This window comes from Dunckerocampus dactyliophorus, chromosome 2, assembly GCF_027744805.1.
Source record: "Dunckerocampus dactyliophorus isolate RoL2022-P2 chromosome 2, RoL_Ddac_1.1, whole genome shotgun sequence".
NCBI lineage: Eukaryota > Metazoa > Chordata > Actinopteri > Syngnathiformes > Syngnathidae > Dunckerocampus > Dunckerocampus dactyliophorus.
This window is the reverse complement of record NC_072820.1, coordinates 24,837,015-24,965,000: the sequence shown is the minus strand read 5'-3', so window position 1 is coordinate 24,965,000 and position 127,986 is coordinate 24,837,015. Positions and strand designations below refer to the sequence as shown.

General features: G+C 39.9%; 4 protein-coding genes across 5 annotated transcripts in view; 3 read left to right on the top strand and 1 right to left on the bottom strand.

The window, feature by feature from the left end:
• The first annotated feature begins 6,700 nt into the window (after positions 1-6,700).
• LOC129176673 (cytochrome P450 7A1) lies at positions 6,701-13,007 on the top strand. Its single transcript, XM_054766951.1, has 8 exons — positions 6,701-6,964; positions 8,076-8,316; positions 8,512-8,721; positions 8,799-8,993; positions 9,107-9,306; positions 11,619-11,734; positions 11,831-12,009; positions 12,087-13,007. Exons 1-8 carry the CDS (start codon positions 6,882-6,884, stop codon positions 12,399-12,401), a joined length of 1,539 nt encoding a protein of 512 aa, XP_054622926.1. The 5' UTR covers positions 6,701-6,881; the 3' UTR covers positions 12,402-13,007.
• A 6,409-nt stretch (positions 13,008-19,416) lies between these two features.
• Positions 19,417-35,252, top strand: tmem70 (transmembrane protein 70). Its single transcript, XM_054767788.1, has 3 exons — positions 19,417-19,658; positions 20,389-20,488; positions 21,991-35,252. The coding sequence occupies exons 1-3, from the start codon at positions 19,485-19,487 to the stop codon at positions 22,425-22,427; spliced, it is 711 nt and encodes a 236-aa protein (XP_054623763.1). The 5' UTR covers positions 19,417-19,484; the 3' UTR covers positions 22,428-35,252.
• On the bottom strand, positions 30,469-67,254 carry LOC129177065 (junctophilin-1-like). Of its 2 annotated transcripts, XM_054767786.1 has the most exons (7): positions 66,759-67,254; positions 54,956-55,706; positions 43,337-43,455; positions 40,918-41,178; positions 38,578-38,987; positions 38,111-38,207; positions 30,469-33,097 (listed from the first exon to the last, which is right to left on the bottom strand). In XM_054767786.1, exons 1-6 carry the CDS (start codon positions 67,135-67,137, stop codon positions 38,127-38,129), a joined length of 2,001 nt encoding a protein of 666 aa, XP_054623761.1. In that variant the 5' UTR covers positions 67,138-67,254; the 3' UTR covers positions 30,469-33,097; positions 38,111-38,126. The 2 variants fall into 2 exon arrangements, with proteins under 2 accessions (XP_054623761.1, XP_054623762.1); XM_054767787.1 differs by lacking the exons at positions 30,469-33,097; positions 38,111-38,207; positions 38,578-38,987; positions 54,956-55,706 and having other exon boundaries at positions 40,976-41,178.
• Positions 67,255-123,714: 56,460 nt separating this feature from the next.
• penka (proenkephalin a) overlaps positions 123,715-127,986 on the top strand; it is a 6,513-nt gene continuing 2,241 nt past the window's right edge. The window contains exons 1-2 of the mRNA XM_054767743.1: positions 123,715-123,827; positions 124,026-124,169. Coding sequence (XP_054623718.1) covers positions 124,029-124,169 — 141 coding nt within the window. The 5' untranslated portion in view covers positions 123,715-123,827; positions 124,026-124,028. The remainder of the gene's footprint in view (positions 123,828-124,025; positions 124,170-127,986) is intronic.

Here is a 127,986-nt window from a genome sequence, read left to right as displayed (position 1 = left end):
GTAGAATGGACCCATCGTTCTGCCGTGTGCAATTCCTATGCGTCAGGAGGAGCGTTGTGTTGCAGACTACGCCATCCAGCACACTAGCAGCGGCGAGTGATTGGAACTCCTCTGCATTATTAGACACACTTTTTTTAAACTGTCCACAAACATCAGAGAGCAAATGATCCCGCTGAATCTCACGGGAGCTCTTGGTGATCTTATCGCCTTGGAAGTTATGGCTGATAAGTGCCTACATGATCAAGAGGAGGAGAGAGGCAGACTGCTGTATTTTATCAGCAAATGTGCAAATTAATCAATTTTTACTTAAGGAAATGCTATAACCAAATGGAATAATAGAGAAAAAATATATAATACAGTTCAATTGGTAATTTTTTTTTATTTTTTATGGTAGCATTATTTGTCCTGAGACTCTGCCTCACCTGATGGCACATAGCTGGTGAATTGGTTCCCATCATTCATTTAAAAGAGCTGTTCAAAGACTCGGCTCAACATCACATGTCAACGGTTAGATATCAGTGCGTAATAACGCACCACATTTCACAACCGTGACCGTTTTCTGCTTGGTCTTAGTGCGTGTCACGTATCAATTTCCGTTTCATATAGCCTAACAGTAAAGCGCAGCAATAAATAAGTAAATAAACGGTCGCTCATTGGCCAATTATTGGTCGGCCCACGGGGAAACCTCTTGGTACTCCTGATGGCCAAACCACTCCTGCTAAATAACACACCAACTGATGCTCCTAACTTCATAATGGGTGATTTTAACCTTGCATTCCCAAACTTTCTCCAGTGTTTCCTGTCGACCAAGGCAGGATAAAAACTTTGCATTTGTTGCTGGTCAATTAAAGACATTTTTAAACCCCTCCCCCATCCCCATTTGGGCTCTGCAGATCAAAGATGTGCGCACTGTCTGCCCATCTACAAGACTGCTTTAAAGAGGGAAAAACTTCAGACAAATGAGGTGAAAGTCTGGTCAGAAGAATCTGTGCTCTCCCTGCAGGAATGCTTTGACTGCACTGCACATGGCTCAGCAACGCTAACCGCTTGTTGCTTCGGCTGCCATTGTCAACTGCATTGGTGTCTACGTCGCCTACATCACCCAGGTCACCTCTCTCTTTCGCGATCGCGTCACTACTAAAGGCACATCCATCGCCAGACAAACTCTGTGACAGTGTTAGCTGCCTGTTTTTTTAGTCTTCGCTTGATTTCTACATGTGTTTTCCATTTTCCTCTCTCAACCCACAATCCGTCTTCTTCATAGACAATCTGTTGCTGCCGATTGAAGGAAAAGAGAACTGTTGCCCCTTACTGGTACAGAAATACATGGCCTACAAGTCAGAAATTCACACACAAGATAAGACTTTGGTCTGTAGCTACCGCGAAAAAAAGAAAAAAAAGACGTCAACAGATGGCTTTGGCAGTCAACGTTACTTTTAGAAAAGACGTCTTTGGCATTGAAAGAGTTAAAAGATCGTGAACAATGTGTCATCATCAACAATAGTAAATCCTCTTGTCACAAAATCGAAACAGGAATTCGTCAAGGAAGCATTTCAGGTCCCATTTAGGACACTATTGTTCAAAGGTCTGGTGCAGCTGCACTGTGCAGCAGTGAGTGACAAACTGACCAGCAGTTTATGGAAAATTTCAGCCTGGCTTAACAACTCCTGCTTCACACTGAATACAAAGAAAGCAAGTGTTTTTCAATCAGGAAAAGTCCATCAGGTCCCTTGCAAATTCAGATGAACGGAGACTTGATGAACAGGTGTCAGAGCAAAAATATCTAGGAATAATTTTTGACTCCCTGCTAAATGTTAAAAGCCATGTTGAAAAAATCTGTCAGATCAAACCTTTACTGTTTCAAGATAATAAAAACATGCCAAAAAAAACATTGATCACACTGGTATCAGTCGGATACAAACATTTCCCTTGGTATCAATACTGTGGTTTGTGTGGAGGCCAACAGTGGAGTGACATTAGTGACCTGAATAAAAGTATTTCATATCTTTTCAAACTTTTGTGTTTGTACTTTATGTACAGTATGTTTGCTTGTAAAAGGCATCAGGTTTGAATCCTTTCATGTGATTGCGTGTGTGTGTGTGTATGTGTGTGTTTGTGTGTATGTGAGCAAACCAGGATCCATAAAGGTTCAAATTCAGTCATTTAGCCGGGAGTGAACTGAATGGGGGAGGGCGCTCCAGGTTACTAAAGTGTGAACTAATGTTAACCACAAAAATGACTCAAGTGAGGTCAGCTTGTCTGAATCAAACTCATCTCACTCATTTCTTGCTTGGTTCATGGATATTTGTTTTTGTTGTTTAACTCCATGGTACACACACAAGACACAAGTTCACCAATGAAAAAAGTCTGGATTACTTTTTTTTTGTAAAGCAGTACACTACGCCATCTCAGTAAATCCATAAAGCGCTCAATTATCTAAGAAATGATTAGGTGTTTTTTTTGTTCCATGGGTGCAAAGGTCACACTACTGTGATGCCAAGACTCTGAGAAAAGAATACAACTGCAACCTTGACCTTGACTCAGTCAATTAGCTGCATTCATGAGGATATCAGCGTTTTATCAGCATTTACAACACTGCAACTCCATTCGCAATCAAGTAGTTCAGCTCGTTCATAAATGTCAAGTCTGTACAGTCCCATTGCTATTTTATATAATATATTTATTATTATAATATCAAGAATTTGCTTGTAAATATCATTTACAGCTGTTTGTAAAATGGTGCATATTATTAGGGATGTCAGATAATATTGGCCCACCAATATTATTGGCCAGATATTGGCTTAAAAATGTAGTATTGGTCAATAGCGGGATCATGTTTTTTGCTTGTAGTGAAAACCAATTTGCAAAAATGCTGTATATAGGCCTATGGACTCCGGTATTTTTCCGTATGCAAATATCGTATCGGTTGATATCGGCATTTTGGATATTGGCAAAAAAGCCAATATCGGGCATCCCTACATATTATTATATTTTATAATATTTTGTACTTTGGCTATTAAAGGGATAGCTCAGATTTTTTGACATGAAGTTGTAGGACATCCCCATCAGCAGTGTAGTACATCAACAATGACTTACCCCCCACTTGGTCTCGTGAGCCGGGTTCTGGTCGGATTTTGGTGAAGAGGAACGTAGTTCCGGTTAGTTGCTGTGGCCAGTTTAGTAAAGAGTTTGGCTTCACCAAAACAATATGTGTTCAAAAGAGTAATACATTTGCATCACAAAAATGCCTCCTTGAAAAAATCAGACCTCACAAATCGCTCGGCGTTACCTTCTCTCCGTTCGTATCAATGCGCGCTACCGCCTGTCCATTGTTGTGTGTGTGTGTGATGAAGATGGCTGCAACATGGGAGTCTTGTTTACGTGTGTGTTCCACAGCGGATGAAGATGCAAGCAATACAAAAACAAAAATCTAAATCAAACCCTACTCTCCGAATTAGACCAGGCTAAAGTGCATACGTGCTGTGCAAAGTTGCTGTCGGCCCTTTGCTAGTAAAGTAGCTAGCAAAAACAGATCATCCCCAGGAGAGAATCAGACATAACGAGGCACAACAAGCTACTTAACGCAGCTGTGTACAGTGGCTGCTGTTCATGGGAGCGCCTACTGTCGGACTTTTGTCCTTCAAATTGAAGCAGTGAACTAAACCACCACATTACAATAAGTTGATTACAGTGAGATCGAGGATAGAAGCAGCAACCATCATTTTTCCAAACGACCACTCGACCTCCTGAGCCATGTTACCCTGGAGAATAACCAGAATGTTACATGAATGGAAAATTATTTTTCACCAGTAAGGGGCGCCAAATAAATTGTCCATTCATTTTCAAATTGTCACAGAAAATATAAAATAACAGGAAAATGTAGGAATTTTTGGAAAAGTCCCGAAAGATAGCAAACGTGTCCTAAATATTCTCGTAGAGCCAATATTGTGTATCGCCGTGTGAAGTGAGTGGATCGTCACAGCCCGAGCCATCACTCAATGACACACACTTCATGCTGCTATTTCTTCATTTCTTGCTTGCGCACCCTTCTTTGTGTGCTTTATACATAATGCCGGAAACTGCCACTGGCCACAAATGTTCTTTTGCCTTGTTGAGTTTTCACTGTCACATTTGTACCCTGAGGAAGGAAGACTGATCAAGTCACACAGAGTGTTGTTGTGTTACGACTATACATACTGTCTGTGTGCAGCACAAACTAGTTCTGTCAAAACCACAGCTTCACAAACTCTCAATAAATGGCAGTAGTTTCTGCTATTGCTGGGGTACCAAATAAAAACGGCATCATAAATATGACATGATAGCCTAAGCTTATTTTAGCTGTGTTATAGGTACAGGGAAACTTTGAAATTGGAGAAAGCATGTCCATAATTATGGCTGTCCCTCGCTACATCAGGTTTTGAACATCGCTCCATCATGCTATCCTTGACTCTGGACTATTATTAATCAAAAAAATATTGAAAGACAAGTTATATGTAGTATTCTGGTCACTATGTGTCAATGTTACATTGATCAGACATGACATTAGATGAGATTACTTTCACACTGCATGGAGTCAACCATTGCATGTCTGATATGATAGTGAAAAAAGTTCACCTCCCATTCCGTGTGGAAGTGGTGCGTTTTTGTTGTTTTACTTTTTTCTTTTTTCCCACTCTGTTTGAAACCCTTTCTTATGTTTGGAATAATTAAATTGGAGGATAATTAGCTCGCTAGCATGCTATGCTTAAAGCCTTGGCCGTCTCTTGTGTCCCTGCAGTGATCCCGTAGCCTGCGCATTACCAATGTGGTGTAAACAAAGAATATTATGAGTGTAAAGGTGACTATAGGGTTGTTAATTCATATCTACAGGGCTCTAATAATAGTAAAAATCATATTTTTAGAAAGTCATAAACGGGATTTCTATGCTCTAACTCCCCAAATGTTCCATTCATTAATACTGAAACCTACTTCACTTCACGACATGAAATTCACTTATTGCGGTCAGGTCTAGAACCAATTAACCGCGATAAATGCGGGCCGACTGTGCATACATTTTGGATTTCCATGGACTGGTGCAGATAGTTTATGACAGCATGACACGCTTTCAACTAGACATAGACGTCTATTCAGGCAAATGTAAAGATGCGTCATGTCATGTGGTGTAAAATACAGTCAAACCTCGGGTATCCAACGCCCCAGTTTTCGATTTATTCTGTTTTCGCCAAAAACTGTTGCCCAAATGTTGCTTCAGTTCTCATACAATATTGCAAGTAACAAACTTTTCTTGTGGTATTAATAAAGTTGTGTGGGTGATTCCAGCAATGCTAATCTATTCAACTATCTTGGATCCTGCACCCAACGCCAAATCTGGCAATAATTTTGTGTATGCAATACTATGGTATCCTGTAAGGAACATTCATTTAGAAAAACTCACATGGGAATGTTACACAAACTAGCCAATTTGCTGTATCTACAATAGCTTCTAGCCTGGCCAAGATAGAAGAAATCAAAGAAGCTAATGTTGGGGTAAAGCTTACTTGTTTAAGGCACTGATCCCACTAGGGTGACCAGATGTCTCCAGCTCGCAGCCTCTTGGCAGCGAGCAGGGGCCTTCTCTAGAAACAGGTGGGTAAGCTGGAGGTCTCCACGTCAGACCAATGGGTACGCTGTCGATCACAAGGCCAGATGTCTCCAGCCTGCGGATGATGTGTCCCAGCCAGCGAACGCGGCGCTTGGCAAGGAGATGGAGGATGTTGAGCTTGTTGGTTCTTAGGCGGAGCTCATCACTGGAGACGTGGGCATACCACCGCACACCTTCAATGGTTCTGAGGGCGCGGGACTCGAAGCCATTGATCTGGGAAGCTGTGGTTCTGCGGAGTGGCAAGGTCTTTGCCCCATAAAGGAGCACATTGTTTTCTGCATGTGAAATATAATGAAATACACTATAATAATTCTGTATAAAATGTATTTTTTGTTCATATTTTTGGGAACGGAATAATCACATTTCGGCTTTCGCACATTTCAGTTTGTGTCAATTAATGACGAAAAACGAGGGGCTTACTGTATATTGTAAGTAGAGTGAAAAGTGCCAAGCAGTGTGAAATTGTGTTTTGTTTTGTCATCAATTTGTAAAGGACCCAGCAGAATTCTTAACACATTGCTGCCACGTCACACAGGTACACGCTCAGATGTACAGAAAACAAAAGCAAAGCAGCGACCTTGAAACTATTTACCAAGCTAGAAACATGTCTGTCAGGTAACACCGTCCATGGACTCCGGTCAAGGCCATCTCACATGAGCACACACACACACACACACATTCACTGTGTGCATGGAGTTCTCTTTTTCCCTTTTCCTGGAGGGAGCCTTCATGAGTTATGATGGGTGTCAATGGATTGATCAATCAATCATATTTTTAAGGAAAATGCCACAAAAAAACTAAAGAAAAAACACATTTGAGTCTAGATTGAATTGTGCAGTAATTCAGCCTGCATACTAATAGTTTCAGCACCATGTCAAATAAAGGGAACTAAAAACAACCAAACATGGTGGATTTAGTGTGCAAAAGAAAATTAAGAAATTTGTCAATGGTCAAACTAGTGATGACATCATACCATTTTTAGTCCACCTTGGGGCCCACCCTTCAGCACAGTGTGTTCTTATAAAAACCTCCCACATCCAGTGTCATCACTCTCACATGAACTGCTCATTGACACAACACACACACACACACACTGTAACACATCAGGCAATTTGCACTTGTCATTGTCGTCTTTTCAAGGTGTATTATGATTTTTCTGTAAAAGATTGACTTTTGCAGTTTGTGTCACACACCGTGAGACAGCCTTCTGTTGTGTTGGACCGTTGCTGTCATCGCAGCCATGATCATCAGCATCGCTCTAATATGGGCAGTGCTCGTGGGGTTCTGCTGCGTCCTCTGGTTGGCTGTGGGGATACGACGTAGGTAAGAGTATATTTCACTTGTGTGCCAAAGTGTTGCTGAGCAAAATGTTCAAAGAAATAACTGATTAACATGATACCATACACCATAAATATATATATATATATTTCTGCATTTGTGATAAGTGGCTATTTTTAAAAATGTTCACTGCAACATTGAATATAACGTAACATTAGAAACATTATTGTTTTCCTATCGTTTTTCTATCTATCTATCTATCTATCTATCTATCTATCTATCTATCTATCTATCTATCTATCTATCTATCTATCTATCTATCTATCTATCTATCTATCTATCTATCTATAAATATACATATATACACATAGCTTCTGAATTTATGATTTGTTATATAACTTATTTATAACATATTTGTTAATGTTTCTGAAATAATGAAGTTATAATTTCGCTTTATTACATTAAACCTTTTTGTATGCAACCGAATGAATTAAGACAAAAAATAAATTGTGATGAGCTGAAATATAACTATGATTGTGTATCATGTATGTATTTGATGAGTTCTACCTTCCAACAACTGTGGTTCAAGTATCTTGAATTCTGTATGCCAAAGATTCTCAACTGGTGGATCAGGACCCAAAAGCGGAGCCGTTTTCAGTTGTGTGTCTATACCTGGGTGAACCGATGTCTGTGAATGCACCTTGCGTTCTTGTCTGTATGGCGTACGGCCGTGTTTCTGGGCGACTTTGTCAAGTTTGAGCGGGAGGGGAAGGACATCGAGTCCGTCCGACACACAGCTGCAGATATCTGGATATATGGATATATATATGAGATATATGGAGAAGAATAGATTGGACAGCGTCTCAACGCTGCAGCTCACACTGTGTTGCAAAAAGTCCCTTTTAGACACAAAATATTTGCAATTTTAGTTGTTGTTTGTCATTGAACGATGATGGTGGGTCCTGCAGCCAAACCAGTTGAGAACCACTGCGTTATTCTATATGGGCAACATTGCAGTTCTTCTTAAAAATACAACACTATCTCCAAATCCTAGGAGAAGTCAAATTCCGTAAACATGTTGAATTGTTGGATGTTCAGCCACAGCTGATGAAATCAAATGAAATTACTCATTTGGGCTTCCCTTGGATATCTACAGGCAGCCAGGGGAGCCTGTGGTTGAAAATGGATTGATACCATATCTTGGTTGTGCTCTGCAGTTTGGGGCCAACCCCCTGCAGTTCCTTCACAGCCGTCAGAAGAAGTACGGCCACATTTTCACCTGCAAGATTGCGGGCCAGTACATTCACTTCCTGTGTGACCCCTTCTCCTACCACTCAGTCATCAGACAAGGTCGACACCTGGACTGGAGGAAGTTCCACTTTGCGACATCAGTAAAGGTGAATTGATGGAATTTGACTGACTGATCGAGCCTGGTTTCTGTTGGAGGTTTCTTCCCTTGAGAGAGGTTTTCCATGTCTCCTCAAGTGCCTTCTTTAGTGTATGAGACACATGGTTCTGGACCTGCTCAATGTGTAAAATGCCCTGATATAACATCTAAAGCTGATTTGAGCTGTTCTTCATTCACTTACTAGGCATTTGGCCATGACAGCTTTGACCCTCGACATGGGCACACCACGGAAAATCTCCACCAAACTTTTCTGAAAACTCTGCAAGGTGAGGCATTACCCTCCCTGATTGAGAGCATGATGGGCCACCTCCAGGATGTCATGCTGAGGTCCAACATGCTCAGCCCCAGCAAAGATCACTGGGAAGTGGATGGCATTTTTGCTTTCTGTTACAAGGTAAACAATCGGTTTGCAGTATGACTGTTCAGACTGGATTGAAGCGACTCACTTCCCTCTGACATCTTGGTCTTCAGGTGATGTTTGAGTCTGGATATCTGACCTTGTTTGGTAAAGAGTTTGGTGAGGATAAGTGCAAGGCCCGACAAGCAGCTCAGAAAGCCTTGGTGCTCAATGCATTGGAGAACTTCAAGGAGTTTGACAAGATCTTCCCAGCATTAGTGGCTGGCCTGCCGATCCACGTCTTTAAAAGTGCCTACAGTGCCAGAGAGGTCATTAGAAATCCTTGATATATTCTGAAACCATTCAAGTATTGTTTCTCTTTGTTTCTCATTTTAACATGCAATTCTGTCTTTTCTCTGCCTTTTTTTCTCAATAAAAAAAGAACCTCGCAAAGACCATGCATGCTGAAAACTTGGCAAAGAGGGAGAATGTTTCAGATCTTATCTCGATGAGGATGATCTTAAATGACTCCTTATCTACCTTCAATGATGTCAGCAAGGCCAGAACTCATGTCGCTCTGCTCTGGGCATCACAGGCTAACACCTTACCTGCAACCTTTTGGAGTCTTTTCTACTTAATAAGGTATGATCATTTCATTTTCCATTTTGGATGACGTTGTCATTTGTACATCGATTGTAAATCAGAATAAGTCATTTACCTGACCTAAATAGCAAGGACATCTATCTATTATCGATCTTATCTATTCAGTCTTCACTGAGCCCAGGGGTGTCCAAAATGCGGCCTGTGGGCCATTTGCAGCCGGCTGCAGGTTTTTTATTCTCCCGCAGCACATACAATTGAATAAGAAAACAAAACCAAACAACAAAAAAGGACAAATCAGGAGCCATTTTACAAGAATAAAGTCAAAATACTATGTGAAAAAAAATTGGAATCTAATGAAAATGTTACAAGAATACCCTCATAATATTATGAGAAAAAACAATGTCATTTTAGCAGCATAAAGTTGAAATATTAAAGAAAAAATATTGAATTTTTTTTTTTTTTTATAAATTGGAGACACTGCAGCGGCACGAGACCGTGTCGGCAGTCATACTCTCATGCAACCCACCATCACAGTTTCAAAAAATCCTAGAGGAAACCCTGTGATATCACAAAGCTGAGATGTGTTTTTTTCTAAAATATACAGTGGTGTGAAAAAGTGTTTCCCCCTTTCCTGATTTCTTATTTTTTTGCATGTTTGTCACACTTAAATGTTTCAGATCATCAAACTAATTTAAATATTAGTCAATGACAACACAACTGAACACAAAATGTTGTTTTCAAATGAAACTTTTTATTATTAGCGGAGAAGAAAATCCAAACCTACATGGCCCTGTGTGAAAAAGTGATTGCCCCCGTGTTAAAACATAATTTAACTGAGATTAATTGAGATCTATCACTCTGGAAAAGCTATTTCTAAAGCTTTGGGAGTCCAGCGAAGCACAGTGACAGCCATTATCCACAAATGGCGACAACATGGAACAGTGGTGAACCTTTCCTGCAGTGGCTGGCCAACCAAAATTATCCAAAGAGTGGAGCAACGACTCATTCAAGAGGTCACAAAAGACCCCACAACAACATCCAAAGAACTGCAGGCCTCACTCGCCTCAGTTAAGGTCAGTGTGCAAAATGGCCTGCATGACAGAGCTCCAAGACGAAAACCACTGCTGAACAAAAAGAACATTAAGGCTCTTCTCAATTTTGCCAGAAAACATCTTGATGATCCCCAAGACCTTTGGGAAAATACTCTGTGGTCTGATGAGACAAAAGTTTAGTTTTTGGAAGGTGTGTGTCCCATTACATCTGGCATAAAAGTAATTCAGAAAAAAAACATCATACCAACAGTAAAATATGGTGGTAGTAGTGTGATGGTCTGGGGCTGTTTTTCTGCTGTTCAAAAAAATCCTGATGGAGAATGTCCGGCCATCTGTTTATGACCTCAAGCTGAAAGGAACTTGGGTTCTGCAGAAAGACAATGATCCAAAAAAACACCAGCAAGTCCACCTCTGAGCGGCTCAAAAAAAACAAAATGAAGACTTTTGGAGTGGTCTAGTCAAGTCTAGTCCTGACCTGAATCCTATTGAGATGCTGTGGTATGACCTTAAAGAGGTGGTTCATGCTCGAAAACCCTCCAATGTGGCTGAAGTACAACAACTGCAAACTGCAAAAATTAGTGGGCCAAAATTCCTCCACAGCGCTGCAAGAGACTCATTGCAAGTTATCGCAAATGCTTGATTGCAATTGTTGCTGCTAAGGGTGGCCCAACCAGTTATTAGGTTTAGGGGGCAATCACTTTTTCACACAGGGCCATGTAGATTTTGATTTTCTTCTCCCCTAATAATAAAAAGTTGCATTTAAAAACTGCATTTTCAGTTGTGTTGTCACTGACTAATATTAAAAATTGTTTGATGATTTGAAACGTGTGACAAACATGCAAAAGCCATTTTGGTCTTTTCGGGGTGCAGACCAGGGGTCTTATTTTGACAAACTCCTCCTAGAGACTTACTGTATATCAAATAAGGCCTAATCCAAACCACGAATGCTAGACAGATGGCCGGTGATAATCTGTCAACAGATTTAGGCTGCTCCTTACTATGTGGGACCTGCCTTTCACCATTGAGTCAGCAGGTCCACCAGGTCAAGTAATGAAGATGCTTAAACACTGGTGTGATTAAGATGATGAAACGCTGGTATGATGAAGATGGTATGACGCGTACATTGATGATGTGGAAGACCGATTCTATTGTGTCCACATAGATTTAATTTTGTTGTTGAAAGTTGGTAAAAATGATTATGTAAATATGTAACTAAGTTTAAAATTCCCACTTATTTGGTTTCAACACGTCAATTTGCACATCTAATAGTCACATGATTATTCCTGTGTATGTTTTCAGAAGTCCAGATGCCATGAAAGCAGCTCGTGAGGAGGTGCAAAAGGTGCTGACAATTAACCCCAGTGACCCGACACTCACCCTGACTAGGGACCAACTGGACCGTATGCCTGTTTTGGGTCAGTTCATCACAACGCTCAATTGTCAGGTGAAATTTAAAACTTTCTATTACATACGTCTGTTTTGATTTTTTTGCTCCATTTTTGTCAAAACAGACAGCATCATAAAGGAGGCTATGCGTCTATCCAGTGCTTCCATGAATGTGCGCGTTGCCAAAGAAGACTTTTTACTTCACCTTGACAACCAGGAGGCTTACCATATAAGGAAAGATGATGTCATAGCCCTGTACCCACCAATGCTGCACTATGATCCAGAGATCTACGAAGACCCTTATGTAAGAAAATCAAAACACGTGTTCATTATAGAAATATAGGAATATTTATAATGGTTTCTTTCCTTTTCAACCTGCAGGAATATAAGTATGACCGCTTTCTAGATGAAAATGGTCAGGAGAAGATCACGTTCTATCGCAACGGCCGGAGACTGCGTTACTTCTGCATGCCTTTTGGCTCCGGCGTCACCAAATGCCCGGGCAGATTTTTTGCCATGTATGAAATAAAGCAGTTCCTGACTTTGGTTCTGGCTTACTTTGAAATGGAACTTCTTGACCCCGCCATCAAAGTCCCACCTCTTGACCAGTCACGTGCTGGCTTAGGAATCCTTCAGCCAACTTACGATGTCGATTTTAGGTACAAGTTGAAATCGAACTTCTCGTGTTTTTCTTGAGAACAAGAGCTAAATTGTGTTTTGTTTGACATGGTGAGTATTTCATTCGTGTATGTTCATGTTGGCCCCCATTTACAAATATAAGGAAACTGTGATGATCCAGTGGTCTTGCAAAGATCCGGACAAACCAGACCCAGGCTCTGGATGAACTGGACTGGTGTACACCTCATTCCAGAGTTAAGGAAGGACTCAAGGAAGGGAAGATGTTAGTGTCATGTGCATGTGTAAATAGATTTAAATGTATACTTTTAATGTATATTATAAATTAGGGTCACCAAACGTCCTGTTTTCCCAGGGCATGTCCTGTTTTTTTTTGTTTTGTTTTTTTTCAGAAAGTGATGGCAATGTCCTGGTTTTCATTGCTTTTCATTAAACTGAGTGGCATGAGGGGACTCTGCTGCATATGACGTAAGCTTCCGTTTTTGAATTAGTGTTGCCAAAAACCCGCCAAAGCCAAAGAAAAAGCAGGCTGACCTCAGGTTGCTGTGTCATTCTGTTTATGGAATGATTTTATGAAGTGATTTTAACTCTTCTTTTCTGTAAAGCACTTTGAATTACCTTGTGTATGAATTGTGCTCTATAAATAAACTTGCTTTGCCTTTGTTCCCAAAATTACAACTTTATTTGTTTTGTTTTTCATAATATTATGACTTCAAAAAAAAGTTCTTTGTTTCTTTAACATTTTATACTCGACCACTAAAATCACATTATTTTTCCTAAATATTGCGAGTTTATTCTTATAAAATTGTAACTTTTTCTTGTTAGAATATGACTTTTTCTCTTAATATTTTGACTTTATTCTCATAAAATTACACCTATTGCTGTTGTTTTTATAATTTTCCAACTATTTAAACTTTGTTCTTTGTTCTGTAAATTTTATTTTCATAACTATGACTTTATTAATTTTATATATATATATATATATATATATATATATATATATATATATATATATATATATATATATATATATATATGTCAACAATAGTTAACATTAACGGCGGTAACTAATATATTTCATTAATTACATTACATTTTAGCGTAATTAACACACTCATCTTGACAAGCCACGGTTTTCTGTTACAGTATAGCTCCCCACAGAGTCACACAGTGTCTGACGCTCTTTTATACCTTTATTCTTACCTGAACACATCAACAGCAGTGCAGTTCCAAAACCATGTGTGTATCTACTACTCCAAAAATACACGTCTCTAGTACATTCATTGCAACAACACTTTCCTTATTGTCACGAGACAATCCGCGAGATGCATTCAGGGACACTCCAAACATCACAACAACGTCTTTATGATGCGTTTATGGGTGGTGTATATAAACAGAAATGCAATGGACATCAATAAATGGATGTTCTTATCATTCACTTTGTCACTCTTAATGCGGAAGTACAATTTACTGCATTTAAGTGTGCTGGGAAATCCCAGAAAATTCACTCAAAACTTGAATTTAACTTAGACGACGTGGTGTCTTTGAACGCAACTCCTCATTGCTCATGGTAACACAGTTAAAAGTCTGAATCATATATTCTGCTAGGTATACAGAGTTTTTTGTGTGAAATCTCTTAACTTGATTTAAATGTTTAGTTACTTTGGTGCTGCCAACACATACAAATATATATATATGTTTATACTGTATATATAATCCTGCTCTGTCATTTATCTTTCTTTCAATAAAATACAGTAAAAATGGGCATATTTCAGACATGGTAATGGTAATTGTTTACTTTATTTTCAACATGCATACAAGTTACATTGGAATACATCACATAGTACAATTCACAGTTCCACATGTCCAAAAAGGAGTAGAAAGTATCAAAGCTTATTTAATCCTACCGCCATCCATTTCACATCAATTGCAATACATTTGTTCACTTCCTGTATTCCAAATGTACTCTTTGTTAGTTTAAAATACATGGGAAAATGCTAAGGTAATATGACATTAGTCAGTAGTATAGGGTAACATAACGTGAAGTGGTGATTAATGATTAATGATTAATTAATTTGAAAGCCGTGATCTCGCGTCTGGTCACGTGACGGCGACTGGTCTGTGGCGTCATTGTTTCTGTAACACAACGGTTCGGCCGTCTATACGGCAACGACAAGCCTGCGTTTTCAGATTTTCCACCCCAAAAATACCATTTCAGGCCACCTGGAACGCCCTTTTTGTGTGGATGAAAGGCTGAAACAATAACGTTTTGACCTGAAAACGGTTCTGTGTGGACAACCCCTCAGAGAAGATAGAAAATCAATCAAAACCATTCAAGTTCAAGTTCAAGTTTCAAGTTTATTAGCCATATCAACAGTATAGGTATACTCCTCCCAGTCTTAGTGTAAGGAACCAATAGGAGGAGGGTGTTGGCACACCAATTCCGCCCACTCGTACTGTATTTAAGGCCTAGGCTACCAGCACTTGTTAGTTCGCTGACGAAGCTCTTCGGATGAGGAGCGAAACGTCCGACACCTTCTTCACAGAAGTACAGATGACGTCTCAAGAAGCCTTTCCCTAGTATAGGTATACGGTTGCTAGGAATGTATTTGGTGAGCTCGCAGTTTGACAATACAATCACGACAATACAATTCAAGAGACAAAACTAAGGAGTGGTCAAAAACAGCAAAACAGCACATAGAAGACAGGAATAACAGCGTACAAACATTGAAAAAGTGCAATGGTAAAAGTGCATGGTTGTACAGGGCTGCTGGAGTAACAGCGTGCAAAATAGGCAGAAGAGTAGGTCGGTGGTGGAGTCCAGTAAGTGTTAGCATGTGATGCTCCGGTATCTTCTACCTGATGGTAGGAGTGTGAATAGATGGTGTGCTGGGTGAGTGGGGTCGGAGGTGATGTTCTTGGCTTTCCTGGCAATTGCACAAACATTGGTCAAGACACTACAACCATTTGGAACGTCCCAAAGACGAAAGAAAGCACTGGTGTACTAAGAAACAGACGTGGAACAGGTAGGCCAAGGAAGACATCTGCAGGTGATGGCAGAAACACTGTGAGAGCTGTAAAGAAAGAGGCTAAAACCACTGTTAGTGACGTCAGCAACAACTTGCAGAGGGCAGGAGTGACGGTATCACTATCTACTCTTCACAGAAGACTTCATGAACAAAAAACAGCATGTCATCACTGCAGCGTTCCCTCTTCAGGCTTTTTTCTTGATTTGCTGCCAGTGTTGTTATATATATATATTTTAAACTACGCAATCCGTGCTAAATTCAACCCAAAAATGAAATCTATGTTAACTTTAATAACCCCATCAGCCTGCAGTAACCTCTTTACTCCAGACAGGGCAGGAAGGAGGAAAGAACACTTACTGCTTGAAACTATTTACAGACACAAACAGCTGTGTGTCTTTGGGGTACAAATCACTTCAGTGGACTACATACTACTTCATACTACATTGTATGTCACCGGGCAGGCCATGTGTTCCCAAACAGGGGACATGACAGGGGAAACAGAGGAGGTCTCCCAATGAATTAGTCAAGGCAGGGCACTTGGATGCCTACAAAAAGATACTGTAGATGCATCTTTTCTTTTTGAATCAGAGGCAGCACAGGCAAAACCTGTCCTACCCAATCTGAAAGTGAGCGAAAACACTATTATTTTTTTTAAATAAGAAAAAAACAGCAACAATTACTTTAATATCACATTCATAAATCATTCTGTCGTAAACAAATGGATTTGCATGTTTTTAGACCTTTTTTTCAGGCATGTAGGGATTGATGGTTTGGGTTTTGTTACATGATGGTCGATAACATAGTCCCATACTTAATAGAACCTTTGTCTCCTCAGCAGGGGGTGTTTCCTGTGAGACACGTGGTCGGCACTAACATGGCAGTCCATGCCCTCTCGCCCCCACTTGAATATTTGTCTAAACCGTGTGTGACAACAAACATGTTGAGAAAGAATTGGATGAACTGAAAAAGCACTGATACTCTGAAGGTCAAAGACGCACTACGAGACGAACAATAAAATGCATTGGGAATGTGAAATATCAAAAATCAGTCGTGCTGAGTTTTTTTTTTTACAAACCATGATCAAACATTGGTCGTGGTATTTATATTTTATATGTTATCAATGTTTTAACTACTACACATACACAGTCATGGAAAAAATGCCACACTTGTGTCTTCAGTTTCTTGTTCATTTTAATGCCTGATACAACTAAAGGTACCTTTGTTTGGACAAATATAACAATGACAATAAAAATAGCTCATAAGAGTTAAAATTTTTGGCAGTACAATGCTATAGCTATTCATGTAAGAACTTAAGTGATTATTAGCAATAAACCATGGAAGTTGGTAGATATCAGCTCTTAAATTCAACTCTTATGAGCTATAATTGTTATAAATTGTCTTTTTTTAATACAAATTCAGCTTCATTTGTGTTATTAAAGAATTGAAAATGACATGTGTGTTTCACAGAAGACCTACACTTTCGCAAAACACATACGTGTTTAATAAAGATGTTTTGTGATGTAAGGTTTGCCCCCTTCCTGATTTCTTATTTTTTGGCATGTTTGTCACACTAAATGTTTCAGCTCATCAATCAAATTTAAATATTGTTAGATATATAAATACAACGCAAGTGAACACAAAATGCAGTTTTTAAAAGAACATTTTTATTATTAAGGGAGGAAAAAAACAAACCTACATGGCCCTGTGTGACAAAGTAATTGCCCCCTGTTAAAAGATAGATACTATATTAATCTCCAAGAGAAATTCACGTTCCCATTACACCAGGTGTCAAAGTAACGCCGCATTTCAGAAAAAGAACACCATACCAACAGTAAAATATGGTGGTGGTAGTGTGATGGTCTGGGGCTGTTTTGCTGCTTTAGGACCTGGAAGACTTGCTGTGATAAATGGAACCATGAATTCTAGCCATTTGTTTGTGACCTCAAGCTTAAACGAACTTGGGTTCTGCAGCAGGACAATAATCCAAAACACACCAGCAAGTCCACCTCTGAATGGCTGATTGTTGGAAGAGTGTTATCACTGGGAAAACATTTGCCAAACACATCTGGAAATTGTCATTGCGATGGTGATTGGTCATAGATGTGGATGAGCTCCGCTGGTCAGTTCCAGACAGAAGGAAGGATCCATAACTCTACTCGTACTCTCTTTCTTTAGGTATTTGTAAGACATTTCTATTCCTCTTTTTTAAAAAAGGGAAACAAAACTTTTGTTGCTAAAACTGTATCTTTCAGTAGTTGTTTTTTGTCGTAGTAAATAAAGTAAATACAAATACTTCAGTGTTTTGTGTAAAACACATCAGCGTGTTGCTGTTGGAAGTGTTTCCAAATGGTGCATGTGAGCATCATTTTGTTGCTATAATTATGTTTTTATAAGGTAGTCTTAGCTCTTGATTGTAGAGTTTCATTTTGACAAAGCTGTGAGGTGTTTTACAAGTGTTGTCTTATATTGTGTGTAGACTTTTGACACAGTCAGCTAAATTTTGCAAAATGTGTGCAAGCAATGGGCAAAAACTGTGAGCATGGCGTTGTTTGGCCAGGCGGCACACACTGTATATTGGCCGATTAGCTCATGTGTTGACATTTTGAATGGCAGTGTTTTGAAATGCAAAACGTGACTTTATGTCAGATTGTTGTGTCGTATGCATAGAACCATGTTCAGTGCATTTAAAAAGTGCCATTTAAGATCACAAAATGTGTGTAAAGCAGAAAATGTGTTTACACTCTTGGAGACTTAAGGGGAAACTCATCAAAATCCAGCAAGATGCTGTAAATATTACATGTTATCATCAATGTACTTTTATGTACTTTTATGTACTAAGATGCGAGCGTCGCAGCCATCTTCATCACACTAAATGTATTACTCTTTTGAACTCATATTGTTTTGAGAAGCCAAACTCTTTACTTAAGTGGCCCCAGCAACTAATCGGAACTATGTTCCTCTTCACCGAAATCCGAACAGAACTGGGCTCACAGGACCAAGTGGGGGGTAAGTCACTGTTGACGCACTATATTGTTGATAGGGATGTCATACAACTTCATGTCAAAAAATCCGAATTATCCCTTTAAGGTCATGTAATGTAAGGTAATGTCATCTCATCAATGTTTTATGTCATTACTGCCGCCTAGTGACCAGAATACTACATATCACTTGTATTTCAAAATGTTTTGACTAATAATAGACCATAGTCTAACACAAAACAGCGATCGTTTATTAATTAATTTCTGAAAAACCACGATGTAGCGAGGGAGCGATAATTGAACTGTAATTTTGCGAGGGACGACTGTAAAACTATAATTGCAAAACTATAAAAATGTGTTTTGGGTTAACATTTTTGGCTTTCTGGAAAGGATTCGTTGGATTTACATTATTTCCGAGTCGGAATGAATTCATGATGCTAACCAAGGTTCTACTGTATACGATACTTGAGAAGCACTGGGCTCACCTCTTTCAATCACAAGCAAAGATGGAAATATGATGAAACAGATGGGCATTTGTTTTTTGAACGGTTTATTATTGCTTGAAATAAAATCAATAAAATAAGCAGAGAAAAAAGCTATTTTTTTAGGATACGATAAAAACACTGATTACAATATAAAATACATTCATAATGTATTCATTACCCATGCAAAACATTACATCAGAATTCACTATTAAAATCTGCTCCACAGACTGGACAGTAAAAAAAAGCTACTGAAAGTTCAGAAAATATCACAAATGTATTTAATCTTCCTCTTTCAAATTATTTCTAACATATACTGTACTCATCACTTCATGTTTTGGTTTTTATAAGTTATTTTGTAATTCTACTGTTTGTTTAGTCAATTGTGTGCCTTATTGCTAATGACTATCTATGTTAAAAATATTTTTTAAAAAACGAAACACTATTACATAACACTGGTCTAAGACAGTCCCGCAGAATGCACGTTTGTGCATAATCTCCAGAACAGTAGGGGGCGGTAATGCACCTAAAAACTGATTTGGCTAAACCACTTCCGCTGAACAGCAATTGTCCCAGTGGACTTGCCGTCGCATTTCCGCAGTGTCCATCGCTTCGGATGTTTAGTACATTTTGGAAAGTCATTTAAAAAGAAACATGTTTTTTGTCAATAATCTGCGTAGGGCCCGCGTTTGTTTTATTTCTAAAGTGGTCAGTCAGACACGCATTGTTGCTTCACCAAGTGGATACACTCCGATGTTTTGTTTCGGCGGACTGACTGGAAATCAGCTGCATGCGGTCAGAAGGACACAGCTTCATCTGAAACCAAAGGTACTATTGTATTCAACAATATTATTGAACTACAAACGCGTCAACCTCGCGATGGTGTGTAACAAAAAGGGCAGTGTCGTTTGCGCAACCTTGTAAGTAAGGTGGCCGACATCAACGTCCAAACACAGAAGCTCCGGTTTTTGCATGTTTAACTTTAACATCTAACTTTCTCCCACGCTGCAAAGATGGACTTATACTGTATTTTTCCCGTTTTTCTTTCATCTCACATTCGGTCCCAAATGCTGATACTATGTAGGATTTATGTAGGATACTTTGTAAGATTTGCTGACGTTATTGAGTGCTAATGTGCATACTTGTTCGGTGCCCCTCAGCGAAAAACAAACTCCTGGCTCGTACTGGTGGATGGTAGGTCTGTGTTAATTTGGTGCTTTTAATTTAATGTTGTTCCCGGCTTAGTTTTACACAATACATAATGGATAAGATAAATTAGATCACAATAATGTACATATGTTTTGCTGATGTGTTTTTGTGATGTCATGCCAAGCTATGGAGAATGACCGACAATCCTTTTGCCGGCAGCCCAGGCCTCGCATTGTTTAAGAGATGGACTGTCAACTGGTTGCTAGTCTTGTGATACCCGGTGTCTCTTCAATGGATTAATCTAAGGATTTATGGCTGATTCTTGTCAATCCAGGAGACTACTACTGATGCAACTGCATCTCTCGCTTGTCAAGTGGATGGGTGATTAATAATGTTTTTATTAATGCAGGTGCAGCCTCACGCTCCCTCCACCTCTTGCCTCTCCACCACATCTCGATCTGATGACGGCAGTCTGATTTACACTGGCAGTCTTGGAAGGGCAGTCCGTGGTGAGTTGCTTTGTCACACTTCAGCCCACCTGCAAGAAACTAAATGCACTTGCTACATTGCAGTTTACCAATAAATCAATAAATGTGCTTTATAATTTGACATAAGTGGATTCACTTATATGGGTTATGGTTTGTAGCTTTTTATACAAGACTCCACTGAATGTAATTCAATCGTCATATCGCGATACATCACAAAAATATTGTGATACATACATTGTGGTACATGGTCCATACCTCCCAACCCTAATATTTTTGTATTTTTCAATATCACTCTAGCGTAGCTGTCTCTTTCACTCTCTCACGTCACAGTGCTTTTCATCCGTGCATTTAAACACTGTTGAACGCATACACAACAATGGATAAGAGGTAGCACGCAGTGTCTTGTTTCGAGAAGCAGAATGCTTTACTTGTGACCCCACCAACTAGCCGGAACTACTTTCTTAAACACGAAAAAACGACCAGAACTCTGCTCACAGGGCGAAGGGGGAGAAAAGTCACTATTGATGCTCTACACTGCTGATGGGGATGCTAGCCACAGGCATCGGCTTTGAAAGGCATTTATCGACATTTGCCAATCTCACGGTTTTTCATGGAAATTAGCTGATTAGTGGCCGATCGATCAGGAACCTCTAATATGTGTGTGTGTGTGTATACAGTATGTGTATATGTATACTGTATATATAGGGCGCGTATCCGTTATGGATAATGCATTTGAAACGAGTACAGCTTGTCATTATCCTTAATTGTCATAAAGGGGATTGCATACTCAAGAAATGACCTGCAAGTAAAGGCAAGGGCCATTGACGTGGATGTGACACATTTTGATTGACAGATTATAAACATAAAAAAAAGTTAAAGATTCACTTTGATCTCAAAGATGTAAACAAACATAGATAGTAATTACAGTATTTTTTTTCCCTATTGTCATGACGGAATGGAGCCACAGCAACGAGGCTGAAGAGCTGTGGGTTGCCTAGAACATTTTTATGTAGCGCAACTATTCTTTTTTTCCACAACCTCAGACTTCTCAGCCATGTGGTGCCATGTTGAACTTACAGTGACCAGTATGATGGAGTTTGAGAGCCGTAACACCAAATGTATCTAACACACCTGCTCCCCATTCACACCTGAGACCTTGTAACACATGACTCATGGGAGAAAAATGAGTGATTGGGCCAGTTGGTACAATTTAACATAAGGCTGTATCACTGCCAGTAAATGTGCACTGTTATCCAAGCTGTACACTGATGACTTTACACTGTAGCAAAGTGTCATTTCTTTAGTGATATCCCACGAAAAGATATGAAATATTAGGGGTGATGTGACATACTGTATGAAAAGAAAAGAAATGAAACTTTTAACTTTATTATTGGAACCCTACTGTTTTGTTGACTAACTTTTTATGGTGCGTTTTCAATACATTGTGGCTAGATCACCTGTTAATGGAAAGGTAACAGGACTTCCTCTTGACAATGACTTTGTCTTCCTGTTTGGTGTCCTAGGGGTTAAAATGTTCTCTTACAGCACCAGTGGAGCCAGTCTCTTTCTCATGCCGCAGATCCTCTTCAAGACCGGACTGGGAGTCCAGAGCCTCACCGTGCAGCTAGCTTTCTGCGGCGTTATTGGCTTTTTCACCTTCCTCACCCCTGTGCTCCTCCACCTCATTACCAAGGGCTATGTGATCCGTCTGTACCACAACCCAGACAGAGACATTTACACCGCCATCACCTACAGCGTCTTCCTCACTGAGCACAGGATGGTCTTCCATCAGAATCAGGTCAGGATACCAAATGTCAGCAAGATGTTCACCACGTTCTATGCCAACGACACAGGGCTGCTGGTGAACCCTGACCTATTCCCCTTCCCTCAGGACTACAACCATCTTATGGGCTATGATAAGCCCTTTACCTTCAGCATGGAGGACACTGACAGACAGTGATTGATAAAATGATATAATAAAATGATGGTGGCGATACAACAGACCTTGCGGAACACACGCAAAACAATTTTGCTGTTGTTTTTGGGGGGAACTACACAGTGTGCACAATTATTAGGCAAGTCAATGGGGCAGAAAAGAGATTTAAGACTCTAAGAAGTCAAGAACTGTAAAGCATCTTTCATAGGGATGCAGCACTCTTGAAATTGCCAAGATATTAGGACATGACCACAGAGCCATTACATGTTTTGTTGCAAGTGCACAAAAGGGTCGCAAGAAACGTGTCGAGAGAAAAACATGCGAATTAACTACCAAATGTTTGAGAAAAATCCAACCTGAAGCTCCCAGGAACCCATCCTCCTCCAGTGCTGTCATGTTCAGGACTGAAATCTACTTGGAGTGTCCAGAAGTACGGTACATGGTGTTCAGTGCTCAGGGACATGGCCAAGGTAAGAAAGGCTGAAACCCGACCACCACTGAACAAGACACACAAGTTGAAAGGCTATGACCATGAAATATCTGAAGACAGATTTTATGAACGCTTTATGGACTGGTGAGGGATGGGCCCGTGGCTGCATCAGCAACGGGCAGAGAGCTCCACTCCAACTCAGACGCCAGCAAGGCAGAGGTGGAGTACTGGTAAGGGCTGGAGTTATTAAAAGATGAGCTTGTTGGGCTCTTTGAAGATTGACTCAAACTCAATTACCAAACCTACTGCCACTTTTTTTTAACACAGTGGTACAGGAAAAATGTGCATCTTTCAAGAAGAGCATGATTTTTATACAGGACAATGCTCCATCTCACACATCCAAGTACTCTACTGTGTGGCTAGCTGATAAAGGTCTTAAAAAATAATGACATGACGTCCTTGCTAACCTGACCTCAACCCTATTGAGTACTTGTGGGCCCTTAAACGTAAGATATTGTAAGTGAAAAAAGGTCCACCTATCTGAACAGTGTCTGGGAGGCGTTGGTTGCTGCTGCACAAAAAGTTGATGGTGAACTGCTCAAGAAACTGACAGACTCCATGGATGGAAGGCTTTTCCTTGTTATTGAAAAGAAGGGTGGCTATTTTTGGAAATCTCAGAAATATTTATTTGTAAAGTTTGTGTTGTTTATCATTCTGGCTTAAAAAAATGAAAATAAAGTTGTGAGATGGGACTATTTTTGTTTTTCTTTGAGTTGCCTAATAATTGTGCACAAAGATATTCTCAACAAATGCCAAAACCTCACTTTTTGAATTGACCAAGAGCACTGTTATTGTTAAACAACAAAACTATTAATAATGGAAATTGCCTAATAATTGTGGACACACTGTACTAGGGCTGCAGCTAAACATTATTTTCTTAGTCAATTAATCAGGAACTTATTTAGGCTGGGGTCGGCAACGTTTTTGCCATTTTGCCTCCTCTTCCAGTAAAGAAAAACTAGTCAGCAGCCGCAAAACATGACACAGCTTCTAAACCTTTAAAAGTTAAAATGTTTCTAATTTGTACCTGTTCCGACAGAGCAGAAAGGGCATGTGTAGGCCTAATTTGAAATAACAGAAATGCTGAAATATGTATGCCTTTTTGAGTGGTTCCCGTATTTGTGTCAAATTAAAACTAAGTAGCCAGCTTTAACATTAAAAAGCCCATCAGAATATCGTTTACGTCACTTGACTCATCACAGGGAATTCAATATGCTCGTGCTGAATTAATGCAGGGGTGTCCAAAGTGCGGCCTATGGGCTGTTTGTGGTCTGCAGCTGCCTTTTTATTGGCCCTCAGCACGTTGTAAAAATTCAATTAAACAAGAAAACAAAAAAAAAAAAATCAAAAGAGCAGTAGTTTCACAAGAATAAAGTCAATATAAAGAAAAAGTCATAATATTAAGCGGGAAAAAAGTTGTAATTTTATGAGAGAACGAAATCTTAATATTATCCATCCATCCATCTTATACTATCCATCTACTATTGAAATAACAGTCCTCTGCAGAAATCTGAAATCCATAAGCAATAATGTAATTCATCAGAAACAATAGGGTGATCTGAAAACTGAAAAAAATCTATATTAATGAATACCTCCCAAACATAAGTTCAGCACAAACACAAGCAATAATATGACAAAATATCACCCCTTTCACTACACAAAAGGTACGAAGAGTGACAAGAAAAAGTAATAATTTAAAACAATAGTCTGACAGAAGTGTGGGTTATGGAATCAACATGAACAGAGGAAGAATTGGCACGGGGTGAGTTGAGGACAGAAAAAACTATAAGAAATGCAATAATACTTACTTGTGCGCTAGTACGGTACTGATGTCTGTCTGAATCTGTGTCGTGTGGATTGTAAACGATATACAGCCATTAACGATGCTGCAACGATTTCATGCATTTATGGATATACTGTAGCTCGAAGTACAGTATTTTTAGACGTGTGCTAACAATAAAGATGACTACTTCATTCAGAAATATCTATGAATTATTCTTCTCATGGCTTCTAAAAGAATGTTGCCGAGTTATTGTTCTTGACTCTAGAAACCCGCACACGTGTATAAAGGTAAACTTCAGCTGGCTGACTTTTTCATACAACTTCTCTCTGTTAGCTAGCTCGACCTACCTAACAAGCAAGTGTAGCATTTAGTTATCAGGCTCCTCTGTTATTGAACTATCTCCTCGACTCAATCTGGAGGGCAGACACCCTCTCTATATTTAAAAGTAAACTCAAAACCCACCTTTTTGCTAAGGCATATAATTAGAAGTGACACCTGATACACTGATATACTCCGCTATGTTCCTTGGACTAAGATGAAGACTCTCCTGTTTTCTGGCTTCATCTATATCCTTCTACTCTATTTTTCTATCTCAATGCAACCAGTCGAGACAGATGGCCGCCCCACAAACCGTGGGTTCTGTTTCACGTTTTTTCCCCCAGAGGGAGTTTTTTCATTGTTTTCATTTATGAGTGTGACATTCATGTGTAGAGTACCATGAGATAACTGTTGTTGCGATTCAATTGACTGAGACGATATTGCACCAAGACACCACATGGACACCATTTTCCTGTTTTGCCACAATATTTCTTGAATTCAATAGTGTTTCTCGCCTTCTTTATCAAAATGAACTTTCTTTGGCTTAATTTTGGGTTACAGTATTGAGGTGAGAAGCAATTGAATATTGAATTCAAAAATCAACTCCCGTCAAAACAAGAAGGTGGTGGTGGTTGATCTCACTGCCACATTGTGTCTTTGGGGACAGTTGTCAAGAATCACGTCTTCAATGAAGGTAATAGTAACATCTTGTGGAAAATTTCCGTTAGCACTGGTGGGGAGAAGAAATAAACTGCTCAACGACAGATCTATCTTTTTGGGTATTTATTCTGTAGAAGGGGAAGACAGTTGGAACAGACAGTTGAGTCTGCCGCAAGTGTCCCCCCAAAGGACAGGACAGGAGCATAGTTATACAAACATGATCAGGACCTGTTGATGTGGAAACGCCATTGGAGAAACTTGTTTTGGGGACAGAACGGCTCAAGCCACAAGCAAATAATCATAGCAAAGCATCGTTTGTTCTGCTAGCAAATCAGTCTGACATTAGTGCATGTTAGCAGAAATACTGTATTTGTTCAAATCTGTTGACCTAATGCTAAAATACAAGATTTCCATCACAAACCTTAAATGTTCATTTATCCCTTTCATTCATTTATATGTACTGTATTTACTGTAGATGCATTTAATTTCTTTTTCCTGCATGTAAAATCATAATTGTAAAGCTTTAAGAATGTGTTTTGGGTTAACATTTTTGGCTTTCTGGAACAGATTCGTTGGATTTACCTGATTTCTGATGGGAAAAATGATTTCGGTCAGAATCAGACCTTCTGGAATGATTTAATTACGCTAACCAAGGTTCCGCTGTATGTGCATATTTAAGCAATTTTTAATTTTTTTTCCTAAATTAAGTCTTTTCAAGTATAAAAATGACAGAAGGAAGTAAAATACAAATACAAGGCATTCAGGAGACATATTCAAAGACGTTGTGATGATTTGTAGTAATCTACACAAGTCACTAGGTGTCAGTAATGTTATTGTAATGTTGGGTGAGACACAAGTACCAGACTTGATCGCCCGAACAACAGGCTTTTATTGCAGTTTTGAATGATTTCACAACAGGCACAATAACCCATGCACAATAACAGCCCCTAAACACGGGCTCTTGCAGCGATAACCCAAGCCAACTCAACTCTGAACCCCTGACGTCACTTCCTGTCCGCCCCCTACTCAGCTCCCCTAACACTGAAGCACATTTACAGCAATACACACAAGCACCAGTCTTATTTATGTCTAACTTTACAACTATTTATAAATAAGGAATCCTACTTGGCGGTAATTCACTTATCACAGTTGGGTATGGAACCAATTAACCACAATAAACGAGGGATTACTGTAAATGTGTATATTTTATGTCCAGACTTTCGGGTCACCCTGTGTAATTAAAGAAAAAACCCAAAGTGATGGCGGCATAGCAAATATTGGTTTTAGTCGGACGTCCAACAGCAGCAACACTTCAACTTTATTATCACCTTTTGAAATTTTTATTATCAATATTCACCTGATAATTTTGTAAATATTTTTTTTTCATCTACCAATTAAAAAAACAAAATAAACAACTATGGGATGCAAACGGCCCATGGGCCAGACTTTGGACACCCAAGCTCTAGTATTAGTAGTAATAATAATAATAATAGCAACGCACACACATATAATAAAAAAAATACATAATTAAATGAAATAACATCAAATTAACAAAAATGTCATGATATATTAGAGAAAATAAGATGTCCTGAATAAGTAGGTTTTGAGTGTGGATTTTAAGAGAGGAAGAACTTATGTTGCAGATGCCCGGTTTGAGAGAGTTGCAAAGTTTGGGAGCAGAGCGGCTGAAAGCTCTGCAGCGGGTGGGACGGTGAAGTGGACGGAGGAGGAGGATCTGAGGGAGCTAGAGGTATAAAAAAAGGTGTAAAAAAAACGTGACAGTTTGAATTTTTTCACAAAAAATTAGATGAACACTTTCTGCTCCTTACAACTGAGCAAGCGCCAACAAAAATAAATACGGGAAAATAAGTTCTTTCCAAAATTGCCTATACCGTCCATGCGCTTTCCACACTGTGCGAGAGATAGTATACAACCAGGACAGCATTTTTATTTACCGTAGTTCTTTTTTTGGACGTACACATTTTATAGCTTCAACAGTGTTTAAAACTACACAATGATCAAATGCTCAACATGACAATTACTAGAGAGTGGATTCATCTGCAGTTGAACATCACGAAATACAGCTATATAAACAATACAATTATTACATTTTGAATTTTTATTAAAGGATGACTTTTGCAAAGCTTCAAGACTGGGGTGTCCAAACTTTCTTCCGAGGGCCACATACTGAAAAATCTAAGGATGTGAGGGCTATTTTAATACTTTTCAATTAGCAGAAAGGGCTAAAGCCAATCCAAGATCATTTATACATATGGAAAACATTCTGGTTGTTGGTATTAACATTTAAATTCTGTCCTTTCTTTTTGTAGCTTTTTGACATTTTTGAATGTGCCAATGGGCCACAAATGGCCCCCGGGCCGTTCTTTGGACACCCATGCTTTAAAAGTTGTACCAGTACACTCCAGAGATTATGACAATTTTATTTGGAGGCATAAATCAGAATAATACAATGAAAAGCTTTTCCCTGTTTGGATGACAGCCTTACTTTTTCTTTAAGTAAGTAAAATATACAGTACGTTGATCACGCTAATTAATAAAAAAAAATAACAGGTGAATAAATACAAATTCTGTAGTAATAGAACTTAACCCCCCCGGCCCCCCAAAACAAACATTGTTAGTCAACGTGATTTGTGTTGAATTGTTGAGCTATGATGATTGACTGCCACCTACAGGACAACGTTAGCGCCACCAGATGCAGGCCTAGCGCTCCATCCTGCACGTGCATACAGTACTTTCGGCACATTTCAAATGTGGCAATACTGTATCTAAAGTGCTATTTACTTTACAATTTCTGTTAGGTCCGACTTCTACCACTTGATTATGTTTTCACAAGAAAATGGTTGCATTTCCGATGAGCCCTATCGCCACTTGTTACTTTTCGTTTACTTTCGGCAGCCAAGCGGGGATATTTTGTGTCTTATGCTGGCCTAAGACTAAAAGGTTCAGTTTGACTGGTCTTTAACAACAGTGTTCCGTGTACTTTTTAAGAGTACTTTTCCTTACTAGTACAATGCAGTTGTACAATAGATACCAGCTACTTAAAGACCTAAGCCTTTTTTCTGACAAGAAACGTTCACTTTTACTAAAGTCAAATGCAGTTTGCTTTTTGTTGTACAGGATGCCCCAACGCCTAACGTTTGCAATATAAATAAATACTATAACATGAATACATAGAATGTATGAATATAATTTCATATTTATATATTTACATTTTATTCAGATATTTTAAAAACTATTTTCAAATTAATTACATGTTTATTTTAATGATTTTCAATAATTTCAGTTTTCATTTACTAAGAATGAATTTCCCTGTTTCTGTAATGTACAGTAAGTACATGATATGTGCAAACTGCATGTCCAGACTTTAGGGACACGCTGTCTATGTATTGTCAAATATGATAGCAATGACCGAAACCTAAAGGTAAAATAATAAAATAGTAAACATAAGACAAAATCAAACTAAGCCTGTTGACTTTCCTCATTTCAACCAAGCATGCATGCGATCAACTTATGGTGATCATCTGTACAAAGAAATGAATTCTGTGAGCGGTATAGAAATGAATGGCTGGAGATTAAGACAACTGCTTGTTAGTCATTTTGTTGTTACTGACTGTTGTTTTTTTGTCTGCTTGCCTCTAATTTGGCAGGTGATATCAAGTCAGTTGGAAAACCGCTCGTAGTACCGAACGCAGTGCTTTTGAGAAAACTACAGTGAACAAGGCTGACAGATTATTTCCCTGTTTGCCATCACTGGAAGTTTGCATGGATCACCAACTTCACACAGATCATTAAAAAATAATGAAATAATGAAGTCCTGCAGGTCACTTCCACACATACACAGTACACAGATAGCTGAATAATAAACAATAAATATAGCAACTTCTAATCAATCCATGTCAATGTCAGACTTAAAATAATGTACAGATTTAAGCCCCACCCATTTGCGGTTAAACCACGCCCACTCTCGGTTTCTGCCCCGCCCACTCCGAGTACAGATACGACACAGATAGTTTAAATGGGTGAACAGAAGTCAAACAATGATTGCTAATCTAGCTATACAGATGAACTCAGAACATTTGATTGAGCATGCATAGCCCCGAAAATTTGCAGGTTTGTAGTAAAAAAAAAAATCATATTCACCATAAGTGGGTAGTATGTTATGAATACGTGATAATACAGGTAAAATGTACAGCATACATGTACCGGTGTTTAAAAAAAGCCCACAATTTTTACTTTCATGACTTTACTTGTTTTTTTTTGTCAAGTGCTGAGATTACGCACTTTGTTCGGCGGTCTTTGCACACACCAGTCAGTAGTTGGGTGTTTAGAGTCCATCTGTTCATGGATCAAATTACAGTATCATTCACTCGCTTAAAACGTGTAAAAAGTTCCATGTGTTGAATTGGGCTGCATGATGGCGTAGTGGTTAGCATGTTGGCCACACAGTCATGAGATCTGGGAGAAGATGGGGCGGCATGGCTCCGGTGGCAGAGTGGTCGTCTCCCCACCTTAGGCTTGCAGGTTTGATCCTCAGTCCTCCCGTGATCCATCCTTGGGCAAGAGTCTTTACAGGTGCTCCTGATGCTGCGTCATCAGTAGGTGAATGTGCTAACAGTGTCAAAGCGCTTTGAGATGGAAAAGCGCTATACAAGTGAAAGACCATTTACCAAGAACTGGGTGTAGTTTGTTCTTCCTGTACTTGGGTCTTCTCCGGGTACTATGTTTTCCCCGCACATGCACAAATATGCATGTTGGGTTAATTGGAGACTCTGAATTGTCACTAAGTATGAATGTACTGTAAGTCTGCCTATACTGTTGGCTGGCGACCTCTTGCCCAAAGTCAGCTGGGACAGGCCCCGCAGCCCAATCAGCTAAAAGCTCCATAAAATTGATTGATTCAAATCACAAGCACCTAAATGGACAAAAAACAAGCCAACAGTCAGAAATCCAGCATATATCATGAATAATTTCATAAAACAAAATACTAATGTGACAAACTTGCCCTATCTTGAAAGCTAACACTTACAATAGTAAAAGTATCATTCCTCTACCAGTAACTCAAGTATTAGCGTTTACATGCACCAAGTTATTATTTATTCTTTTTGGCTGAAAAGACATTATCAGTATAAAGACATAAACATGTAAGCTGTACATGTTACCTGTATAATCACCTATTTGTAAATTACTGTCAATTAGGGTGAATGAGATATGATCCGGAAAAAACAGACTAAAAAAAACAACCATTTTTCACAGCTGTGAATGAATGAATGAAAGAATGCACGGGGATCCACTGTATTGTTACATTGTTATATTTATACAGTAATCCCTCAGCACTGAATTTCGTGACTTCACTCTATTGCAGTTTTTGAAAAATATATTGGCAAATCACTGGTGGTTGAATACGGCCTGTTTGTAAAAAAAAAAAGAAAAAAAAAGCATATTTAAGCAAATGTTCCTTTTTTCCCCTCCAGATAAGATATGCCTTTATTAGTCCCACATGGGGAAATTCCAGAATGAAGCATTTCCAAACATATAAATGGCTAAATGAATAAAAATACAAAGATAAGGCATTCAGAAGCAGTTATGTAGTATTGTACACTGGTCACTAGGTGTCAGTAATGTTACTGTAATGTTGGAGAGACACACAAGCACCAGACTTGATCGCCGAAAAAAAAGCTTTTTATTGCAGGTTTGAACGATCTCACAACAGGCACAATAATCCCTAACACAAGCTACTGTTGCGGCCGTAACCAGTGCCAAGCTAAAACTCAACTCTGAACCCCTGATGTCACTTTCTGTCCGCCCCTGCACCCAGCTCCCCTAGCACCGGAACACATTTACAGCAACACACACAAACACCAGTCTTATTTATGTCTTATTTTCTCTTATTATGTCTACTATATAGGGTAATATGAGTGTAAAGGTGACTCTAGGCGTGTTATTTCATGTCTAGAAGGCTCTAATAATGTTAAAAATTGTATTTAGAAGGTTGTAAGCCAGTTTTCTATGCTCCAACTACAAAAATATTCCATTTATAAAGAAGGAATCCTACTTCGCGGAAATGAATTTGTCACAGTTGGGTCTGGAACCAATTAACCGCCATAAACAAGGGATTACTGTATTTATATATTGTTACAGTATTTACAAACTCAGGGAATAAGGGCTTTGGGGGCAAATGGATTTAAATGAAAGCCAATAGTAGTTTTTTCTTTTATTTTTGCACTATTGACTCAAACAATTGCATGTAAGAAAATTGGTATCATTATGGGAATCAGCAGTACCGGCCCTGTATTTGCTTGGTATCAAAGTGATACCAACAGTTCCCGTATTACCCAACCCTTTCAGAAACCTGCTGGCCTTGACAGTGCAGATAAAAGAGACATGAAAAGATCAACAGACATGCTGGTAGAAATAGAGTCACTCTCCCAGGACCGGCGGGAAGAGAATCAGTCGAGCGCTTCACATTCCTGCCTCCGACCCTTTTCACCCGCCAACACGTCACTCTGTAAAACGGTACGGCAGCTGTTGGCGTCCATCAGCTCAAAGTGCGTCGACAAACATATCCAGTGCACAACGCACACACCCACAATCACACACAAATGTCAGAACCACCGAGATACACACAAACCTGTGTTCAATCCTAGTACACTTGTGTTGATATTTTGTGATAGACAGTTGGTAAGCAGTTTCACACATAAAATCACAATATCTGCAAGGCTGCCATACTTCCCAGCTGGCATAACAAACGGCCAGAATGGTGCCGTGTGATTGTGAGGCGTAGTCTGACTGGTAAGTCATTGAAAAAGCACATTTAATGGTAGGACACACTGAAGCAATAGCAAGCAGAAGTGTGTTTCTTCTAAAAGGCAAATTCAAAAAGGGTCTTCATATAAGCTGGATGAGGCACAAACTTTATTGCAGCATTGGAAACGTTTCAAATTTCAAGAGGTGCTGGGTGGAAATGGAGCATTATAGATGAACCATATTCAAAAGACTGCAAAGGCGACGGAAATTGTAGCCCTCACACTCACTCACATTCATGGTCCATGTGTGCGCTTGTTTCGAAACCTGATCGAGAACCTAACGCTGAGGCTCAGGTGTTGTTTTCTCTCTCGTTGCCAACCAGAGACCACTTGCTTCAACTTTCACTGCCTTCTAAGTGGAGGCACAAATCATCCCCAGTCCAATCAGGTTGCGCCGAACACCCAAGAGTCATCTCATCCATCCAGAAATGATGGTGGTGGTGTTGGTTTCGTCTTTCTCTCCCACGTCTTTTTTTCCTCTTGCTCCACATTCTTTTCTCGCTTCCTTGGCTCATCTATTTTCAGTCCTCCATTTTGCACGTCTGCCATTCAGACGGGAGCCACGTTTGAAAGGTCCCTGGCCGATGGAGAGAAACTTGGGCGTGAAGTTTGGGTAAATCTGAAAGGTCAAACAAGTTGTCAAAAGGAGGAAGTCCATTAGGAATTTTCAGTGTATGTTTATATATGTTGTGCGTACAGGCAAATACGGGAATTTATAAATGAAGTGAATTAAAGTGTCTAACATGACAAGTTATTTGTTATTTTTGGTCATTTTGTCTGAGTTGAGTAATACTGCAGAGAAAATAAGTGTTTGATCCCCTGCTGATTTTGTACAAAGATATGGACAGTCCAAAACGTTTATGGTAGCTTTACTGTACCTGAGCGGGACGGTTCCCCTTCTGCCCTCCCCTACCTTTCATTCCCTTATTGCAGTGTCCTGATGTACAACTCTTGAAAAGGTCCCGATGTGGAATCATCGCTGCGTAGGCCCGCCTGAAGGAACCACCACCAGTTTAGATTGTTTCTTCATGTTTTATGCCACTTCTGTTGACCTCCTGCTTTTCCTGCACTTTTTGCAGCGTGATTCACCTTCTTCCCTGCCTGACCCCGTTGCTTCGTTCGCTGCCCAGTCTTCCCTGCACTCCCCATCGAGGAGTCCCTCCACCCCTGTTGACATACTCTAAGTATCAATAAATTCTAGTCTTTTGCTCACACTAAGGTGTCTCCATTTTGGAGTTCAGCAAACCAGCCAGTACCAATCCCTGCCAGGGACAGAATGTAAAAAAATGTCTGTATTTGACAGAGAAAAAGACATATTTGATCCCCTACTGAACAGTAAGCACTGTGACCTCCAACAGAGCGGTTATGTGTCCATGAAACACACAAATGAGTCCTGTCCCCCCAAGAACGTACGCTAATCTCAAGTCATTACGCAGATAAAAGACACCTGTTACTCAAACACTCTGTTTCAATCAAACGTCTGCACCACCATGGGCAAGACCAAAGAGCTGACCTCATCATTTGTAGACCTCTGTACAAGACTAGAATGGACTAGAAGCGCATGAAGAATAAGTTTGGTGTGAAAGAGAGCACTATTGGTGCAATCCTTGATCAATGGAAGAAATCCATCACCTTGGGTCTGGGGCTCCATGCCAGATTTCACCTGGTGAGGTAAGGATGACTTTGAGAAAAGTGAGGGAGTAAACCACAATGACAAGGGAGGATATGGTTGATGATGTCAAGGGAGTTGGGAGCGCAGTCAGCAGGAAAAGCAAGAGCAAAACACTTTGCTGTAATGAATTTAGATCCTGCAGTGCCCGCAAGATCCCCCTGCTCAAGAAGACACATGTACAGACCCATCCGAACCTTGACACATGACAACACACAAGGCTTAGGAGAGAGAAGAATTTGAGTTCACCAACAGCATCCTGACTATCAAACATGGAGGTGGAACCCAAAAATCCCTCCTGAGATGTGTGCAACCCTGGTGAGCAACCACAAGAAACGCCTGACCTCTGTGGTTGCCAATATATACGACTAAACCACCTTATGTATTGGGATCAAATACTTAAAAAATACTTGTACAGAAAATAGATTTTTAACCTTTATTTAATGTTATTTTGTCTGCATTTTTTCTACATTCATCCCTGTGATCCAATAATCCCTGCATAAAAAATCAGGACTGTCCATATCTTTGTAAGGGGCTAAACCAATGGTTCTCAATTATTTTCTGTCATGCCCCCACTGTGGGACAGAAATATTTTCGTGACCCCTGATTTGAAATACTATTGAGAAACTGCTAATATTTATTTATTTATCTGTACTGTACAGACTGAACTCAAAACTCAAACCAGCGAAATGCAACAAAATGGAGAGCAGTGAAGCATACAAGCATATTCAAGTGTCAAATTGCATGCTGAGTACGACAAAGTCATACATGTTGGCAGGTCTGCACTAATATTGAAAGTGCTCCCTCTCTGTCATGCCCTCACAGACAGTTCACCGCTGCCCCCCCACAGGCTACTAAGTTTCTACTGTATATAGTTATTAGTGTCTGACCCATGCATAAAGTAAAAAGATGTGGGTCATAGTTAAGCTTGGTGGTCATGCGGGTTTAAGGTATGGCTCTGCAGGGGTTTGAACAGGTGATACTTTAATGCTAATCCACCACAGCAGAATCATATTGGACATTTAACAAATAACATTTAAAATGTGCTATTTGAAGGTCCTGTTTTCAAACTTCAAATATACTATGGTGTGAAAAAGTGTTTACCCTTTCCTGATTTTTTTTTTTTTTCATTTTTGTCATATTTAAATGTTTCACATCATCAAACATATGTAGATAGTAGTGAATGACAACACAACGGAACACAAAATGCAATGTTTAAATGAAACATTTTATTACTAAGAGAGAGAAAAAAATGTAAACATACATGATCCTGTGTGCCCCCCAGTTAAAACATAACTTAACTGAGACTAATTGAGATCTACCAGTCTGGAAAAGGTTATAAAGCCATTCCTAAAGCTTTGGGACTCGCCATTATCTAAATATCGCAAAAACATGTGATGAACCTTCCCAGGAGTGGCCGGCCAACCTAATTACTCCAAGAGTGCAGCGACGACTCATCCAAGAGGTCATAAAAGACCCCACAACAACATCCAAAGAACTGCAGGCCTCACTTGCCTCAGTTAAGGTCAGTGTTCATGACTCCACCATAAGAAAGACACTGGACAAAAAGTTCCAAGACCAAAACCACTGCTGAACAAAAAGAACATTAAGGCTCGTCTCAGTTTGACCAGAAAACATCTTGATGATCCTCAAGACCTTTGGGAAAATACTTTGTGGTGTGACAAGACAAAAGCTGAGCTATTTGGAAGGTGTGTGTCCCATTTCATCTGGCGTAAAAGTAACGCCACATTTCAGAAAAAGAACATCATACCAACAGTAAAATATGGTGGTGGTAGTGTGATGGTCTGGGGCTGTTTTGCTACGTCAGGACCTGGAAGACTTGCTGTGATGAATGCAACCTTGAATTCTGCTGTCTACCAAAAAATCCTGAAGGAGAATGTCCGGCTATCTGTTTGTGACCTCAAGCTGAAACAAACCTGGATTCTGCAGCAGGACAATGATCCAAAACACACCAGCAAGATGCACATCAAAATGAAGACTTGAGTGGTCTAGTCAAAGAATGACCTGAATCCTATTGAGATGCTGTGGCATGACCTTAAAAAGGCGCTTCATGCTCGAAAACCCTCCATTTTGGCTGAATTAGAACAATTCCGGAAAGATGAGTGGGCCAAAATTCCTCCACAGCGCTGTAAGAGACTCATTGCAAGTTATCACTTGATTGCATTGGTTGCTGCTAAGGGTGGCCCACCCTCACACAGGGCCAGCAGGTGTGTTTTTTTTTCTTCTCCCTTAATAATACAAAGGTTTAATTTAAAAAGTGCATTTTGTGTTCAGTTGTGTTGTCATTGACTACTATTAAATTTGTTTGATGATCTGAAGTGTGACAAAATAAGAAATCAGGAAGAGGGCAAACACTTTTTTCACACCACTGTATATACAGTCTCTATAAATGCAGTTGTGTTATGTAACAATTACACTGTAAATTATGAAATATTGTTTGGACAAAACAAAAAAGAATGGGATAAAAGTAAATACAACACATTCAGACATAAAACAAAAAAATATGAAACTACAAACAGTAATCAGTAATCAGTAAAGCAAAATTTCAGACATGGGAGGAGTTTGGGGGAAGCCAAGGAGAACAACTTCCTGACGTCTTCAAAGAGGCCTGGACCACCATCCATTGTCTCAGGAGGGGGAAGCAGCACCATGTATGGTGGGGATGGTGTGCTGCTGATCTTGACTTGGGATGTTGGGGACTGGTGGAGGCAACGCTTCGAAGACCTCCTCAATCCCACATGTCTTCCAATGAGGAAACAGTGCCTTACAACTCAGTGGTGGGCTCGGTACAGCGCAGGGTGTGTTCCAACTATCGTGCGATCACACCCCCCTGCCTTCCTGGTAAAGTCTATTCAGGGGTTCTGGAGAGGAAGGTCCGATGGATAATTGAACCTTTGGTTCAGGAGGAGCAGTGTGGTTTTTGTCCTGGGTGTGGAACTGTGGACCAGCGTTATACTCTTGGCAGGTCCCTTGAGGGTGCATGGCGCATTTGCCCAACCAGTCTACAGGTACATATGTTTTGTGGACATGCAGACTCTGCATTAGTCCGTTGTGGTAAAGAAAATGAGCTGAAAGACAAAGCTCTTAATTTACCAGTCGATCTATGTTCCTACCTTCACTTATGGTCATGAGCTTTGGGTTGTGAGTGAAAGGACAAGATCACGGGTACAAGCGGCAGAAATATAGGGTGGCTGACCTCTCCTTTAGAGATAGGGTGAGAAGCCCTGTCATCTGGGAGGAGGACGGAGTAGAGTCACTGCTCCTCCACATTGAGAGAAGTCAAATGAGGTGGCTCAGGCATCTAGTCAGGACCACGTCCGACCGGCAGGAGGCCTCAGGCAAGACTAGGACACCTTAGAGAGACTATGTCTCTCAACTGACCTGGAAATGCCTCGGGATCTCCTGGGAGGAGCTGGACAAAGTAGCTTATTTAAATTGTTTGATGTTGTTTGCTGTATTTAGAACTTATTACTATTATTTATTGACTTATTTACAGAATTTTTATTTTGAGGAAAGGATATTTATATTGTGTTTGTAAATTTGTTGTATTTATTTTTGTATTTTGTATTTATTTGTAATTTGTAAGCATGTAAATTGTAAACATGTTTAGTTTATAAATTAAAGATGGCAATGGTAAAAACAATGCAATTCAATATCTTTTGTCAGCGTATATAAATTGCTGATTGAGGCACCATAACACATTTTACCACATTGGGTAATGATCTGTAGAGGGAGCTGAAATTTGCCAAGTGACAAGCTTTGGAACCATCATAATTTGGAGAGCATCTATAAAGAGGGAGGAGCAAAATACCAACAAAAAGAAGCATCTGATCTCTGTGCTTGCCAACAAGGGTTTCTCCACCAAGTGCTAAGTCACCTGCTAAGTTACCTTTATTTATCTATTCATTTATTGTGCATATCAATCATTGAATAGTTACTTACCTCAGTTCAAATATGGTCAGGTGAGGAAATGGACAAATATAATAGCTAGACCAACATTCAATAGCATCACCAGCGCCACCAAGATAGAGTTAGGACCCTGTGAGAAGAAAGTAAGTTGATGTTATGACTGCAACGGAATAAATATTATTTGTTCACAATTACATCATGCTATAGTAAACGCAACATACACAAGGTGGAACAAAATACATACTCGGAATCCCAAAACATGTTATTATATTTTAAGATAGAAATATATTAATATGTTTCCTATCAAGGAAAAACCAAAAACAACAATGTTTATATTTGAGCAGCTGGATGATCAATTATCACACCATCTGATGATAGTTTTTCAGATGGCTGCTTAATTCATCTTCATGGTTGTGGCTCCAATATTGACCCAAAATTACACCAGCTTAGAGAAGTCGGTGAGTCAAATTGTCAAATGTACTGTATGTTAAATGGCTTACCGACTCTTCCGCTACCATTTCATGACTAATTTCCACACTTGCTTTCTTGGTTTCTGCCAAAGTCTTTGGTTTGCTTGATTCCTGCACTTTTATTTTAGAAGACTCTGGAGCTTTGGTGTTCTCCTTTGGTGGGACTGGGGAAGGACTCGGCGCTGGTGCCCACATTTGTTTTGTAGGTGGCGGCAAGCGTGCTAGGCTAGATGGGTGAAAATCATCTTCCACATCAATTGGTTCTTCTGGTGGCAAGATCTTGACATCTGCCTTGACGTAGTAACCATGGTACTGGGAATGGATCTGCCCATTGCTCGGGTAACTACTGATTGGCATGGCTGGTTTAACTGGTAGCAAAGTTGGCACCTGTTGCCTCCCTTCCTGTCTGAGAGAAAGTTTAGATGCAGCCTTTGTAATGCCTGTTTTGTAAAGAGAAAAAGTCACATGTCAAGCAAGGAACAAACACTTTATATTGCATTTCAAACCAAAATCATCCTGGCTTATAGAAACTCAGTATCTCAACCTGTGGTAATAGTAACACCGACAAAGTTATTAACTGAATTTGTCTCTCTTTTTAGGTGCATTTTTTCTATTTTTAATGTCTGTTAGATAAAAACCTGTGAAGCAAGACATACAGACACACTGAGCTTTGTAACATCAATAATAGTTTTGAGTTATGAGTCACAAGAGCCTTCCAGCGGACCCATCCTATACCACCAAAGGCTAATGTAGCGCCTGTGTGTGCGTGGCAGTCGGAGGTCTAAGGCGGATAGTCCGAAAAGTGGTTGGATTCATCGGACTGGATGGCCGGCCGTCGTCGGCGGTGGAGGAATCCGGGTGTGCTGTGTGCTTTCTATCGCGATTCTCCTTAAAGAAGGCGTCTGATCCTCTAAGTTTCACCAGGGATTTTGAAAAAGTAAGTGAAATATATTTTTCTCTAAATTTTATGGTTCGCCTTTTGTATCATACAGCCCAGGGGTCACCAACGTGGTACCCGCGGGCACCAGGGAGCCCCCCCACGACCACATGAGGCGTCTGCGAGCCTGCTTTTCACTTAGATTTTCAGTTAATAATGTGGCAACACTAGAAATAAATGCATTCTGAAATACAAAATATGAGTTGTGGATACCAACATTTTGTTAATGTTCTGGTAAAACAAGCCTATTCGCTTTGTTTAGGTTGAAATAAGCTATGAAATTGTTTTAAAAATTATTAGCTCTTGGCCATTTTCATTTTGTAAAAAATGTCTCTCACAAGAAAAAACGTTGGTGACCCCTGATATAGTCAACAGAAAAAAAAAATGTACCCTTAATCTACGTATGTGATCGGTATCGGTATCAGTATCGGCTGATGTCACTCATGGATGATTGGTATCGGTATCGGCAGCATCCCTAGTTCCCACACATCACAACAATCAGATTGAACATGCCAAAGACTTGTACTGTACACTGATGGACATAGCCACTCTAGTCCAACAGGGGGCATAGTGACCTCTTACACTACTGTCACGTCACAAATGAGAAAGGAACAGTTGAAACAGCTGAAGCAAATGTCATCCCACTACTACTATTGCACCACATTGTTATACTGCCTTATCATTTTCTTGGGTATTTCAAAATTGGTAACGAGCACATTTTCAATACAGGAAGTGAACAAATGTATTAGCAATTCATGTAAACTGAAAGGAGGTAGGATTAAATAAGCTTTGCTTCTTCCTACTCCTTTTTGGACATGTGGAATTGGGAAGTGTAATATGTGATGTATTCCAATGTAACTTGTATGCATTTTCAAAATAAATTAAAACATTACCATTACCATTCTATTGATACAATCATTCAATCAATAAAACTGCAGGCCTGGTAAACACAAACGTTAGACCAGTTGCAGGAGGGCAGGAGATGGAGGGAAGCTGGGGAAGGGTACTGAAACTGGAGACTATACACTAACACTAACAATGAATCTACTGTATATAGACATGTGTATAGATTTGTAACCTGAAAAAAATGCAGTAATTTGGCTTTTTCCTCAGATTATTATACATTATATACACTAGTATATATTTTTAATTGTATTTTCATTGCTTTTTTAAAATCATACTTTATCCTATCTTATGTATACCTGTTTACTATGTATACCTGCTGCACTGTTATGCCACTTTTGTCTTGCATACTGCATACGGTGTTGCTGCTATTGGAATCTTAATTTCCCTGAGGGCACACACCCAAGGGATCAATAAAGGACTCAATAAAGTTCTATCTAATCAAACACACAACATTTGAATTGGATCAAAACAAAACTGCGGCAAGTGTTCAATACACAAAAAAATCTCTGCAGCAGCGGCCAAGTTACCTGTGGTAAAAGACTCATCAGTTGGCGTTGACATTGGGGGTTTGACAGTCGCAGATGGTTTACTGCTGAATAAGGTCTTCTTAACAGGAGTTGGTGAAGGAGTGGGGCTGGGGCCCGGGCTCTGAGATGGAGAATGCGTTGGCGTCGTGCCTTTCCGGTAGAAATGAGGGCTACTTGATGGAGTTTTCTCCTTTTTATTCTCCTCTGGGATATCCTTCACTTCCACTGGCTCATTGAACTTCTGCCGAATGTAGTCTGGGCCTGCAACACATTCACAATTGGAAAAGTGAATTATATGCGTGTAAACCTTTGAAGTGGGGTTAAAGGGGGGAGTTCCAATTATCCTTGCATCTTGTTTCCTGTTCAGGTGTTGATAGCATTGGAAAAAATAAGGCCACACTCACACTGGCCAATTCTATCTTGCTGTTACTTTAAATATCCAAATACATGAATCTTTCTACAATATTTAGGGGTTTAGCCATCCATTCATCCATCCATCTTCTTTTGCCTATCTGAGGTTGGGTCGGGTCACAGAAAAATACTCTGTAGTCTGACGAGACAAACGTTTAAACTTTTTGGAAGGTGTGTGTCCCATTACATCTGGCGTAAAAGTAATGCTGCATTCAGAAAAAGAAACATCATACCAACAGTAAAATATGGTGGTGGTAGTGTGATAGTCTGGGCTGGGGCTGTTTTGCTACTTCAGGACCTGGAAGACTTGCTGTGATAAATGGAACCATGAATTCTGTTGTCTACCAAAAAATCCTGTAGGAGAATGTCTGGCCATGTGTTTGTGCCCACAAGCTGAAACAAACTTGGGTTCTGCAGCAGGACAATGATCCAAAACACACCAGCAAGTCCACCTCTGAATGGCTGAAGAAAAACAAAATGAAGACTTTGGAGTGGCCTAGTCAAAGTCCTGACCTGAATCCTATTGAGATGTTGTCACATAAAAAGGCAGTTCAAACCCTCCTATGTGACTGAATTAAAACAATTCTGCAAAGATGAGTAGGCCAAAATTCCTCTACAGCGTTATAAGAGACTCATTGCAAGTTATCACTAACGCTTGATTGCAGTTGTTGCTGCTAAGGGTGGCCCAACCAGTTAATAGGTTTAGGGGTCAATCACTTTTTCACACAGGCCCATCTAGGTTTGGATTTTTTTCACCCTTAATAATACAAACGTCCCAGAAGTTCAAATCTGTGAATATTGTTCTAACTTTACCGCAGTGTGAATCGGAAAGCATTTGTGTGTGGATCTGCAAGGCCAAAAATTTGTGCCAAAAGTCACGTGAGAGTTTTCGTAATTGTAAAATTGTAAAACATTTTTATACTTTTTTGTTTGAAGGTTGTTCTGTTTTCACAGATTTGAACTTCTGGGATCACTAAGTCACGAGCGAATGTTTGTTAGGCAGCAAACGATACCTCTTTCCAACAGTGGTAATACAGACAACAAGATCTAACCAATTAAAAAAAAAAAAACAGCAGTCCTCTGTGCGGTATGACTTACATTGATCTCTATGAGCAGCCGGCAGTGAGACAAGATCGCAGGGACCCTCTACAAATGTCTATACTGTTCACTCTGTCAACGTCCACGCCGTCAATTTGTATTTACTCAAAAGTATCCTTGAATGATTTTTTTTTGCAATAAAAGAAATGTGTAAAACATGCTATATTTGTTTCTGAAGCAGGATGTATTTGTTTGATAGGTAAGTTTCTTGTTTGCAAAACAAAATGCATTCATTTGTGAACGATGTTTTGTATTTCCAAACCACAGTTTGTTAATCGTTGGGCGTGAGTAAAACATGTTTTGTGTGTTTTGGCATGATTTTATTTCCATTTTGGGGCCTCCACTGTATGTGTCCTCTGAAATGAAATACAAAATGTATGTGGCATAGATAAGATAAAATATAAATATGCAGATATGGAAAAAGTATGTAATTGCTATTACATCTCTTTAGCCTTTCTTCCTGTTTCTTTGGACCGCATTGTTATGGGAGAAGTAGTCAATGATCACACAATTTAAAAGGTTGTCAAGTTGTATTAAAACATAAGAGCAATATACTTGGTTACATCGTTGAACTCTAGCGTCAATGACGCAGCTCGACGAAGAGCCGATGCAGCTTTTGCTGCGCCCCTCTAAAAAGTGAAAGTTAAGTTTGTGTAGTAGTAAAAGTAAAGCTTGTGTTAAGGAGATCAATGCATCTATTGTGTGTTTGCCTCTTCTGCCAATAATTTTCCATCAGTCATATGTAGATGTTGTGCAACTCTGCCTCTTGGTGTGTGTCATGGAGGGTGAGTGTGTGCATTGTGAAGGCCTCTATGAGAAGCTATTAGACTGAGACTAAAAGTGTAGTAATAATAATAATCGACCAGTTCAGGGTGTACTCTGCCTAACAAGGTGATATTGCCACATTTACCTGGCTGATAGAAGCTGGGTGAGAGTTCCCTGGCCACAGCTCTGGCAATGTCTGAGTCTTGACTCGCTGACAGCGCAGCTTGATCTGCTGCCTCTGCTTTGGCCCGAGTGTGAGATGTTCTGTAAGAATCCACAGTTTTAGTCATGATTAATAAAGGACATGCAGATTGTTACAGTATGTCATTAACGCCATTTTGGAATTGCAATACTAACTAAAAGCTACAAATTCATGGTTGTGGGCAGCAATATTGTTACCCACCAGCCAGTCCCCAACTGTTTTTGATACTGCATGTGTGTTTATTAGACTGTATATGGTTGATTTTTCTGAAAGGGGTACCAAGGTACCATCAGTTTGCGGGGCATGACTCAGACTACAGTGATTTGAAGCTATAACCACATATATAACCATATAAAAATATACTGCAAACACATTGAATAAACAGGGGAAACTTGAATATTTTCTTAGGGTCTTGGGTGTATGAAACACAATCTGATGTCAATTTGCTTGTTTGCTCATTGCCATTTTGTGATGTGCAAAAGTACCTATGTCACAAAGACGATAAAATAAATAATACAAAACGGTAGACCTTACGTTTCAGCTGCTGTGATTTCCCCAAGTATAACACCTCAAACCAAACGGATGACAATGCTGCCTTGCACGCTGCTCTTGAGGCTATAAACTCTATGGAAGAAAATCAAGCATTGTGCAAGGATGTCAGGGTTCTACAAGATTATATCAAGGCATTATTGGAAGATAATGCTTCCTTGTGCGCTACTCAAAAGGATGTTAAAAACCCTACGGAAGAAAATACAGCACTATGCAATATAAATGTTCTACAGGACGATATCAAGACTCTATTGGGGGATAATGCTGCCTTGCGCACCACTCTTGAGGAGGAAGAGAAACAAGCAAACAAAAATATCACTGAGCAAATGAAATATATAATTGATGAGCTGGATCAGAATGCATTCATGAATGACGTGATCCTCACAGGGTTCCAAATTACACCAATGTCAAAAGATAGGACAGTCCAAAACAGAGGACAATCATATGGAATAGTTGTTCCTTCAACAAATCAAGAGATGGTTATGGTAAAATTTACTTTAACACGCATACAAGTTACATTGGAATACATCACTTATTACAATTCACAGTTCCACATGTCCAAGAAGGAATAGGAAGAATCAAAGCTTATTTAATCCGAACCACCATCCATTTTTAAATCAATTGCAATTCATTTGTTCACTTCCTGTATTCCAAATGCACTCTTGCTGCTTTAAAAAACATAGGAAAATGGTAAGGCAATGTAGTAATGTGGTAAAATACTAGTCAAAGTTCTTGTCACCGCAACTACTTCTTATGACATCATAATACATAAGAATAAAGTAGACATAACAGAACATAGTTGGATAATGGTGAGTACCGACAATGAACTCACAAAAATGAAGAGTTAATAAGTGTGGTAGTGATTAGACATAGCATTGTCAAATAAAATAGAACAGAACATAGTTGGGTAACGGGTGAGTACAGACAATAAACTCACAAAGGAATAAACAGTTAATAATAAGTGTAGTGATTAGGCATAGCACTGACAATAAGACAGAACATCACATACTTGGATAATGGGTGAATAGAGACACAAGAAGGAAGAGCTAATAGTGGGTGTTGTAGTGATTAAACACAGCATTTTGTACACAGTGGTTCAGGACTCTTCTTCCTTGTACTTTGCAAACTGCTTGTATTGTTTCTTGAATATCTCTTGAAATCTCTCAAGTTAGTGCATTGTTTGAGTTCCTTGCTCAAACCACACCAAAGTTTGATTCCACATACTGAAATGCTGAAGGTGTTTAGAGTTGTCCTCGCGTCTATAAGTGTTTTAAGTGACAAGTAGGATATAGGTCAAGTAGGATATAGACTCCAAATGTACATTGTATCTATGAAGTAATCTATTATCTTGTTCCTGTGTGGATTCAGAAGATGAATATTGAAGTCTCCACATACGAAGATTATTTTTCACCCGATTTCTGTGAAGTTTGCTTTGATCCAGTCCTCGAACATTCGATGCTTGCCTTAGGTGTTCCATACAAACAACTTATTAATACATGTTTGCTTTTTTCTTTACAGATTCTGATTGTTAAACATTCTAAAATGTTATCGATAGCACACGACATGTTCTTTACCATTCTGTAGTTCAGATGTTTGTCCACGTACACAGATTGGCAACTTCCTACAATCAAAAGGAGGTGGATGTAGATATCAACACTAACGACACTTGCATCCCACTGTATGGCAGAAAAAACACCACACCTGTCATCATTGTTAAGTTCACCAACAAGGGATTCAAAACTGCACTGCTGAAACAAAGAATATACAAGTAGAAGAACAAAGAAGCTGAGAGGCACAAACGTCTACATGAATGAGCATCTGACTAAATGCAACGCTGACATGGCCAAGAAAGCACGAGTCTTGAGGAAGCAGACAAAGATACAAAGCACTTGGAGCACCAATGGCAATATCTACATCAAACTAAATGGAGGTCCACTAGAAGCAAGAGTGCTTGTCAAAGATAGCTACGATCTACATAAATACTAACTAACACATCACCATGACAACAAGGAAAATGGAGGATACAACCCACATAGAAAGAACCATGCAGTTAGAAAGATTACTTTCAACAATATTGGGCTTTGATATCATTGTTGCAAGGGCCTGCTCAGCAAGGTACGTGAATTAGGAACCCAAGTATCTACAGTCAATGACACTCACATACAACATGAAAGACAGCAGTAAGTGGATTCGGATATCAACAGGGGAAAAAGGAAGAACTATTTTGTTTGTTTCGAGGGGGTTTTGTTTAAAAAAAATAGTAATGGTAATAGTGATACTAGTAATAATAATAATAATAATAATAATAATAATAATAATAATAATAATAATAATAATAATAATAACTTGAAAAAAATGTCAGTAGGAATTTTGAATGGGCCTTCCCTTGCTATTATCCCTGGTACGGCACTATATTCTTGCAGGTCTACGTATGTTGTTGATCACAACCTTGACACTGGGATCGATTTGTCCACTGTACCAGTAGTGTCGACCTTGGGATCCTTCCACCCAATGAGTATTGTATTCCTCGCTAATTACTCTATCAAAGTTATTTTACGGACAAAGACAGCATTACCGTAGCACCCTGCTAATTTTAATTTTATTATTATTTATATTATACAGAAACAATTTTGATGATGGTTATTGAATAATGAATACAATGAATGTCTTTCCAATATTTCACATGTGTTTTTCCTATACTTGTGTTATGCTTTACAATGATGATTTCATAAATTTATCCCTGAACGTGGACCTTCGCCAAGGCTGCCCTTTGTCACCGATTCTGTTCATAATATTTATGGAAAGAATTTCTAGACGCAGCCAAGGCATTGAGGGGATCTGGTTTGGGGACCTTAGGATCTCATCTCTGCAGACGATGTAGTCCTGATGGCCTCATCAGGCTGTGACCTTCAGCGTTTACTGGGGAGGTTTGCAGCTGAGTGTGAAGCTTCTCGGTTGAGGCTCAGCACCTCCAAATTTGAGGCCATGGTCGGAAAAGGGTGGATTTCACCCTCTGGGTTGGGAGTGAGGTCTTGCCCCAGGTGGAGGAGTTAAACTATCTTGAGATCATGAGTGAGGGAAGGTTAGAGCGTGAGGTCGACAGGCGGATTGGCGCAGTGTCTGTAGTAATGTACCGGATGTACAGGATTCTATGCTCAGGATTTTAGTTTGAATTCATACGTTTTTATTATTTGTGAAAAATGGCAGATTTTTTTTAGATTGGTTACTCAGAATATGCTGGTTTGTTAATTTTATACATGCTGCTACTGGTGCACTTTACTTTTCCTGCTGGTTCTGTCCAATGGGAAATATGTTGGTAGATGTAACCTCCCAATTATTAAAAGATAATGGAAGTAAATTAATCTGTTTCATGTTTATTTTAATTGTGGGTCATTACAAATATGCTTTGTTTTAGTAGTACACAGCGAGTAAAAATAAATTATATATAGAAAAAAATATGCATGAAAAAATTGACAAACTATTGATCACAAAAAAAAAATGCATCGAGATGCATCGCTAATCATTTTTTCATCGCAACGCAGGCCTCTGAATCACAATCGCATCGAATCATGAGGTTGCCAGAGATTCACACCCCTATTCTCACCCTCATCTATGGTCATGAGCTTTGGGTCGTGACCGAAAGAACGAGATTGCGGATACAAGCCGTGTGTTGCACCATAAACACACACACACACACACACACACGCACATATGAACCACATTAGAAACCTTTGCTAAGATTATCGCTTGCAAAGCTATTATTAGGAGTATTATTAGGATTAGTATTATAATTATTATTACTACTGGTAGCAGTATTAGTAACAGTAGGAAATGTAACCTTCGGAAGATTTAGACCTATGATCATTTTGATACAGATGTGTTGATTTAACCACGTTCAAATGTCATATGTAAAACTGTGAGGATTGTTTGGGGAAAAAAAAGAAAAAAAAAGAAGCTTACAAATAACAAACAGAAGAGAAGGGAAGCTTCTTTCTGTCTGACGAGCTAGGACTTTAAAATTTGCGACGACCTCAACGGCGCAACCGAGAGGACGAAGGAGAGGAATCGAAAGGAATTCAAAATTTGTCATCAATGCAGCTATCTCCCCAAACCATCCCGGGTGCAACATATAGATTTGAGGATTTTCCAGAGGATTTCGTCGACCTGTGCACAGTTGCCGACCAATGCAATACAGATCAGGATTTTCCCCTTTTGCAGTCAATTTTTACTTGTGGCACCTTCTGCCTTAATCTCCCCGATATTTATCGGGGTAAGGTTTTGACATGTGTTTAGAAAATTATCGGCCTTGTTAGTTCTATATGTGAGTGGAGCTCATTTATCATCTTTAAGGCAAAGATATGCAAGTTATTATCCTTTTTATATTTTTACTGCTTTTATGCCCTAGCCCCCATTCTATTAAGCTGTTTTTCCTTTAAGAAAGTCTTCTGTATAAGCAGTATTGTTTTAGAGATTTATTTTCAGGTTATCCTGGTTACACTAAAAAGCCCAACAGGTGCTTCTGATCGCTAACAGATGAATAAATAACCCCAGGTCCTTACCAAGAGCAACAAACCGAAGTCGAGAGGAAGCAGCTTTACAGTAGAGGCTTCAGCGTTGGGTACAATATAAATCGGTTACTCTATTGTGCTTGATCTGTATGTAATAGGGTCGTCGCTACGCAGCAGGCTGTGAAAACCTGGGTGAGTTCCCCCCCCCACCCCTGACTTTAACCCTTTAAACGGAGTAGTCAGGCCGGGAGGTGCGCACCTTTGAAACAGTAGGAATGTAGTCTTCCACCCCTGGGGTAACTAAGGTTTAGACATAGGCGCTGTTGGCACCCCTTTCAGGAGAATGACCCACATGTGCGTCGAGGTCAATGTTTATTTATAAAGCACATTTAAAAACAGATCATGCTGCCCCAAAATGCTGTACAGATCAAAAAAATAAAATAAAATAGCCAAAATAGGCAACATGTGACATGATTTAAAGCAAAATAAACAACAATAACAACAAGTAGAAGAGCAATTAAAACATTAAATACAATAAGAAAATTTAAAAACTAAATAAAATAGATACAAATGTCTGAATTTGCTTGGCTTAACAGCCAGTGAATAGAAGTGCGTTTTAGTGCTGATTTAAAACACTCCACAGAAAGACTGGTTTTGATTTGCAAGGGGAGTAATTTCCATAGTTTAGGGCCTGCAACTGCAAAAGCTCTGTCCCCTCTTGTTTTTAGTCTGGTCCTGGGACAATGTAAAACAGACAGGTTACAAGACCTCTCTCTGGGTCTTAAAAAATGTGTTTTTTAAAAATTGACCCCAGTGGCAGCAAGTACAATAAAAACAAGACAGGACCTAAAATAGAGCCTTGGGGCACCCCATAGCCAAGAGGGGAAGTCCTTGACGAAAATGGACCAAGACTGACAGAGACAGCGCGTTCAGTTAAGCATGACTGGAACCAATGGATGGCCGTGCCTTTAAGCCCTACACATCTCTCTAGGCGGGATAGAAGGATGTGATGGTCAACTGTGTCAAAGGCTGCCGTCAAATCTAAAAGCACCAGCATGGCTGAACCACCAGAGTCTGCTATTAAAAGCAAATCATTAAAAATGTTTAAAAGTGCAGTTTCTGTACTATGACAGGATTTAAAGCCAGACTGATATTTTTCAGCATTGTTGTTTGACTTGAGATGCGATTCCAGCTGGGCGTAGACCACTCTTTCCAAAACTTTTGACAGGAATGGGTGTTTAGAAATGGATCTGTAATTTGACAGGACAGAGGGGACTAGGTTGTGCTTTTTTAAAAGTGGCTGTACTACAGCATGTTTGAATGTACTTGGAACATAATCAGAGGTGAGAGAAGCATTGATAAAAACTTCAGATAAAAAGGCCCAACTGTATTAAACACATCTTTGAGCAGTTTCGAGGGAAGGCTTTCGGTGGGTCTTAGATTTTGCAGCTTAGACAGCTCGGACAATACTAGGGGCTTAAAGTCTTTAAAAGTATGAAAGTATAAAAGTATCAGATGTAGTACAGACATGTTGAGTAGCCGAGCGACTCAACAATAAATTAGCTTCACAGTCCACTACATAACCAGCAACTGGACTTTGAAGTCGTCCTGTCTCCAGGCAAGTTTTTTTCCAGAGGAACACACAGGTGAAAACATCGCAAGTGAGTTGAAGGAGGTTCTCCAGGAATGGGACTTGAGAAGAAACAAGTGTGTAACTACTGGCAGTGGATCTAACTGTGGATCTAACGGTCTATTCCAGAACAACTGGAATAGACTGGCTTCCTTTGGACACTCTCTACACAGTGCGATAGGTAAGCTTCCTTTTAATTGAATTATTTTTAATTATATGCTCAACCCGTACGACACCAAAAGACCCACAATTTTTTCTCCCAAATGTCCCCAGAGTAGGGCTGGGCGATATATCAAAAATTTACCGTTACCGAAATTTACTACGATAACTAACGTCATTTTGCCTGTGTCGATAAATTTGGTGTTTTAATAAAAAAGAAAATAAGTCTGTTTTTTTTTTTGTCCGTTTTGACTGTGTGCCGGTAGGCTATGTTCATTCCCCTTTAAAACAAAGTACAGTGTGTGTAGTCACGTAACTCCACCCATCCAGTCTGAACAAGAAGAGAAACAGACGAAATGGCTGTCAAACAGAGACAAAGTAGCATCAAGTCAGAGGCGACCCTGTTGTGCTTGTTCCGGAAAGAAATTCAACATCTGTTGTTTGGAAATATTTTGGGTTTCACAAAGATGATGCCGAGCAAAAGAACACAAAATGCAGAGTGTGTATGAAAACTGTCATAGCCCCCCAAAGCAACACATTCAACTACAGCACAACCATGCTGTTGAGTTCATTGATGTGCGAAAAACAAGAAGCAAGAAGCAAGGTTCGAGAAGTGCCAACCCCAGACAGCAACCCATAATGGGGCGTCACCATAAGAGAGAACGTTTAAGGTGGAGCTCGCTGCCGAGCTTAGATTTGTCAAGCATTTTGCAGCCACAGCCGACCTGTGGTCAAGTGGCACCATGGAGCCCTATATCAGCCTGACTGTGTATTGCAGTTGCGCACCAGAGTGCTCGAGACAGCATATTTTCCTGATGATCACACGGGAGAGATGATCGCACAGGGCCTGAGACTGATGCTGTCTGCGTGGGACCTCAAAGAAGAGAACCTCGTCGCCATCACAACTGATAATGGTACCAATGTTGTGAACGCTGTAGAGCTCAACCAGTGGATGCGGAAGCAGTGCTTTGGGCACAGACTGCACCTGGCAATCGGTAAGTGTGCACATCTAATGGGGACATGTTTTGGTGGTGAGTCGACTGACTGTTGATATAAAATATAAAATAGCCTACTGTGTTATTGGCACATAAAAGCTACTGTGTGTGTGTGCGTGTGTCTGTGACTAGGACTACAATGTAGGGAAAATATTTTATCAGCGTAATGTAGAATTCAACAGTGTATAGGTATACAGTACAATGACAAAAGGCTACAGCTATTTTTTATATGTGTGCTATATTCTATGTGTGTGTGTCATTGTACAATGCAGGTCATATTAAAATATTAAATGATATTTTATCACCACAAAACAGCTAAAGCAGTATAGCTTTAACGTGTGTGTGTCTGTTTCAGAAAATGCTCTGAAAAATCAACCCGCTGTGGATCGGGCCACAGAGATCTACAAAAAGATCGTCAGCTCCTTTTCCTACAGCTGAAAGAAGAAGGCATCCTTACGCAAGGCACAGAAAGAGTTGAACCTGCCACAACACAATCTCAAAACGTCATGCCCCACCAGATGGGGATCAATGCGCCTGATGACTGCAAGGCTTCGTGACCAAAAGAAAGCCATCACACAGATAGGCTATGATCTTTGGTACTTGTGTGTCTTCCTAGCTGGGCTCAGGTACTGATTTTAGTCTTTGCTGTAATTGCTCTGATTGTCATTTGAAGGGGAAGTTCAGTTTTTTTCAACCTTGACTCTATTTCCCCGTCTTCTTTTATCTAAAAGAGTGGTGGGATAGTCAACATTTGTAATTGCTCCTGTAGGAAGCGAGGGACTTTTGTTTCAATGCATTTCAATGGGGCACTTAGACATTGTGTCTAAGATGGGAAAATACAGTCACAGTTTAAAAAAAAACAGAACTTCCTCTTTGAGTTGAAAAGCGCTATATAAATGTAATTATTATTACTACTACTACAGTTTCTCTCTGATGACAGAGCATCAAGAGATCTTATTCCAAAATGGTGTGACCCGGATGTGTTGGAGGCCGTCAGCAAAGCTCTTGCTCCTCAGACGCTTTGTCGGGCAAAGAGTATGTGACAATTTCATCCGTGAAGCCTGTCCTAAACATTCCCCATTCACAAGTGCTGGCTAAGGAAGGTGATGATGTAGAGCTGACCAAAGCCATCAAATCTGACATCCTTGCATACCTATATGAGAAGTTCTCAGATCCCACCACCGCAGAGCTTTTGGACGCAACCAGTTTTGTTGATCCAGCAGTATCTGCATAGAATAAACACTGGCTATCATCGATTCCAGGCCGGCGTGTGACATCACTCCTGTCGCGTGCCAAGTGTACAGTACCACCTTGCTTATGTACACACCCCTCACAGCGTGTTTTTAACAATTTTACACACAACAAACAATCTGTAAATGCTCATATTGCACATGATGACAAAATAAAGTTTTCTTCCAGCTATGTATCGCATACAGTGAAGTGCTTAAAAACATCTCCAGAGTCAGTATTGGAACTACTGTATGTGGCCATTACAACTGGACATGACTGCTGATCTTCTGCCATCAACTCTGCTTGCTAACATCATCAGTCAGCTGGAGTGAAAGCCAATAAAGAAGGCTGTCAAGAGGACTTTCAAAGGCGAGCCTGGCAGGACCATTTTCTCTGCTTCCAGCCATAGCTGAGCAGCCTTCTAGTCTCCCACCAGGTTCTGGGCTCCCAACAAACCTCTAGATCCTGGGCCTTCAGCTTGGTACCAGCTCCTGGCCCTCCAGCTAACTACTAGTGGTTGGGCCTTCAGCTAGCGACTCGTGCCTGGGTTTCCTGCGAGCCACCAGCTGCAGAAATGCATGTGGTGCAGCTATACCTGCCTCCTTTTCTGCCGTGGATACTTAGAAGTTAGAAGCAAAGAAAACAAAAACAGTACCTTGTAAACATAATAATAAAATAAATATTTCACAATTCAAATATTATTCAAATATTCCAATAATTCATCAATAGTTGTGTTCATAGACGCAATCATGATTTTAATCAACCAAGTAGTGTTCATTATTTCTCCACCTCATGTACATATCCAGTTTGCTATTAAAAACATTACAATTGTAAAATAAACAAACACAATTATCCAAATGACAATACAGCTGAAGTCAAGGCAATAGAAAAAATGTAAGCCATAAGATTTTTCAATTTATCATAAAATAATAGCAACAAGCAAGTGTAAAAAATACATTTCCCTAATGGAGTTCAGAGCGCGCACGGCGCACTTGAGTTTTTTTTTTTAAGGTTGCATGGAAATAGCTGCTCCAAATATATTTTATTGTATGTTTTTGCATCTTACCGCTGATGTATTTTATCCACAATTTGGGTAAGAAATATTAAAAATGCAGATTTGCAGTGTCTGTCATACACTATGAGTGTATCAGGAGAGGACTTTGCAGCCTTATACTTATGATCATATTTCTATTTTATATATTGTTTATTTGATATTTGATATCATATTTACTCATACGTTTGTATATGTAATGTGTATTATGTTTTTCTTATAATATAAATAAAGTATTTTTGTATTATTATTATTATCTCTCTGACAAGGCAAACTTTTATTTTTCTAAAATGGACTGCAAATAACTTAATTCTATTGTATAATGACAGTTTCTGATTGATTACCCTGCATATTTGCAGTTCAGCATTCACGTCACCGCAATTTTGAAAATTTCTTGTCAAAAAATGTAATTTTATTATTTCTGTATTTTTTTCCACAGCAAACATACCTCAGCCAGCCTAAATTGGTGATAATGTAAAAATATGTTACAATAAAGTGTAAAATATACAACATACAGTACAGCGCACATGTATGAAGTAACGGCGTGACGTCAGTGCAAGATGGCGGCGCGCCCTGTGTGGCTACTAAAACTTGAAGCGAGGTGAACAGAAGTTAATATATGATGATGGTAATAATGTATGATGGTAAGTCGTTACCGAACAGGCTAGCAGTGTGGATTATAGAGTACTCCTATTCCCCAATATATATTATATATCAGAGAAAATAAGCCATTTAAGATATAAATAAAACTTGTGCTCATGTGTTGAAGTAAATGTGTTCCGAACATGAGGACAGGCACTGACGTTCGGGGTTCAGAGTTGAGTTTTAGATGGATTAAAACAATAACCCTTGTTATTATGATGATTTTTATGTTATTATACTTGTGCCTCTTGTGAGATAATTCAAACCTGCAATGAAAGCCGGCAATCAAGTCTGGTGCTTGTATGTCTGACCTACTGACACCTAGTATATCACTGTATATCACAATTTGAGTGTTTCTTCTGAATGCCTGATATTTGTATTTGAGTTCATTTAGCCATTTTTATGCTTGAAAATGCTTAATTCCTGCAAAAAATACGTAACATTTGCTTCAATATGCATATTTTTTTTACTAATAGGCCGTATTCAACTACTAAACAGCATGATTTATTCATTAATATATTTTTGAAAATATACTGAGTGAAGTCGCAAAATTTGAACCGCAATGTGGCAAACCGTACTGCGTTTTCACTATGTTCGGACTCGGAACACAACCCCTATGAATAGCAGGGCTCTACTGTAGTCAAATGCCCATCCCGAGCTATAATAACGTGTTTAACGTGACCTGTATACTGTACAAACTGATGGAAATGATGCATCTTTTGAAATGTCACTAACCAAAGACTTGACAATCACTGAGGAGGGGTTAAGTCAGTTTCTGTCACAGAGATGCGGTATTACCTGGAGATGGCAATCTCTACTTTGGTTCTGGCAATGGCAGCTGCTCTCACTGCTCCTTCAATAGCGCGATCAACCTTTTGTTTGGTCTTGGTGTTCTTCAATGGTATTAGCTGCTTCCTGATACCTCGGGCCAACACATTATTCTTGTATTTCCCTTCTTCTTTGGTGCCATCGGGAAAGATAGTACAGCCATAGCCATGGCGCTTATTGTTTAACCATTCTCCTTCATACTTCATGCCGTTGGACCGCTCTGAGACACCAAAACCACTGCGCTTGTCGTTCTTCCACTCGCCCATGTAGGATTCAGTAGTGGTGGCATCAACATTGTCCTCCAGAGGCAAGTCGTCATCACCGTCTCCAAAACTGATGGTGGAATTGGCATCACTAGAACTGATACGACTCATGGTGGTGTCGCTACGTGCTGAGCTGCGTTTGCTGGAGATGGATGAGCGTGAGTCAGATTTACGCAACCGCTGTAGGCTGCCAAAAAGAGAGCCACGGCGGAAGAGCCCTTTCTTTTTCTCAGAGCTGTCTCCGTCTGAATGGAAGTTCAGCACAAAGCCACCACGAGTGCCGGCAGGGCTATCAGACAGACTGTCTCGCAACACCGTGCCATTACTCTGCTCACTACGAAGGGAGGCCAGTGAGGTTCGCAGAGGTGAGCGGATGACTGATGCCATTCCATATGGGACACTCTGACGAACACCATACCCGTGACGCATTCCACCAGTCCACTGACCCTGGTATGTACCTACAGCAACAACAAAGAGACACAGACAAATCTGATAAGTTAACAATTAGATTTATTACTTTTTCACAAACAAAGACAAGACTTGAAGGCCACAAGAGTTCACCTTTTTAAAGAGAGGGGCCTACCACCCTCATCAGTCTCTTTCGCAAAATGATCCAACACAAGTGACCTGAGCCAGTTTCATATTTGCCTATGAAACTGAAACCACCACAGCAGGGCATTGCAGTGCAAACCCTTGTTTCAACTTCCTGCTATTCCCTTTCACACAGCCACTGTCCTGCCTCTGTTACACCTCTGATACTACCTCTGAGGCAAATTCGCAACGCATTCCATGTTGGTTGCCTAGAACATTGAGCAGGGAAGATACCCGACTTTTAACAATCAGTGTCATGTCATTTGAGTCATCCATTTGCCACAGTTGAACCAAGAATGGTGGACGGATTGGTCCAAATATCAATAGTATAGATGCCAAGGTCAGTATCAGTATTGGATCGATACCAGAGTGAAAAAAACCCTGAAGGAAAACATTGCAATCTCGATTCACACGACCATGCGATCTAATTTCTGAAGGACGATGCTATTTCACGCTGTCATTGGCATTTTGGCCGACACTTCCTTCTCGCTCCTCATTCCTCAACAAGACTAGCCGGCCAGGCCGAGTTGGCTTTGGCCGCAGAGGCTCTACCAACTGACAGCAGATGCCGGCATCTATCATTCATCAACAGGAGGAGGAACCGCAGTATTTAATTGACTTCACATTTGACTCGTCTTTATTCCATGCATGAATGTACTGTCAAGTGAGCGAGTGTGCCATTTCTTTCCCTGTCAACTGTCCCTGCGGGACTTCCCACATGGTGGACTGGCGACCGGTCCAGGGTGTACCCCACTCTCACTCAAAATCAGTTGGGATGGGCTCCAGGTCACTCGTGAACCTGAACAGGACTATCGGTATAAAATGAATGAATGGAATCTGATACAAGATGCTTGTGGGAAGTGTGGTCAAGGTTCATATAAGCAATTTGAAAGTGACTGCATACTAGCTTTGTGGGGACTTCAGGCTGTCCTGTACATAGGTAAAGACGTCTAAAATAATTTTGAGTGGATGTTAAACAACTATACAGACGTATCTGAACTACACAACATTTTCCTGACATATAGATCAAGTGAAGTCGTGTTTGACGCGTGGACCAGAAGCCACCTGTGCATTCCTCGGAGTGCACAGAGCATAAGATGAGCTTCCATGGACTAGGACTTGATACAGTTGAGATTTTAACGATCCTTAGTGAACCTCATTTGGTGACAAAATAGTTAACTACACAGTCTGGTTATGAGAGCTCTGGAGCTCAGCTGGAGAATGTGAGAATGCGCTATTTTAAAAGATGGAAGTAACTCGAGACACTTGGAAGTCTATTGGCTGGCCAAACATAACTCAGTGCAACTATCTTGCTATGTGAAATAAGCCTTATCCACTGGCTGACCAAGGAGCTTAGATAAGACACTGGTTGAGATAAACTCTAATACTACTCTTATATTCAGTAAAGATATCTATACAAACACGCACACACACACTGCAGGTTTGAGTCAAATTTGAGACTTTTAAAGACTATAATATATACAACTTAAAGGAAAACTTTTTGGAATTTTGCCCATCATCCACAATCCTTACGAAAACACGTCTTTCTCTTTATTGTGCGTTTTAAAGCTATAAAAAGACGCAACTAAGAATGCACGTAATGGGAAACATTTATTCTGCCTTCTGAAAAAGACTCTCAAAACCGCCAACAACGCTCCATTTACATATAATGTGACTTGCATATTAACCAAGCTACAGCGACATTGTCATTAATAACACTTAGCTAGAACACACTGGCTAGCTAAAGTACTACCCGGCTAGCTACTAGCTTCACCACACACTCTCCCACAGGGCGTCAGTGCTGCTCTCATAGTGCCTCAGGCCACTACCGAAAGGTAATGCTACATATTGGAACTGCCGCTACTGCTGCTGTGTTTTTTGTTTTTTAGTTTGGAAACGTTAATGCTAGGTGTAGGCGTTCGTTTCTATGTTGCTAGGTGAAATCAAATAAAAAAAATACATAAATAGTAATATATATATGAAATATATATAAAATATTTTAAAAATAATAATAGGTGAAATCAATGCGCCCAGGAAGGAAATTCTGGTAATGCTCAAAGGACCAAAAACAATGCAAAAAACGTAATTTATTACATGTTATCATGAAGGTAACTGTTACTACATGGTTACAGGATGGATATAAAATCATAAAACCTTTTTTTGGAAGTATTTTAACAGCAGTCTTTGTAGGCGGCATTGGTGTGTGCCATTACCATCCCAATGAGCTGTCTCTTTTTATACCTTTAGAACTGACAGAAAAGAGAAAGACGTGTGTTCATGTCTCACATAAGGATTGCGGATGATGGGCAAAATTCTAAAAAAAAGTTTTCCTTTAAGACCCAGTTTCCATCTGCGCCTCATATATGTTTCATATATACTCCTGATGAAATTTTTAAGACCAGGTGAAAAATTGCAAGAATGTACAATTTTTACTGTTGGATCTTAAAGGAAAATTGCACTTTAAATACTAATCTGAAGTGATGTGCAGTCAGGGGAGGCATGTAACGCAGAGCCTCAATAAAATAAATGATAATGTAAAAAAAATATTAATATTTCAACATTGAACTGTATTATACATGTATTTTCTGTATGACTCCAATGGTTTTAAAAATTTTCTAATGTAAAAATGGCTCATTTTGCACATTTGCTGAACAAATACAAGGTAGAAACCTAAGATGACAAAGTACAGAGAAATGTCATACAGGAGACGATACTGTACTCGCTTTATCCTGAAAGGGTGGGGACGTGCGTGTGCTGGAAGGTCACTGCTGTCCTTCCATAGAGAGGAAGAGCCAGCATTTTTTTGGACAGCACCAGCACCATCTGGAGAGCAGTAATTCAAATGCATGAAAGCTATTTTTCATGCTCCGCTGAATGAATGAATTAATCTGACTGAGGGATTATATATCCAAGATCACCAGAAGGTGATCAGACTTCTACAGAACTTTTCCTGGAGAAGTATAGGGTACATGTACTTCATATACAGATAAAAAGGTAAAAGCACACGAACGTAAGAACACAAATGTTAATAAAAATAAATGCATGCGACGAAGAAGGATTTTAAACCATTTTTTTAACCATAGTGAATTATTCTCTTCTTTTTTTTATCCTCCCAATGAGAAACCTGTTTTAAACTATGTGCTTCACCAGCCATAAACCTCACCACACGTCACTGCACTCCTATAATGACTGTCAGTAGTAGACATACAGTAAAGTGTGGTCAGGGGATGAAAACTATCATGAAAAATAACAAGCTAATAATAAAATAAAATACACTACCAGTCAAAAGTGTGAGAACACTCCAATTTCTCTGGAGGAAAAACCTACATTTTTAAGTGTTAAGATGGTCTGTCTCTCGTCCATTGTTAGGTCCCCTTTTTCTTGCCATTTTTGTAGCAACAAATGACTTTCTCCAGTACAATGCTGTTCAAATGATGTTCATGAGGGTATAGTACCCCAGTGTGTTCCGAACACTGTTTTTATGCAGACAGAGGAGGTAGTAAGTACTCCAGAACTTTGAACACCTGTAGGAATTAGTTGCACCAACTGCCAAGGCTTGATCAACCTCCATTTCTGCAGAACACCTTTAAATTGTTGACCCATTTTGTGGTCCCCGAAACAGGCCTTTTTGCATAACTCTGAAATTCACATTATTTTTCACTTTGGGTAATCTTACCTTTTTTTAACCTCTGGCACTTACCTCACCACTTACCTTTGTACCATTTCGAGCTATTCATTGGACTTGAACAACTTGAATTTCAATACATAACTGGAAAAATTGGGGTGTTCTCAAACTTTTGACTGGTAGTGTACATATTAATACTCCATTTATCTGTGTTATACATGTTTTTCTGTATGACTAATGATTTTGTTAACATTTTCTCTCGTAAAAATCGTTAATTTGCAAATTTCTTGATCAAATACAGGGCAGAAACAAGTTGTGAAGCTCGGCAAACCCTCACCAACAGGGTTGTGTGGTACATGCCCATTTCTCAGCGTGTCTGCAAAATAATAGTCATCCCTCATTACATCACGGTTCAAACATCACTCCCTCACTGTCTTTTCAAAAATTAATTTATAAATGATCACTGTTTCGTGGTTGACAATAGCCTATTATTAATTAAAAAATAATATTGAAAGACAAGTTATATGTAGTGCGATTGACTGGCGACCAGTCCACAGTTTACCCCGTCTCTCACCCAAAGTCAGCTTGGATAGGCTCCAGCATACCCCACGACCCGAGTGAGGATAAGCGGCATAGAAAATGAATGGATGGATGGAAGTTAAATGAAGTATTCTGGTCACTATATGTAAGTAATGTTACATTGACGAGACTTTAGATTACACTACCTTACCACTACATGTAGTCAGCCATCGCATGTCCAACATGACATATTGGAAAAAATGGTTCTCCTCCCATTCCATGTGTAAGTGGGATGTTTTTGGCTTCTTACTTTATACCCCACTCAGTTTAAAACACTTTCTTAAATTTAGAATAAGTAAATTGGAGATGCTAACTAGTTAGCTTGATAGCTTTATATACACTGTATATACAGTCAAACCTGTCTTAGCGGCCACCTTTACAGTACTGAAAAATCCCCCGCAGCAAATTTACATGTTATAGACCCTGTGTATAGCAGTCACCTGTCCAACGCGGCCAGCGGCCACCCATTTTGTATCCCTTGGTCAATATCTGACCTCATATAGCGGCCAAATTACCGACTCAAGTAGAAGCTTCATGCACGAAAAAGTTTCGTTTTCAATCAATGAAGCCGTCGTGTGTAGACTTTAATTACTGAGTCCTAGCTCAGTCACAATCATTCACAAGATCCACACAAACTGTCAGTTGTTCCACATAAAAAAGCCGTCTTCTTTTGAGCTTGCTATTTCCTGGTCAAACATGTAACTTTAAGAGCATTTGCACCAAAACATTACCGCAAAGTAGGCTGGGAACAGGACGTGCTCCCAGCGACTAAAATAAATTAAAAAAACATACGCTAGCATGCATGCGACAGCGAGAGCAAAACTGAGTTCGGTTGTACTAAATTGAAGTATTTTAGAATGTACTCACGTTATTTTTGATCAATCCTCATCCACAAGTCCTCATCTTCTGTATTCGACACAAAGCCGTCGTCTTTTCCGTTCGCTACTAGTCTGTTAACTTGTCAATGTTATTCAGCTCCGAAGCAAAGAAGGAAACTTCTCCTGTTGCTTCTGCCAACTTTATTTATTGAACGCGGCCACCAGACAGCAGCTCAGAACACACACACATCTCTCAGCATCGTCTCTCCTTCCTGCTTGCCCACAAGGCAAAGGTTAAACAAGCCCCACTACATAGCTGTCCAGCCAATGCCTGTAAGAAATGACACCGTTTATTCCCTGGTGTGCACTGGTCAATACTGTAATGCCGCTTGTTGTGGGGAAGGAGAGACTCACGTCGCCGATGCACTTTAATCGCTTTATTAACAGCAGAGAACACTGCAGGACTTTACATCCACGCCGACATAAACACACTTCCCAACTCTCTCGAAACTCACAGCTAGCACTGAGCCTAGCTGTCACTTCCCGTCACTTCCTGATGAACTAAAGCTGTAATGACACTCTGCCGTATAAAAAGTAAAATATTAAAAACAAGCGTAAGACATTACTAGCACAGCTTTGTTCTGTGGGTCGTGGATATATTCTATCAGTTATTATTAAGCCTCTAGCTTCCTTTTAGTAAGTAAAAACCTGGGGTATGATTGCACTACATTGTCATGTAGACCTACAAAGTACACTTGGAAGAACAAGAGGTGAATAAATGTATTGCAACTGATGTGAAACTGATAAGGGGTAGGATTAAATAAGCTTTGCTTCTTCCTATTCCTTTTTGGACATGCAAAATTGTGAATTGTACTATGTGATGTGCTACTGTTTGACTCATATGCATGTTTAGGATGAATTAAAACCATGAACCATGAACCATGATAATAACAAGCCTAGTAGTGCTGTACAACTTTTATCCGCAGTCCGCAGTGCCCTCTACTGGTCAACATTATTATTATTATTATTTTCCCTATTTTTTCCTCTACTGGTCAACATTCAAACTGGACGCCAACCTGTCTATAGAGGCCACCTGTCTAAAGCGGCCACTTTTGCAGACTCCCTCTAGTGGCCGCTATAGACAAGTTTGATTGTATATTATATATATATATGTATATGTATGAATGGATGGATGGATGGATGTGTGTATATATATACTGTATATACTGTATATATATAGGCCGCACGTTGGCCTAGTGGTTAGGATGTTGGCCACACAGTCAGCAGATCGGGAACGCTCCACACAGAGATTCCTAATGAGTATGCTGGCCATGCAAGAACTGGGACATTTTCAGCTTCCAAGAATTGTGTACAGATCCTTGCAACGTGGGGCCGTGCATTATCCTACTGCAACATGAAGTGATGTTCTTGGATGTATGGCGCAACTATGGCCCTCAGGATCTTGTCATGGTATCTCTGTGCATTCAAAATGCCATCAATAAAATGCACCTATGTTCTTCGTCCATTACAGACGCCTGCCCATACCAGAACCCCACCGCTACCATGGGCCACTCGATCCAAAACATTGACATCAGAAAACCGCTCACCCACACGACGCCACACACACTGCCTGCCATCTGCCCTGAACAGTGTAAACTGGGATTCATTCGTGAAGAGAACACCTCTCCAACATGCCAGACGCCACCGAATGTGATTTTGTCTACTCAAGTCAGTTAGGACAACGAATTGGAGTGAGTCAGGTCGAGACCCCGATGAGGACGACGAGCATGCAGATGAGCTTCCTTGAGACAGTTTCTGACAGTTTGTGCAGAAATTCGTTGGTTATGCAAACCGATTGTTTCAGCAGCTGGTCTCAGACGATCTTGGAGGTGAACATGCTGGATGTGGAGGTCCTGGGCTGGTGTGGTTACACGTGGTCTGCGGTTGTGAGGCTGGTTGGATGTACTGCCAAATTCTCTGAAACGCCTTTGGAGACGGCTTATGGTAGAGAAATGACCATTCAATACACGAACAACAGCTCTGGTTGACATTCCTGCTGTCAGCATGCCAATTGCACGCTCCCTTAAATCTTGCGACATCTGTGCAATTGTGCTGTGTGATAAAACTGCACATTTCAGAGTGGTCTTTTATTGTGGGCAGTCTAAGGCACACCTGTGCACTAATCATGGTGTCTAATCAGCATCTTGATATGGCACACCTGTGAGGTGGGCTGGATTATCTCAGCAAAGGAGAAGTGGTCACGATCTCAGATTTAGACAGATTGGTCATATTGTGTATGTGGAAAAAGTTTTATATCTTTGAGTTCATCTCATAAATAATGGGAGCAAAAACAAAAGTGTTGCGTTTATATTTTTGTTGATTATTAATACGCTTTTTCACCTTCACCTATATCACAAAGCTGAGATGCATATATAACTTCTTAGCATATGCTTTACAAAATATCAGAGTGGCCCTTGCATCATTTCATTTTTCACTATGTGATCCTCGCTGGTACCACTGTTAGAAATCCCACAATTACATGTTTATGTCGTTATGATCACTGACAATGTTTTTTGGCAAGTGCTGAGATTTGTCACTTTGTCCGGTGGGCCTTGAACGCACCTTAGTTGATGTGAAACGCAAAAATGAAACTTATAATAACTTCCACACAGTGACTCCCATTCCATGTGTTCATGGATCATCATTAGTGGTGAGTAGCGATACATTTTATGCTTTAAATTTGTTTAAAAAGTGTGAACAATGGCAATTGAAAAGAGAAGTGGAAGGTTCTGGAGCGGAATCTAATCTAATAATTACAACAGTCACTATCATTGCACTATTATGGCACGGTGGCCTAGTGGTTAGCATGTTGGCCACACAGTCAGGAGATCGAGAAGATCTGGGTTCGAATCTCCGTCGGGCATCTCTGTGTGGAGTTTGCATGTTCTCCCTGTGTGTACGTGGGTTTTCTCCGGATACTCCGGTTTTCCCCCCATATTCCAAAAAGATGCACCTATGGACTCTAAATTGTCCATAGGTTTGAATGTGAGTGTGAATGATTGTGTCTGTGATTGACTGGTGTACCCCGCCTCTCGCCCGAAGTCAGCTGGGATAGGCTTCAGCATACCCCCGTGACCCTAATGAGGATAAGCGGCATAGAAAATGGATGGATAGACTATTATTGCAAATGTTGATCTGAAATTGGAGGAGAAGGTCAAGCTAGCAAGGTTTAGAGGTTGAGAGGGAGCGTCAAAAATAGATATCTTTATGTTCGTATCAATTACTGGCGGATTTTCGCCATTCGGCGCCGACCGGTGGTGGCCTAGTGGTTAGCATGTTGGCCCCATGCTCTCCCCATGCATGCGTGAGTCCTCTCTGGGTACTCCGGCTTCCATGTTCATTGGAGACTGTAGTCTAAATTGTCCATAGGTGTGAATGTGAGTGCAGATGTGACCTGCGATTGGCTGGTGAGCAGTCCAGGATGTACCCCGCTTCTAGCTTGAAGACAGCTGGGATAGGCGCCAGCCTACCCACGATTCTAGTGAGGACAAGCGGTGCAGAAAATGGATCAATGGATAGATTTTCGCCATTCACTGGTGGTCTGGGAATGCAAACCTCTCAAACAGCGGAGATCTACTGTATACACCAAATTCCAGGGCCTGTATTCATAAGGCACCCTAAGGCTAAAAACAGCTGTTAGTGACATCACTCTTAGAAAAATCTTTTACGATTAAGAGTTTTCTTAGAATTCTTACTTGATAAGATAAAAGTTATTCACAAAGCGTCTTGGGCCTTAAGAGAGCTCCTACGGCGTCAAAATGTTGGAAGTGGGGAGGGGGACTTTTAAGAAGCCTCACAGTCAGCGATCACAGGAATGGCTGACAGCTGAGTCTGCGTTCACCAGTAATATCAAATACATTAAGTAGTAAAATTACCAGCATGGACAGTAAACATAACAATAAGCATATCAATGTAATGGGTATGTGAATGAGGTATGTTCAAACATTTTGAAGCAACGTCATAATTAATTTAATTAATTATAATAAATTTTTAGTTTCATCTTCATGAGATAAAACTAATGTCATGATTATACAGTTCAAGATATAAGTGATCGGTTTATTTTACTGTCCATTCACTACTAGGAGTGCGAAGCGCATTTTTTCCTTTTTTTTTTTTTGGTCTTTCCCACTTTTTGTAACAACCAATCACAGCCCTTAGAAGACTACTACTAGACATACCTAGCAACAGGGTCAACCACACCTCCTCACTAAGATAAAAGTTTCTGTCCCCTCCTTGCGCAGAGTTGCTCTCAGGAACCTCCTTAATCACTCTTAAGCTAAGATTTCTATCTCGGAATTTTTAGGCTAAGTTAGGAGCTTTCTGAGAGGACTCTGAGAAGCTTCGTGAATACGGGCCCAGGTCTGTTCCAAAAGCCGTACTGCAGGGTGATACAAACTTTTTCCACTGAGGGTCACATATAGAAAGATTGATGGGTAGGGGGGCCACACTGATATTCTATTCATTAAATTCATTACACATACTAATATAAATCCAATGTATTCTTTACTACAACAGGAATCCCTCACCACTTCACGCTTCAAATTTTGCAGGTTCACTTTTAACACATTTTTTCAAAAACATAATTAATGAATCATGTTGTTTCGTGGTTGAGTACGGCCTATTATTAGACAAAAAATATGCATATTTAAGCAAATTTTACTTTTTGTTCTTAAATTAAGCATTTTCAAGCATAAAAATGGCTGAATTAAGTAAAATACAAATATAAGGCATTCAGAAGATGCATTCAAAGAATTTGTGATGATACGTAGTATTCTACACTGGTTACTAGGTGTCAGTAATGTTACTGTAATGTTAGATGAGACACACAAACGCCAGACTTGATCGCCGAAACAACATGCATTTATTGCAGATTTGAATGATCTCACAACAGGCACAATAATCCCTAAACACGGGCTGCTGTTGCGGCCGTAACCCACGCCAATTCCCCCACTCAGCTCCCCTAACATCGGAACACATTTACAGCAACACACACAAGCATGAGTCTTACTTATGTCTTAAACGTCTTATTTTTTTCTTATTATGTATATTATTTTGGGTAATAGGAGTGTAAAGATGACTATAGGAACATTATTTCATGGCTAGAGGACTCTAATAATGTTCAAAATCGTATTTAGAAAGACGTAAACACGTTTTCTATGCCCTAACTATGAAAATATTCAATTTATATGTAAGGATTCCTACTTTGCGGAAATCCACTTATCATGGTCAGGTCAGGAACCAATTAACCAACATAAACGAGGAATTACTGGAATATTATCACCATTTTGAAGGCTTTAACATATCGGAAACATCCAAAATCCCAGTGAAAATGTACACCCCACAGAGTGAGTGACTGAATATATTAATTTATCAAAAACCATGAGTGTATACGCTGTATTGTAAGCCACACAGGTAGTCCGTTTTTGCGCCATTTCCAGTTTTTTTTTTTTTCTCTGTATCGTTTTCTGTGTAAGTGTTTTATTACACTGATATATATTTGTTTATTACTATTTTCTTTAAATTTGCTGGTAGAAATTGTTGTAGGAGTGTTTTAGTTTATTTTTAACACTGATATTCTGTTTTATTTTATATTTATTGATTACTTTTTTCCTTTATTTTTCCGGAACTTTTACTCTATTTCATAGTGCAAATGTTAACGGGTATGGCACGATCCCGATTCCAGTCTATATCTGTTTTTATTTGTTCACAAATCTACAAGTACTACTAAATACTAAAACAAATAATCAGAAATTACATTTGATTAAACATCTCACGCTGTCACGTTCTTAATTATAGGCAGTTGTATCCCATAATAAACACATCTTCCATATACTCACCTCCATCAGCGTACGTCTCCACGCCGTAGCCGTCCTGCAGCCCGTTGCTCCAAGTGCCCTCGTACCTGGCCGGTGTGTTCAGGCTCTGCCGTACTCCGTAGCGACCCTTGAAGCCATGCGTCCACTCTCCCCGGTATGTCCACCTGCCCTTGCTTTCCACGCCGAGTCCGTGGCGTTTCCCTTGCGCCCAGTAGCCCTGGTACACGTTCCCGCTAGGCCAGGTGTACACCCCCACCACTTCGAAGCCGTTGGACCAGGAGCCCGAGTACTCGCCCTGGCCCTTGGGTCCGGTGCACACACCCTGGCCGTGGGCTTTGCCGTCCTCCCACCCACCGCAGTAGGTGCCGCCATCGTCAAAGTCGAACCGGCCGCCCGTCATTCAGAAAAAAAGTACGAAGTGGAACTTTTAGACGCGGGTTACTGTGACGGAGGTTCCGGTGACAATTGGTGACAGCGGAGATGGGACGGGACTGTGGTGGGTGACGGCACATGGAGGATAAGAGCCAGCACAGTCACTCCACGCTGAGAGCTGACAGACACGCTCAAAACTAGTGGTGGGCGGATCCGTCCATATGTCGATTATATCGATACCCACGGTGGTATCAGTATCACATCTTATTTCAAAAAATATTTCCTGTGTGTGGTTGTGTTCTTCCATTATTGTTCTATTGTTACTTCCGCCAAGCGCAGCACAGCGCAGAGTGCAGAACTTTCGTTGACAGTTATTTAGCTTCCTGTGTAGTAGAAATGAACAATGGTGACTAAAGCCACATCCAGATTGTTAATACAGATATCAGCTCATAATAAGGGGCAACATTTCACTGTAGGTAGCGGCATTGTAATGTTTGAAATAGTATTTAATGTCATTATCCGATACTGGAAAACAATAATGGTGTAAAGTTTATTAAGTTGTTACTCCCAACATTGTTGTTGAGCAATATGTACGTGGCTCATTTTACAGCTGTGATCAAAAGAATATCAGAGACTTGTGGCGTAACTGTGTTAGTGAGCAAAGAACTACAGAATCGACCGCTTATGACATCATAGACGGGTAATGGAGCTGCCTTTCACTTCCTGTTTCCATGTATTAGCAAACAAATAGGATGCTTTGTGAAAGTTCATGCTAGTCGACAGTTTGTAAAAAAAATGCTTGAAGAACACAGTTGGACTCAAGCAGTGTATTAATAACACAACAAGATGCACGCCATCTTGTACGCTAACCAGAAAATGTATGTAAACCGAGGAAAATTCTGCCGTTAACCGTAAAACACGCTAACCAGGGCGTACGCTAACTGGGGTCCCATTGTAATGTATTATTTTTTCTTTAAAAAATAAAAAAAGCCTAGTGGTTGGCATGCTGGCCACACAATCAAGAGATTGGGAAGATCTGGGTTCGAATTTTCGTTGAACATTTCTGTGTGGAGTTTGCATGTGCGTGCGTGGGTTTTCTCCGGGTACTCCGGTTTCCTCCCACATTCCAAAAACATGCATGTTAGGAATGTGAGTGTGAATGGTTGTTTGTGTATATGTGCCTCTCGCGATAGTCAACTGCGATAGGCTCCAGCACACGCGCACGACCCTAGTGAGGACCAGCTATAGAAAATGAATGAATGAATGAATAAATATAAATATTAAAAAAAACATTTAGCACAAATTTGCAACCCTGATACTGTGATTAGAGTCAAATATAGCAAATAAAAACCATACATATAATACATTATGATCTATTTATTTATGATGAGTAACACACAATCGGGAAAGGGATGTTTTATTTTCAAAACCAAAATATCCTCCATTTCCGTAATGAACAAATGTTTGCTTTTGTTTAATTGTTATGCACTATTAAATTAATTGTATTCAAACAATTGTATGCAGTTAAAGGGAATAATTGTATCATTTTGCTGATATTGTTACATTGTATTATCTTTTTGTATTTATATATTGTTAAAATGTTCACAAATACAACCAGTCCAGTGTGTACCCCGCCTGTCGCCCGAAGTCAGCTGGGATAGGCTCCAGCATGCCCCCACGACCGTAAAGAGGAGAAGTGGTATAGAAAATAGATGGATGGATGTTCACAAATAACTGTCGATAAAAATCATAATTCTTTGTTTGCCTAAAATGTTTTGGCCTGTATTTTAATCTGACTACAATCGCGATCAACAAAGCAAAATCCGTCAAGGATCTTGAAAAATGTAAGAATAAAAAGTATGGGAGTAGTATCAGCAACACTGGTCGTGTGTGTGTACTTGGTGTCGGATCGATACCAACATTTCCAGTATCGCTCAAACCTGGTGTAGGGTGTTTCCTTTACAGCTTTTCAAAATAAAATCCCAGTGTCTGCTCCTCTATAGTTACCATACCACAACAGCAATTTTCATCAAGCAATATTTTATTATTGGAAAGGCTGTGTTGCTCTCTGTCAATTATAATGTTTGTATCATTATGAATCATTATTTTTCCTTTGAACAAGATGATAATAAAATATAAGAAGCAAGATCACTGGTAAACACATGGTAAGTCCCATCCCTCTTTTATTGGGAATATAGAATATAATAGCAGTATATGAATTGCTATGTTAAATGACATAAAACACGACCCTGTAAAACTGGAGGCCGTTTACTAGCTGTTTTTCCAAATTTAGAAGCAGCACCACCTGTTCCTGTTGCTTCAACCCAGTGGTTCTCAATTATTTTCTGTCATGCCCCCACTGGGGGACAGAAATTTTTTCGCCCCCCCGCCTCCATCTGAAATACTACTGAGACACTGATAATATCTATTTATTTTGTCTGTATTGTACCGACTGAACTTGAAACTGAAACCAGCGAAATCAAGCAGTGAAGAGCAGTGAAGCAAACAAGCGTATTCAAGAGTCAAATTGCATGCTGAGTAGACGGATTCATACACGTTGGCAGGTCTGCACTAATTTTGAAAGTCTTGCCTGCCTCTTGCACCCCCCACAGGCGGGCCTGCCCCACTATTTGAGAAGCACTGCGCCACACATGTATGGCAACCAGTGCACCTGCCTTTATTTCATCGGCGCAGTTTACAAAAACTATGGTAGGTATGATTCTTTTCAAGTAGATGCACATTACGTTGCCTACCAAATGATACCATCTCTGTGGTTTTTGGTAAATTCCAGCCTGGCCTTCTTATTCTTCTTGCTAAAGAGTGCTTTGCATCTTCTGGTGTAGCTATTTTCTGTTCATGAAGTCTTTTATAAACAGTAGATAGTGATACCGTTACTCCTGCATTGCTGATATCACAGTTGTTTACAGGAACGGGTGTCCCACAAAGTGCGGCCCAGGGGCCATTTGCAGCTGGCGGCTGTTTTTTTATTGGCCCCGCGGCACATTCTAAAAATTGAATTTAAGAAGAACACAAAAAAAAATCCCAGCAACCGCAAAATTAGAAAAATCTGCAGTAATTTTCTGAGACGAAATGCTGACAAACTGATAATATGCAACCAAATGAAGCTGAAAACACAATGGAGGCCATAGAAATAGGGACACTCAGTCCTCACTCTAACGTCATGTCTCATTACATTACTGATGGCTAGTGGCCAGAACACTACATATAGCTTGTCTTTCAATATTTTTTGATTAATAATAGCCCAGAGTCAATCACGAAACAGCTATCATTTATTAAATTATTTTTTGAAAAACCGTGATAAAGCGAGGGAGTGATGTTCGAAACAGGATATAGCGAGGGACGACTGTATATGTCTACAGCGCTACGGGCCACACTAGGCCTTTTCTGCCTTTTCTCTATGAAGTTAGGATTAGGATGAAACACATTTTTTAAGATAGTGTACTCTGGAAAATGGAACTTGAATATTTCTGGTGTTTGATATGAGAAACTAGGAGTAGGCAACACTATTTTTCATCATAGAGCAGACTGCTGCTCTGACGTGCAATGACTGCAATGTCTTCGGCCACTGCGATACAACCACACCCAAAGACTGTTAGGCTAATGAGAACTGCTTAATCACTATCAGGATCACCGGTAAGCAACTTGAAAGTTTTTGGTACATTTCTGGCCCATGACAGTTGTGTTGTGTAACAAGAAGCGTCGGCTGTCACTCATGAGCTGCTGGAATGTGAAACACGGTCTTCCATGCCAGCTTTATTCTTGGAATAATCACATGCTGAATAAAGTGACATGCAATTTGAACAAAATTAGCCAGTGTTTCAATATGTATCACTTTTCACAAACAGGTTGAACTCGGATATCGCCCCGATTGGCTGTTTTCTCTGCAATTTAGATTGAACTTTGTGGCATATACCTGCACTGATACTGATTCTTCAAAATCAAATTAATGACTGCCTTTATTTTGTTGATAATGATTATAATGCAAAATAAGATACAAGACAAAGATTTGAAGCAAACAATACTGTATATTGACTTTTTGTAAACAATGCAACAATGTATAAACACAACAATATCAACAATCTAACAATATGAACAACATAAAAAAAGATTTGCGAAAATAAAGGTGGACAACAACTGAAAAATATCCATCTCATCATGCTAGCATCGATCCGATACTGATACTTCCCTTGATATCGACTCTTAAAACTAGATTTTTTGTGTCTTTGTAGCCAAGGAGGGATTCGGCGCCTAAGATGTCAAAGATGTGCACTGTAGTTTAAAGTGCATTACCAATAAGCTGTAGTAGAAATACTTTTTATTCTGCTAGTGTGTCTCGTCGTATTGAAAATGTTGTCCTTGTCACCCCTCAGGCAGCAAAGTCGCCATCTTCAAGATGGGCTGCATGCCGGCAGATGACGTGCCAGGCAAATGTGTCATAAAGGACACTGAAACCATTAAGGGCACTTCCGACAGGGTGTGCTCTGACCACAACAACAACTGCAACGGTAGGCCTGGCGCCATCAGCAGACCAAGGCCTAGGGCCTTGGCCCTTGCCATTGCCACTGCTGTGTTTGTACTTCTGGTATAGAACACTCAGCACAACATGTCTGTTTTGAAGCCAGCGCCATCGACAGAGCCTGCTTCTGCTTCCTGTTCAACACATCGAGCCTGAACAATTGAAAGCATAACACAGTTCCAATTTGAGAGCCTTATTGGTCCTCAACAATAACAAAAGTATCACTTTCCATATTTGGATATGGATTTGCAGAATGCAAAGTAAGAAGCACAGCTTATGGAATGTTAATGTTTACCTGTTATATTTTTCTCTCTCTGGATAAAGTGACAGTACAATTTGAATTTGTGCCTAGCTTGTTTAGTAATATATTAATTAGTAAAAGATTACACAATAAATTGAAAATAGCGTCCAAAAGGAAATATGCACTTTTTATTGATACACTATAACTTCATTTTAAAAAATACTTTTTACTGACCCCCAACCTATATGGCCTGCAAGCCCCCGGGGGTCTCCAGACCCCAGTTTGAGAATACTTGCTCTACAACTTAACAGTTTGTCTCATGATACAGTCCAGATGTGTTGAGATGAATAAAGACGTTAATGTGCTAAGCACATAGTAACATTTGAAACGACAAATTGTGAAACAGTTGGAAATACATTTTTAACATATACACAACATACAGTATCCATGGCGATACATAAGTCTGTATTGTGTTGCAGTGGTGTAGCAGTGGACCCATATGGAAAAAAATGTAAACCTTCAGTCAATATGTTTCATATATTGTGCATCATATAAGGCTTATATGATTTACCCTTGAAAGTGGCCACTTTTGCCTTTTTTTTCATACAAGATAAGACAAATTTCGGAAGAAAATTGTGGAACACTGTGGTATACAAGGAAATCACATGTCAACATACCATACCATGCATATTTCATATTATTTTTGAATTATAGTTACTATAGTTATAGAATACTATTCTTAAAATTATATGAAACGTATGTTGACATGTGATTTGCTTATACAACACATACATAGTTTTCACATGATTCTTATGAGATGTGTATAATTATCTTGAATGAAAAAAATGCAAGTGGCCACTTTCAAGAGTAAATCATATAAGCCTTATATGATGCACAATGTATGAAACATAAATTGAATGTGACGGAAGGTACATTTTTTGTAGAACACTTCTATATGAGAAGAGTCGTGCGTTTTGTATTTGCCGCAGTAACTAGTTTCGTCCAGCAGAGGGTAGCCTCTACATTATTGTCTCAGAAAGAAAATTCATTCACGTAGCAATAGTACATGTGTATTAAATGTAGGCGCCCTTATTTGGGATAATCAAGGTTGTATATTTAATGTAGGGATGGATGCATTTGTTTCCTCATGGCAGCAGTGAGTGTGCTTACAGTCCAAACTCTGCTGTGCTAGAAGGGGCTGGTAATGCACCAAAGTGATGGATTTCAACTGCAGTAAAACCGAAGAAGGAAGAGCAAGCGTGACACAACGAGGAAGCACAGTGATATCAAAGGTGATACGGTGCCAATCAAAAGCTGGATTCCAATAGCTGTTTAAGTGGACTTCCCCTAGGCCAGGCATGTCCAAACTTTTCCCAGCGTAAATCGAACAATACAGGGGCCGCTCATTTTCCATTTTTGCTGTTATTTCTAAATTATATAAATATTTAAGCACACATTAAGCAGTAAGTGCTTTACACATACTTTAAACCATGCAATCCAACCAACCTTGGTGTTCCCAGCATCAGCGAGTGACGTTTTCTTTTGAGTTAAACAGCTGCAACGCATGTTAATATCGGAGAGAAGCTGTACTAATTCTACATTTGATCAAGGTTACTTAATATTTATCATATCAAAACACTTAAATGTTTGGCCTTGTCTGCACCCTTAATCACCGTTTCCATTAATCACCATCAACATTAATAATGGCAGCACCAGGTCTGCTCGGAGCAGGTGTCCAACTACTGTGCACCATGGCAGCCACAGCAGGTGGCTCCCTCTGCTCTATACTCTGGTTCTCCTGACCTCTGAGGCTGCCCGGAGCATGTATCCTACATGAGGGCGTACTATGGCGACCATAACTCTGCTTCATAACACACCTTATACATAGAAGAGATCTGTGTTGACAATTTAGCGGCATGGTAGCTATATTTAGCGAGTAGGGATGCGCATTAAAAGTGAAAAAGAGAAAGTGTTTCTTGTGTCATGCATTTTATTCGGTAATCAAATACAAGCGGTCACCAAAGGTGAAGTATCCGGCAGGCAGGATCTCCACCTGTGATTGTGCAGCAGCAGCGCAATGCCGCTCCGAAAGCTCCAAAACCTCCACTATGCAACAGAGACAGACCGCCTGGCAGCACCTCGCCTTGCTGGCAAAACACGCATGGGTGCCCAAAGTGTGGTGCAGGAGCCATCTGTGGAATGTAGCTCATTGTAGAAATAAAGTAAGATAACAGACAGTACGAATTGCCTATGAGAAAATGCAGGTCACAAACACCAATTTCAAAACTTCACAGAGTGAAAGAGGACATATTAAAGGAAATACTGCATTATTATGATATACTATCTATTATTATTATTATTGTATATTAAAGTAAAAACAATAACATTCATTTAGTGGTGAGTTTGTCATGGGTAGGAACGCTTTTCAGGCCATTTAGTCAGTTGGGACCCACTTTGGTGCAATACTACCTGTAACCAGTCAAATTAATTGTTGATACGTGGAAGAATCAACTCTAGCACATAACCGAAGATAGAACCTTAAAATCTGAGGTAGTGCTGGTGCAATATTCGGAGCAGAGTCTTTGGCTTGCTTTGAAATCTATTCGGAAGAGTGGTTTGGTTTAGGATTAGGAATAAAAGGTAATTTTGTGGCCACAAGAAGCGTGAACCTTGGCCATTCTGAGTTGGTACATGTAAAAACCAAGTCTGTAGCATGTTCCTCACCCAAGTTCTGACATTAACATACTGGATGAGCTGGGGTTGGGGTCATACCAATGGTGACCACCAGATAGTGCCCTTAAGTTAAAGTTTAGCATGAAGAGGAAGCTTTCACCCTTTTGGTACCCTTTCCGGAGAATGACCCATATATGTTTGCTTCATATGTTTCCATATGTCCATCAGGGAAATATGCATACAAGAAGAGTGACAGTGCATGCAGTATCTGCAAATCCAATCCAGACTAATCTTATTATCTCTCTGCATCTCATGGTGCTGCTTAGGTGGAAGATGATGAAATCTAATTTGAGAAAATATCTTGCCTCGCTTCCAGCTGTGCTGTAATAGGACACTCAAGAATGACTCTGGTGAAAACTATTGCTGAGTGTCTCTTGGATTTCGGCATCATTTTAATAAAGAGGGGGTGTATGTAATTTCAAATCCAGACGCTCTGTCTCATGTATCAGTCTTAATTTCTGTTCACAGAAATATCATCATATCCAGAGATGAAATCAACGTCCACATCACCATATTTCTTTCCATAACAATTTGAGTCCTAATACATTATTATTAGCAAGGCACTGATATTATTTTTCTACTGTGCATTCTTTGTTCTTAAGACATTTGCTAATAAACTGTTTCTCACATATCATAATTGCCAATCACTTTTATTTTTCTTGGTTCATTGTCTTGCTCCCATCTTTCATGAGCTGAACTCAAAGATGGAAAACTTTTTCTATGTACGCAAAAGACCTATTTCTCTTAAAATATTGTTGACAAATCTGTCTAAATCTGTGCTAGTGAGCACTTCTCCTTTGCCCAGAAAGCCCATCCACCTCAGGTGTGGCATATCAAGATGCCAATTAAACAGCATGATTATTGCACAGGTGTGCCTTCGGCTGCCCACACTAAAAGGCCATACCAAAATGAGGAGTTTACCAAAGTGTTGAGTGAGCGTGCAGTAGGCATGCTGACATGCAGGAATGTCCTTAGCTGTGAACCATGAATTGAATGTTCATTTCTCTACCAATAGCTGATTCCAAAAGCATTACAGAGAATTTGGCAGTACATCCAACTGGCTTCACAACTGCTTAGCCCAGGACCTCCACATCCAGCAGGTTCACTCTGAGGTGGTCTAAGACCAGCCAGCCGGACAACTGCTGCAACAATCGATTTGCATAAGCAAAGGATTTCTCCACAAATATATCAGAAAGCATCTCAGGGAAAGCTCATCTCCATGCTTGTCATCTTTTTCGAGGTCTCAACCTGACTGCAATTCGTCGTCATAACCAACTTTAGTGGCAAAATGCTCACATTCGACGGTGTCTGGCACTACGGAGAGGTGTTCTCTTCACGGATAAATCCTGGATTACACTGTACAGCAGACAGTGTGCATGATGTCATGTGTGTGCGCGGCTTGCTAGTATCAATTTTGTGGATGGAGTACTCCATGGTGGAGGTGGGGCAATGGCATTATCAGGGGTATGTTATGGACATGGAATTCCTTTTATTGATGGCATTTAACAGCGATACCGTAACAAGATCCTGATCCTGACTCATCCATGACCATCACCTCATGTTGCGGCATGACAGCGCACGGCCACACGTCGCAAGGATCAGTACACAATTCCTGGAAGCTGAAAACATCCCAGATCTTGCATGGTCAGCATACTCACCCGACATGTCACCCACTGAGCATGTTTGGGATGCTGTGGATTTGCGCATATGACAGCGTGTTCCATTTCCTGCCATTATATACAGAAACTTCACACAGCCATTGGAGTAGACCAACATGCCACGGGCCACAATCAACAACCTGATCAATTCTCTGCAAAAGAAATGTCCTGCACTGCTTGAGAAAAATGGTGGTCACAACTGACACTGTTTTTTTTTACCCCCTTCCTGGCCTTTTATTGTGGCTGGCCAAAGGCACACCAGGACAAAAATCATACTGTTTAATCAGGATCTTTATATGCCACAGCTGTGAGGTGTGGGTTATTAAGTGCTCACTAACACAGATTTGTCAACAATATTATGTCGTTTGTGTACATGTTTGAGTTTAGCTCATGAAAGATGAGAACAAAAACAAAAGTGGTATGTTTTTGATGAGTGTATAGCATGTCAATCTTAGAAATCCCTCGCCGCTTTGCGCATCAAATTTTGCAGCTTCACTCTTATGTTTTTTGAAAAATACAATAAATAAATCAGTGCTGTTTTGTGATTTAATGTGGCCTATTAGTGGAAACATATGTGTGTTTTTCTGCCTAAATCAAGCATTTTCAGCTTAAAAATGGCTAAATGATCTAAAATACAAATACAGTAAGCCCTCATTTATCGCGGTTAATTGGTTCCAGACCCGACCGTAATACGTAGATTTCCGCAAAATAGGATTCTTTATTTATGAATGGAATATCAATTTGTTACCCAGTAAATACAGGGCCACTCTTGCTGACACCAATACTTTTTTTTTTATTCTTCAAGATCATTGAAGGATTTTGTGATTTTTACATTTTTTTTGTTGATCATTATTATAATCAGAGGAAAAATTATTTTTGTGAACAATCTAACAACACATAAATACAACATTGTCAGACAATGTAACATTGAAACAATAAAATTATTCAGTTTTATGAAAGACAAATTTTGCACAAAATAAAATAAATACACAAAAGCAAAAACTCCTATTGGCTTTCATTTAAATCCTTTGGCTTGTTGCCCTCAAAGCCATCCTGTCCAAAGACTTATTCCCTGAATTTGTAAACAGTATATAAGCATAACAACATCAACAAAGTATATTTTGTAGGGATGTCCGATATTGAGAAATACTTGCAACTGGGCATGGCAAAGCGTGGCTTGAAAAACTCCACAAATTTGGTGAATCCAGCGTCTTGCACGATAGAAAAGGGCTGGTTATCCAGTGCATTACACTCTATGAATTGATGGCTTTCGCCCTGGGAATTGGAAGGATTGAAGGAAGAAGTCTTGGTTAGATACAGATAGTGGTACAGATATCATGGAGAGTCATCAAACTTAGACGTCATGCCATGCTCACATAGTAGGAGAAAAAAACCTCCTCACAAAATAGACCTTATCGATCGCCTATCGGTCTAGTATCAGAAAATGTATATTACTGTATGTCTATATGCTTGTTTGTGTTCATCTCCTTAATTACACCTTGCACAGGTGACAGACCTCCCAGACGGTGACTCTGAGCTTGTTTTTCATTTACCCGCTCATGCAGTGTGTGCAACTGGGTGATAATGGCATAGCAATCAATCTTTTTTATTAAAGCCTGTACTGAGTAATTAACTTCCCACAGTGAACATGTTTGCTCTGTCAATGTCATAAAAAGCGATGTTAGCATGTCACGAGTCAGAACTGGCACAAAGGAAACACATGTGCGTGCTGTACTAGAATTCATTAAATGTCTCGACTGCAAACTGGAGATAAGTTACTTTTTTTTAAAGTTAACTCTTTGTTGAATGTTTTTTTCAAATTCTTTGGATTTGGACAGGGGTCGGGAACCTCTTTGGCTAAGAGAGCCATGAAAGCCACATTTTTTAAATGTATTTGAGTGAGCGCCATATAATATATTTTTTTTAACACTGAATACAACTAAATGCGTGCATTTTTAAGCAAGGCCAACAGTTTTAGAAGATAGTAAGTCTCTGCATTTATTCTTTTTTTTTAAGCTACGGTAATCAATAAATAAAATGCTTCATACTATTAATGTGACTCCCTGGTGCTGCATAGTTTTGCTGATGGCTTTGTAGTCTGGTTGATACGTGGTAAGGTTAAGCTTCATGCAGGCGTTGAGGCTTCCATCTGTTAAATGTGATCGTAGGTTGTTCTTGATGTTTTTTACATGTGAGAAGAACTGCTCACATGCATACGTAGAGTCAAACATGGTCAATACGGCAATACCCGCACGGTGCAGTGCGAGGTTCATGATAAATTAAGATATGATAAGTTCATTCGCTACATCGAATATGGATGTTTTGGAAAAATCGCCATCTGGGAATGGCTTTCCGTTCCTCACTATTGCTAAAGAACCAGCAAAGCTGGCTGAACACCAGTCTGCTTGTCGGCATGGATTTGCTGCTGACTAGCTTGCACTGGACAGCAGCACTTGGCATGCCTTCTTCCGTGTGTCCCCCGCTGGATATTTAAATGCAAATGGAGCACATCGTGTGTCGAAGTGCCGCTTTATATTTGACCGTTTCATCTGTGAAATTTTATCACTGCATAATAGACACATCTCTAAACGTGCTCTCTCCACGAAGGTGAATTCCTCTGTCCGTTCGTGCTGAAATGTACAGTACTCCTCCTCTTTCTTTCTTTTTGCCATCCTCTTCGTCAAAAGTGTTTGCGCTAGCTACAGAATTAGCTAGGCGGGACGTTTACGTCTTGATCTCTCAATGACCCGGTAGGCTGCTGCATTATCCAATTCTAATCGTGTATTGCCGTCTGACCCGGAAACTATTTGAAGGACAGTTGGTAGCCGCATTGCGATAGAAAATGGATAGATGTATTAAAATGCATTAAAATGTTTTATATTTTGAACATTTTTTAACAGTCATTTCTGTAACGTTTTACTTTAAAATGCCAGCCCCCCCCCCCCAAAAAAGTAAAATTAAAACATGTATAGTGTCAGAGCCAGATGCAGACATCAAAAGAGCCATAGGTTCCCGACCCCTGGATTAGGCAACTGAATGAAGGAATTCATGTTTGTGTCTGATTGTGTAGATGTGTTTTTGTGTGTGTGTCAGCTGACAAGATTGTGTGGTTGCTTTCCTTTTTATCAGTACTCCTTTTTGTCCCACTTCCAGCACGATTATTTAATTGTTTTCTTTTTTTTGAGAATGAATCAAATACTGTTTAACTATAAAAATGAATAACATGAAATGTTTTTAATGAATAGCTGATTATTATAAAGAATTTGAACACCACTCTGAAAACCGGCGGAATGAACAAATAACTATTTGTCTCATACCTGTATTATAAATTATCAATATATTATAAAATATCAACATAACAATTACAGTGCAGTAATCCCTCGTTTACGGCGGTTAATTGGTTCCAGATCTGACCGTGATAAGTGAATTTCAGGGAAGTAGGATTCCATATTTATGAATAGAATATTTTCATGGAACATAGAAATCCTGTTGTCGACCATCTGAATGTGTGTGTGTGTGTGTGTGTGTGTGTGTGTGTTTTGAATGCCTTATACCTGTATTTATATTTTGCTTCATTGAGCCATTTTGTGCTGAAAATGACAAATTTTGGCAGAAAATACATAAACCTGCACATTTTTTTCAACTAATCATAGGCTGTGTTCAACAGTGAAACAGCGTGATTTATTAAGTAATACATTAAGTAATATAGAGTGAAACTGCAAAATGGCGAGGGATGTACTTTTATTTTGGTTTGTTTTCCTCTGTTGTCTTCTGCCTCTTAGCCAGAGTGACACTGCAAGTGAGAATCTGTTCTCAATTGCCTTACCTGGATAAATAAAGGTTAAATAAAATAAAATAAATAAACCTGACCCAAATAAAAGGAGTACGTCTTCCTGTTGTTGAAGTTTGTACATCACGCTAGCTTACAGTACATACAGCACTATCAAATAGAGAGCATATGTAAGATAGTGCGTGTGCTTCAGGCCTGTGCTCACAATTAGCGTGACCATCTGTGAGGCAGAGGGTGGCATTCATATATCCCACAGCTTTCTCCTGCCTGCAGTTATAAAACAATATAGGGTTGTTATATCATTTCCTCAAACTCACTGTGACGCCTTCAGTATCACGGAACAGCCATCTACTTACTCACACAAAGTCACACGGAACACTTCTAGAAAACTTCAGAAGGAATGGGTCACTTATACGTTTGTATGCTGAATACACACGTACACTTGATAAAATGAATGTGTTCATTTGTACCACCATATTTCTGCATGTTTACTATTATATAACTATGACATTATAGCATAGGATACGGTTGGAAACGGTCAGGTTTAAAGTATCACACACAATGTCCACGTCACACTAGAATGTGAAGTGGAAAACCTCCGATGGGATCAAGATGAACCAGCACAGGAGGCATTGCCATAGTAAACCCAAGCCAAATGGCAAGATTAAAGAAACTCCCTTCTTCTTGTGGGGGCAGGGATTAAAGTGAAACTATCTTTGGTAGAAGAAAAGGGTCAGACATTTTGAGAAGGACTGTGAGGAGATGGGATGTCTCCCTTTTCGACAGGGATGCTCAAAATGGTATATTTTTGCTTAAATCAATCATAATGTAAAATGAATCTAAAATCACAAAGTAAAATGAATGTAAAATGATTAATCTGAAATTGACAGCTGATTGGTGTGTTGTGGGTTTATTTTTTTAGACAATGAAAGCTCTTGCTTTCAAGGGACTGTATGCAACTTGCTCCAAATTACATTTTTTGAAACCAACAACAAGGAACTCTCTCAATGCTAACATGTGTGAGTTTATACTACAGTCGTCCTTTGTTTATAGCGGTTAATTGGTTCCAGACGCACCCGCGAAAAATGAATTTCCAGGATATAGGATTCAATGTTAATAAATGGAATATTTTCATAGAGCATAAACCTGTTTAAAACCTGTTTCTGGCTTTCTAAATATGCTTTTTATGATTAGATGGTCACCTTTACACTCCTATTATTCATTGTTTACAACACGTTGCTCAACTCTTGAGAGCAACGGACTTGCGACGGCCTCTAGCTAGCAGGCTAGCGGGTTAGTGAGCTAGCAAGTTAGCCGGTTAGCCTCAAATGTATTTCTTCTAAACTTAAGATGCCAAACCTTACAACTTCCACAGAGAATGGGAGGGGAACTTTTTTTTTTCCACTCTATCATGTTGGACATTCCATGGCTCACTACATGACTTCATGCAGTGTTAAGGTAATGTAAGTTAATGTCTCAATGTTTTGTGTCATTACTGACACCTAGTGACCAGAATACTATATATCACTTGTTTTGACTGGTAGTAGACATAGTCAAACACAAAGTCATTCATTTATTTCTGAAAAAACACAATATAACAAGGGAGCGATAATCAAACCGTAATATTGTGAGGGACGACTGTATGTCTTATTTACTGTATGTCTTATATGTCTTATTTTCTCTTATTATGTCGACTGTATTGGGAAATAGGAGTGTAAAGGTGACTATAGGGGCTTTAATGTCAGGCTTCGGCATATGCCGGAACTTGGATCTCAAGATGCGAGAGCCAGAGATTGGTGTGACAATATTAATTACACAAAGGGTAATAAATAATGCAAAAATACGAAGTACAACTAAGGAACAATGTACAAACACAAAATCGCCCGGAACACTCACGGGGAAAAAAATACATTAGAATAGAAAGAGCTACTAAAAACGTGGCAGAGCTAATAGGCTACAGTCCAAAAAACACAAAAACACTGCTGTAAACCAAGCAGGCGTAGCAAACAGAAAAAGGGTAACTCACCGCTGCCGGAGATTGCCTGGCAGGGTAACAAAAGATAGCTAAAGCTAAAGCACAAAACTGACGGTAGCAAGAAGCAGGTAACTACTGCAGAGAGGAGCCTGTGTCGATGATAGGTTGGCAACAATCTGGCAGTGAGTTGAGGTGAGCCTGCTGCTTTAAAGGACAGCTCCTGATGAGCTGCAGATGCACCAGTTACTCCTCAACAAGGCGGAGGAGGTGCGCTGCAACACAGGACAGAGAGGGGGCAGCAGCGCAGCACACAGAACATGACAGCTAATTCATGTCTAGACGGCTTTCATAATGTATTTTGTAGGTCTTAAACATGCTTTCTATGCTATAACTACAAAAATATTTCATTTTCACATAAGAAATCCTACCTATGATCAGGTCTGGAACCAGTTAACCACAATACACGAGTGACTACAGTTTTTTCAAATGCAATCGTCGTCATGTACTAGGAGGTCAAGAGACATTCAGTACATTGGATGATATACGAAATTGGGTCTACGAGAACGAGACGAGATTCAATTTTAATATTACTTTTTAAAAAAGTACAATGAAAATATGTACGAATTATATCGATTGCAATCTACTAATATAATTTCTACTACATTACCATCTTTTGCACTCTGTGTGTATGCTCGCAGCAACGCCTCCATTCACCAAGACAAAGAGACTGTATTACTGACAAAAGTGCTCCCTCCGTTCATGCCGTTGTTCTATGGAACAAACGCGGCAAGGTGCTGAAACCAATGCACAGAGTTAACTCTCTTCCTGCCTGTTTGGAGGAGGGAGACGAGGAAGACAGACACCCATGCACATGGCAATATATTGAGGCCAGCAACATTATCGAGTTCATTTCCATTTACTGTGTGATTAATTTATTTATTTATTATCGTTGCAGGCCTAGTGCTCACGAGAATGAGACATCTTGTCATGTTTTAATCTCGTAAGATCTTTAGACATGAGATTTTGTGACACCCCTAACAAGTACGCATTTTCTCATTTTTTCAACAAGTCTGTTCAAGAATTTGTTCACGTCCTTTGTTTCCATTTCCATGTTGCCATAACATGGCACAAAACATGACATTTAAGTGACAGCAGTTGTTGCCGGTTTCTCTGAAATGTCACAAAGGAAAATATGTAATAAGGTTTTAGATGATTTCACGAGTCTGGAGCAAGGCATTGTTTCACTTCACGGCACGTCTGTTCTGTCCTTTATCACAGGCCCCAGGCTGTCATTATGAAACATAACTTTTTAAATGTCATCTAAACAAGTTTAATCATTCGGTCCCATAATTCAAGGACCCTAGGCTGTATGTCGCCAATGTGAAAATGTACATATTGTGCATACCATGACCACGGATAGCAAAGCAGACAGCAGATAAAATAATTTTCATAGTAAATACAGTTAGGTGAAAGAAGTAAGAACATGAATTGCTACTGAGGATAGAGTTTCACAGTGCTGACAGACAATGACTAGATAACCGGCATGGGAAAAATGGCCCATTTCACTTTTTAATCCGGCCCACCCAACTTTTACAAATTATTTAATTTTGTTTTTCTTTACTTTCAGCTTTTTCCCTGTCAGGGATCATTGTAATTTAATTTAATTTTGTCTTGACAATGACAAAACTGCTTTTGTACATGCCTTTCGTTCGGTGGCTAATGATGTAAAAAAATACATATTTTGTATATATATAGTATATATTTTTAAACCTTAATTTAACCAGGATAAAAACTCATCGGCTCCTACCTAAGATATCACCTTATCGCAACGGAGGAGTTTGCATGTCTTAGTGATGCTAGAAGCTAAGTTGTTGGTGGCTTTAATGCCCCTAGTAGAACCACCCAAGACAGAAAGAGAGGACCTCAGACCCAATAATGAGCAACAACGTTAGATCTAGTTTTCCCTCGCCAGGAAGGGGGCCTCCCTTTGGAGTCAGGCCTGCGGGCTCACTTGATTATGTTATTATTCCTTAGGATGGTACTTATTGTTGATGAGGGCTTCCTTTACATCCTGGTGAGATCTGCAACACGAACGCCATCTTCAAACTAAATGACCAATTGCAGGTTGTTGGTTTTTTTTAAATGATATGATGAAAATATAAATATTTGATGTATTATGTAATAAACAAAGTTAGCCCTTTATCCATACACATTCTATGTTTAATAATTTGGACAAATTGTAATTCTATAATTGGACTATCTACTAATCACTTTATTCTTTTGCTCATGTCCTGACAGTATAGCAATTGTTGAATGCAGGAGACCAGTGATTATTTTACTGACATAAACAATACCATGTACACATGCAAGCAAGTACACAAACGAAGGGAATCATGACAGAACAAATAATTAGGGATGAGCCGGATACTTGTTGGAGACGAATATCCGTTCCTGATAATGCATTTTTGCCGAGTACAAGCATGACGCAAGTACAGCTTGTCATCCTCATTATGTATTCACTCTTCATGCTCTGTGATTGGCCAGTCACACACATGGACCACCCCTCCCTAGACATATCCACAAATACACAGCAACATAACATCTCAGCTATCAGCAGTACACTAAACACACTGAAATAGCATGCTAACAATATAATGAATTGGTGGCAATGCTGACATGGCTAACTTAGCTCAGCAGTTAGTGGACCAGCTCTGCAGCTGAATGCTTAAGGCATACAATATCATGCAATACAATATCACGGCGCATTGAACGAATGAGAAATAACCAGGTTACTCACGTTACTCACTCACAAACTAAAGGGAGTTGCAATAGTCCAAAATAAACCCATTTTTAATTGGTCTATGGGAAGATATGGTTTCACCTTTAACAAAATTCTGAGCTGGAAGAAGCTTGCATTAATCACTGAGCTGATTTGTGTCTCAAATTTAAAATAACTGTCAATAAAAACACCACAGAGGCGGCAATAAGATGATAGGCGGCCTAAGACAGTGGTTCTCAACTGGTCTGGCTCAGGGACCCACCATCACTCTGTATAGACAAGCCGCGCCCCAAATCAGTCAAGATTTTCAACGTCTCAAATGCATTTAATGAAAACATGCTGCAATTTGAACCTGACATATTACAAAACACCACAGTGCGCCAATACGCTTGCAAACGGTATAGAGGAGAATATTCCATTCAACACTCAAGTGAGTGCATTTAAGTTAAAAACACAGCAATCTACAGAACATAGAAACTTAACACAAAAACGTTTTTCGGGTCAAAACAAAGTATTTTATCATTTCAGCCTTTCATCCACATGGAAATAGTCTTCTGGGTGCCCTGAAATGGTGTTTAAAACAGCTTTCAGAGTGTAAAAGTCTGAAAACACCAGCTTGTTCTTGCCGTGTAGACAACCAAGCGCTACTTTCTGAAAACGATGATGTCACCGCCCCATTGCTGTCATGTGACCAGAATTGACAAGCCGACACGCCAACGTAATATCTGAACATTTTGACTGGCATGACTTACCCATCTGGTACAGTGTGGACACACATTTTTTAAGAAATCCCGTGGGGACAGAGCCAGAATGTCGTTTCAGCAACATTTTTCAAACTCAACGGTGCTTCATGCACAAACAGGAAATAAAAGGGCAGCAGTTTCTAATCCACAAACTGAAAATAATAATGAAATTGACATTCAAGTACACAAAATGAAATTCAAGTAAAAAAATAACGTTGAACTTTTAATGAACTGCATTATCAGTAGGTCAATACCCAACAACAGAGAACCTCGACCAGACAGAGTTTATGGTACAATTGTGGATGTTTTTTGCTCCTGTTAAGAGTCTCAAAGTCTGGTGATATACAGTATAGTTGACAAGTCAATTCTGAAGTCATGCTCAGTGTCCAATCTGTTCCTGCTTTTGTTCTTCAGCTGAACTAAAGCTGAGACGCCACACTCACATAAATATGCAGTGCTGAAGGGTAGGAGGACCTTGACTGTTCGAGTGGCATCACAGCTCTGCATCAGAAGAGGGAGAGGCTTACCTCGTTGAATTTTGTTTGCAGCGTGCGGTCACATGACAGCTGCACCAGCTGACTCTCATCGTTGCTGGGCAACGTCACACTTTCCATGTCAACTTCAAAGGGGTCGCAAATCCAGTCATTATCCCTTTGTTTCCCAGGAAAGTAGTCATTAAACCAGACGTTTATTCAGATGCGCAGTGACAGTTTTCTTGATTTCACTTTGCATTGCTGTGTCCAGTTGCAGTTTGTCATGACAGGCATTTGGGAACATCTCTAGTCGGTTTTAGAAATATGACTTGCCCACATATTATTATGTTGTGCCCCTTCCCCTGCATAGACACATTTCATGTTTTTAATGGTTCAAACACATCAGAAAGGTATGCAACATGTGCGAGACACACACTGTTGCTAAAGAGCTGTGCAATAAGAGAATTGTTATGAGCAAGAAAGGCTGCAATTTCAGCCAGTAGTTTGTAAAATGGGACAGTGCTTTTCCCCTTGAAAGCCAGCGCATCTCTGCATGATACAACACTTGCACATGCTCACTACCTTGGCACAGATTTTGATAACTGCATGCTCTTTGCATTTTGTTTAATGGAGTTCACCACTTGGATGACATCATTTGATGTTCAAGTACTGGTACCATATCCTTTGCTGCCAGAGCCTCCCCATGCATAAAAACAATGGTTCCAAGTTGTGTTCTGAGCTTTTTTGAGTTATTTCCTCACAGCCTTCGAGTTTTTTCGTGTCATGCAGGCAGCACCATCAGTTGTGATACTGACGCACATATTCCAGCTGAGTCTCACAGAAATCGAATACAGGTTCACTAAGCTGAAGATGTCCTCCACAGTTGTAGTAGGGAGCTCTTGCGTGCAGAGAAACTCCCCGTCCCACACGTTTTATGTACAGTACATCAATAAAACTGTTTTATTTGTTATGCCCGTAGATTAGTCCATCTGCAATGCAAAATGCATTGCTTTGATGCAGGCTGTGCTCTGTTATTAGACATACAGTATATTTAAATTGCCAACTTATAGTGAAATTTGACTGAGTTATAGTTTTCAGTTTATCTGCTGTGGTTTGATCAAAGATCTCTCTAACAATATTCATGGTGGCAGTAAAATAAGCTCCTCTGCAATGGTGTGAGGTTGCTTTAAATTAGCAATATGATGTGTTCCTGTTCCTGGTTCAAGCATTAAGATGTTAGACACTTTTCAACGTCACTTCCTGTTGACCGGAAAGGATGTTCATGGCAAGAGCTCCACTTTTGCTACCGGTGTTTTAGATTATTTTGGCGTCTTCCTGACTACATTTTGTGTTCAAAAGACTAGAAGTGTTTGATGACACCCCCGATTCAAACTCGGATCAGTCAGAGGTACGGATTTGTTGAAATAAACAAAAGCGCCAACAGATGTTAGCAAGTTAAGCTAACCAGCTAACCGCTGAAGCTCAAGGCGTTATTTTCTTCCATAGCGTTTATAGCCTCCTTAAGAGCAGTGCGCAAGGCAGCATTGTCGTCCAATGATGCCTTGATATCGTCCTGCAGAACCCCAACATTGTTGCATAATGCAGACTTGGCCTTACATGGAAGGAGCCCACCATCTAATACCATTTAGTACTCATGGATGCTGTTCCTTGTTGTGCCAACTGCTCTCATTTTCATGAAGATCTGTTCATTGTCTGTGCTGTGTTTCAGTAGAGATATGGCCTTGCGACACTGGTCTCCCACCTGCTGCTGTTCAGTCACTTCTCTCTCTAACTCTGGTCCGCTGCTGTCTGTGGCTTGAGAGCTCTTTCTTCTTCCACCTCTGCTACTGCCACAGCTGAGTTCTCACTGTGTGTTTTTAAGCTTTCAAGCAATGTAGCCCTCATTGCTGTCTGCATAAAAAAAAGTGTTCCTAAAGACAGTATCAACGAAGTTGGAAACATACAAATTTAAGCATTAATCAATATTGAAATGTATAGAAAACTGAAGACTTTCAAAATGCATCACAACATTAATAATGTAATATTTACAAAAAAATGATTGCAAACACTAACCACAATCCCACTGTCAAGGATTTAATTGCCCTCTGGCACCCTTCACATGAAGCAATATTGGTTGAAAAAAGAGGTTGGTCTATAATACTTCAAAGAAACAGCAAACGTTAGCGTTTTAGGTGTTAAGTTAAAAGAATGATACTTACTTAACATAACAGTCCGGCAGAAAAATGTGGACTTTTTCCTTGTCCTGAATCGATGGTTGTAGTCGCTCTGCTGGTCATGTCCTGGTGTGTCGTCTTGCAATAAATCTTTCAAAATGGCGAGGGTCACATGACGAGGCTGCAATCAGTCAATGAGAAGGTGCGGCCGGTCTCATGACAAATCGCAACTTAAACTTAGATGTGGACTGTGCAGTCTCATTCAGCACATGTACTCTCAGTGAGTTCATCATCCTCCACAATGAACTGCATCATCGGTAAATATAAACCCTAACTAAACAATAACTTCTTTGTCCAGGGTCTCCAGCACCAGCTCAAGGGTTCCACTACTTGTGGGCAGGTCCTTCTGTCTGCATAAGCCCTGCCAAGTCCTTCTGCCTGTACGGCCTGGTAGGGTGGGGGGAATTTGTCCCTTCCGCCAATGGCCTGGTTGATGCAGTGGTGTATCAGGGCCCTAAAACATGGGATACAACAACAACCGCACAATAACCATTTCCACCCATGGGCATGGCGGACCGGGAAGGCACCCAACGCGAATTTGATAGCCTGCTTAGGATTAAATTTGGAGCAGGTGGGTTATGTTTCAAGATGGCCAATAGCTCTGGGTGCCAGTGAAGTCGGCTAATAGAGTCAGTGAGAGTGCGACCTGAACCATGTCCGATTGAATGAAGCTCTTCACACAGGCAGAAAAGGAGGGACGATGGCGCAGCCACTTTCCCTGAGTGTGATTTATAAAGCCTTTCTGAGTCCTTGGAGTCTCCATCCGAAAGCCTCCTCTGGATCTTGTAGGGTCCAGCCTTTCCTTGTAGCGAGAGCATAGTCTTAACAGAAAATTTGGAGCATGAATCAGTGGATTTGTCACTCACCTGAGTCAACTGTCGTCCCCCCACGCCATGTCTAGCAACTTTCTTGGAAGCTAAATCAGCTGGTGACCTGAGCATTTAATGATAGCTACCTTCTTAGGGCATGAGAGGGCGGCGTCGGGTCTCATCATGAGCATTCTTTGTTTAGTGGGTGTGCCACGAGTCGTCATGTAGTTGGTACAGGTATGTTTCCTTCATTTTATCTAGTATCGACCAGCTCCAACAGGCTAAGACCACTGGGTCACACATGCGACACGATGGCGTTCCCCTCGTGCGAGGGGGGGCCAAGCTAGGTAAAAGGACATTTGACCTGAAGTGCCGTGGACTTGCTCCTGCACCCGTGTAGAAGATGAGTTCCCGCAGCTGTGGATAATTTTTCCTGGTACAGTACATGAATTGAGCTATCGTTTCCAAGACTTCTTTGGAAGCATTAAAGATAACGAACCAAAAGCAACAAAAACCTTTACATTTTAAATAAGGCAATTTGGCTCGAACGACCAATTGGACCAACTGTGCGATTGCTGCTTCACTGAACTCATATTCTTGAAAATGTGCAGTGACATGGGAACATTTCTGGACAGTATGGCCAATGAAAGCATTTCGTGAGAAGACAGTTATTGGTTTGACAAAGCTGTTAAAGTGCACACCATGGTACGAACAAGTGGACTGAGACCACTTGAGTGCGGTGAACTTCAGGTCAAAACATGGGCCAGTTAACTACTTTTTACACCTGTGTGGCATTGTGTTAAAAGACACAGATGAGGGACCATACTGTTTATACTTTCCATGTTTATTTCCTTTTCTGTGTAATTACTGCTGGCAGTTTTACAAAAGTCAGTGGATACCAAAACAAACCTTTCGTCGTTATCTGTATAACCTGAAGTACTTTGTTTACCAATTCTGTGGCCCGTGGGCACGTACTCCCACCTCTCTTTCAACAACTTCAGTCACCCTTATCATTGTGAATGTTTATTTGAGCTAAACAGCAGCAGTTATGACAGCACTCATATGCAGAATGACGTTAGCTACTTGTCCCCGAGTCAAGTACAGGAGAGCTTCTATTTTAATACCGCCTACTAATCTGTAACAACCTGCTTTGTTTGACAGTGCTGGATTTTTGCAACGCAGCTAAATCCCGATCATAAAACTACAACAATACTCACAAATGCCGGTACAGACGGTATATCCAAAATGATATGCTATAGTTGTGAGGATATCTAAGAACCTTCCCTGGCTAACATTCTGTGTTGTCACTAATGAAACAAAGAGATTATCATCTCAAAATATCACTTCAAACAGCACAGATCATCATTTAGAAATAAAGTTCTGAAGGAAATCAGAACTCCCATAGACCCCATGACCCCAGTGAGGATAAGCGGCATAGAATGTGGATGGATTGAAAGTTTTTGGATGGAGGAAATCAGAACTGAAAAAGTGCTTCATTCAGTACAACAGGTGTGTCAAACTGGTTTTCACTGAGGGCCACATCACACTTATGGCTACCCTCAGAGGACCACTTGTAACTGTCAATCCATCCATCCATCCATCTTCTATGTCGTGTATCCTCACTTCGCGGCTATGATGGAGCTTATCCCAGCTGACTTCGGGCAAGAGGCGGGGTACACCCTGGACTGGTCGCCAGCCAATGGCAGGGCACATATAGACAAACAAATATTCACATTTGCATTCATACCTATGGACAATTTTCAAGGTGTCAGTATTAAAGTTTTTTGTAATTTTTTTTTTTGTCAAAATGAATGAACAAATACATTTCGAAGGATAAAGCTGAAGTGCATCATTAATGCACATGATTCCCAGGCTTTTGCGGTCCACATGAAATGATGTGGCGGGCCACATCTGGCCCCCGGTCCTTGAGTTGGACACATGTGCAGCAGCGCATAAAAATGTCTTTCGTGCATTTGACTTGCTGCTCCCCAGCTGGTGCTGCTACTGTAAAAAAAAGCTGACTTTTCCTCTCTTTGGAAATGGCAAGCACCTTCTGTCAGGATTGTGTGCTGCGTTACTGCCATCTACTTGTCCTCTTTTGCACACTCCTGAGCACCCTGATGAGCAGTCATCACCTGTGACTGATTAGAAGAGCTACTTAAGCTGTGTGTAAACTCATGTCCAGTGCCAGATTGTTACCCTTTGCTACACCTTGTCATGCTCACTCCAGCATTCTCGTTGCATTGTGCTTTTAGCTTTCTGCCCCACGCTATTCTACCTTGTAAGTACCAACCTGCCTGCTTGACGTTCTTCAGCAGTAGCCGTAATTCCTGGTACTTCTGCTGTTTTTGTTAGCAGCTCTTTTTGTTATATTCCACTGTTTTTTCCCTGCTTAGTCTTCCGTGCTAGCAGTGTTTTCAGTTATTTCCGCGACTAGGTCCGGAGGTATTTTCGTTGTACTTTTCTTCTTGTGTTTGTTTTGTACTTTCGTTTTCCATTTTTGTATTAAAATACTTTTGTTACACGGACTTGACTCTGCATTATTGGATTCCTGAATCACGGCCTCGGCCGTTCGTAACACCTTCCAGCTCATGTATGCCCCCACCCCTTCAGGATGAAGCAAGTGCCTGCCATGTGACATTTCTTTGTATTTTATTGTGGGATTAGCAAGAATACTGATATCACACTTACATTAAAGACATTACACGGGCTTGTCATGTTTCGCAGGACAGGAGCGAGTGTTTCCTGTCCTGCGCCCTTATTTTGGCGAGGTGTAGTTCCGGTGTGGTGGAAGTTACAGCCGCTTCATGCCTGGTGTCCGCACACCTGCGGACAATTTGTATTAGCGGCGGTTAAAAGGCCAGCACCAGCGTATGTGCGGCGCTGGTTCATTGTTTATGTCATGGTTGATGAACCTCGTTGCTCTGCCAGTGCTGTCACCTAGACTTACCATATCAGTTACTTTTGAATTGTTTTTCCTTTGTCACTTTTAGTTTTGTTCCTGTTGCCTTGTGCAAATAAAATTATTTTTATTTCTGCACTTTGCCGCCTCGTCTCTGCATACCGGGGGTCAAGTCTCCGACAGCAGCAACCCCCGTCGTGACAGGGCTATAGAAAGTCATGGTGTATAATAAATGTTTCTGCAGTATTATACTGTATTATTGGCCACATGCTGACACACTCAGACGGTAGGCAGGGCTTATGTAGTCGAGAAGAGACGCTCTGCACTGTATTGGATCAGGAAATGTGCAAATTCAGCCATTTTTGTTTCACAAAATCAGAAAATACATTTGCAATGCAATTCAATTGACAAATATTTATATTTATTTTATGTTACTATTTTTTTTTTTTATTTTTCATCCTGGCTAGTGAAAAAAGTGCCTCCGCCAACTGCACGTCATTGGCCTCATGCACTTATTGAACACATTTGAAGTATAAAACATATAGCTACTAGGGATGAGATATTCCGTTACGGATAATGCATTTTTGCAGAGTACGAGCATGAAATTGGGTTTGGCTTTGTATACTGTCATTGGGTTTGTATACTGTTCTGTATACTTGTTATGAATGAAGTTTTTTTTTTTTTTTTAAATCCTAACTACTTATGTATTCACTCTTCATGCTCTGTGATTGGCCAGTCACACACAGCGACCGCCCCTCCCTTGACAGTCTCGCTAGCAAGAGGAGCCATGCCTCTTTCACACACAAACTTAATACAGACAGTGACTCTGCTCACGTGGCTCTACTCCAGCTCACATTCCCTATTTCTCCCTATTTTGGTTTGTATGATATTTAAAGTTAGTTGGTAGACCTGTGTCGTTATGTACGCGATGCATTTGGCAAGACAGTGCTTTAAACGGCTCGTGTTGCGTCGGTCACTGCCTGTGTGTGTTTTTTTTTTTGTCTACTTGCTTCTAATTTGGCTGGTGATATAAAGTCAGTTGGAAAACTTTGCTCGTCCTGAAAGTGGTGATTTTGAGAAAAATACAGTGAACAAGGCTGACAGATTATTTCCCTGTTTGCCCTCACTGAATGTTTGCATGGACAACGGTTCATTCAAGGACCGTCGAACACAGTGCGAAATGTCAGGAATTTCATCACAGCACAAAAACATCAGTGAAGCATAAAGACAAAATTGTGTGCTTTTTGACAGTTGTACTTGTATGCTCTAAACTTTATGGCCTACTTTTGGAGGAAAAAAATCGGCAATGTGGGGCATCCACTTTTATATCAGACACTGTGGTTTAGCATTCTTCTTCTATATACCTTTAAGCACCATATGATAGTACTGTTTCTTAAACTGGCTCATACTGTACATACTGTACTTTCTGAGTCGGTTCCATAATTTTAGTCCACATACTGATGTATTGAATATAGTTCAGTGTTGTGCTGGCATACAGATGTTTTAAATGTAATTTTTCCCTGAGGTTGTGCAGGGTGCCGCAAAAACAACTGACATTTGAAATGTGAATACCCGAGTAACTACATGTCTAAGGCAAAACGAATGAAATAGGCTTCATGTTGAAAAATAAAAGCTTTATTGATCAAAATTCCAACAACATATTGGATATACTGTACATTTTATATGCGGTTTCACAAAGGTGCACCAATGTTCAGTACAACACACACATCAAGTCCAGCTCTTTAATATTCTCCAGCGTCTCAATGATTCTCTGCTTGAGCTTTGTAGGCTTGTAGGAAGAGGCGGGATATGGGCCAGTTCTTTCACACAATAGACAAAAAAAATCACAAGCTCAAGTCAGAATAATAGGGTTTGTGTGTTCTCTGTACATTATGTATTGTCCTAACTCTTTTTTGCTGTGTGGATATTGTGCTTTTGTAATTATGTTCCCTTATCTGCACACAATAATCCAAACATGTCAAATTTGATAACACCAGTGATGTGCAGTCAGGTGAGGCAGGTGAGGCTCTCAAAATGAAAAAAAAACCCAGAAACAAATAACTTAAAATAAATATGAATATTTGTTCTTATCGTTTTTAACATTCCCTTAAGTAAAAATGGCTTAATTTGCACATTTAAAATACAAAAATACAGGGCAGAAACCTAAGATGAGGTTGCCACGAGCGTCTCTTTTCAGCTTGGTGCACAAGCCCTGGCTACCGTCTGAGAGCACTCAATGAGTGCACTGAGTTGGATCATGGCACCTGCCAATCTGTGTTTGTCAGCATATGGACAATAATATAATGTTGCAGAAGCATTTATTAAACACCATGACGTTCTACAGCCTGTGTAATGTCTTTAATGTGTGACATCATTATTTATGCTAAACCTACAATAAAATACCCAAAAATGTGATACAGGAGGCACCTGCAGTACTCGCTTCATCCTCAATGGCATGCATGAACTGGGCGGTGCTAGTCACTGCCATCCTTCCATAAAGTGAAAAATGTTTTCTTGTTTTTTTTGTGCCGGTGGGCGTCCCGAGCAGGAGAGCTAGGCTCAGTGCTAGCTGTGAGTTTGGAGAGAGTTGGGAAGTGTGTTTATGTTGGCGTGGATGTAAAGTCCTGCAGTGTTCTCCGCTGTTAATAAAGCCATTAAAGTGCATCGGCGATGTGAGTCTCTCCTTCCCCACAACAAGCAGCATTACGGTATTGACACACATTGTGCACATTGTCTCACACCAGGAAATAAACGGTGTCATTTCTTTCAGGCATTGCCGGGACAGCTATGTAGTGGGGCTTCTTTAACCTTTGCCTTGTGGGCAAGCAGGAAGGAGAGACGATGCTGAGAGATGTGTGTGTGTTCTGAGCTGCTGTCTGGTGGCCGCGTTCAATAAATAAAGTTGGCAGAAGCAACAGGAGAAGTTTCCTTCTTTGCTTCGGAGCTGAATAACACTGACAAGTTAACAGACTAGTAGCGAACGGAAAAGAAGACGGCTTTTTTTGTGTCGAATACAGAAGATGAGGACTTTGATGGATTTGTGGATGAGGATTGATGAAAAATAACGTGAGTACATTCTAAAATACTTCAATTAAGTACAACCGAACTCAGTTTAGCTCCCGCTGCCGCATGCAGGCTAGCGTATGTTTTTTTTTAAATTTTAGTCGCTGGGAGCACGTCCTGTTCCCAGCCTACTTTGCGGTAATGTTTTGATGCAAATGCTCTTAAAGTTACATGTTTGACCAGGAAATAGCAAGCTCAAAAGAAGACGGCTTTTTTATGTGGAACAACTGACAGTTTGTGTGGATCTTGTGAATGATTGTGACTGAGCTAGGACTCAGTAATTAAAGTCTACACACGACGGCTTCATTGATTGAAAAACGAAACTTTTTCGTGCATGAAGCTTCTACTTGAGTCGGTAATTTGGCCGCTATATGCGGTCAGATATTGACGAAGGGAGACAAAATGGGTGGCCGCTGGCTGCGTTGGACAGGTGACTGCTATACACAGGGTCTATAACATGTAAATTTACTGCGGGGGATTTTTCAGTGGCTGCTATAGGCAGGTGGCTGTTCTATAAAGGTGGCCGCTAAGACAGGTTTGACTGTATATATATATATATATATATATATATATATATATATACTGTTGCTCAAAAAAATTAGAGGAACACTTCGAAAACACATCAGAGCTAAACTGGGGGAAAAATGATCTTGAATATCTTTCCTGATAATAATTGGGTGATGTATTAGTAACAAAATGATGCCACATAATTTGATAGAAATGAAAATGATCACCCTATAGAGGGGGGAAATCAAAGACACCCCAAAAATGAAAGTGAAAAAATGATGCAGCACACTGGTCCATTTTGCCAAAATGTCATTGTAGCAACTCAAAATGATTCTCAGTAGTTTGTGTGGCCCCCACGTGCTTGTACGCATGCCTGACAACGTCGTGGCATGCTCCTAATGAGACTACGGATGGTGTCCTGGGGGATCTCCTCCCAGATCTGGACCAGGGCAGTGCGGCGCCGGATAGACCTAAACATAATTTCCCAGAGGTGTTCTATTGGGTTTAGGTCAGGTGAACGTGGGGGCCAGTCAATGGTATCAATTCCTTCATCCTCCAGGAACTACCTGCATACACTAGCCACATGAGGTCGGGCATTGTCGTGGACCAGGAGGAAACCAGGTCCCACTGCACCAGCGTAGGTTCTGACAATGGGTCCAAGGATTTCATCCCGATACCTAAAAATGGACCAGTGTGCTGCATCATCAGTGTTCCTTTAATTTTTTTGAGCAGTATATATACTGTATATTTGTGTGTGTGTATTTATTTATTTATAAAAGTAGGCCTGTCACGATAATCGAACGATTAAAAAAAACTTTAATATTCCTACTTACCAACAAATGTGAGCATGAACTCAAATACAACAATAGCCAGTATTAGCTAGCTGGGTTAGCTTAGTTTAGCAGAGCATGCTAATGCGGCTGTGTGTGTGTGTGCCACTCAGGCTGTGAGTTGTGCTTTTGTGCTTGTGATTTGATACGCAACTACGATAACTACATCCAATTTTATGAAAAGGGATATCAATTTTGGAAACATGGGCCATTATTTTATTTTCTTGTGTTTTCTTTCTTTTTTTTCTTATTAATTTTCTTGTGTTTTCTTTCTTTTTTTGGGAGAATGAACAGAACAAGAATTTCATTGCATAGCAAAACTACCTGTTTTACTATGCATATGACAATAGAACTCTTGAACATGAACTTCTATCGTTGTCCCACGCTGTACATATGGACTACTATACTGTATCTTTACCCTTTTTCTTTCACCACATATTTGGTCCCAAATGCTGATACTATGTGGGAATGCATAAAGGTAAGATTTGATGACTTATTGAGTGTTTGAGATACACAAAGTTTTGTTCCAAATATGAAAATTGAAAATAGTTCATGGCGTTATAAATAATTGTAAATACATTTTTATTCAAATTTTACATTTGTTATTTTAATATAAAACCTTCTTACAAAAAAAAAACTTTCTTACAAAAGAATCTGAGAGAGAACATCAAAGACAGCAAGAGACTGAGGCCAAAACAGGGAGGTTTTTAAACCTTGAAACAATGCTTGGTAAAGTTTATTATATTGTTATTTCTATTTGTTATGTCTATTTGACACATTTTCGATTTTTATAAATGTTGTTACAGTTCTGGTTGTAAGCTGCTATTTATCAGAGTTTGTTGTTTCGCAATAAATGTCACAGTTTGTAAAATGTGTCTCTTTTACTTAAAAAAAGGTGTTCTACCTATATAAAATTGAAGTAATATAGAAATGTATGCACTTTACTTTAGGGTGGGAAACATTTATTATGAACAGTTTAATTATCTCATCTGCCTATGTCACAGCCAGCAAGTGGTGAAGGATGAGGACATAATGAGAATCAAGTGGTGCCCCATTTCCTAGTGGCTTCTTCCCCTTGGCCTTCAGGTTTAAGTTGTAGGGGAAGGGGTACTACAAGCGGTAAAACGAAGGGGAAGTAATAAATATTAGTAGATTAATTGGTAATAAAGAATCCAGACACGTGAAGGTCAGTCACTGCATCCCACAGGGTTCTGTGCTAGGACCTGTATTGTGAAGCCTTTATATGTCCCCCTTAGGCAATATCATTAGAAAACACTCCATTAACTTCCACTGCTATGCAGATGACACACAACAGTACTTATCAACCAAACCAAACCAAACTAGTCAGCTGTGCAAATTCCAGGCCCGTCTTAACGACATAAAGAGCTGGATGATCTCAAACTTTTTACTGTTAAACTCAGACAACACAGAATTCATAGTCCTTGGTCCCCAGCACCTCAGAGACAAGATTGCAAATGATATTACTGGCCGAGATGCTCTTGCACTCACCCCCCACAATACAGTCAAAAACCTCGGTGTCATCTTCAATCAGGACCTTTCCATTAGTTCCCAAATATGACAAGTGTCAAGAACAGCATTTTTCCATTTACAAAACATAAAGAAAATGTCAAAAATTCCTGCCACTACCAGATGCAAAAAAATGTGTTCATGCTTCAGTGACCTCCAGGTTGGATTATTGTAACTCCAGTAATAGGTTGCCCTGAGACATCTTTAAAGACCCTTCAGTTAGTCCAAAATGTGGTGCACGAATCTCAACCGGAACCAGATCAGATCATATCTCACCTGTATTAGCCTCACTGCACTGGTTAACTGTCAAATTTTGAATTCAAGTTTAAAATGTTCCTCCTTGCATATGAAGCACTACATGGTCAGGCACCAGTATATCTTTCAGAGCTCCTAGAACCCTATCAACCCAGGAGAACAATCTGCTCTGAGAATTTACAATTACTTGCCAGTCCTAGAATTTTTAGAAGTAGAATTGGAGGCAGAGCATTTAGTTATCAGGCGCCTCTGTTGTGGAACCATCTCCCCCACTCAATCCGGGGTCCACACACCCTCTCTCTATTTAAGTCTACTCAAAACTTCCCTCTTTGCTAAAGCATATAGTTAGAACTGAAGCATGATATGCTGATATGTATCACAGACACTCCTCTATGTTCCTTGGACTAAGACTAAGACTTCTGGCTTGATCTACCATCTATCCCTCTACTCTATTTTATATCTCAACCCAACCAGTAGAGACAGACGGCCGCCCCACAGAGCCTGTTCAAGGTTTCTTCCCCAGAGGGAGTTTTTCCTTGCCTCCGTCGCCGAGTGCTTGCTCATGTGGGGTTTCAGTTGGTTCTCTGTTTTTCATTTATGAATGTGACTTCCATGTGTAAAGTGCCATTAAGTGCCTGCTTTTGCTTGTGTTTGTACTTCTCAAATTCCAGGATGCTAAGTAGCCTCCTCCCTTCCTCCAGTAATCTGCTCCCCACACTTTTCCATGAACAACCATATTACATAAACAATTAACCCTCCCACACTTGTTCTCACAGGCGCACATTAGTAGTCTTGATTGGCAGATTACTCACAAAAGATTCAATAAATCACTAGTTTACAGCAGCGGTTTCCAAACTTTTTCCAGGGAGGGCCACATAGTGAAAAATGAAAGGATGCAAGGGCCATACTTTGTAAAGCAACACATGTATATATATATATATATATAGTTCAAGAAATTCGCTCTTTGCTCATTTTTTCCTATTTTTGCTGTTCTTGTAATTATGACTTTATTTCTATCATATTTTGACTTTATTCTCATAACATAACTTTTTCTGCCACCTAATTTTCCAAAAATTACAACTTGTCGTTTTGTTTGTTTCTCACAATATTACGACATTGAAAAAATAACATGTCTTTTCTTTAATATTTCAACTTTATGCTACTAAAATGATTTTTCCGCACAATATTACAACATTATTCTCGTAAAATTACAACTTTTTCTCGATAACTTACACCTTTTTTACTCTTAATATTTTGACTTTATCCTTGAAAAATTCATGCTGATTTTGCTATTTTTCCTCCTGTTTTTTTGTTTTTGTTTTCTTGTGTTATATATAATATAATTTTTATTTAAATTATATTTTTAGAATATGCCATGGGCCAATAAAAAACAGCCATGGGCCACAAATGGCTCCCAGGCCGCACTTTGGACACCCCTGGTTTACAGTGATTTGGCAGTAAAAATGGCAGTAAATTAGAATTCCTCTAAAAGTTGAATGACAGCTTTAAATATATGGTATTATTATGATAGACAGCATATTATTGTATGTACTGTATTATTGTGTTTCAGTATTGTGAAGGTGAATTGCGTCCATATTTATTGTACTTTAAAATAGAATAGAATACACTAGGTCCCCAACTTACGAACACAATTGGTTCCAGACGACCATTCGCAAGTCGATTTGTTCGTAAGTCCAACAAAAGGTAATACTACCAATGATATAGGTACTACATGTACGTGTATACATATACAGTATATGTGTATGTATGTAAATATGAGTTTGGATGCAGTAGTAATATTAAACTAGGATAATTGATGAAAAAAACAATAATAAAAGTGATATAATAATACGTAATGATAAATGTTATTTACCTTTGAAGAGGAGTGGTCGAGCATACGTCGTTGTGGTGGGGGAGGAGGAGGAGTTATTGAAAAAAGGACAAATCGTCATTGTCGTTAGACTCTTCTAAAAGAGGTAGTGTTCTCGGGGTGGTGTAGAAACTTATTAACGGCATATTAACTCTTCATAAACTTTAATCACACGCTCTGTCCGGGTTGCATCGTACAGCTACAATTTAGCTTTGCATGTTTCCTTTACACTCTCTCCCCACGGTCTTCCTCGACCTGTTGGTCCCATTAGCAGTGTCACAGTGCCCTCTACTGGTCAAGCATGTAGCAGTATCAATATGGAGTTACTAAAATACATGAAAATATAGACTAGTCAGCTTGCATTCGTATCTCTGAATGTTTGCAAGTCGGATGTTCGTAAGTTGGGGACCTAGTGTATATGCTTTATTGATCCTTTTCAGGAAAAGCCATTGATGGTGCAGCATAAGCACAAACACAGCATGTCACACACATACATAATAAAGTCATATGTGCCTGTCGCCCGAAGGCAGCTGGGATAGGCTCCAGCATAACCCCGCAGCCCTAATGAGGATAAGCGTCCTAGAAAATAGATGGATGGATGTCATGACAAAGTCTGATTGCAGTTGGAATAAAAACTCTCAAGTGCTCAGACTTGCACTTTAGTGAAATGAGTATACGGCTGAAGGTGCTACTTGATCACCTCCAGCGTATTGAGTGGGTGAGAGAGGTTGGCCGTGATGGATCTGAGTTTGGAGAACATCCTTCCTTCCCTCCATGCCCCACAGAAGAGCCTGCTTTTTTCATGAGATTGCTTACCCTATTCCTGTTTGTAGTACGAGCACCCTCTACGCAGCAAACGACAGCAAAAAACAGAGCATTGGCCGTCACTGTGTGGTAAACATTGCGTAGTAGGGGTGGGTAGATACTAATGCCTCTTTAGAAATTTAAGTGTATTTGGCGAAACTAAAAGATAAAGCAGCAAAGTAGATCAGCTGCAGTTTCCTGCTGCTTATTTTCCTCACTTTTCCAGGTTGCTTGTGTGTGAAAACCCCTTCGTTCCCCTTTTGCTTAGTGTCCACACACACGTCACCACATACAGTATATTCACCAATCACGTGCAGCTTTAATAGAAAGAAAACTAAGAGAAAAACAATTTGTTCACTTCAAAGAGCCGTTTTGTTTGTGCCTGACACATGGCTAATTTACAGGCCCAGGAAACCCTTGCAGGTGTCTTCATTAATTAGGTGATTATGGTGTGACACCATGACTTTCCAATACAGTAAGCCCTCACCACTTCACGCTTTATATTTTGCAGCTTCACTTATCATAGCTTCACTCTATTCTCATTCAGAAGACCCATTCAAAGTCGTTGTGATGACAAGTAGTATACACTGGTCACTAGGTGTCAGTAATGTTACTGTAACGTTGGGTGAGACACACAAGCACCAGACTTGATCGCCAGAACAACAAGCAGGTTTGAATGATGTCACAACAGGCACAAAATAATCCCTAACACGGGCTAGTGCTGTGGGCTTAAACCACGCCAAGCTAAGGCCCTGTCACACCTTGACGATTTAGGCAGCGCATGCCTGACGTGATCATTTTGATGGCATAAGTTGAACTGCCGACAGTTTTTTTTTCAATTTTGGGCGTATACATAGCGTATTCATAACGAAGTCGACATAAACATGACGTATTAGTAACTTATATAGAACGTTGCTCTAACTTGTAGACAACTTATATCAACGAATGCGTAGCATGTTGCCGGTGTTCACAATTTATGCCCAACGGCCAACGCCTGTCACACCTTGACGAATTAGCCAGCTTACCCCAACGTATGAAAAATTTGGCCAATACGGTGGCGTACGTCCAATAAGTTATGGGTAAGTTTTGTATATGTTAACAGCACGTGGAAGCACGCCGGCATACGTCGTAGTATGTCTAAGTCGTCCAAAAATTTTGTGCATGCGCAAAACTTTTCGACGTATGTCAACGTATGATTCATACGTCTCGCATCCGCGGGCAATAAGTTATGCGATCGTTGATGCCCGTTCACACACGTTATTTGTAAGTTACGTACAAGTCGTAATAGGTCAACATACCTTGAGACAGAACTGTCTTCTTGGCGAGGGCAGATGGAGATGGAGGCTTGCATTTGCACGTAAGTTTGCAGCTTGACCAGTAGAGGGCACTGTGACACTGGGAATGGAACTAATATTTTTTTTTTTTTGCGCTTTGTCTGAGAGAAACAATGCACGTTTTAATCAAGCATTATTGATCACGTCAACATAATGTGCATAGGAGTATTTACATTCAAAAAGAAGTTTTTCCTGTTTTGTATTTGTCTTTTCCACTTGCGTTTTGTCATTGCATTTAGTAATGACAAATACAAAACAGGAAAAGCGACGCCAAAATGGAAAAAAAACAAAGACAATACAGAAAAAGCAATGACAAAATGGAAAAAGAATATGACTACTGTATAGTTTTTTTTTAAATTATTGCTTCTCTTTGTATTTCCACACGTATTCCTTTTTCATTTTGGCACTCCTGTGATTCCATCCTTGACCAGTATGAACACAGTACTAAGAGTGCATCAAACCTAACGCTAGCTTGGACAGTAACATGCTGTATCTCTCCATTCTTTTTGAATGTCTAACCACTCATGCACTTACTCCTAATTTTTCATTTCTGGTGAGTACATTGTCTTTACTCAATTATTCAACTATGTTTTCATCAACTACTAACTAATTATCCATTTATCCATTTATTATATTTAATTATCCAAGTCTTATATCATTTCTATACAGTAATTATTACCCTTGACTATCATTGCACCACATTGTTATATTGCTTTATCATTTTCTTATGTATTTACAATTGGCAAAGAGTACATTTGGAATATAGAAGGTGAACAAATGTACTGCAATTGATGTGAAATGGATGGGGGGTAGGATTACTTCTTCCTTCTCCTTTTTGGACATGAGGAACTGCCAATCGTGCTATGTGATGTACTCCAGTATGCACGTTCAAAATGAATTAAACAATAACCATAACCATTGTTACGCCGATTGAGCTACATTACTGGCGTATTGACACCTTGCCACACCACACTGGCTAGCTACTAGCCGACTAGCGACTAGCTTCACCACACACTCGCCCACAGCGCGTCAGTGCCGTGCTCAAAAGCCTCAGACCACTAGCATAAAGGTAAGGCTACATATTGGAGCTGCCGCCACGGCTGCTGTGTTTTTATTTTTGAGTTTGGAAAAGTTAATGCTAGGTCTGCCCATGAAAGGAAGTTCCAGTAATGCTTAAAACGACCAAAAATAGGCAAAATACTGTTTGCATGTTATGAATGTACCTGTTACTACATGGTGGCAGCATGTATATAAAACCATGTTGGAGGTTTTTGGAGATGTTGCAGTAGCGGTCTTTGTAGACGGCATATGTGTGTCCCATTACGTGCAGTAATGAGCCGTCTCTTTTTATCTGTTTTTTTATCATTAGAACGCACAGAAAAGGGAACGACGTGTGTTCATGTCTTACATAAGAATTGTAGATGATGGGCAAAACTCCAAAAAAGTGCAGTTTTCCTTTAAATAAGTTATATAAGACAAGTTTGTTCAATAAAAGAACAAAATGTAAAAATGTGAAAGCTAATGGTTAATCATAACTACAGTAATAGTAATAATATCAATAATAAAGCACCAGTATTTATGGTATATTTTCCAAGGGCGTACTTCCATAGTTGTGAGTAATCCCTGTGGTGGCTTTACAAATGATGATTTACACGCAATTATCAGGCTTTTGAAATATGGAGAATACACAGCAAGTTCATTAACCTTTCCATTAGCCACAGGTCTGTAAACACAACTGAGGAGAATTGATTAAGACCAAGGAGAATTAATGAGGCTTTGTTAATTACTCTGTGAAATATTCAGTGGCTCAAGGCTGAGTAGATGTTGTGCTTGTGTGTCATGTTTGATTATTAGTGGACTCCAATGTTACCTCCCAAGTATTTGAAAGATCTTTTCAAAAGGTGGATTTATTACCTAACTAGATAGTTTATCGAGTATCAGCCACAAATGTTACGAAGAAATTTCACATTTTTGATAAAACATACAAATGTTTAGCTCCCTTAAAACATAAAATCTTTCCATCGCTGACGTATTCTGTTTTAAAGACACAATTCTTACATCTTGAAAAAAAAAAACATTTTCTGGCTGACATTTCCTTGGAAAAACAATACTGAGAAGTGGAGAAGCAACAAGTTGTCAAACATGGTATTCCTAACGTTGTGATGTGAGAAATTCTAAAGATCTTGTGAAGTTGTCATACCCGACTGGTCACAAGACTTAAAACCTTAAAACATTAAAAACACACCAACTTCATGATTTGGTACAACAAAAAAGTCGGAAAGGTAGTATAGGACCCCTTTGATCCCCATGTTGGTCCAAATACTGTATGACCAATTGAAAATAATCAATTGGATCTTAATTGGTACTATGATTCCATGACTTTCTCCACAAATAGGATTTCAACACACAAAATAACTATAAATTTGCAGACACTTTTGCTTAATAATCAACTAGTGATTTTTTAAAATAGTATAAGAAATAATATAGATATAAAATTTAAAAATATGACAATTAAATAAAATGTTACAGTTTTTTAAATAAATAACACACTCGTGATCAAAAATTAAAGACCTGCTGAAAAATTTGCCAAATTTACATTTTGCGCTGTTTGATCTTAAGGAGGTTCTATGTAGAGCTTCAGAATGCAAAAATAAGAAATGTCAATCGCAGGGCACATATAGACTAACAATTACTCAAACAATCATAAGAACAATTTAGAGTCTCCAATTAACCAAACATGCATGTTTTTGGAACGTGGGAGGAAGCCGGAGTACCCGGGAGTACATGCAGACTCCACACAGAGATGCAATGAACTCTTGAATCTTGAATCAAACGATTCAAACCCAGATCTTCTAACTGTGTGGCTGACATACCATTAGACTACCATGCGGCCCCTTAAATATTTAATGTTTATTTTAATTGTGAATTTCACCCACTCGAGTTAGCCCATGCCCTTCTGCCACGTAGCCGTGATGGCGATGATTAAGGGTGGTTAGGCTTTTTGCTGCTTTTTGGCAACACTAAAACACACGGCAGCCTCTCAGGGACTACGTCACATGGGGCAGAGTGCTCTAATGCTGCTCAATTGAATGAAAAACAATTAAAACCAGGAGATTTTAATTGCTTTCTAAAGAAAACATGATGTGCTTAAAAAGCTAAGTGTAAGGAATTGAAACGCAGCCATTGTCTTCCTGTTAGAACAAGGTCCCTACTGATGTTCTTGACCATGTACCTTTTGAGGATTTTGTAGTTTTGTGAGGGCTACAAACTATCACCCGCCATAGCTCTCATTCTACACAATTTTTTCATGTTTTATCAGGTATTATTACATTGGTATTTATTTTCAGTTCTTTTCTTTCAGAATTGGATTGTGTAAAGCTTACTGGAAAATCGGGAAGTGTAATAAGTGCAATCTTTGAGTTTCTTTTATCTTACATACGCTACCATTTTCATTCCACAGTGTTTGTGTGTGGACGGTTTGGAATTACACTGTCAAGCAAGTACATCCTGGCCCAATTACCTTCCTGCCTGGGCAGCCATCAGCTATAACAATGCAATCATACAAACACACAAATGTAGTGAACAAAGCTTTGATAGTGAACATGCTTTCAACTATTGTGTCCTGTGATGAATGTTGCGCTTTTCTTTCTGTTCCAAAACTTCTGCAATCATTTCTGCAAGCAACAGTGGAGCAGACGCTTACTTTGCTGTTGTTTGTATTGTACTCGTATGGAAGAAATGTGACCCATTGGCAAGTGTGCTGAAGGAAATTGCCAAAATGTACTTATTTGCACACAAAAATATAATTTACCTGCTGTGCAACTGGTGCCTTTTGGTCAGGGATGACACAGGGACTGCCTCTTTTGAGTTTTATTTTCCAGCACTAACCTGATGGCAAATACAAATCCATGGCAGGACCGAGAGGGTCACCATTACGAAAACTTGCAAGGTGCGTGAATTTGCAAATTACCAACCAAAAGCAACTTACAACACACTGTTAACTCTACATTAGCGCCAAACACAGATGTACGTAATCTGCTCGAACGCCTCATGTGAACAGACACACCCGATAGTACAGTGCAGAAGAACAGTAACAGCATGAAGTTGTTCATTGTTAGATGAATAAATAAGTAACTTTAACGATGACGCTGTGCATTAAAAGTCTTTAAGCGTGAAACTTTTTCAAGATCATTTATACTGTGTGCTAAATGAGAGTTGGTCTTCTTACGTGGGGCTGTGACTAATTATTGCCTTTTTTGAGCCTGTCATTTATTTGTTGACTGGATGCACTGAGTATGTTCGCTCTGCGAGAACATGCAAACTCCACACCATCCATCCATCTTCACTATGCTGGAGCCTATCCCAGCTGACTTCGAGCGAGAGGCGAGGTACACCTTGGACTGGTCACTAGCCAATGGCAGGGCACATATAGACAAACAACCATTCACACTCACATTCATACCTATGGACAATTTAGAGTCTCCAATTAACCTAACATGCATGTTTTTGGAATGTGGGAGGAAACAGGAATACCTGGAGAAAACCCAGGGGAGAACATGCAAACTCCACAGAGAGATGCCAAACGGAGATTCAAACCCAGATCTTCCAGATCTCCTGACTGTGTGGCCAACATGCTAGGCCACTGGGCGGCTCTCTATGTCTAATACAGTATGTCTTATTTTGTCTGATTATACAGTATTTAGCATATTGGGTAATACAAATGTAAAGATCACTATAGGAGTGTTTTTTCATGTCTTGAGGGCTCTAATAATTTTAAAAACCTCATTTAGAACATCATAAACAGGTATTATATGCCATAACTACATAACTACATATTCATTTATTAATAATGTATCCTACTTTGTGGAAATTCACTTATTGCGGTCGGGTCTGGAACCAATTAACCGCGATAAATGAGGGACGACTGTATTATTTTGTTGATAATGTTACACTGTTTTATATTGTGGTATTTATACATTATTAAATTGGTCACAAATACAGTATGTTTGTTATAAGGGTTAGACTGTCTTCCTATTCTCTTCCTCCTCCTCTTCTGCTCATTACTTTTATGGACAGAATTTCTAGATGCAGCCAGGGTGTTGAGGGGGTCCTTGCTTTTTGCAGACAATGTGGTTCTGCTGGCTTCAACGGGCCATGATCTTCAGCTTTTGCAGCCGAGTGTGAGGCTAGGATGAGAATCAGCCTTTCCAAGTCTATACTTCTCACCCACAAGTGCTATCACTGCGTCAGGGTGAGATCCTGCCGCAGTTGGACGAGTTTTGGCCACGAGTACATGCGGCCAAAATTAGTTTCCTCTGTAGGGTGGATGAGCACTCCCTTAGAGAGCTCGAGTGAGAAGCATTGTAATCCGGGAGAAACAGAGTAGAACCGCTGCTTTTCCGCATTGAGAGGAGCTAGATGAGATGGCTCGGCTATCTGGTCAGGATGCCTCAAGGATGTCTCCCTGGGGAGGTGTTCAGGTCAAGACCGGTAGGAGGCCTCGTGATAGACCCAGGACATGTTAGAGAGACTATATCTCTCAACTGGTCTCGGAATACCTGGAGGAGCTGGACAAAGTAGTCGTGGAGAGGGAAGTCTTGGCATCTCTGCTGCCCCGAGACCCAACCTCGGATAAGCGGAAGAAGATGTTTCTTTTGGATGTTTCTTTTCCTCGTCTTCTTGCCAGCCCCGTTTCTCCGCTCCTGCTGCCCATTTTGGTTAAGCTTCTTTTTCTGTTGTAGCTTTAATTACTATCCACTGAAAGACGAGACAAGTTATTTGAGAATAATGTGAGGTACAATTCAGTAAAACTTGCATGCAAGGAGACATATCAATACAATCTGAACAGATGGATCCTAGAGAAAAGGTCTGACTATTCATGCTAATTTGTTAGTTCATATAGGAAACCACATATGCAAGGGGAGGGGTGATCTTCTTCTGTGAGGGACACAGACAATGAAGGGCAGACTTGAATGCCTAATCACCCAAGGCTATTTGGATCAGGTGATAAGCATGTGGACGACTTCTACACAAAGGACTCTGTTAGAACATCATATGTTAGCACACGAGAGAGAAGAGACACATTTTCCACCATGTACTGAAACACTGTACTTATTCTCATTTGCTGCCTTCATTACAAATTCAGGAATATGGAAGGATACTTGCTTTACAGTTGATCTCGTCCGCTAAAATAAATTAATTCATTTACATCTACAGTTTACAACCATTTTAATAGGCTTAGCAAACAACACTTAGAATAGGAATAATAGCTTGAAAGTACTAAAGACAGTCATTATCAGTGTGGACCTCCGTCAGGGTAGGCAGACAGCTGGCTTCGCAATGGTGTATCACTGATGGCCTCCAAGCCATTCTCCTCCTCATTTGGCATCCTGCAGCTCATCTGCTGGGTCATGATATCACCTGCCCTCCAGATACATTCTGTACAGCACATACCCTACATGACCTACTGTGAAATAATGAATAATATATTAACGTATGTGATAAAAAAAAAATTAAGGATATTAACATTACTGTTATGTTGTACTGTTAAAATTCTCACATAAAAAGAAAATAATAAGCTTTACTGAGTCCAAAAAAAGGTGGCAGAGGAAAAAGCGCCAGGAGACAAAACAAATTACGCTATCAGAAATAAACAATTGTACAAGGAATACCTTTGTAGCTCCAAATGTTCTAAGGAGCGGGACACAAGGCGTGCGGCCTTCATAGGAAATGAACCCACAACAAAACAGAACAAAAGACAGGCTTAAGAAAGCCTGAGAATTAATTCATTACAGGCGCAACGGCTGGCTCCGCCTCCTCGTCACAACCCCGAGCAATTCTGAAAAGTTAGAAACCAGGCGGAAATGACTCAACTGCCCAGAAAAATAGCAAAGAATAAAAACAACAAAGTGTAAGACATCACAATTACAAATAAATATATAAGACTTACACATTTATAAATGTACATATTTGTTTGTTTAGATGTTTGTTTGAATTTTCCCCCAAGGCTCAAATCTGTATGACACATAATATACAGTAGATACAGTATACAAGAAAGTTTTATTTTATCAATAATAAAGGAAGTAAAAATGAATTAATGAATAGTCATGTGAAAAAATATTTGAAAAACTGTGTAAATTAAAAGTATATTATATAGGCCTGTCATGATAACACATTTTGTTGGATGATAATTGTCAATAAACAATATTATTGTCATTATTTTGAGACCATTTTGCCATTAATGTAATAACAATAATATGGCATAATAATGCCAGTACACCGTATCAAAAGCAAGAAACTTGAATTTCTTAAGCTTATTTAACATTATAATTGGAATGTCAAGAAATAAACTAAAATAAATAAATCAAATCAAATAAAATAACCACGCGCAGAAGCAATAGATCCCCAAAGTGTATTGATAAGAAAAAAATAGATCAGTAAAAAAACGAAACGTAATGCGTATCATGGACACAATGTCATATTTATGATTTTGAATCGGTGTGACTTTCATTATTGTCTGAATACTGACAGAAAACGAAGAAATAACCTGGAAATACTCTGAAGTTCACATTGTGTGTCAATGTAGACGTCAGCTCATTTGCATGCACACTTCCTTGATTCACTTTTAGCAACAAAAGTACATGTTTTGGACGTAGCAAAATGCGTTTATATTATTTGTCTGTCAAAAACTTTTTCACGTCACAACATGATGATGAGCAATCGGGCTGAAATTGACATCAGATCGTGTTTTATACACAACAGGCACAAAGAAAGTATTTGATCGTGTAGCACACGACAGAGACAGCTAGTGAGTGCACACTCGCTAGCTCCCCGCCTCTCCCCACTGGGACAAAGAGACTGAATGACTGACAGAGGGTTCACTCATTCCGCTTTAGAACCAACAAACCCAGGTGGTGTGACAGATGCACAGAATGAACTCTCTTGTGATCCAGCCTGTTTGGTAGAGAGAGAGGAGGAAAACAAACACACACACACACACATCAATATATTGAGGCCGGCAAAATGATTTTTTGTTTATTTATCATGCGATTAATTGATTTATTGAATATCATGGCAGACCTAAAAATTATATACAATTATTTAAAAAAACATTCTAAAATGAAAATTAAATTAAAAAGAAAATATTTATCTTATATGATTTCCATCCGTAGTCTGAAGTGGTGTTCCAGTACCTCTGGCAGGAAGACACCGAATTGTTCCTTTTCCTCCTCTTCCACGCTACTTCGTACGGAGAGAGCTGTTTTTCTTACTCTACCGCCTCCAGTATTTTTAATTGTGGTTTAGCATTCCTATTCCTGCATTTGTAGTTACTGCTTTTTGGTGTTTTGGTCACTTGGGTGAAGAGAGCGGCGGAGCTGTCAACCATCACCTGGTAATGAGTTGGCTCCGATGGGTGGGGGAGGATGCTGATCAAACCTGGCAGGCCCCAATGCATTGTGAGGGTCTGCTGGGAACATCTCAGAGAGTTCCTTGTCAGAAGGAGCTTCAACTGCCACCTCTGGGAGAGCTTCGACCATGTTCCGGGGGAGGCAGCGCACGTTGAGTGGTGAATGGGCCACCAGCAGGCCAGGCAGTTTGCAGCTCTGTTTCGGGGAAGCCATGAAAACGACTTCTGGATGGCTTCAAAGAGATTCTGGACCACCATCTGCCGTCTCTGGAGGGGGAAACAGTATAAACTCTCAGCACCATGTATGGTGGAAATGGTGTGTTTGAGATGGGCTGGTCAATGCATTACAACAGTCAGTCAGACAGCCAACAATGGGGGTTGCGTGCCTGGAGAGAGGTGAGGCATGCAGGTGTGTTCAGTGGTCAAAATGCATGCCTGCTGGTCCCTCTTCGGGAGGGGAGGGCACGGATGTGATAATACGGTTATTTTTCCTAATATTTTCAAACAGCAAGTCCCAAAGAGCTGCTAGTCCATTGCGATTGACAGGTTGGCGACCCCTGACTTATATTAATTCTGTTTGGGAGAAAGATTCAGCTTTTTAGCTTTCAACAGAGCTACAAAGCTTCTACAGGTGGTCTTTGATTTACAACGCTCCGTGTTACAACATATCGCGGTTACAAATGCGTCCTATAAATTAAACAAAAACATTATTTTTGTCTAAACAGTCTTGGTGGGAAATAGTATTTAATGGTCCTATTTAATGGCCCTAAAAGCCAAATCCCCAAATAAAAATGTGACCTCCGGTTGCACAAGTTGCTGCACTTTTGTACATTTTGCAATAAGTCACTTTCAGCTGAGTATACTGATATACTAAATGTCTGCTCCTTGAAAAAAAGAGATTTTCCAGGTATTATGTACTACTATAAAAATAAACGCAGGGGGAAATCCTTTTTTTCACACCTGTAATGGTTAACATGTCCACACAGTGTCATCACGAGCAATGGGTGGTGTTGCTAATCATCATCCCGGCTAATAATGCATCAGAAGTGCCCTAAAAGCCATTCAGTGATGGTCGAGTCTGACCCTATACAGGAAAACGGGGAACAGAAAAGTGGACCAATACAGTACATGCCAGCTGTAAATGGGATCTCAGATGATTTTAAAATCCCAACAAGCTTCTCAATTCTCCACAGAGGAAAACTGGAGCTTTATCAGAGTGAAAATCAGGTTCTTGGTCACCTTGACGAAGGCCTTTAGAACTTCTTTCATTTACGGATGATGGAGGCCACTGGGCTCATTGGGACCTTCAAAGCAGCAGAATTTTGTTTGTACCCTTGCCCAGAAGAATTGTCGTTTGTGCTCCAACATGCACTGTTAACTGAAAACTTCTATAGACAGGTGTGTGACTTTCCAAATCATGTCCGATCAACAGAATTGACCACACGAGGCCTCCAATGAAGCTGTAGAAACATCTCAAGGATGATCATTGGAAACAGGAAACATCTAAGCTCAATTTGCAGCTTCATGGCAAAGGCTGTGAACACATACAAACCTGCAATAAAAGCCTGATGTCCTGGCGATCAAGTGTGGTGCTTTTGTGTCTCACCCAACATTACAGTAACATTACTGACATCTGGTGATCAGTGTAGAATGATACATACAATCACAACGTCTTTCAATGCATCTTCTGAATCCTTTATGTTTGTATTTTAATTCATTTACTATTTTACTCCATTTTTATGCTGAGAAATGCTTCATTTAGGCAGAAAACGTGAACAATTTGCTTCAATATGCATATTTTTGGAGTAATAATAGGCTGTATTCGACCACAAAACAGCATGATTTACTGATGAATGTATTTTAGAATAACTACGATACAGATGATGCCACAAAATTCTAATCACGAATTAGCGAGGGTATGCAGAACAATAAATGGGTGAACTTACTTGTGGCCTCCATGTGGCTTGCAGAGGATCTGAAGGATGCAACTTCCTGTGGACCATGTAACTTGTACAATATTAAAATTTTTCGGATGGGGTAACGTGTACGGGGGGAGGGTAACAGCACTGTGTGAAAAACCAAAGTGTGAAGGAAACACAACTCTACCTTCCCGCTTCTGTCAAGTGCAGACATGTCTCTGCTTGCTCCTGCTTGCTTCTGCTGCTTACTGCTTTTTTTCCATTTTGAAATCATTCTACGCCCCCCCCATTTGCTAGGAAGATATGTTTGGATGGATGGATGTTTTGGATGGATGGTATTTCTCTGTTTAGAAAAAAAAAAAAAAGTTGAGCTGAATCCTCTAGATGAATTTATCATTGTGCTCTTATCATTTACGTCTGCTCTACGTGCATTTTCTTAACTTTTTATGTAGCTCAGTCTTTGTGGATGTCTTAGACGACAGAAACATCCGCATGTTAACAAACTGTTTTAGTAAGAGTGACTAATAAAATAACCCCCATTATTTTATATATATATGAAGTATGTATATATTCTTGGCCATTTATGTTTATATATTTAAAAAATAATAACTACCACAGCATGTGATGTCGCAGAAGAGCTGTTGTAAAAATTTGCTAAACGAGGAAGCACCGATTGCGTTTCCGGTACCTATTGCGTAATGACAGGGCATAACAGTTGGTGACATACGCACTCTCCAACCAGGAAGTAGTGGTCTGGCTCTGTCACACCTGCGTCAAGTCTCACGTTCTTTGTACTAATTTAAGTCACGTGGCAACAACGTGACGTCTCGTGATAATATAAACCAGGTATTAACTGACAGTTATATTGACTATAGACAGATTGTAGTGTGTGTGTATGAAATATAGAATTATGTACAGTATGTAATATACCTTGTATAATGGTGTATTATTATGAATAAACACCTGAGTTACCCCTGCGCCTAAAGTACATCTCTGACATGTTAGCACCACATAAACCATCTCGGTCTCTGAGTCAGTACTAAACACGGTGAGGCTGTGTTTCTGTTTTATGCTGCTAAAATCTGGAACAGTCTTCCAGAAGATGTGTGACAATCTTCAACTTTGGCAATGTTCAAATCCAGGCTGAAAACACAAAATGACTTTCGAATGATTTTATGTTTTATGGAATGATTTTATGAAGTGATTTTACTCTTGTTTTCTGTAAAGCACTTTGAATTACCCAGCGTATGCATTGTGCTCTATAAATAAACTTAGCTTGCCTTGCCTAGCTGCTAAATGCAGGAAAGAAAACTGTCAGAAAACCGACTGAATAAGTTTGGCATAAGTTTGCCATGTCATTAATGACACACATTAGTGCTGTGCATACAGTATGACCCACTACAGTACTTTATTTTATTGGTGTAGTTGTCCATTTTTGTTTAATTCTTGGATTTGCAACCCAGGTGATGTCAGGTGGAGCAAATAAAAATGAAATGTAAAAACAATATTCAAAGTGTTAATTTGTGTCATACAAGTATGATGCTACGTGTGTCCGTGGTCACACTTAAATGACATGTACACCGACGTAGCTAACAGAAACAAAAAGAAAATAAATAAAAAAAAAAGACTTAAATTCAGAGGAGCTGATCATGAGCTGTCATGACAGCAGTGAGGAGTGACATAAGGGAACTAAGATTCATTTCACAGGAACAACACAACAGATAAGGGTTATGTGATATAAAATGAAATACTTGTACAAGGAAACTATTTGTCCTTTTTATGGGCATTGTAAACGCACCGTGTCAATGTGTCTGTGACGTTCATTTCTTTGGTGGACCCCAGATGAAGAGACAAGAAATTGATGTACTTTAATTCAGTCCACAAAGGTTCAACACAAAGCGATGGGGCAAAAAGGCACACCATGGAATAGTACAAAAATAAACACAACTCCCAAAACTCTGCAGAAGGAGGACAAAGTCCACTGGGCAGTAATTAACTATAAGAAAAAGTAGCAGAATGAGAAGTAAAACATATAGAAAATAAGTAAGGAGAAGCAACAGAGCTGGTGTCATGCGAGACAAAGGAATAATCCAGCAACACTCAGCTGTCAGCGGTGAGGCTAAGTAGCAGCAGTAATCAGCTACAGGTGTGCCCAATGGAAGCGGCCTCTGCCAGAGAAGGGAGTTCTGTGGACAAAAAGGAAACACAGAGGAGGAAAAGGCACGGACAAAATAATAGGGACAGCAGCCGTGCAAAGGGAGAACATAAGTGTCACTTTGTACAATACGACCCCAGAAGCTATAATCCACTTCCTCAAAATCCCATCTACAACTTTCCTTTGGAAAATTATGGCGAAAATCAAAAGTGTTTTGCTGCACAATCCTTGCTTTTAAAGTCTGATTTACTCTTACTATCTGAGTTGAATCTGCGCTGTTGTTGTCAATGAATGATGATGTCATTTTCAGAGACAACTGATTGGTCAGCGGCTTGTACTATTTTTGGCTCTTATCTTGTATCTCGAAACCAAATCTGCTCACGAGCAGGTTAGCTCGTACCCTGCTAAAAAGTGAACCAGCTTCATAGTACGGCATATCCGGACTTAATCCTCAAACTCATCCAGGATAAGGGGGTAGTAATAGCCCCAGGGACCCAAATGGCACCATTTCGGTGGAATGGCCCTTTCACTATTAGTTGCTATACACCTTTGTAGTGATTCATTTTTTAAATATGTAAATCTTGTCATTTTACATGCACGGAGGGTTAGCTTTGCCTTCTAGACACACAGGCTTGGCTTTGCCTTCTAATCTTTATTGAAGCTCCTGTTCCTGATAAATATGTGCTGGGAACAGTGATGAGATTTAGTTATGTTAGCTGAACGCCTTTTCTTAATTAAAAAGTTTGTATTTGGTGTGTTGTTACAGCTACAGCACTGATAACGGCTATCTCTGACAGCCAGATAAAAGGGTCTAATGAATTTTTTTCATGCATACACAGGGTGTGACAGGTGAGGAGAAAAAGTAAATACACATAGTGTAGTGCACATATATTTTTATGGCCTGTTTATTGTAACAGAGAGAGACAGAATGGGAAAAAACATGAAATAAAAGGTTATAAATGAATTAGTATTTGACTGTGGGTGAATAAGCACATGATCCCCTAACAACCAGCAAGCACCACAATCACCACAAGTCGGTTGTGCGTCCATGAAACCCACAGATGAGTCCTTGAGGAAAGAGGGCCACATACTGAATAATCAAAGCATGCGGGGGCCACTTTGATATTTTACTTTTTGTAAACCCATGTTAAAGAAGAAACTCCAGCTCCATCTGAAGTTTTGTGTTATAGGTGACAAGAGGTATTATGAATATGTATATTATTGTATTCATACTGTATGTATATTGAGGGGTAAACATTTCAATGTGGACACCATTAAGTTAACACCAGATGCACAGATGTTGGACTTCAGGTGATATAATAGAGGTTTAGAGCTGAATATACAAGCCAGGTATAAAAAATATGTTTTGCAAGACATAAAAACTGTACCCCACTACAAACTACAACAGCAATTAAAACTGAGCAATGCTGTCTTTACAGTGTGAGTATTTGCTATAAATTTGATATACCTGAGGCACAAAGGTGTGGTGCACCTCCAGCACATGCAGGAAGATTGCTCTAAGCCTGCTCTCCATCATACCAAAAGGCACACTTGATGATGGAGCGTGCCCTTGAATGATGTTGATTCACACTTTGCCTTGGCTGCCGTTGGAGATCCGGGTATCTGTTGTCTGCGAGGATGAAGAGGCGAGTACATGACTAGTGTGTCCAGTGGATTGTGTTGAAGCAGAGCCAAGCCAGTCCATGTATGTTCTGATGAAGTGGCCCTAATGGTCACAAACCACCTGCAGGACGATTGAAACAGTTTCCTGTTTTTGTAGCTGTTTTTGGTGTCTTGATCCTGACATGGCAACCGTCTACCTCTACAGGGTGATCATTTTCATTTCTATCAAATTATGTGGCATCATTTTGTTACTAATACATCACCCACTTATTATCAGGAAAGATATTCAAGATCATTTTTCCCTCAGTTTAGATCTGATGTGTTTTCAAAGTGTTCCTCTAATTTTTTTGAGCAACAGTATATATATATATATATATATATATATATATATATATATATATATATATATATATATATATATATATATATATACATAGTCAAACCTGTCTTAGCGGCCACCTTTACAGAACAGCCACCTGCCTATAGCAGCCACTGAAAAATCCCCCGCAGCAAATTTACATGTTATAGACCCTGTGTATAGCAGTCACCTGTCCAACGCGGCCAGCGGCCACCCATTTTTTCTCCCTTGGTCAATATCTGACCGCATGTAGCGGCCAAATTACTGACTCAAGTAGAAGCTTCGTGCACGAAAAAGTTTTGTTTTTTGTTTTTTTTTTAGCAGTGTATATAATATATATAAGAACTTTGTGGAAATTCAGTTATTAGGGTCGGGTCTGGAAACAATAAACCGCGATGAACGAGGGATTACTGTTATTCGTATTACTCCATAACATGAATCCAACAAAAATCAGCTCCAGGCCAAATAGTATAAAAATAGCTTTTAATGGGTCAATTAGGTCCTAGATGTGGTGACCATAGCTGCCCACAGGGGGCCAGTGTGATTTTATTCTATGGAGCCCAGAATTCCTGGCGGCAGCCCTGATGGGAATTGTACCATACAGTACAGGGAGGCTCTCCAGCGTGCTCTAAAAACTGCACGGCACATCAGTGGAGGAGCCTTCACACCACTACAGCACATTTATGCCAGCCGTTCAACATCATAAGAAACAGCACACATCCCCAACACACACCCTTCAAAGTTCTTCCATCTGGCAGATGTTACAAGAGCATCGCAGCCAGAACAAGACTAAAAAACAGCTCCTATTCACAGGCCACCAGACTCTTAAACAAAGGACATATAATCTAGAGCTGTGAACGATGGATATCTTAGAATAGTCGGCTATTTGGCGACCTGATTCAGAGGAGTCTGATTCGACTATCAATCTCGCAGTTGAAATGGCAATGAAAATATTATGTTCTCAAGATTGTACCATTCTGCCCACGTCTGCTGCTGAGCAAACATTTTTACAATGTGTCTTACAAAATGTCTTTGTTTTTGTTGTAAATAGCAACAAAAAGCCTATACTTACTACGCAAGAATAAAATCACCCGCTGCGGTTGCTGAGGTGAGCGCCAGGACAACTGTCAACATGAATGATTTTATTGGCTCATAATGGCTCCTACAAAAATCAACCCAAGTGTGGAAGTGTTTTGAAAAGGTTAAAAATGAGGCCAAGAAAGTAAAGGGCAACTTGTGTCAGCAGCTTCTTACATATCACACGACAATGTTTATTTGCTGAAAATATGAAGAGTTAGTAATAAGTGTGGTAGTGATTAGACATAGCATTGACAAATAAAATAGAACAGGACGTAGTTGGATAAAGGTGGTGAGTACTGGCAATGTACTCACATCAGAATGAAGAGTTGTTTGAGTTCCTTGCTCAATCCGTTCCATAATTTGATTCACAATAGTCTGTGTTTCATACTGTTGGGCCTTTCGTCCTAAAAGTTCATAAATGCTTCTATTTCTTCTGGCTGTGTTCTTTTAAACATGCTGTTGTGCAGCCTCTCTAAAAAAAAAGCATAACCTCATCCAGGTGTTAGCATGGGGTAGGATTTAATAAGCTCTGCTTATGCTTTTTCCTGCTCCTTTTTGGACATATTGAACAGTGAATTGTGAGTATGTTATGTATTTCAATGTAACATTGTACGAGTATACATGTTTGACATAAATAAAACGAAACCAAAACACTATTACTCTTGCAATCCAACCTACATTGGTGTTTCCGGCGTCAGCATCAATGAATGATGTGTGGTTGTTTTTTCATCGGAGTTGAACAGCTGTCACTGTGCTAATGCTGCAAGTTAGTAGCAGAAATGCAGGAGGACGCAACACGGGCCGTTTACAGCTTGCACCGTGTACGTGACGAATCTACCAAGTAACTTTAGATCTGAGCTGAGCTGAGAAAAACCTAAAAAAAAACCCCGTCCGGTGTGGAGATAATGACCGACGTGACACGAGCCGTTTTCAACTGTGTCTTGTCAAATGCACCCCGGACTCCTCTCTCTGAATGTAGGGAGTCTGTCTAAGGATGGGCAGTCGCTGTGTGTGACTGGCCAATCACAGAGCGTAAAGAGTGAATACCTAAGTAGTTACGCAATGAGGATTTTCCTTCATCACGATTGTTGTATCTTGGCATCTTTGGAAGTCCCGAGCTTAACTTTAGATTCTCCTTAAAAATACCTTGCTGAGCACCTCCCCCTTCTTGCCCTTGGGGGAGGTTGAGCGACAGCCCGGTCCGGCAGGGCAGCGTTTGAACCCAGGTTGGGATCTCACTGCCTAGCTCAGTGGTCACCAACCTTTTTGAGACCAAGATCCCTGGTCTCGCCCGTGAACCTGCGCAAGATCTCCAACCAGGATTGGCCACCCCTACTTTTGTGGATCTTCGTTGGGGTCTGGCTTGTGGCGTGGGCTCTATAAGCAAACTAGAACTTGGCCAAAACTCACCATACGCCATCAAGTGTTGTTTTTCAAATGCTTTTAATGTGCTACCTCCGCATGTATCAGCAGTTAGGTTCCACACGGCAGACATGATTGTTTTGTTTTGAAGGAAGTGGGAGGACGACACTGCCAAAGACGTTAGTTAGGTCAAGACACTACACTGCACGAAAGGGTCGCTGCGGACTGCAATAATGCTAGCCAGAGGTGATCGGCTTTGGTGATCGGCTTTTGTGATAGGCGTTGCCAGCGTTTTATATCCCAATCACGCAATTTTTTTAATGGAAATTGACTGATACTGATCAGTGGCTGATCGATCGATCCATCGCATCCTAGCAATAACTACTGATGTGTGCACAGGCACATCGCTGCTCTCTGTCACTCACTCTACCTCCCTCGCTTAACCGCTACATGCTTGCGCAGCGAGGCGATCCGGTGTACATGCGTTGATACCTCAGATCGGGTTTTGGGTCTGAGCTCATGGCTGGAGCTTGCGGGTTGCGTGCCTGGAGGCCGGCAAGGCGTGTTCAATGGTCGGGTTTTGGGTCTGAGCTCGTGGCTGGAGCTTGCGGGTTCTGTGACTGGAGGGTGGCGAGGCGTGTGGCCGTATTCAATGGTTAAATGGGTGCCTGTTGGTCACTCTCTGGCAGGGGAGGGCATTGATGTAATAACATTTTTTTTTTCTAATATTCTCACAATCGACCGGCAAAGACTCAAAGATCGATCAGTTACCCCTGGTCTAGCTAATCCTCTGTGGGCCTATCATCAACACACCAATGAAGGAGGCTGCCCACCTGACGACCCCAGTGAAGTTTGAAACCCACCCCCCATCCGCAACATTGCCATACATCACCACAGCTTCGAGATGACTGATGCACACATTGTTAACATTCATGCCCCAAGTATTTTTGTTAATTCGCGGATTGATCCACCTAGTCCTAAAACAGAATTGAATTGAACAGAGCAGGCAGGCTGTTGCATGTTGTCATTCCTGCACTTACCTTTATGAGACTTAAAAAGATTGGTTCCGTGCTATGCAGAAGATGAAAAGTGAGTTCTGTATTGTACTTATTAGTGTGAGTGTTACATACACTGTGTGAGGGTTTGGAGTGTATGGGGGAGAGTGGGTGGTTGGCTCTTTTTAATAATAATAATGGATTTCCTTTCCGACACCCAAAGTGCTTTACACTGAAAGCCATGATTCATTCACCCAACAGTCACACACTGGGGATACTGATCTACATTTGTAGCCAATGCTTCCCTCGAGTATACTGACGGTAACAGCTGCCAATGGCCTCTCCAACCATCAAACATTGATTTATGTTTACAGTCGCTCCTCGCAATATTGCAGTTCAATTATTGCTCCTTCGCTATATTGTGTTTTTTCAGAAATTAATAAATTAATAAATGATTGCTGTTTCGCAGTAGACCATGGTCTATTATTACCGTAAATTCTACTTTTTTCTCGAACTTTGAACCCTGCGGCTTATACACCGTTGCGGCTGATATGTGGCTAAAAACTACATTTCCCATGATGCTTGGTCTGGTCATGTTCTAATCTCGTGATTCTCCTGTATTTCATAACTACTACTAATCGTTTAAATGTATAATTCCGAAAATGCTTTTACTAAGTTAGTCCACCCTAAGGTAAAAAAAAATTCAGGAAACAATAAAAACACGCAGAGAAGCCACCATTCTCGGCGTTTTCTAACCCTGTCTCTGTCGTTGCACACCCTTGACTGAATGAAAACAAAAGGAAATGTAATATATAAAAGCAGAGATGTATCTGGATCCAGGAGAATCCATGCCGTGATGTACGCGCTTTGATAATGACTCAAAGGCGGCCACAAAGGTGCCACTGTACCGTGGTTCTTATGAAGTCCAGAGGATAAATCCATAAATCCAGCAGAAAGAATGTGTAATATCCAGCAATTTCACAAGTGACCCTACGTAAACCTTACCTACGGTAATGTAGGTAGCTCCACAGGCATACATGTCATATCCGCTGACGTAAATGAACAGAAATAGATACATTAAATATACCGTACATATCAAATTTAAAACAAAACATAAAGTCCCACGTTGTTCTCTTGGCAGGGGTGTATTTAGTTATTTGGGTACCCAAGGTCCCAAAACTAGTCAGTGGGGCCCTCCACATCCTTCAAAGAAATGTGAACATGAGAAAATTGTCCTATTTCCTGAACTAAGTCCTGAAAATCCTCCTTACCTAACAAGTGAATCATCTCAACCCTTTGATAAGAACATTAAGCAACATTTAACATAGTTTACCGCCTTAATACTCACATCTTTGTGATGAAAAATGTCATTTTCAGCTTAATGAAACTGAATTCTCCTCCTTCTCGGCTGACACTGGCAGGAGCGGTGCTGCTGTATTCGTGTCTGTGTTTGTTGTGACTGTGAAAAAGGTTGACACCTTCAGTAGTTCTGATAAAACTTGTTTTGCAGTCACCTTCTCCACCTTTGCTCCTGTCTTCCAGACATGCGCGGTAACATGAAATAGTCCATTGCATGAGAAGGGCGGGGCACCGGTTGGTACACTTATGAAACAGTAGTATGTGCTTTAAATTGAAGAAAAAAAATCAATGATCAGTTTTTATGAGACGTTTGGGGGCCCCTGGAAATCTCAGGGCCCCAGACAATTGCCTGTGTTTGCCTAATGGTCTGTCCGTCCCCGTCTCTTGGAGATGAATAAAGTATCTATCCATCTCAGTTTCACAAGTGACGCTACGTAAACCTGACGCAATGTACGTAGCACCATGGGCGTACGTGTCATATCCGCTGACGTAAATAAACACAAATACAGATACATTAAATATACCGTACATATAAAATATAAAAGAAAACATAAAATGCTGTGTTTTTCTCTTGAAGATGAATAAAGTATCTACCCATCTCAATTTCACAAGTGACCCTACGCAAACCTTACACAATGGACGTAGCGCTACAGGCGTACACATAATATCTGCTGACGTTCTTCTGCTTTTTTATGGCGGGTCGCAACCAACGTTTAGGTGCATACGGCTACCTACTTTTGCGTAGTGACAAGCTTACATCATACAAAACACACTAAGAAATGGATATGATGCCGCTTTCAAGTTAAAGGCAATGGATTTGAAGATAAGCGGCGTAGAAGATGGATGGCAATGGATTAGGCTGTCAGACAAGGAAACATTGCTGCTTCACCGAGGACGACTGCCATTGAAGAACTCAGCTCACTGAAAGAGAGAGAGCCGACGTTTTAACGGAATTAGGACGCTGTTCAATTCTGATACGGATTCACCAAGTGTTGGATTGTTCACCCACGACTAGCGAACGTGACCTGGGATTAGACCGTCGTGAGACAGCCTATTGACGTTATGTTGTATGAAAAGTTTAAAAAATCTTTCTGTGTAACGTCGTTCTGTGCACTAAATATCCAATTTTACATGTTTCTATATTTCTGAGGTATAATGTTTGAGTGTAGTTGCTGTGTGATAAGTTTAATGTTTGTAAGATGACACCGAGAGTCAGATTGTTATATTGACTAATGACCTCCTGCAATTTCCAATCTGTTGACAAGCTCGTTGTGAGTTTTTTCATAGCTCACCATTGGCTCCTGTTGAATGAAGAGCTGAACGTTTCTCACAGATTCATGCCCGCCACAATGTGCCACTTTATGACAGGGACACGTGCGGCTTATACACCGGAAATTACGGTAGTCAAAACATATTGAAATACAAGTGATATGTGGTGTTGTGGTCACTAGGCGGCAGTAATGACACAAAACATTGAGACATTACCTTCCATTACATTACCTTAAAACTGCACAGAGTCAGCCATGGCATGTCCGACATGACAAAGTGAAAACAATCTTCTCCTCCCATTCATGTGGAAGTGGTAAGTAGCTTGCTACCACTGCCATCTCGAGTCTCTGCAGCATAAGAGTTGTGCAATGTGGTGTAAACAATGAATAATAGGAGTGTAAAGGTGACTATAGGGGTGTTATTTCATGTCTACAGGGCTCTAATAATGTTAGAAAACCATATTGACAAATGAACAGGTTTTCTATGCTCTAACTATGGAAATACACTAGTTGAAAACATTGAATGCTGTTTTAATTAATTTATAGTGGTTGGGTGTGAAACCAATTAGCCGCTATAAACAAGGGACTGTATATACCAAACCTTCATTTAGGTTTATACCCATTTACATTTATAAACCAAAAACATTCACGTGAAATGTGTCTTGTCTGTGTACATACATACACTTGGGGGAGTGTAATGGCTTAAGCCACTCCATAAACTCTTTCAATGATTTTTAATGAATATATTTCTTTGTTCAATTCGAAGTACTGTAAATTCATGATACTAGCACAAAAAGTGTCAAGGTGAGTGCTTTTCAAATAAGGAATACTTTTGTTACAACGTAACGTTATCCCTAATCACGTCTAATCACCCCACCCCTCCTCCTTTATTCCGTCCATAAACTCTTTAAAATGGCGACAATGTGATTTCCGGGAGAAGAAAGGTTACACTTGAATAAAAGACAAACTGAAAGTGGTGTTTGTTGATTGGCTGGAAGACCCGCGTCTCGTTCCACGTCGTGAACGCACGCGCATAAAACGCAAGCACAGTCTCTGGCAGTCGGTAACTCGTGTGCACGCGCAGACGAGGACTTGCACGGAAAGACTTTATCACTTCATAACCCGAAGGTAAGGATGACAATTTATTAACTTCACAAAATGTCAGTATTACAGTACAGTGTGTAGTAATGCAGTCATGAACTCACATCTGGTTAAAAAAAAAAGTCATGAATGAATAATACTGTAATAGTCTTGAATATTTCTGAGAACTGTTTAATTACAATCAAACCGTTTTTTCACTTTTCTATGTTATTATTCTTTCCTCAGTCCATGGCTTTCCCCGCACAGCGCAGATGCGTGTGGATGTTGCTTGTAGCGTGCGTGTCGCTGGTGGTTGGAAGAGACTGTGGGAAGGAGTGTGCGCTCTGCGTGTACCGCCTGTTGGGACAACACTCCGCTTTCCCATCACCGGTAATCTTACTTTTTGCCTCGTTATTTGGTCGAAAAGCACGTTTTTGCAGTCAGTATTAATAAAAAAAAACACTTAATGCAGTATACATTTCACTAAACAAACGTATCAACCCTACAAATCTCTGTCTAGCCTCTTGATTTTCTATTAACAATAAGAAAAAAATGTATTAATGAAAGTCGTGGAAATAACTCATGCTTGTGATGATTTTTACGAAATACTTTAAGATAGAGACTTTATTCACCTCCAATTGATTGTTTCTAAATAGTACAATACAAAAGAGAATAAAATAAAAATAAAGATGAAGAGTTATGAAAAATAATTAAACAACCTCCGAAGCGTGTTTTATCAATGTTGTGCAAAGAGAGCATAAATGTGCATTATAAGACAGGCACGCAGGACTATAATTTACATACATAGTACACAAATGTAGAAGACTTTCCAGCCGGGCTGAGTGACGCTGCAAATTTCGGTATTGATTCGATACCAAGTAAGTGTTTGCGATAACAGTACTTTTTACTTGAAGTGTATTAAGATAAATATAGTTAGAATAAAACACAGGGCACACATGTATATATGTATACTGTATATGTATGTATATGTACATATATACACATATATACAGTATGTATACATATAAATACATTTAAATCAATGTAACAATATGAAAAATAATACAATAATACTCTTTTATTACATACAATTGAACAAAATAAAGTCAATAATGAAAAACAAATCCTTTAAAGCTTTCCTGAATCCCAGAATTTATTCCCTGAGTTTGTAAACAATGTAAAAATACATAACTATTATAATACACACAAAAAAACACTGATATTTGTGAAAATAAACACAGGTAACCGAAAAATATCTAGTACTGATCTGATACTGAAACAACTTTTATCTTGGTATCGATACTATCTGCTCATCTCTACTTTACAGACGCATAAAATACATAACACGTGTAACCCTGTACATGCAGTATATGTATACATATATTTGTAAAGGAATATGACACTGTTATGTTTATGTGTTTGTATTAAACAGGCTGACGGCTATATCAAATATGACTTGAACGCATTCAAAGGGTTGTGTTTTTACAGAGTGAAACAGAAGGAAATGATGACGTAGGGATATTTTTCTTGCCACCCATTACACAGTAAGCTATTATGGTATGTTTGTCATCACTGCCACCAGAGGGGTGAGATCTCCCAAGTGCCAATATGTCCTCAATTCAATTTTCCTCTTCATTAATTCTGTCTTCATAAGCCAGCGGCGCTGAAAGCTCAGCAAGAATCTGCTCTCTGTGCCGTCTTAGCAGGCATTCCTGATGCTCGTAAGAAGCGAAATCCAATGACACATCTGAGGTTTGGAGCAAGTTATGTACGACACTCATTCCCCAGGCAACAGCAGAGGTCTTGATTATTCCGGAGGGTGGGGGAAAAAAGGAGATTGTGAAAAGGAAATGTGTCATTGAGCGAGGAACCGGAAGTCTTTCCTGAAGTTGCAAAAGGAGATAAATTTGATCTTTGTGATCTCGCAAATACTGTTCCTTCTTTTTTCAAAAAACAATATGAGAGGGAGTAGATGTCTGTCTCCTTTTGTACCTTCTCGGTAAAGTGGCAATTGAGCCAACACTTCAGGATGGCTTGGTACATGGCTAGGGGCGGTTGTTGAAAATCCTTGAAGGAAGTGGAAAGGAATCGATTTCTATTAACACGGTACTTGGATACTGCCAGCGCTTGAATGACAGAATGGATCATTGAGTTTCGCCGTGGACATTCACGAAGATGTCATTTTCTCAGCTGACATCTTTTTACTGTTTAAGATGTTCATCTACAGTTACTGGATGACAGGGGAACCTTGGTTAGCGTCAGTAATCCGTTCAAGAAGGTCCGGCTCTAACCAAAACATACTCTAACCAAATCCATATTCCCCGTAAGAAATTATGCAAATTCGGTTAATCTCTTCCAGAAAGCCAAATACAGTATGTTAACACAAAAAATGTTTTTATAGTTTTACAATTATGGTTTTAGACAGATAAAACAATTCTAAATGCGTTTAAATGACGACGTGATTGTTGCCAAAGACAGAATGTGGCAGTGAGCTCAACACGGACGCCACCTTCCTGTTTTGCCATGAGTTATTTCTTGAATTCAATAGTTTCTCTCGTCTCAAGTGAATGAAAGTTTCAAGTTGCCTATATTTTGATAAAGATGATGAGAAACACAATTAAGACTGAAAAGGAAGAGGGCACATTGGAGGGAACTTGTTCCGAGCAGCGTGTGGGTCAGGGGTCAGAGCCATGTGGGACATTGATGTGAGCCGCTTCACTGACAGATTTTTAAAATAACTTTTGGATGACAAGAACTTTTGCCTACATCTGTGAGTACCTTTCCCCAAATCTCGAACAACAAAACATGCCTTTCAATGATGTATAGGTTTGATATACGCGACCTGAACGTTCAGATTGCAGTAGCTTCAGATACATATCAGATTTATTACCACTAATGAAAAAAGGCTGGGTCACATTGGAAAAAATTGGAATTGTACTGTTCACACTGACATGAAAAGAAATCAAATACAGGTCACATGTGGGCAAAAAAATCAGAACTGACCTACAATGTGAACGTAGCTTTAGTTCCTGGTAAGCAGACATGCCTTCGCTGCTCTCGCATTTTAGACTGGCTCGCTCCTCCCACTGAAAACTGTGACGTGCACCTTCAAAAAATCTAATCTTACGGACCATAAAGGCTGTGATAGATTGGCTTGTAGAACATTATTTTCTTTTTTTAAAATTTATTTTTAACGGTTGCTCATTGAGAGGATAACAACAAAAACAGGAGAATTATTAGAATTTGGTTTAACAAATGTTGCTCTCCTGCTGTCAAAAAAAAAAAAAAATGCTGGCTTTTCCTCTTTATGAAAGAGCAACAATGATCCTTCCAGAACAAGGGGAGTACTGCAACACTGTCAACACCTACGTGTATGACATTTGTCTGTATTTTATTGTCCAATTAGCAAGAATAATAAATAAACAGGTGTGGTATATGATGATGCTGATTAAACAGCAGGATTATTGCACAGGCATGCTTAGGCTGCCCACAAGAGGCAATCAGTATCTGGTGTGACCACCATTAGCCTCACGAAGTGAAACATATCACCTTTGCATAGTGTTGGTTATGTTGTTGATAGAGGTCTGTGGAATGTTGGTCCACTCCTCTTCAATGGTTGTGTGAAGTTGCTGGATATCCACAGGAATCTGGAATCTGAAATCTGGATCTCATAGGCTGGGTTAGGATTGGAGTTATGGGGTTAGAGTTAGGGTTAGGCGTTCGGAGGTTAGGGCAGGGGACAGCATTTAGCGTCCATCCATTTTCCGCTTATCCGTGGTCGGGTTGTGGGGTCAGCAGTCTAAGCAGGGAAACCCAGATCTCCCTCTTCCCGGCTACTTCGTCCCAGTAGATCCCAAGGCGTTCCCAGGCCAGTTGAGAGACACAGTCTCTCCAATGTGTAAAGGGTCTTCCTCGTGTGTTTTTGAGCTGCGAGCTGCTTCTTTGTGCTGAATCGTATTTTGGATATTATAAGAATTTATGTGCATGTACAGTATATATCCTGTGTATATTGGTTATTGGCCAATATATTGGATCGGTATTGCCGATACCAGCTTGAATTTTACAAATTTTGCAAATAAATCTAACTTTGTGCAATGGCCAAATACAACTCCAAACATAAATGTTCATGTTCAGTTTGCCTGAGTGTTGCCAAAGGGACTGGAGGATTGGTTGTTTTTTTCTGTTTACATTTTTTTGTTACAAGAGT

Coding starts and splice junctions, on each gene's coding strand:
- LOC129176673 (XM_054766951.1), top strand. CDS start 6,882: ATGATCATCAGCATCGCTCTAATATGGGCAGTGCTCGTGGGGTTCTGC. Junction 6,965..8,075: donor GCTGTGGGGATACGACGTAG/GTAAGAGTATAT, acceptor GGATATCTACAG/GCAGCCAGGGGAGCCTGTGG. Junction 11,735..11,830: donor GGACCGTATGCCTGTTTTGG/GTCAGTTCATCA, acceptor TTGTCAAAACAG/ACAGCATCATAAAGGAGGCT.
- tmem70 (XM_054767788.1), top strand. CDS start 19,485: ATGTTTTTTGTCAATAATCTGCGTAGGGCCCGCGTTTGTTTTATTTCT. Junction 19,659..20,388: donor AGCTTCATCTGAAACCAAAG/GTACTATTGTAT, acceptor TTATTAATGCAG/GTGCAGCCTCACGCTCCCTC. Junction 20,489..21,990: donor TCTTGGAAGGGCAGTCCGTG/GTGAGTTGCTTT, acceptor TTGGTGTCCTAG/GGGTTAAAATGTTCTCTTAC.
- LOC129177065 (XM_054767786.1), bottom strand. CDS start 67,137: ATGACGGGCGGCCGGTTCGACTTTGACGATGGCGGCACCTACTGCGGT. Junction 55,707..66,758: donor GGAGACGTACGCTGATGGAG/GTGAGTATATGG, acceptor TTGTTGCTGTAG/GTACATACCAGGGTCAGTGG. Junction 41,179..43,336: donor ACCCAGCTTCTATCAGCCAG/GTAAATGTGGCA, acceptor AATGTGTTGCAG/GCCCAGACTACATTCGGCAG.